This window comes from Selaginella moellendorffii, unplaced genomic scaffold (genome assembly GCF_000143415.4).
Source record: "Selaginella moellendorffii unplaced genomic scaffold, v1.0 SELMOscaffold_17, whole genome shotgun sequence".
Lineage (NCBI taxonomy): Eukaryota > Viridiplantae > Streptophyta > Lycopodiopsida > Selaginellales > Selaginellaceae > Selaginella > Selaginella moellendorffii.
Genome location: NW_003314278.1, coordinates 768,963 through 873,483, shown reverse-complemented (window position 1 = coordinate 873,483; position 104,521 = coordinate 768,963). Strand labels below are relative to the sequence as shown.

At 50.9% G+C, this 104,521-nt stretch overlaps 39 protein-coding genes across 51 annotated transcripts; 18 read left to right on the top strand and 21 right to left on the bottom strand.

The window, feature by feature from the left end:
* The first annotated feature begins 18,714 nt into the window (after positions 1-18,714).
* LOC9640211 (ervatamin-B) lies at positions 18,715-19,987 on the top strand. The gene is made up of 4 exons (XM_024676654.1): positions 18,715-19,166; positions 19,221-19,456; positions 19,507-19,647; positions 19,703-19,987. Exons 1-4 carry the CDS (start codon positions 18,743-18,745, stop codon positions 19,934-19,936), a joined length of 1,035 nt encoding a protein of 344 aa, XP_024532422.1. The 5' UTR covers positions 18,715-18,742; the 3' UTR covers positions 19,937-19,987.
* LOC9640210 (LRR receptor kinase BAK1) lies at positions 19,947-22,512 on the top strand. Of its 5 annotated transcripts, none has more exons than XM_024676652.1 (10): positions 19,947-20,132; positions 20,193-20,445; positions 20,500-20,643; positions 20,700-20,771; positions 20,851-20,910; positions 20,963-21,054; positions 21,100-21,240; positions 21,301-21,642; positions 21,693-22,087; positions 22,141-22,512. In XM_024676652.1, exons 1-10 carry the CDS (start codon positions 20,027-20,029, stop codon positions 22,456-22,458), a joined length of 1,923 nt encoding a protein of 640 aa, XP_024532420.1. In that variant the 5' UTR covers positions 19,947-20,026; the 3' UTR covers positions 22,459-22,512. The 5 variants fall into 5 exon arrangements, with proteins under 5 accessions (XP_024532420.1, XP_024532419.1, XP_024532417.1 ...); XM_024676651.1 differs by having other exon boundaries at positions 19,947-20,322; positions 20,374-20,445; XM_024676653.1 differs by having other exon boundaries at positions 20,075-20,132; positions 20,374-20,445.
* Positions 22,513-22,566: 54 nt separating this feature from the next.
* LOC9643001 (choline-phosphate cytidylyltransferase 2) lies at positions 22,567-24,292 on the top strand. Its single transcript, XM_002971638.2, has 8 exons — positions 22,567-23,061; positions 23,126-23,239; positions 23,288-23,383; positions 23,441-23,483; positions 23,539-23,694; positions 23,750-23,830; positions 23,888-23,998; positions 24,100-24,292. Exons 1-8 carry the CDS (start codon positions 22,676-22,678, stop codon positions 24,214-24,216), a joined length of 1,104 nt encoding a protein of 367 aa, XP_002971684.2. The 5' UTR covers positions 22,567-22,675; the 3' UTR covers positions 24,217-24,292.
* On the bottom strand, positions 24,269-26,023 carry LOC9643000 (pentatricopeptide repeat-containing protein At4g31850, chloroplastic). The gene has a single exon (XM_024676642.1). The coding sequence runs from the start codon at positions 26,021-26,023 to the stop codon at positions 24,269-24,271; it is 1,755 nt and encodes a 584-aa protein (XP_024532410.1).
* On the top strand, positions 25,921-28,829 carry LOC112346854. Its single transcript, XM_024676647.1, has 9 exons — positions 25,921-27,515; positions 27,571-27,654; positions 27,710-27,801; positions 27,859-27,954; positions 28,004-28,137; positions 28,186-28,277; positions 28,328-28,406; positions 28,460-28,536; positions 28,593-28,829. Exons 1-9 carry the CDS (start codon positions 26,039-26,041, stop codon positions 28,745-28,747), a joined length of 2,286 nt encoding a protein of 761 aa, XP_024532415.1. The 5' UTR covers positions 25,921-26,038; the 3' UTR covers positions 28,748-28,829.
* LOC9640209 (amidophosphoribosyltransferase, chloroplastic) lies at positions 28,707-30,555 on the bottom strand. The gene has a single exon (XM_002971433.2). The coding sequence runs from the start codon at positions 30,419-30,421 to the stop codon at positions 28,796-28,798; it is 1,626 nt and encodes a 541-aa protein (XP_002971479.2). The 5' UTR covers positions 30,422-30,555; the 3' UTR covers positions 28,707-28,795.
* Positions 30,556-33,278: 2,723 nt separating this feature from the next.
* Positions 33,279-35,194, bottom strand: LOC9640208. Its single transcript, XM_024676628.1, has 5 exons — positions 35,104-35,194; positions 34,950-35,056; positions 34,856-34,899; positions 33,806-34,789; positions 33,279-33,756 (listed from the first exon to the last, which is right to left on the bottom strand). Exons 1-5 carry the CDS (start codon positions 35,146-35,148, stop codon positions 33,701-33,703), a joined length of 1,236 nt encoding a protein of 411 aa, XP_024532396.1. The 5' UTR covers positions 35,149-35,194; the 3' UTR covers positions 33,279-33,700.
* A 44-nt stretch (positions 35,195-35,238) lies between these two features.
* Positions 35,239-36,923, top strand: LOC9642998 (restin homolog). Its single transcript, XM_024676234.1, has 7 exons — positions 35,239-35,373; positions 35,426-35,537; positions 35,590-35,663; positions 35,717-36,286; positions 36,340-36,480; positions 36,530-36,583; positions 36,632-36,923. Exons 1-7 carry the CDS (start codon positions 35,254-35,256, stop codon positions 36,764-36,766), a joined length of 1,206 nt encoding a protein of 401 aa, XP_024532002.1. The 5' UTR covers positions 35,239-35,253; the 3' UTR covers positions 36,767-36,923.
* Positions 36,691-38,083, bottom strand: LOC112346713 (polynucleotide 5'-hydroxyl-kinase NOL9-like). The gene is made up of 7 exons (XM_024676237.1): positions 38,001-38,083; positions 37,915-37,948; positions 37,505-37,853; positions 37,271-37,448; positions 37,112-37,211; positions 36,932-37,059; positions 36,691-36,880 (listed from the first exon to the last, which is right to left on the bottom strand). The coding sequence occupies exons 3-7, from the start codon at positions 37,804-37,806 to the stop codon at positions 36,773-36,775; spliced, it is 816 nt and encodes a 271-aa protein (XP_024532005.1). The 5' UTR covers positions 37,807-37,853; positions 37,915-37,948; positions 38,001-38,083; the 3' UTR covers positions 36,691-36,772.
* A 292-nt stretch (positions 38,084-38,375) lies between these two features.
* On the bottom strand, positions 38,376-39,392 carry LOC112346716 (general transcription and DNA repair factor IIH subunit TFB5-like). The gene is made up of 5 exons (XM_024676246.1): positions 39,283-39,392; positions 38,813-39,223; positions 38,713-38,764; positions 38,448-38,663; positions 38,376-38,399 (listed from the first exon to the last, which is right to left on the bottom strand). Exons 1-2 carry the CDS (start codon positions 39,315-39,317, stop codon positions 39,040-39,042), a joined length of 219 nt encoding a protein of 72 aa, XP_024532014.1. The 5' UTR covers positions 39,318-39,392; the 3' UTR covers positions 38,376-38,399; positions 38,448-38,663; positions 38,713-38,764; positions 38,813-39,039.
* LOC9640207 lies at positions 39,156-40,572 on the bottom strand. The gene is made up of 7 exons (XM_024676239.1): positions 40,339-40,572; positions 40,178-40,277; positions 40,048-40,119; positions 39,830-39,989; positions 39,693-39,775; positions 39,576-39,637; positions 39,156-39,512 (listed from the first exon to the last, which is right to left on the bottom strand). The coding sequence occupies exons 1-7, from the start codon at positions 40,542-40,544 to the stop codon at positions 39,410-39,412; spliced, it is 786 nt and encodes a 261-aa protein (XP_024532007.1). The 5' UTR covers positions 40,545-40,572; the 3' UTR covers positions 39,156-39,409.
* Positions 40,573-40,580: 8 nt separating this feature from the next.
* Positions 40,581-41,625, top strand: LOC9642997 (E3 ubiquitin-protein ligase MARCH1). The gene is made up of 6 exons (XM_002971635.2): positions 40,581-40,714; positions 40,783-40,868; positions 40,930-41,076; positions 41,134-41,236; positions 41,292-41,404; positions 41,463-41,625. Exons 1-6 carry the CDS (start codon positions 40,609-40,611, stop codon positions 41,556-41,558), a joined length of 651 nt encoding a protein of 216 aa, XP_002971681.2. The 5' UTR covers positions 40,581-40,608; the 3' UTR covers positions 41,559-41,625.
* On the bottom strand, positions 41,553-45,662 carry LOC9642996 (2-oxoglutarate dehydrogenase, mitochondrial). Its single transcript, XM_002971430.2, has 10 exons — positions 45,605-45,662; positions 45,495-45,560; positions 43,493-45,439; positions 43,208-43,434; positions 42,829-43,161; positions 42,529-42,775; positions 42,347-42,475; positions 42,071-42,286; positions 41,898-42,021; positions 41,553-41,849 (listed from the first exon to the last, which is right to left on the bottom strand). Exons 3-10 carry the CDS (start codon positions 45,038-45,040, stop codon positions 41,623-41,625), a joined length of 3,051 nt encoding a protein of 1,016 aa, XP_002971476.2. The 5' UTR covers positions 45,041-45,439; positions 45,495-45,560; positions 45,605-45,662; the 3' UTR covers positions 41,553-41,622.
* On the bottom strand, positions 45,059-46,189 carry LOC9640206 (exosome complex component RRP4 homolog). Its single transcript, XM_024676640.1, has 5 exons — positions 46,154-46,189; positions 45,970-46,071; positions 45,724-45,813; positions 45,495-45,560; positions 45,059-45,439 (listed from the first exon to the last, which is right to left on the bottom strand). The coding sequence occupies exons 1-5, from the start codon at positions 46,187-46,189 to the stop codon at positions 45,059-45,061; spliced, it is 675 nt and encodes a 224-aa protein (XP_024532408.1).
* LOC9640205 (transmembrane protein 222) lies at positions 46,185-46,550 on the top strand. Its single transcript, XM_024676245.1, has one exon. The coding sequence runs from the start codon at positions 46,231-46,233 to the stop codon at positions 46,516-46,518; it is 288 nt and encodes a 95-aa protein (XP_024532013.1). The 5' UTR covers positions 46,185-46,230; the 3' UTR covers positions 46,519-46,550.
* Positions 46,551-47,134: 584 nt separating this feature from the next.
* Positions 47,135-48,956, top strand: LOC9642995 (putative oxidoreductase TDA3). The gene is made up of 2 exons (XM_024676235.1): positions 47,135-47,530; positions 47,593-48,956. The coding sequence occupies exon 2, from the start codon at positions 47,700-47,702 to the stop codon at positions 48,876-48,878; it is 1,179 nt and encodes a 392-aa protein (XP_024532003.1). The 5' UTR covers positions 47,135-47,530; positions 47,593-47,699; the 3' UTR covers positions 48,879-48,956.
* Positions 48,854-50,269, bottom strand: LOC112346850. The gene is made up of 4 exons (XM_024676639.1): positions 49,719-50,269; positions 49,512-49,662; positions 49,273-49,463; positions 48,854-49,211 (listed from the first exon to the last, which is right to left on the bottom strand). The coding sequence occupies exons 1-4, from the start codon at positions 50,256-50,258 to the stop codon at positions 48,903-48,905; spliced, it is 1,191 nt and encodes a 396-aa protein (XP_024532407.1). The 5' UTR covers positions 50,259-50,269; the 3' UTR covers positions 48,854-48,902.
* Positions 50,269-52,858, bottom strand: LOC9640204 (sulfite reductase [ferredoxin], chloroplastic). Its single transcript, XM_002971428.2, has 8 exons — positions 52,633-52,858; positions 51,795-52,580; positions 51,441-51,737; positions 51,192-51,389; positions 51,008-51,142; positions 50,835-50,951; positions 50,627-50,785; positions 50,269-50,573 (listed from the first exon to the last, which is right to left on the bottom strand). The coding sequence occupies exons 1-8, from the start codon at positions 52,804-52,806 to the stop codon at positions 50,379-50,381; spliced, it is 2,061 nt and encodes a 686-aa protein (XP_002971474.2). The 5' UTR covers positions 52,807-52,858; the 3' UTR covers positions 50,269-50,378.
* Positions 52,859-52,872: 14 nt separating this feature from the next.
* LOC9642994 (F-box protein At1g10780) lies at positions 52,873-54,441 on the top strand. Its single transcript, XM_002971632.2, has 2 exons — positions 52,873-54,021; positions 54,081-54,441. The coding sequence occupies exons 1-2, from the start codon at positions 52,990-52,992 to the stop codon at positions 54,357-54,359; spliced, it is 1,311 nt and encodes a 436-aa protein (XP_002971678.1). The 5' UTR covers positions 52,873-52,989; the 3' UTR covers positions 54,360-54,441.
* Positions 54,442-54,451: 10 nt separating this feature from the next.
* On the bottom strand, positions 54,452-55,079 carry LOC112346714 (ethylene receptor 2-like). Its single transcript, XM_024676240.1, has 2 exons — positions 54,700-55,079; positions 54,452-54,643 (listed from the first exon to the last, which is right to left on the bottom strand). The coding sequence occupies exons 1-2, from the start codon at positions 55,072-55,074 to the stop codon at positions 54,455-54,457; spliced, it is 564 nt and encodes a 187-aa protein (XP_024532008.1). The 5' UTR covers positions 55,075-55,079; the 3' UTR covers positions 54,452-54,454.
* On the bottom strand, positions 55,079-57,332 carry LOC112346849 (ethylene receptor 2-like). Its single transcript, XM_024676638.1, has 6 exons — positions 56,966-57,332; positions 56,673-56,906; positions 56,347-56,622; positions 56,048-56,293; positions 55,494-55,988; positions 55,079-55,416 (listed from the first exon to the last, which is right to left on the bottom strand). The coding sequence occupies exons 1-6, from the start codon at positions 57,137-57,139 to the stop codon at positions 55,102-55,104; spliced, it is 1,740 nt and encodes a 579-aa protein (XP_024532406.1). The 5' UTR covers positions 57,140-57,332; the 3' UTR covers positions 55,079-55,101.
* A 92-nt stretch (positions 57,333-57,424) lies between these two features.
* LOC9640203 (probable phytol kinase 2, chloroplastic) lies at positions 57,425-58,845 on the bottom strand. Its single transcript, XM_002971427.2, has 6 exons — positions 58,349-58,845; positions 58,221-58,288; positions 58,045-58,176; positions 57,870-57,985; positions 57,702-57,816; positions 57,425-57,633 (listed from the first exon to the last, which is right to left on the bottom strand). Exons 1-6 carry the CDS (start codon positions 58,682-58,684, stop codon positions 57,456-57,458), a joined length of 945 nt encoding a protein of 314 aa, XP_002971473.2. The 5' UTR covers positions 58,685-58,845; the 3' UTR covers positions 57,425-57,455.
* LOC112346848 (pentatricopeptide repeat-containing protein At4g02750-like) lies at positions 58,759-60,584 on the top strand. Its single transcript, XM_024676637.1, has 2 exons — positions 58,759-60,387; positions 60,546-60,584. Exons 1-2 carry the CDS (start codon positions 58,759-58,761, stop codon positions 60,582-60,584), a joined length of 1,668 nt encoding a protein of 555 aa, XP_024532405.1.
* LOC112340422 (MMS19 nucleotide excision repair protein homolog) lies at positions 60,519-64,926 on the top strand. Its single transcript, XM_024676231.1, has 19 exons — positions 60,519-60,718; positions 60,764-60,826; positions 60,883-60,937; positions 61,002-61,099; positions 61,153-61,308; positions 61,369-61,428; positions 61,519-61,707; positions 61,758-61,811; positions 61,859-61,945; positions 61,998-62,628; positions 62,687-63,051; positions 63,102-63,157; positions 63,217-63,322; positions 63,377-64,080; positions 64,138-64,213; positions 64,266-64,371; positions 64,426-64,496; positions 64,556-64,636; positions 64,693-64,926. Exons 1-19 carry the CDS (start codon positions 60,611-60,613, stop codon positions 64,783-64,785), a joined length of 3,159 nt encoding a protein of 1,052 aa, XP_024531999.1. The 5' UTR covers positions 60,519-60,610; the 3' UTR covers positions 64,786-64,926.
* Positions 64,802-66,239, top strand: LOC9640202 (ribokinase). The gene is made up of 5 exons (XM_024676236.1): positions 64,802-65,159; positions 65,211-65,495; positions 65,556-65,744; positions 65,802-65,985; positions 66,047-66,239. The coding sequence occupies exons 1-5, from the start codon at positions 64,962-64,964 to the stop codon at positions 66,142-66,144; spliced, it is 954 nt and encodes a 317-aa protein (XP_024532004.1). The 5' UTR covers positions 64,802-64,961; the 3' UTR covers positions 66,145-66,239.
* Positions 66,240-66,319: 80 nt separating this feature from the next.
* On the top strand, positions 66,320-68,075 carry LOC9642993 (arogenate dehydrogenase 2, chloroplastic). The gene is made up of 7 exons (XM_002971630.2): positions 66,320-66,850; positions 66,916-67,084; positions 67,150-67,314; positions 67,371-67,453; positions 67,504-67,573; positions 67,629-67,703; positions 67,756-68,075. The coding sequence occupies exons 1-7, from the start codon at positions 66,465-66,467 to the stop codon at positions 68,020-68,022; spliced, it is 1,215 nt and encodes a 404-aa protein (XP_002971676.2). The 5' UTR covers positions 66,320-66,464; the 3' UTR covers positions 68,023-68,075.
* On the bottom strand, positions 67,999-71,540 carry LOC9640201 (HBS1-like protein). Of its 4 annotated transcripts, XR_002992551.1 has the most exons (13): positions 71,376-71,540; positions 71,204-71,326; positions 70,971-71,138; positions 70,782-70,859; positions 70,441-70,718; positions 70,277-70,387; positions 69,725-70,221; positions 69,491-69,665; positions 69,179-69,418; positions 68,998-69,132; positions 68,787-68,940; positions 68,382-68,731; positions 67,999-68,321 (listed from the first exon to the last, which is right to left on the bottom strand). XR_002992551.1 is itself a non-coding variant. In XM_024676233.1 (12 exons), exons 1-11 carry the CDS (start codon positions 71,482-71,484, stop codon positions 68,812-68,814), a joined length of 2,043 nt encoding a protein of 680 aa, XP_024532001.1. In that variant the 5' UTR covers positions 71,485-71,540; the 3' UTR covers positions 68,635-68,728; positions 68,787-68,811. The 4 variants fall into 4 exon arrangements, 1 of the variants encoding a protein (XP_024532001.1); XR_002992552.1 differs by lacking the exon at positions 70,971-71,138 and having other exon boundaries at positions 71,376-71,539; XR_002992553.1 differs by lacking the exon at positions 70,971-71,138 and having other exon boundaries at positions 70,782-70,829; positions 71,376-71,539.
* LOC9642992 lies at positions 68,133-68,726 on the bottom strand. The gene is made up of 2 exons (XM_002971426.2): positions 68,382-68,726; positions 68,133-68,321 (listed from the first exon to the last, which is right to left on the bottom strand). The coding sequence occupies exons 1-2, from the start codon at positions 68,724-68,726 to the stop codon at positions 68,133-68,135; spliced, it is 534 nt and encodes a 177-aa protein (XP_002971472.2).
* Positions 71,498-72,649, top strand: LOC112346715 (coiled-coil domain-containing protein 115-like). 4 transcript variants are annotated; one of them, XM_024676243.1, is made up of 7 exons: positions 71,498-71,631; positions 71,686-71,788; positions 71,843-71,881; positions 71,936-71,970; positions 72,027-72,117; positions 72,186-72,242; positions 72,326-72,517. In XM_024676243.1, the coding sequence occupies exons 1-7, from the start codon at positions 71,539-71,541 to the stop codon at positions 72,358-72,360; spliced, it is 453 nt and encodes a 150-aa protein (XP_024532011.1). In that variant the 5' UTR covers positions 71,498-71,538; the 3' UTR covers positions 72,361-72,517. The 4 variants fall into 4 exon arrangements, with proteins under 4 accessions (XP_024532011.1, XP_024532010.1, XP_024532012.1 ...); XM_024676242.1 differs by having other exon boundaries at positions 71,933-71,970; XM_024676244.1 differs by having other exon boundaries at positions 71,501-71,635; positions 71,933-71,970.
* Positions 72,650-72,664: 15 nt separating this feature from the next.
* On the top strand, positions 72,665-74,321 carry LOC9642991 (UDP-glucose 6-dehydrogenase 3). Its single transcript, XM_002971629.2, has one exon. The coding sequence runs from the start codon at positions 72,689-72,691 to the stop codon at positions 74,132-74,134; it is 1,446 nt and encodes a 481-aa protein (XP_002971675.1). The 5' UTR covers positions 72,665-72,688; the 3' UTR covers positions 74,135-74,321.
* Positions 74,322-74,443: 122 nt separating this feature from the next.
* LOC9642990 (soluble inorganic pyrophosphatase 1) lies at positions 74,444-76,101 on the bottom strand. The gene is made up of 9 exons (XM_002971424.2): positions 75,919-76,101; positions 75,666-75,802; positions 75,565-75,593; positions 75,434-75,499; positions 75,272-75,379; positions 75,160-75,225; positions 74,978-75,098; positions 74,817-74,898; positions 74,444-74,729 (listed from the first exon to the last, which is right to left on the bottom strand). The coding sequence occupies exons 2-9, from the start codon at positions 75,787-75,789 to the stop codon at positions 74,687-74,689; spliced, it is 639 nt and encodes a 212-aa protein (XP_002971470.1). The 5' UTR covers positions 75,790-75,802; positions 75,919-76,101; the 3' UTR covers positions 74,444-74,686.
* Positions 76,102-76,220: 119 nt separating this feature from the next.
* On the bottom strand, positions 76,221-80,557 carry LOC9640200 (kinesin-like protein KIN-UA). Of its 2 annotated transcripts, none has more exons than XM_024676249.1 (20): positions 80,205-80,557; positions 80,040-80,134; positions 79,857-79,979; positions 79,615-79,800; positions 79,335-79,556; positions 79,119-79,254; positions 78,921-79,070; positions 78,777-78,865; positions 78,513-78,725; positions 78,317-78,454; positions 78,103-78,267; positions 77,905-78,051; positions 77,706-77,834; positions 77,519-77,654; positions 77,376-77,468; positions 77,187-77,312; positions 77,009-77,134; positions 76,807-76,953; positions 76,628-76,756; positions 76,221-76,563 (listed from the first exon to the last, which is right to left on the bottom strand). In XM_024676249.1, exons 1-20 carry the CDS (start codon positions 80,332-80,334, stop codon positions 76,403-76,405), a joined length of 2,841 nt encoding a protein of 946 aa, XP_024532017.1. In that variant the 5' UTR covers positions 80,335-80,557; the 3' UTR covers positions 76,221-76,402. The 2 variants fall into 2 exon arrangements, with proteins under 2 accessions (XP_024532017.1, XP_024532018.1); XM_024676250.1 differs by having other exon boundaries at positions 77,706-77,825.
* A 410-nt stretch (positions 80,558-80,967) lies between these two features.
* On the bottom strand, positions 80,968-81,663 carry LOC112346718. The gene has a single exon (XM_024676253.1). It carries the CDS (start codon positions 81,380-81,382, stop codon positions 81,089-81,091), a length of 294 nt encoding a protein of 97 aa, XP_024532021.1. The 5' UTR covers positions 81,383-81,663; the 3' UTR covers positions 80,968-81,088.
* Positions 81,664-81,931: 268 nt separating this feature from the next.
* LOC9640199 lies at positions 81,932-83,719 on the top strand. Its single transcript, XM_002971628.2, has 5 exons — positions 81,932-82,754; positions 82,832-82,890; positions 82,941-83,069; positions 83,124-83,259; positions 83,313-83,719. The coding sequence occupies exons 1-5, from the start codon at positions 82,056-82,058 to the stop codon at positions 83,652-83,654; spliced, it is 1,365 nt and encodes a 454-aa protein (XP_002971674.1). The 5' UTR covers positions 81,932-82,055; the 3' UTR covers positions 83,655-83,719.
* Positions 83,702-85,910, top strand: LOC9640198 (probable tocopherol cyclase, chloroplastic). Of its 2 annotated transcripts, none has more exons than XM_002971627.2 (11): positions 83,702-83,905; positions 83,958-84,202; positions 84,252-84,331; positions 84,403-84,479; positions 84,539-84,708; positions 84,769-84,866; positions 84,924-85,031; positions 85,089-85,205; positions 85,267-85,413; positions 85,485-85,694; positions 85,745-85,910. In XM_002971627.2, the coding sequence occupies exons 1-10, from the start codon at positions 83,763-83,765 to the stop codon at positions 85,659-85,661; spliced, it is 1,362 nt and encodes a 453-aa protein (XP_002971673.1). In that variant the 5' UTR covers positions 83,702-83,762; the 3' UTR covers positions 85,662-85,694; positions 85,745-85,910. The 2 variants fall into 2 exon arrangements, with proteins under 2 accessions (XP_002971673.1, XP_024532019.1); XM_024676251.1 differs by having other exon boundaries at positions 85,758-85,900.
* A 1,324-nt stretch (positions 85,911-87,234) lies between these two features.
* On the bottom strand, positions 87,235-88,467 carry LOC9642988 (sufE-like protein 1, chloroplastic/mitochondrial). Its single transcript, XM_024676252.1, has one exon. The coding sequence runs from the start codon at positions 88,431-88,433 to the stop codon at positions 87,375-87,377; it is 1,059 nt and encodes a 352-aa protein (XP_024532020.1). The 5' UTR covers positions 88,434-88,467; the 3' UTR covers positions 87,235-87,374.
* Positions 88,468-88,566: 99 nt separating this feature from the next.
* On the bottom strand, positions 88,567-90,064 carry LOC112346847 (phospholipase A1-Igamma2, chloroplastic-like). The gene has a single exon (XM_024676636.1). It carries the CDS (start codon positions 90,062-90,064, stop codon positions 88,616-88,618), a length of 1,449 nt encoding a protein of 482 aa, XP_024532404.1. The 3' UTR covers positions 88,567-88,615.
* A 160-nt stretch (positions 90,065-90,224) lies between these two features.
* On the bottom strand, positions 90,225-92,154 carry LOC112346809 (phospholipase A1-Igamma1, chloroplastic-like). The gene has a single exon (XM_024676531.1). It carries the CDS (start codon positions 92,032-92,034, stop codon positions 90,361-90,363), a length of 1,674 nt encoding a protein of 557 aa, XP_024532299.1. The 5' UTR covers positions 92,035-92,154; the 3' UTR covers positions 90,225-90,360.
* A 169-nt stretch (positions 92,155-92,323) lies between these two features.
* LOC112346846 (pentatricopeptide repeat-containing protein At4g02750-like) lies at positions 92,324-94,195 on the top strand. The gene has a single exon (XM_024676635.1). It carries the CDS (start codon positions 92,324-92,326, stop codon positions 94,193-94,195), a length of 1,872 nt encoding a protein of 623 aa, XP_024532403.1.
* Positions 94,196-104,521: the final 10,326 nt, after the last annotated feature.

Genomic DNA, 104,521 nt, shown 5'->3' with positions numbered 1-104,521 from the left:
AATGGACTTGGGAGACAGAAGCAGACTGAGCCGGTACGACGATTATGTGACAGAGGAAGCTTTGTCATGTGTCAAATCTATAAACATATTTTATTCATTTAAGTAAGTGTCTGGGAGTTTGCTTATGCTCAAGATGCTAAAGTTATCTTTTTGATAGAAGCCCTTTTCACTTTGATAGATGAGATTCTTTACTACAATGGCTGTATTTATTGCTCTAGTGGATGAGGTGATTAATTAGGTTCTATTCCACTATCATAATTGTTTAGAGATTAGTTAATTTAGGGGGAAGAAGACATATGAGCTAATTAAATGTAAATTTTATTAGGAGAATATGAAAATTGATTGATATCCTTAAGTATTACAAATTATACTCTATCAGTAGGTAAAGTATCATAGTAGAAGTTAGATGGACTTTTATAACATTTTTCCTAAACCCTAAACCCTATTCCTCAAAGTGTAGTATTGGAGTTGGGATTACATTTGACCAAGGATGTTCAAGACAAATTTGATTCAAAAGAAATTAATTTACCACAAAATTAATGAGATTCTAGTAGTGATGGAATTTATATGTGGCTTATGATAGAGTTGAGAAATTTACCAATAAGTATTGCCAATTTTAGAAATATCATATAGGAGATTTTATCTTTGTGTGAGTGATAATTGCACCAAGTGAGTTATAGAATAACTTAATGCCTATATCAAGTGGGAAAAGTGATAAATTTTCTCATAAATATATGTAAAAACTAAAAAGAATGACCCAAAAGACAAAATATAGAGGTTTAAATATAAAGGGACAAGGTTTATGAACAAGAGTGCACCCTTTTTTGTTTTTAATTGAGATACTTAGGGTTAAGTATATTTTAATTTGAATAGTACTGGGTTGGGTGACCTTCTATAAAGTCCAAATTTTAGAATATACTGATACTAATGCTAGAAGAATGCACCCCATTCAGAAAAGTCTAAAGCTTATAATATGCTAAGCTATATATAGTCTTCAAAGACATTGGTAAAGAAACTTATCAAGTGTGACTAATAGATAAAATTAAAAACTCATCTAGTGTTTGTGTTACTCAATTCAAAGGTGTATTATCTTAGAGTGAAGATCCTAATGACTCTTTGATGTATATAGCTATAGATGATGGACCAAGAGCTTCAGTAGAGTTTCCTAGAAAGGATGATCACTAGTACAACTCATCCTTAGGATAAAGATTTTGTTTACTCACTTAATTACCTATATTTCAACACATGATCCATGTTAAAATAAGTTCTACTTCATTGATGGCCTTCAAAGTGAAATTATGATGCATTATTTGTATCATTCCCAGAATATAAAGAGTTTAAAGGACTTAATTTGTCAACCTATTCCAAAAGTATAGAAGGGTAATGAGGCTGAAAACCTAGTCTTAAAGGAACTCTTCAGTGGTGTTTCCAAATTGAATTAAGGTTAGGATTAAAAGTTAGTGGCCTTGGGTAGGAGTGAGCATGTGGACTTGGGAGTGCCAAAAAGGCCTCCCAAGGAAGTGTTAAAAGTAATTCTCACTTCCAAAAGGGAAATCAATTATGGTGCTTTTGGCTCATGTGGAGTGATGCCCTATTTAAGTATCATATGGCTTATTGGTCCTCACTCCTTCCTAGGCCATTTACCATGGAGGTAGGGGAGTAGGGTACCTATGTTGGGCTATTAAGCAATGGTGTTTCCCCTTGACGTCCCGAAGTAAAAGATGCATTTAAGGCTTGGGATTTATAAGTCCCATGATTAATTTTTGTTGGTTTCGCAAATGTGACTTCGGGTATCGAAAGATACTTGTCGACCAGTCCTTACGGGCATTCTTTCCTTACTGCCATGACGGCAGGAGGTCGGTACTGCTGGTTCCCTTTATTGGCCCCTCTTGTCCAAGTGTTAGTAAACTGGACTTAGCATCTGTACTTGGCCGGATGAGCATAAGGACGGAATTCCTAAGTGTCTATTTGGCCAAGCATACTTGGCCCGGCTTTTTAGTTCTCTTTTGCTCTATCTTGCACTGGCTTGGCAAGAACCCTCGCGTATTGAGACTAGTCCCTCAATATCGCCGGATGATAACTTACCGTGTCTGCCAAACACCCTCGCTATCACGCCCTTTGTGTTAGTCTCATTTTGGTCCCAAGTGCTAATTATGGAAAGTGTCTAGATTCGCTCATTTGGCATGTCTACGGAATGTAGAGGTCGGCCTGAACACAATGGTGTTCGTCCCGTGTCCAAATTCGCAATCTAAAGCCATTCCATATTTAGTAAGTTTCATACTTGTCCTAAAGACTAACTCCTGGTACTAAGGGTGGCTTGGGGTGAAAGCCCAAAGCGTGTGTTCCTCAAGCGGGGGGGGGGGGGGGGGGGCTGTAGGGGGTTCCAAATGTATAGTAGGGATAGTGGTTGGAATGCATGTCCGACCACCTGAGACATTAGTTTGGCTCCCGCTGGGCTGTGTCACTCCTTGTTCTGCGTCCGGCTTGGGTCTAAGCCCAAGCTCCACGCTACTCTAGTCGGTGGAGTACCCTCCTTCTCGCGTCAGGCCACCGGTATGCCAAAATCGTGCCAGACTCCGTCTGACACCATTTTGCGTGCAGGTGCTGGATATGGGGAGCTGGTGCTCGTAGGATTGTACCGGACCCTCATTTCGTAGCGCAACAGGCTTGGAGTTCGGCTCCAAAATTCAGGTGCGCTACATTTGGTATCAGAGGAATTGTCTTAGCGATTTCTATCCAACTTTTGTCAGATTTTCTGACTTAAGTTGCATACGTAGAGACTTTTCTAGTAGATCCGAAGCGACCTGTGTAGGATTAGTTGGATAGCACCATTTGGTAAGAACGTTGTATGCATGTTCAGTTACTGATAGAGGCATGCATGCAGCTAGCAGGATGGTGAAGAGGAACCGTGCTGATAACGCTGAAACCTCTAGACGGGCGAATCGAGAGGAGGAAACTCCTGCTAAAGATGCTGCGGAAGAGGCTGAGGCTGAGTCAGAAGAGGAAGAGCCAAATGCTGCGGCGCTGCAACGAATGGCTCAGGAAGTCGAGATCGAGAATTTGCGAAAGGAGGTTCGCAAATTGAAAAAGGAGAACAAGAAGAGGAAGAAAGAGGCTGAGGCAGCTAAACCAGCTAAGCCTAAGCAACCGGACTCCTCTTCGAGTTCTGAGGACGATGAAGTTCTGCAGCCGCCCCCGGTTGCACGAGTTTCAAAGTTCAAGCCTCCGAAACCACCCAACTTCAGAGGCATGCGGGACTATCAGGTTTTGGAAGACTGGGTCTACGATATGGAAAACTATTTCATAGCGGTAGACGTAGATGATCGTACGAAAGTTGTGTGTGTGCAATCCTTTCTCACCGATCATGCCAAAACTTGGTGGCGCCAAGTGTGTGCTGAAAAGGGGCAAACTAGAAGTTGGACCAAGATGCGGTCTCGTATCCGTAAGGAATACTTGCCTGATGATCTTGGTCTGAGACTTCGCGCGGAGCTGCAGCGGTTAAAGCAGCGAGGGGATCTCATGCATTATGTTAATGCGTTTGCTCAGAAGCGCATTATGATTGCAAATATGAGTGACGAAGATGCTCGGAGTTATTTCCTGGAGGGTTTAAGTTCACTTTCTCGTAATGAGATTTTGAAGTTTAAGCCAAAGACGTACTTGGAGTGTAAGGAGGCAGCACAGCAAGTTGCCTTTAGTCACTCGCTCATGGAACAATATCAGCAACCTTATGCTGGTAACTCGGATAAGAATAGGAATTCTGGGAATAAGCAAGGTGATCGGAAACAAAGGGTGGAAAGTAGGTACCGCCCTGGGGGCTCACAACCTACGGTTAATAAAGGTGGTGGTGGTTGGAGACCACCAGCAGCCTCTTCTGGTCCTAGGCCCTCTGTTCCTCTCCCGGTACAAGCAGCAACAACTTGCAAAACCTGCTCCTAGCGGAATGGGTAGTGTGGGTCATTGCTTCCATTGTGGAGAGTTGGGACATAGGTCCTCGGAATGTCCCAACAAGCATAAGACAAGGTCTCGGGTTAATGTCATGAGGGAAGACGGTGGTGATGAAGCTGAAGGGGTTGACGAGTTGGTCAATGCAGACTATGAGGAAGAAGAGGTGAGTAACTTTCGTTGCTTTCCTCAAGCTTTTCTTGCAGTCAATGCAAACACTGATCCGTTGATGTATCTGGTAGGCTTTGTCCGTGGACACTGAATCCGAGTGATGATTGACACGGGAGCTACGCACAGCGTGATATCCGATGACTTAGTTAAGTTGTTAGGATTGAATGCTGAGCAAATGTCGCCTATGCACTTCCGGTTTGTGGAAGGTGGGCAAGTAGGCAGAAAGTTTGTGAGTGATGTTCCAATAAAGATATCCAAGTGGAAAGAAAGAGTGGACTTGGTAGTGTTGAAGATATCAGATTTTCAGATGGTGTTTGGTATGGATTTCTTCAATAAGTATATAAAAGGGATTTATGGTGCTGGACAAAGTCATATCACGTTGAAGTCAGAAGGACGTCCTGATGTATCCTTTCAGTTGCAAAAGCGTTCCTCAAAGGATTGGGATGCAAAGTTCCTGACTGTGAGGGCCGCTCAAAAAGCAGCTAAGAGGGGATGTCAGACCTTATGGGTTCAAGTGATGGAAGCTGAGGGTGTTGGTGACTCAATTCGAATTGGCGACGGGGTTGATCCTGTACCAAAGAAGATATTGGAGTTGTTGACGTGGAATCAGGATATCTTTCCGAAGGATTTGCCACCAGGGCTACCACCTAGCCGTGAGGTTGATCATCGGATTGAAGTTATTCCGGGTTCTAAACCACCTACGAAAGCTCCATATCGGTTGAACATCAAGGAGATGGCTGAACTCAAGAAGCAACTCACGGAGCTTCTTGACAAAAGTCATATCCGACCAAGCAAGTCACCTTATGGAGCGCCGATCCTTTTTGTTATGAAAAAGGATGGAACCATGAGGATGTGTATTGACTATCGGGCACTCAACAAGATCACGGTTAAAAACAGTTATCCATTGCCTCGCATTGATGACTTGTTTGACCAACTCTTAAAGGCTAAGTATTTTACACGACTTGATTTGCGGTCCAGGTATCATCAGATACGGGTGGTGGATCAAGATGTGGAGAAGATAGCCTTTAAAACTCGGTACAGATCTTATGAGTTCCTTGTCATGCCGTTCGGGTTATGCAATGCTCCGGCAACGTTCAACACTATGATGGATAGAATATTTGGAGATTATCTGGACACATTTGTTGTCCTATATATCGACGATGTTCTAGTCTTCAGCGAAACGTTGGAGGATCATTTGAAACACTTGGAGCTGGTGTTTCAGAAGTTGCGCGAACACAAACTATATGCTAAGGAAAGTAAATGCGCTTTTGGTCAATTGCACGTAAACTTTCTCAGACATATAGTTGGTGGTGGCGTGATTGAGGTCGATCCAAAGAAGGTGGAAGCGGTGAAGTCCTGGGAAGTCCTGACCACTGTGTCAGATGTTTGTTCCTTTCTCGGATTGGCGGGATACTATCGCAAGTTTGTCCGCAATTTTGCAAGAATTGCTCTTCCGTTGACTGAGTTGACGAAGAGTAGTATTCCGTTTCATTGGACACCAGCTTGTCAGCGTGCTTTTGTACGGTTGAAGGAGATCTTGACTACAGTTCCTGTTCTCAGGATCCCAGATCCTGATAAACCCTTCGAAGTGCATTGTGATGCATCTGGTTATGCTATTGGTGCCGTGTTACAGCAAGATTGTGACAAAGCGGTTGGTGTTACGCTAAGGCGACATGGTTGTCCCGTTGCATTCTATTCCAAGAAATTGGATGAAACCCAACAAAGATGGCCAACGCATGAGAAAGAGATGTTTGCTATAGTGTCGGCCCTGGAACACTGGAGACACTACTTGGGTGGACATACCAAGGTTTATACGGATAGTAACACACTAAGCTACTTTGCTACGCAGCCTAAGCTTACGCCGAAGCAGGCTCGTTGGCAAGAGAAGCTTGCCAGATATGATATTGAAATCATATATAAACCTGGTAAAGACAATATTGTTCCGGATGCGTTGAGTCGTCAAGCTCAATTCCGGGCAATATCGGCAATCAGTCCAGATTGGTTGAAGGACGTCCGGGCTTCGTATGGAAGTGATCCATTGGCGAAGGCAATCTTATGCCGTGTGGGGTTGTTGAAGCAGAGCCCTGGTAGCGAAGCAGCAAAAGTTGCTAGTCGCACTAATGCAAAGCTTCACTTCTCAGTTCGAGACGGGCTTATATTCTATAAGAAAGAAAGATTGTATCTTCCCTCTAAGGATCTTCAACAGTTATTTTTGAGGGAACATCATGATGTTCCAGCAGTGGGACATGGTGGGAAGCGAAAGACTCTGGCTTCATTGAAAAAGGGATTTTTCTGGTCTGGTATGGAAGGTGATGTAGCGGATTATGTTCGTTCCTGCCCTATATGCCAGCAATGTAAGCGCAGAACTGAGAAGCAGGCTGGAAAGTTGCAGTGCATTCCAGCACCGGCATGGCCATTTCAGAGTGTGACACTTGATTTCGTCACTTGCTTGCCGAAGTCTAAGGGTCATGATACTTTGATGGTGGTTGTGGATCGGTTGTCGAAGATTGCACACTTCATTCCAACTGTAGGAACAGTGAATGCGAAACAAGCAGCAAAGCTCTTTTTCCATGAAGTAGTGCGAGTTCGTGGTCTTCCTGAAGAGATGATCTCGGATAGAGATTCGAGGTTTACGGGGAAGTTTTGGGGCACACTGTTCCAGCTGTTCGGTACCAAGTTGAAGTTTAGTACGGCTTATCATCCTCAGACTGATGGGCAGACCGAACACGTGAATGCTCAAGTTGAGGATTATCTACGGTACTATGTTGCGGCGGACCAACGCGACTGGGTTGAGCATTTGGATATAGCAGAAATTTGTTATAACAACACATTTCATAGCGCTATAGGCTGTTCTCCATGGGAGATGCTGCAAGGGAATGCTCATGGGGTTCCTCAACAAATCGTTGTACCAAAACCAATGACCGAAGTGTTGGTCCCAGCCGTTGAGACTTATGCAGAGTAGCTACGCCAAGGTTGGTCTAGAGCTACTGAGGCGATGGGCAAGGCTCAGGATAGGTATCAACGTGATAAGGATCAGCATCGTCGGGATGTATCCTATCAAGTGGGAGATCAGGTGTGGCTATCTTCCCGAAACTTGAACATTAAGGGTTCTTTGTCTCGGAAGCTCTTGTCGAGATATGTTGGACCCTATCAGGTGCTAAAACGCATTGGTGATGTATCCTATCGGTTGGATCTGCCTGTGGAGATGTCCAATGTTCATAATGTATTTCATGCCAATTTATTGGCTCCTTACACTATGGATGTTGCATGTCAACGGGAGATTCGTCCACCGCCAGACGTTGTGGATGGTGAACCTGAATATGAAGTAGAAGCTATTTTGGATTCACGCGGCTTAAACGTGCCAAACGTCGGGAGTATCTAGTTAAGTGGAAAGGTTACCCAACTTGTGAATCAACTTGGGAGCCTCTTAGTAATCTTACCCATGCTCGTGAGCTTGTCACGGAGTATGAGAATAGTAATAAACACTAGCTTTTGTAAAAAATCTTGTAATAAATCTTGCAAATCAATAAAATATATATTTCTATAACTCAAAGTGTCATTTCTCTCATTCGATAATACTTGGGTCAATTTTGGCAGGCTGACTTCGGCACTTCAGTGCATGGGTCCAATCCATAACCATGGGGATAACTATTATAGACTGATCACAAGTCCCTGCCTCTCTCTCGTTGACTCATTTTTCGAACAAAGGGGCATGGTCGTGTAAACAACTTCATCTGCCAGTTTATAATAGTTGTCTAAATCTTCCCGATGGGGTTGATTTCTTGCTCAGGGGAAGTTGCGCCTCTGGCCTTCTCCCTATATCCCTGCGGCCAGGGATGTATCATTCCTTTGTAAGCCGAGTGGTACTCGGAGCAGCAAGGGTGGCTAACTCTGTTAGTCATTTCCTTGTCGGTGACGGCTGGAGGGTGTCTGAGTCTTAACGTCTTTGGACGTAGAGGAGAGGTCGTTCCATAACTCATTTAAGTCGGTGTGTTTCCCACATAGTGTGCTTTCCGTTAACTTTTGGAGTTGTTTCCTTGACAGTTTGCTAGACTCGGGTATACATCGACGAGGACGTCGATTTTCCCCAAGGGGGGGAGAGTGTCGCGAATGTGACTTCGGGTATCGAAAGATACTTGTCGACCAGTCCTTACGGGCACTCTTTCCTTACTGCCATGACGGCAGGAGGTCGGTACTGCTGGTTCCCTTTATTGGCCCCAATTGTCCAAGTGTTAGTAAACTAGACTTAGCATCTGTACTTGGCTGGATGAGCATAAGGACGGAATTCCTAAGTGTCTATTTGGCCAAGCATACTTGGCCCGGCTTTTTAGTTCTCTTTTGCTCTATCTTGCACTGGCTTGGCAAGAACCCTCGCGTATTGAGACTAGTCCCTCAATATCGCCGGATGATAACTTACCGTGTCTGCCAAACACCCTCGCTATCACGCCCTTTGTGTTAGTCTCATTTTGGTCCCAAGTGCTAATTATGGAAAGTGTCTAGATTCGCTCATTTGGCATGTCTACGGAATGTAGAGGTCGGCCTGAACACAATGGTGTTCGTCCCGTGTCCAAATTCGCAATCTAAGGCCATTCCATATTTAGTAAGTTTCGTACTTGTCCTAAAGACTAACTCCTGGTACTAAGGGTGGCTTGGGGTGAAAGCCCAAAGCGTGTGTTCCTCAAGGGGGGGGGGGGGGGCTGTAGGGGGTTCCAAATGTATAGTAGGGATAGTGGTTGGAATGCATGTCCGACCACCTGAGACATTAGTTTGGCTCCCGCTGGGCTGTGTCGCTCCTTGTTCTGCGTCCGGCTTGGGTCTAAGCCCAAGCTCCACGCTACTCTAGTCGGTGGAGTACCCTCCTTCTCGTGTCAGGCCACCGGTATGCCAAAATCGTGCCAGACTCCGTCTGACACCATTTTGCGTGCAGGTGCTGGATACGGGGAGCTGGTGCTCGTAGGATTGTACCGGACCCTCATTTCGTAGCGCAACAGGCTTGGAGTTCGGCTCCAAAATTCAGGTGCGCTACAGTTGTATCAAGGGATGTTAAAAACTTAAAGGCTTGGTATATTTAGTTGTTTATGTCTAGGGGGAGTATAGCCAAATTTTAAGTGAGTAGTTGAATTCAAGTAGGTCCAAGTAGAAGCTGGTACAATAGGTATGAATCTTGGCAAGGGAACTTAACTGAGGCTAAGGCAAAGATGGTTAGATAGATGAGGTAAGCTGTCAAATTGGAAAAGGAAAATTTATTGCTTACACTAACTTTGTAAGAAACCAACTCCTCGAGGTGTCGTAGGCTAAAGGATCCTCGAAAGCATGACCGAAATGACAAAGAGTTTATCGGATGGGACTGAGTCGAAGATCGAGTCCAAGACCGACTCTGAGACCGAGTTCGAGATAGAGTCCGGGATCGAGTCTAAGACCGAGTTCGAGACCGAGTTCGAGATCTGAATCGGGTCTGAGACCGAGTCCGAGGTCAAGTCCGAAGTCGAGTCCGAGATCGGGTCTGAGATCGAGTCCGAGATCAAGTCTGAGACCGAGTCCAAAGTCAGGTCTGAGATTGAGTCCGAGATCGAGTCCGAGACCGAGTCCCAGTACTAATACGGGTCAAGGGGTGAAAGCCCAAAGCGTGCATCTCCCGGGGGGGGGGGATGTGGGGGATTCCAAAAGTATAGTAGGGATAGTGAGGTCCAGGAACCAGTCTTGAAGGAACTCTCCAGTGGTGCTTCCAAACTGACTTGAGGTTGAGACTGGGGCCGAGGGGCCTTGGGTGGGAGTGAGCATGGACTTGGGTGGTATCGGAAGGGCCACCCCAGAAAGTGCTCAAGAGCAACTCCCACTCCTGAAAGGGAAACCGACCACGGTGCTCCCAGCTCATGTGAAGTGGTGCCCCACTTGAGTACCTTGCGGCTCATTGGTCCTTGCCCTTCCTAGGGGCTTGGGCCTTCCCTTGAAGATAGAAGTGGGGGGGTAGAGGTACCCATACCGGGCTGCTAGGCCAAAGTGTTTCGCCCTAGCGTCCCGAAGCAAGTGTTGCACCCAAGACTTGGGATTTAGAGGGTCCCATGATCAAGTCTTGTGGTACCAAGAAATGTTAGGAACCTAGAGGCTTTGTGTGCTTGGCTGTTTGTGTCTGCGGGGAGTGTAGCCGAACCTTAAGTCCAGTCTAACCAGGGAGAGGGATTGGGAAAGATTTGGGAATCCATGGATGGGTAATGCTTTGTTGCTCGTGCAGTGAGTAGCTAAAACCAAGTAGGACCAAGTAGGAGCTGGTACCATAGGCGGGAACCTTGGCGAGGGAACTTAGCAAAAACCAAAACAGTGTTGGATGGATAGATGAGGTAAACTGGCAAATTAGAAAGGAAAAATTTGTGGCTTATAATTTGGTATCAGAGTCTTTTCCTCAGTTCTAGCGGAGGATAGAGGCGGATTGCTGGGAGATGGCAAATGCAGGGCGGAAATGAACCAAGGCAGAGACAGAACCTCCTCTAGAGCTGGAGCCTCTGGTCGAATGAGAGGCTATGGATGAGGAATCCTTGCATGAAGAGGACTCCAATGAGGAAACTTCCAAACAGGAGTCCGGTGGTAAGGTTCGGTCATCCAAGGCTTGATTGGATGTTTCTGCTGGAGACTCTCGTACGCAGGCTAAAGCGTGACGAGAAGCGGAAGAAAAGGCAAAAGATGGCAGATGCTGGCAGCGCAGAAGTTGCAGACCCTTCGGCAGAGACTAAGGCAAAACCAAACAAGGTCGAACAAACCGAAGTGGAATCAATCCCTTAGGCAATTCCTAAGTACAAACCAAAGCCCCCACCGGTCTTCAAAGGAGTGAACGACTATAAAGTGGTGGAGGATTGGTTTTACGATATGGAGGACTACTTCTGAGCATTGCAGTTACCGAGCTCGGAGAAGGTCCCATGTGCAAAACTATACTTGGAGATAATGCCAAGTCTTGGTGGAGAACGACAGAGGCCAACGAAGGACCAATGCCCACTTGGGAAATGATGAAGGTGAGGATCCACGCGATTTATATCCCTCCGAATGCTACTCTGCATCTAAGAGACAAGCTGAGTAGGCTAAAGCAGACGAAACCATTTAGGAGTATATGAATTGGTTTATGGCAAAGAAGATACTTGTCACAGATATAGGGGATATGGATGCGTTCCATGCCTTCATATCAGGCTTGCAAACCTGGGCTCGAGGTGAGGTGATGCGCTAGAACCCGACCAACTACAAGGAAGCATTGGATGCGGCCATCAAAGTGCATTTCAATGATAACCTACGAAAGGGGAACACGACGGGGTCAGGGTCCACGTTTAACAAAGGGGCCAAACCAAGGGGAACGTATAGCAAAGGGAAATTCAAGAAGAGTTTCTCTAAGAATGAGTCCTCTGGGTTCCGGAAAAACAAATCCGGGGCCTGCGAGCAAGTACGTAGGGGAGTCAAGCGAAAAGAGACAAACCCACAGATAAGAAAGTTAAATCATTTAGCAGCGTGGGAAACATTACAACTGCGGTGAAGCGGGACACTTTTCAAGGGAATGTCCCTACCCGAAGAAGGCCAGAGCCAATATGGACATTAAGTCGGGTGAAATCCAAATTAAGGTATGTGATCCAGTCCCTAGCTCAAAGTTATTCATTACACGAGCAACTTTGGTAAAGAGTCATTTGCGATATCTACTAGCCCTCTGAAGGAAGCTCGGAGGTAACTTTGTTAAGATCCTTATTAACACGGGTGCTTCGGATAATTTTTTGGCTGCAGACATAGTCCGGCAAGCCAGACTAATGGTGCAGTAGCTAGGCGAACCAAAGACTATAGAGTTTGTTCAAAGTAGCCAAAGCACTAATGAGGTACTTCGACAAGCAAGAGTCGAAGTAGGGACATGGAAAGTAGACATGGATTTCACCGTACTAGACATGGCGGGATTTGACATGATCTTCGGGATGGATTGGTTCAATCAGTTCGTGGTAGCCCTGCATGGAAAGGTACTAGCGAATGCCCAAGGAAGAAGATCCAAGGTGGAGGCCCAGGATCTAAAGGTAGGGCAATGCAAGGTCAAAAATTCCTGCCTAAACCTGGTGTCCACAAAAGGACAACTCACTGAAGGAACCAAGGTAGCATTTTTGTGCTTACTCTCAGTGAAGAGTGACAAAAAGATGAGAACGGAAGAAGTACCTTTAGTGATCTAGCGGGTGTTGGATTAATTCCAGGATACCATGCCAGAGGAGCTACCAACGGGGTTGCCCCCCACACGACCGATAGAACATAAGATTGAGCTAGTCAAGGGTGCTGAGGCGGTGGTTCGTCCCCCCTACTATTTGAACGAAAAAAAACTCGAGGAGCTCAAACGCCAACTAAAGGAGTTGGTGGACAAAGGGTATGTTAGGTTGAGCAAGTCGCCGTATGGGGCGCCAGTGTTATTTGTGAAAAAGAAAGATGGATCTATGCGTATGTGCATAGACTATCGGTTGCTCAACAAGTATACCAAAAAGAACAAGTACCCTTTATCAAGGATTGAGGACCTGTTTGATAGGTTGGGAAAGGCAAAATACTTCTCGAGGATTGACCTAACGTCAGGATACTACCAAATCAGGGTAGTAGAAGAAGATGTCAAGAAGACAACCTGTCGAACAAGGTATGGGAGCTTTGAGTTTCTAGTGATGCCCTTTGGGCTATGCAATGTGTTGGCAACGTTTTTGGCGTTAATAAACCACATCTTTGTACCTTATCTGGATCACTTTGTGGTTGTCTATATTGACGACATCTTGATCTATAGCAAAACGCTAGAAAAGCATGCCGAACACTTGACAAAGGTGTTTGAGAAACTAAGGGAACACCAGCTGTATGCTAAAGAGAGCAAATGTGACTTTGCTCAACAAGAGGTAAAGTTTCTCAAACATGTGGTGGGCAAGGACGGGCTCAAGGTGGACCTTGAGAAGGTCCAAGCGATCCAGGATTGGGAGTGACCATTGAATGTACACGAGTTAAAGGCATTCCTGGGGCTATGCAACTATTACCGAAAGTTTATCAAATACTATTCAAGAGTACCCTTGCCATTAACGGACCACATGGCATTTCTGGCAGCAAAAAAAGAAGAAACATCACCACAAGATAAATTTGATAAACTCATCTCATACTTGGTTGATGAGAGCAGCAAACCTCATGGTGTGCAACCGCGGTGAAATGCTGAATTACATAAGTGCTTCTGGAAAAATGCTTCAGAAAAACAGGTTTACCATCGAAAAAACTAGTTTACCCTAAAAAAATAAAAACATTTTTCCCACGTGTCTTCATCTCCACCATTAAGCTCGAAAAGAATCTTGATTGAATATGTCGCCCTTGCTCTTTTAAATATCGAAGGACTAGCAAAAGTCCCAGCTACGTTGGGAGCATTGTCTTTATTTTTTATATTTTAATAATTTCAAAGAGTTGTAAGTGTAATTGTAATTTTTAACACAATTATAATTATAAGATATATAGTTAAACATAACATAATCTTTATATTAAAATTCTCTTCTACAATTGATTCTATCACCAACACACATCATAACATAATAAATATAACTCAGTACATTATATCATATTTAAAATTCTGATTGTTGAATGAAGTCTTGGATATTCTATAAATGGAATTTCTCACTGTGGGATCCCATGGCCAGATGAGTCATTTGTTTAATAACTAAGTTTTTCTTTTATTTGAAATCTCTATATAATTGATAAAAATATTTTTATTTGATGATTTATTAAACTCTATAATTTTTCCTCTTAATAAAATATGTGTTACTTAATTTCACTCAAATATAATGATGTTAAAAATATATTTAATATATATTTAAAAACTCATCTAAAGTGCATACATCTTTTAAATTTAAAAAATATAAACATTATTATGGAGTTTCTCTTTTCATCATTTCAGACTGAAAGTTTTGGAATTGCATGATAATAAGTGAAAGATGTTAGCTTTATGTGTTATATTTTCTTTTATAAAATTATAATATTTTACATATTTATCATTGATATTCCCTTTTTACCTAATATTTATATTCATATTTTGAGAGTAATATTTAAAATAGAAATTATTCTATTAATACCATAAACATTATTTCTGTAGTTGTTTTTATAAATCTGAAATAAGATTATTATCTCCCTATATTCATGTATTTATATTTAAAATTAAGGCTTTATAACACTGTTATGAATGCTGAAATTTTATGATGATAAATGAATGGTAATGTTTTACTCTATACTGGGGTAGAGTAGAGTTTGATGATATATAAACTTTTCTTTATGCTAGAACTATAATATATCAGAAAATTCATGAATGGTATATAGAAGGTTTAATATAATATAATTAAATTTCTTTATATGGTCCATGTACTAATGTTGTCTCAATCATATTTATACCTTATTATGTTTTTCATGTATAAATGAAATGTAGGATAAAGTGGTAGAAAATTTATGATATTATATAAATCTTAAGCTACATCTTAGCCAATTGACATCTCAATATGTTTAATTTCATTTATATTTATATTAATAAATACCATAAGATTATTAATAAGAAAATATTTTACACAACAAATATCTAGAAATATTTACTCCTCTATTTTAAGCTATAAAATATCATATTTTAGTACATCTTTTCTTTTGTGTACTATATACCATCTTCGTACTAAAAAATGTTTAATTTTAATAATGTAGTATTGAGTTAATCAGATACTCTTTGTTCTATAAAGTTTTTGTTCTATAGAAGAAAGAGTATTTTATTGATTCGATACTATATTTTTAAACATATTTGAACATATTTTTGTTTTTAAAATATCGTATATAGTAGACATAATAAAAAAGTTCATCAATGAATACCATCTTTGTACAACTAAATGTTTAAAATCATTTGAACCTAGTGCATTATATCATCTTGGATCAGTTTTCCAATTGCCTTTTATATGTATTACAATATCACTTATGCCTCCTTGAATATTTGTTGAATTTAACTCTTCATTCTCTATTTCTTACCATTTTTTGAATGCATTAGCATAGGGATTTATCTCTTTTAATAATTTATCAAGACCACCCATTAGTTGCTCATTGCATTTATAATTGTTTTTTTTTTATAAAAAATTTATTTCCGTTTCTTGAGCAGTATTCTAAAATATTTCATTGTGAATAAGCTGCATATTTTTCATTATTTGGTTTGAAACTTCCAATATTATATTAAATTTATATATATAGATTAAAATAATTAGGGCCACCTACTGCAATGATCAATGAGGCTCTTTCGTTTAAATATATTGGATGATTAGCGAAAGATCTCGATTCAACTTTGGTCTTTATTTATATAGCAATAAATGTTTTACAATTCTTTCTTTACATTTCAACTCCCTCGTTTTCCTTTTCTTTCCAACTTGTTTTCATTCCACAGTTGTTCTCGGCAGCCACCAAAAATGTTTTCCAGCCATAGACATAAGAGATGTTGATGTCCAGAGAATACAAAAAAGAAAAACGCAAGCAAATGAAGTTAGTAATGGTGAAAAGGAAATAGAAACTTACTGCTGGCATTTTCTTTTAAGCCACTCGAACTTTCTTCATGCCCAAGTCGTTCTCAAGGCCGAGAGCACTCTTTTTTACACCACTCCTTCACAGCTTGTCGATCTTAATGCTGCAATTTTTGACAAATCCATGGGTGTTGCCAGTTGGCATAACATCTCCGGTTTCACATATTCTGCAAACATTGTTTTTGCCCATATTAGTTTCCAAAAAAATCTCCACATTAGTGGTAAAAGGTATGAATTCTTGATTTCCAGTAGCATTTGCTACAATTACATCCCCTTCTAAAATGGCATCCACAGTTTTCTGCTTTCTTTTGCGGCCCATTTCCAGCTAGTTATTTCAATTTGTATATTAGGCTAGTAGATTTCAGCAAAGTAGAATAGCTTTGGTAGGTGTTAGTTCTGTTTAGATCATCATGCAATGATGCAGTTTCTTATAGATAAGTTTTTTTGTTTTTTTTTCTGTTTTGTATTCAAGCAAACATAGCAATAGCACAATAGAATAGAGATTCTTGTATGTGCAGGTCACTCTTCTGAACTGTTTTCTGCCTGCACGCTTCCTTTTGAATGTTTTAAGCGTTTTTAGGATCGTGATCTGGAACGACATATAGACATTTTGTTTTTTACCTAAAACCTTTACAAGAGAGAGCAAAACACTAAATAAAATCAAACATGAAAATCATTTCTATGCCCTGAGTTAATGTACAAATATCATGTACCAAATCAAACCAAGCTCATGGCTTCAAAGTTGTGTCTATAAACACATACATACACAACAGTTTATTTAATGCTGTCTTATTCCTTCAGAAATGGTTTTTTTAAAAACAGTTCATGGCTTTGTCTGTAAGAAAGTAGAGTAGGCTGCCATGTAGAGCTCCAATCCTTGTTCTCCACCAAGCTGCCATGTACTTTGCTGTGGTGATATCTCCTAAAGGTGCTGATCACCACTTTGTCACACATGTTTAGCTTGGAAAGAATGTTGTCGAGCTTGAGATCCTGGTGAACCACGCCCCTCAAATAAATCTATTTGAAGGTCTTTACCAGCTGCTTGATGATTCTGGCTGCTTTCTCCTCACCAATCTTCTCACAAATATGCTATATTTAAAAGACCAAATAATTATGGAATAACGCCTTAAGAAAGGAAGGCAATATTTCCACCAACGAACGTAACCACTCGAGGAAAAATGCCCGTGCCCTGTCCAAAAGGAGACTCGGACAACACCACAAAGTCGGCAAACTTTCCTTGCGTCAGCGACCCAACCAAATCCTCCAATGCAGCTGCATACACACGGTTTGGCCTTTACTACGGCCTTTTGGACGTCCTGTGGTTTCCTCCTGTGATTTTTTCCTTCCTGGCTTTAGAGAGTAACTGAGGAGCCTGAGCAAAGCCAGGGTTGTACGAGAAGAGCAGCCCACAGAAGAGCTTCCCATCGATGGACGCTTCTAGCGTGTATCCGTAGTTGAATACATCGCTTTCTCTAGCCTCGAACATCTTCTCGCCTAGCGGCTGAACGTGAGCTTAAAACTCTGTAGCATGAGTTTGACAGGGAAAAATTGGAGAGGTCCAAGGTTTTCCACAGATACCTCCGTGAGATCTTGTCCGCATCCCGTTGCTTGTCTAGCACGAATGGCGTGGCACGATACTTTTGCCGCCTTCTCTTAAGTTCCTTACGCATGGATAGCTTTGGTTCTGATGGATCTTTCTCCCTCAGCATCTCTTCACATAAAAACAGCAACCATATTGTCAAGAATGGCAGCAATGTCAATAAAAGGGAAATACATGTCATCTAGAGCTTCAAGCTTTTCGTTACATCCCTCATAGAAGAATAATATGCCTCACTCTGCATCCACGGAATCTCCTGCAAGGGAGAAACGTGGAGAAGGCCAGGGACCAGAGGGATTCGAAGTCGCCCAAACACCAGTCGCTACAAAATACGTAAAAGCCCCATGAGAGACCAACAGAAAACAAATCTACCTACAAGTGAGAAACTTTCCATGGCTGATTGTTGTGTGCCCAGCTCCTGGCATCAGCTCGGCACCAGTCGTCTTTACCTCCCACCATGCCATTGTTTCTGGATTACCACCGTCCTCGCCACCTGTGACAACGAAACAGTTCTTATAGGAAGAGCAGGTATGGCTATCCCGAGGAATAGGTGAGACTCCAATGGTAGAAATCTTCTTCCAGACAAAAGTATCTATAAGAAAAAAAAAAGTTTAGAAGAAAACAAAGAAAGATAACAGAATATTACTCGTGTTCAAAACATGGAGGACGTTGTAGTACTCCTACTCTGAGGGATCGCTGGATTTCCCACATCCCCCAAACACGAACAGGTTGTCACCGATGAGAGACACGCTATGTCCTTCTCTTGGAGCAGGAACATCACCAAAAACGTCGGGTTTCCCCCAGGTGTTGGTAGCTGCATTGGATGATAAGAACGAGAAAAACAAAATGATAGAACTCAGAGCTTACCATTATCCAAAACAAAGAGACCATCGAGCATGCTGGTTCCATCAATACCACCAAACACATAGAGCTTAGACCCGACGGCCATGGAGCTGTGGCTGTCCCAAGGAGAAGGGTGCATTCCTTTCATCACAGGCTTGCGAGATTGCGAGATTGAGAGAGAGAGAGAGAGAGAGAGAGAGAGAGAGTACCTTCCCGCTAGCGATGATTGACGCTGTCTCCTCATGGATCTATGCTAAGTGCCAAGCTGGTAGGATCTTGCAATGCAGCTTATTACAGAATCTCAAGTAAAGCAAAAGCAATATAAAAATCCACATGAATTTTCTATCTTTGTCCATAAATGCTAGTGAATTGGCCAATAAAAATATAAGCTGAATTGGTTTTGAAATTTCCAACTACACACCTATCCCAAGCCAACCGCATGGAAGACTTAATGATAACAGAGAACGATCGGGTGAGTTGCGTGTGGCTGAAACCTATCCACTTGCTCACAAGGATCTCCTTGCACTTTAGTTATATAAATGACGGCACGGCTCCTCACTCTTTTCATCACACTAGGGGTGAAGCACCCCGTTGTTGCATCGGCGGGGATGATGTATGGATAAGTACGTGAATTGATTGAATGGGTTGCAATTACCATCTCCTCAGAGTTTTCAGCTTGCTGCTGGTCCTCGGTTGTGATTATCTCAAACATGGGGAGCCTTCAGCAGTCGATCCTCTTTGGCAGGTCTACCAAAAGTGGATGCAAGAGCATGGGAAAGCTTACAATAGTGCACATGAGTATAGAAAACGATTCCAAATTTTCAAGGAGAATGCCAACTACATCAACAGCCACAACGCACGGAGAAACAACAGCCACAGCCTAGGCTTGAACAAGTTCGCTGATTTGACCAACAGTGAATTCAGAGGCCTCTACGTCGGGAGGCTGCAGCGACCCGCGCCGTTCCACGAGGTTGGAGACATCGCGCTTGTAGCAGATACAGCAACAAGTGTAGACTGGAGAAAGAAAGGAGGTGTTACTGAGATTAAAGACCAAGGAGACTGCGGTAAGTCCGCTTGTGTGTGATGGTTTTGAATGTAGCTTGCGCGCTCTGGTTCAGGTAGCTGCTGGGCTTTTTCCGCGATTGCAGCAGTGGAGGGCCTGACATTCTTGTCCACTGGCACACTTGTTTCGCTATCAGAGCAGGAACTGGTGGACTGTGATACCACAGTGAACCAGGGTTGTGACGGGGGCATGATGGACTATGCATTTCAATACATGATCAGGAATGGCGGGATAACCAGCCAGTCGAATTATCCTTACCGAGCACAGCGGGGTGCCTGCGACAAGGACAAGGTGGGCAGACACAAAGGAGGCACAAAGTCTTTAGTGGTGATGATGCGCAGGTGAAATATCACGCAGCTACTATCAATGGCTTTCAGGCCATACCCCCGCAGAGTGAGGAGTTGCTGCTAAGAGCTGTTGCCAACCAGCCGGTGAGCGTCGCGATAGAGGCGGGGGGCCAGGACTTTCAGCTTTACTCGAGCGTAATGACTTGTCACCATAAGTTTTATATCCTCACCCTGTCCCTGTGAATGGTAGGGGGTTTTCACCGGAGAATGCGGCAGCAACCTGGATCACGGAGTGGCGATTGTAGGGTACGGGACAGACGCAGGCGGCAGACAGTATTGGCTGGTCAAGAACTCGTGGGGTTCGGGATGGGGTGAGAGCGGATATGTGAGGATGGAGCGGCAGGGTCCAGGCGCAGGGGTGTGCGGAATCAACCTGGACGCGTCGTATCCTACCAAGATTCAGCAACGCACAATCGTCGAGTAATGTGTGACACTGGAATATGAAGTGAATAAAATGCTCCAAATAAAAGCCCTATATAGCCTTTAATAAAGAGAGGAAAGTGGGGGAGTTTTCATGGAACAAGACGCTGCCGCTGTGCTCTTGCTCCTCTTGTGTCAGCTGCTGCACCTGCACCCCGCCGTTGAGGCGGCCCTCAACCAGAATGGATTCAACATCGAAGGTAAACGCGCTCTCTTTTGCTTGCTTGGGGTACAACCCTCGCTCGTGTGTGTGTCCCCAGTGTCCGCTCTCTTTGCCTTCAAGCAGAGCCTGGTGGATCCGCAGAACGCAATGTCGGGATGGGATAAGAACGCCGTTGATCCTTGCTCCTGGATTCACGTCTCTTGCTCCGAGCAAAACGTCTCCAGGGTGTATGTGTGCTTGCCTTGTCTGGTCTCCAACCCTTTGTTCCTTGCCTGCAGTGAACTCCCGGGGTTGCAGCTATCGGGGCAGCTCTCGCCTCGCCTCGCCGACCTCGCTAACTTGCAGTATCTGTAAGCTTGTGCAAGCACCAAACTTTCCATCTTACCCTGTGTTATTGATCGCAGGATGCTTCAGAACAATAACCTGTCCGGGCCTATTCCCCCCGAGTTTGGAAACTGGAGCAGGATCATCAGTGTCGACCTCTCCAACAACAACCTTAGCGACCCCATTCCTTCCACCTTGGGCAAGCTACAGACGCTGCAGTACCTGTGAGTCAGAGTCACTTGATGCCTCGTGTTTAGCGGCTAACTTTGTTGGTGTCAAGGCGGCTCAACAACAACAGCTTGAGCGGAGCCTTCCCCGTTTCGGTGGCCACCATCAGGGCTCTCGACTTCCTGTACGTTTTAGCTATGACTGAAACCAGGCCCAGGCCTCCTTTTGACTTTGACAGCCGTTTGTGAGTGTGGTGCGCACAGGGACGTGTCCTTCAACAACCTCAGTGGGAATGTGCCCAATGCGACAACAGCCAACCTCAAGTAAGTCTTGACTGTAGCACTAAGCAACCTTCTATTCATTCGCTCGCTGCAGTGTCAAAGGCAACCCTCTGCTGTGTGGCTCCAAGACGAGCAGGATATGTCCAGGAGACCCTCCTCGGCACCTGGAGCCATTGAGCCAAAGAGGTAGGCCACTCAAATGATCGCTTCATTTCAGCTTTTAGCTTGCAGTTGGATCGGGTGGGAGTGCAAGCCGGGGAGCTCTGGCGTCGGGACTGGCGGTTGCTGCATTTCTGCTCGCGTCTCTCTTGGCATTTGGAGCGGTGTGGTGGAAACGCCACCACAACCGTCAGGTCTTTTTCGACGTGAATGGTGAGCCCTGCCTTCATGTGACGGCCCTCACACGTGTGTATACATACTTGGCTTGCTCAGAACAACAGGATCCCGAGGTTGCCTTGGGGCAGCTCAAAAAGTTTTCCTTCCGGGAGCTCCAGACGGCCACCGATAATTTCGACATGAAAAACATCCTTGGTCGGGGCGGGTTTGGCATTGTGTACAAGGGGACACTGCCGGACGGGACCCCTATCGCCGTCAAGCGCCTCAAGGAGGGGTCCAGCAACGGTGGTGAGTATCAGTTCCAAATGGAGGTGGAGATGATAAGCCTAGCTGTGCACCGGAACCTTCTCCGCCTCAAAGGCTTCTGCATGACGCCAACCGAGAGGCTGCTCGTGTACCCGTACATGCCCAATGGCAGCGTGGCGTCACGTCTCCGCGGTACGTAGCCTTTGAAATGTTTGCGGTGCTCAAGGGTGGGGGGCTGGCAGACTTAATATGCGGCAAGCCAGCATTGGACTGGCCAACTCGGAAGCGCATCGCCCTGGGGTCGGCACGGGGTCTGTTGTACCTTCACGAGCACTGCGATCCTAAGATTATCCACCGGGACGTCAAGGCTGCCAACATTCTACTGGACGAAGATTTTGAGGCTGTGGTGGGGGACTTTGGCCTGGCAAAGCTGCTAGACCACCGAGAATCTCACGTCACAACGGCTGTGCGCGGCACGGTGGGTCACATTGCGCCAGAATATCTGTCGACGGGCCAGTCATCGGAGAAGACCGATGTGTTTGGTTTCGGCATTCTTCTGCTGGAGCTAATCACCGGGCAGGGAGCGTTCGACTTCAACCGCCTCCTCACCAACAAGGACGTGATGCTTCTCGACTGGGTGAGCCTGTCACCGAGTGCTATTGTCCTTGGTCTTCTAAGTGGCTGCAACAGGTGAAGCAGCTGCAACACGCCAACAACCTGGATCGATTGGTGGATGCGGAGCTCAAGGGGAACTACAACGCAGTGGAGCTGGAGGAGATGGTGCAGGTGGCACTGCTGTGCACGCAGATGTTTCCAGCGGACCGGCCCAAGATGTCGGAGGTGGTGAGGATGCTCGAAGGCGACGGCCTGGCCGAGAGATGGGAGGAATGGCAAAAGGTGGAGACTCGACGAAGCCGCGAGGCTCAGCTCATACCACGCAGGTACTACGAGCTCGTGGAAGATTCCAACTCCGACCTGGAAGCTGTGGACCTATCGGGGCCAAGATAGATATATTTACATGCTTCAGATCCATGTAAAGAAAGAGAGAGAGTTACGATTTGAGATTTCAGGTGTTCCGCACCCAGGCCTAGGTCAGGTATACGAGGGAGGATTGGTGGCGATGGAGCACGTGGGAGGCTACGTGGAATTGCGGCAGGCACCCTGGCCCTAGCTTGGTGGGGCAGGCGAGGCGAAAGATTGATTGACTCAGAGTAGCAGTAGCGGCATGGGCAGTCGGTCGCGGGTGAGTAGCACGCAGAAGAGGCTGGCGAGCCAGGCAATGGGCGAGGAGGAGGCCACCACATACGAGGACGCGACGGACGAGGAGGAATTCGAGGAATTGGAAGAGCCCGGAATGAATGGGGACGGCGAGCAGGCAGTGAGCGGCACTAGCGAGGAGGAAGAGGAGGAGGAGGAGGAGGAGGAGGAGGATGACGATGAGGAGGAGGAGGAGGAGGAAGAGGAGGAGAAAGCAGGTCATCGGCTACGCTACCAGCCGCACCCTTCACCGCCACCGGATGAGAGCAGTCGTCCCACAAGGGTATACGCGGATGGCATCTACGACCTCTTCCACTTCGGCCATGCTCGATCCCTTGAGCAGGCCAAGAAGCTGTGAGTAGTAGTATCTCCCTCTCTTCACTCTGTGTCTTCACTCTGGTTGGGGGCATTGTGGCAGATTTCCCAACACCTACTTGCTCGTCGGCTGCTGCAGCGATGCCCTGACCCACAAGTACAAGGGCAAGACGGTGATGAGCGAGGCCGAACGATACGAGTCACTACGCCATTGCAGGTACATATCTCATCTAGCTAGCACCTCCAGATTCCATGCTGCTCTCAGGTGGGTGGACGAGGTGGTCGAGGATGCGCCATGGGTTATCACTCAGGAGTTTCTGGACAAGCACCGCATTGATTATGTGGCCCATGACGCGCTGCCGTAAGTTTGGCTTTGGTGTTCCTGACTGACTGACACCAGCTGGCTAAATCGCTACAGGTACGCTGATACTAGTGGAGCAAGCAAGGACGTCTATCACTTTGTACGCGCTCGCGCATGATTTGGTTGTCGTCTCTGATCAGTTCCGCATGGTGCAGGTTAAAGCCGCCGGGAAGTTCATGGAAACCAAGCGAACGGACGGTGTCTCCACTTCGGATCTCATCATGCGGATCATCAAGGACTACAATGAGTATGTCATGCGCAACCTCGCTCGCGGCTACTCGAGAAAGGAGCTGGGGGTGAGCTACGTCAAGGTGAGAGACGAGGTGGCAAGCCTTTTGCCGGAGCTGATTCTGTGCTGGATCGCAGGAAAAGCAGTTGCAAGTCAACATGGGAATGCGGAAGCTGCGCCAGAAGGTCAAGGAGCAGCAAGAACGTGTTGGACAGAGAGTAAGTCGAGAATGTGTCAGCCCGCTACTCATCCCCGTCATGCAATGCACTGCGCAGCTCAACACTGTTGCCAGGACCGCTGGGATGCATCACAGCGAGTGGGTGGAGAATGCCGATCGCTGGGTCAGCGGTTTCCTGGAGAAGTTTGAGGAGGGGTGCCACGTCATGGTAAGCGGACACTTACCCGATGCGAATAGTGAGACCTTTGGCACCAGAATTCCCAATAATTCCATCCATTTTTTACCTTGTTGCTTGTTTTGCTTTCCCAGGAAAAGGCAATCAAGACGCGCATACAAACTGGACTCATGACACCCCGCCTGAGGAAGAGATCCACTGTAAAACTGCTCACCAATCCTGGCTCCGGGAAAGCCTTGCCGCACAACTGAGTGATTCTGATTTTGTAAAGGTAATCGTCTCCGCGAAAATAATGTTAGTAAGCTACACGCTTTTGTTGGGAGTGCTGAGGTTGGGAAGCGCCGAGTACGTTTGCATGTCTGGGTTGAAGCCTTTGGCAATCATCTCCTTGAAGAGTGTGTACGCGTCTTCCACTTGCCCGGCCATGCTCAAGCTCCGGATGAGCACGTTATAGGTGGCAAGGGCAGGTGTGTGCCCCTCCCTCACCATCTCCTGGAGCAGCTCCATGGCCATGCTCGTGTGGCCCCGCCGGCTGAAACCAAGCACCAAGATGGTATAGGTGATGGAGTCGGGGAAGCAGCTGCATTCAATCATGTCCTGAAACAGTTCGTACCCCTTGTCCACTTGACCGCTCCTACAGAAGCCGGAGATGAGGGCATTGTATATGTACGAGTTTGGAGCGTGGCCCATCTTCACGAGTCGAGCGCTTTGCTCAAGGGCGTCCTCCATTCTTCCAGCCTTGGCAAGAGTATCGATGAGCGTTCCGAAGGTCGTCAAGTCTGGCATGCACTTGTTGGCCTGCATCTCGTCGAACAGATCGCAAGCTTCGTCGGTCCTGCGCAGCTTTTTAAGGCCGTTGAGGAGAGTGTTGTAGGTGACCACGTCCGGAGAATGCTTCCTTCTCTTCATCATGCCGAAGAAGCTGTACGCCTTCTCATACCTCCCGCAGCTGCTCAGAACATCGATGACGATGTTGTAGGTGCGGCAATCTGGCATGATCCCTTTCCTGTTCATGTCCTCGAGCAGCTCTAGCGCTTCGTCAACTTTACCCTGCTTACCGAGGCAGCTGATCAACACGTTGTAAACAACGGTGTCGGGCATGCAACCCGCCTTTTGCATGTTATAAAACACCTCCAAAGCCTTGGCCGCTCTCCCTGCCTTTCCAAAAGCATCCATGAGGTAGCTGTACGTGAAAACATCCAGAACGACTCCTCCTTGCTCCGCCTCTTGAAAAAGGGTCAAGGCTTCCTCGAGCTGCTTTGACTTGCACAGAGCTGTGAGCAAGGAACCGTGCCCAGCTGATGAGAGGCAGAGCCCCTTCCCTTGCATCAGCCGCAAGTACCTGCGGGCATCCTCAAGCCCCCCGGCTTTCTTGCACAGAACCCTGATGAGGGAGCTGTACATCACGTCCTCTGACGCAAGGCCCACGCTTCTGGCCTCGCTGATCACCCTCTCTATGTCATCGCTCCTTCCTGCGTCAACAAGGCCGCTGAGCAGCAAGTCGCACGTGGCCACACTGAGCTCCTTCATCTCCAGAAACACGTTGCACGCCTCGTCGAATTTGCCAGCCCTGGCCAAGGCGGCAATCAGAGTGTTGTAGCCGGGCACCTCAATAGCACCGCCAGGGAATTCCCTCAGGAAATCCAAGGCCTCCTCCATCTTGCCGGCGTGAGCAAGGCAAGTGACGAGAACGTTGGCCATGTGCACCGTGGGGAGTACAGCGTGCTTGGCCATCTCAGCCGACAGCCTGTGGAAGTCGTCAATCCTGGCCGCCCTCCGCATGCCGTGCAGGATGCTGTTGAACGTGCAGTGGTCCGGTTGGCAGCCTGCTCGTTGCATTGTCGACAGTAGCTCCCACACTTTGTCCATGTTGCCAGCCTTGCCTTGAGCACCTATGAGCAGGTTGTACGTGAAGACATCCGGGACGCTCTCCTTGGTCATAGTGCTCTCGAAAAGCTGGGTGGCCTCAGCTAGCCTGCCACACCTGATGAAGCCTTGGATGATGAAATTGTAGTTGACCGCCGAGAGAGCACAGCCGTCGTGTCGGGCGAGTTCCATGAACGAGGCAACCTCATGCATCTGTCCTGCTCTGCAGTGCGCGTTGACAAGGATGCCATAGGTGAAGGCATCGCGGGCACAGGCATGCGCTGTCATGTGGTGGAGAAGGCGGCGGGCTTGCCGCAGCATGCCCAGCCGACAGGTACAGTGGATGAGGGTGTTGCACACGTTGACGTCGGCTTTAAGACCTGCGCCGAGCATCTCCTGGAAGACGGCGAGCGCGTCAGTTGCTCTGCTCATCTTGCACAAGAAGATGACGAGTGTGTCGAAGGAAACGGCGTTTGGCTTGCAGCTGCCCTCCTGCTTGAGCCGCCGAAACATGTCGAGCGCCCGGTCCCCGTCACCGGCCTTGCAGTAGCCAGCAATCAGGGTGTTGTAGGCGACAACGTCGGGGGCGCAGTCGCACGTCTCCCTCATGTCGTCGAACAGTGTCATGGCCTGCTCCACCCTTCGCACCTCGCACAGCCAGTGCATGGCGGCGGTGAAGGCCACCGTGTCCGGCTGGCAGAAGTTTCCCCGCCTCATGTCATCCAGCATGCCCATGGCTGCGTCCAAGTCGCCCGCCCTGCCAAACGCCTGGATGCATTCCGTGCACGTCACCTCCGACAGGCCAACACCCTTTTGCCTCAGCTCCGCCAGCAGCTCCGCCAGAAGCTCCGTCCTGCCCAGCTTGCAAACCTCCTTGACCATGGCGGTGGCCGTGTGCGCGTCAACCGGCAGGCCCGCCTTGAGCAGGTGCTTGTAGGTGGCCAAGGCCATGTCGAGGCGCTGCTCCTCGAGAATCACTTTGACCAGGCAGTCGTGGGCAAATGCGTTGAACTTGAAGCCCAAGGCTCCCAGCCTGATGAAAGCTTCCACGCCACCTTGCACGCCACCGCGGCCGAGCATCATCTGGGCCAAGCTGCCAAACGTGTCCTTGGTGAGGGGGACGTGCTGAGCTTGCATCTGGTTGACGAGGCGGAGCGAGAGCGTGAGCTGCTTGTCCCGGCACAGCAGCTGCAGCATGAGGTTGTAGACGGTGCTCGTGTGCCTGAAGGTGGCGCGCGTGCCCGCCCACTGGAAGAAGGCATAAGCGGCCTGGACGTGGGCGCTGAGCTGCTGGAGCACCCGGGCAACCAGCTTTGTGCTGATATCGTACCTGGCGCCCAGGGACTCCATGTCGCCTCGCACCTCATGCTGCTCCTTGACGAATCTGCTTATTTCCTCGGCGCTACACGCCAGGGCCTTGGCGCTGTTGCCCTCCTCCGCCACCACCACCAACGACGCGGCTCTCACCGTGCTCTTGCTGCTCCTGGTGGACGCCACCCACTGCCTGCTGCTCCCGCCGGGCACCACTGGCAGGCAATGCCAATGCCATGCCACCACCGACATTGGCATGCCCTAGTCCTAGTGCTACTAGTGTCACTAGGTGCCCAGGGTATGGCGGGAAGCAGCAAGCCGACGCTGGTGCGCATCAAACGCAAGCGCTGCCATGAGCCCGTGGACCTCCTATGTAAGTCTCAGCTAGCTACGCATTGCTCTGCCGCTCCCAACCAAAGGCATCGCAGGGCTGGAGCGCAGTGCTACAAAGCGTCGCGGGCTTGATGCCGATGCCGCCAACTTGACACTGCTGGACGCTCCCCACCCCTCAGGTAGCCAAGCTACTTGCTACGTGCACATGTCGCTTCTTTCTTCCCTTCCCCCCAGGTGGCCAAGGAGGAGGAAAGCTTCTCTTTTGCCGGCTTCAAACTGTCGAGGCGTCACAAGTCAAGGATGCGTCCCTGTCAGAGTCTCTCATGGTGAGTGTGCTGCGCACCATCTGATCCGAACTGATGGCTGTGGATGGATGCTTGCAGTCCGAACTTTCTGCAACCAGGCAAGAGGCAAGGAAGAGCGGTTTCAAAAGAGCCAAGACGCCATCTGCATCTGCGGCTGCCAGGGAGCAGCACGAGGTACTTCCGCCGGCCCAAAGCTGCTGCCTGTGCTACAGCTTGTTTGCAGAGAGACGCCAAAGCCGCGCGCTACAAGCAGGTGTGGAAGAATCGACTGGGTCTAGAGAGCGAGGACGTTATGCCCCAGTTTTTTCACCTCTACGATGTAGTTCGAACAACAGGTGATCAGGAAGCGAGAGAGAGGTAAGCTGGCGCTAATGCCAACCAGGATTACCCAGCACGAAAAGACAGGGATCGCGAGGATAACGAGCTGCTGATGAAGTACATGCCACTCCTTAAGGAATTTTGCCCTGAAAACTTTCCTCCCGCCGATGCCTCCACCGGTTAGCGTCCATGCATACGAGGCCTCACATGTGCCAAGCTTGTCTTGCAGAGGAGTTCGTGTACGACGTGTATGCACAGCAGGCGGGGCACGAACAACTAGATGTGAACGAAGAAGATGACTTACTAACGTGAGCCATTTCCTTACCCTCGGTTTGAAGATTTCCACGGGGACAAATTGCAGGTTGCAAGTGAGCGATTCGTGTGCCTTTGGATTAGAGGAACAAGTCGATTCCGACTATGACAGCGAGGACTCAAACCGTAATGTTTCGTGTGGCCATGCCTTAAGGAGCGCCTGACCTCTAGATACGTTACAGGTGAGGATCGCCCCGAGTGCGACTATCCTGACGAAGAAGACGGAGATTGTTCCGAGGACGAGCTAGAAGACTCGGACCCTGACGACGAGAAGATCAGCGGCAGCAGCGATGATGAAGAGGACACAAACAAGTATATTTGGAAAAGTCGCAGGTGATGGAATCTACTGGTTTTTCTTTCTTGTTGAAAGTGTTTCCAAGGTGATTTAAGCAACGGGTAGCACAACGGGCTCTTTGATCCGGGTGTCCACCCCAGATGGAGGGAGGTCCAGATGTTTGGGCAGGATGGGATAATTTCCAGAGAAGCAAGCGTCACAGAAAGTTGGTGCGCTGTGGCCCAGCATTCCCCTCAGCCTCTCAAGTGGCAGGAAGGCGAGTGAGTCGGCCCCAATGAAGGCGCACGTCTCGTCAATGCTCAGCTTGTGCGATATGAGCTCTTCCCTGGAGGGCGTGTCGACGCCGTAGTAACAGGAGCCCGTGATAGGGGGGCTAGCAATCCGCAGGTGTACCTCCTTGGCGCCCGCCTCCTTGATGAGCCTCACAATCTTGGACGACGTTGTACCCCGGACAATGGAATCGTCCACCACCACCACCCTCTTGCCCTCGAGGACTTCCTTGACCGGAGAGAGCTTCAACTTGACCCCGAAGTCCCGGATCTTCTGGTGCGGCTCGATGAAAGTCCGTCCCACGTAGTGCGAGCGGATGAGCCCCTGCTGGAACGGGACGCCCGACTTGTAGGCGTAGCCCAGCGCCGCCACCATCCCCGAGTCTGGGACTGCGATGACTACGTCGCAATCCACGGGTGCCTCCTCGGCCAGCACCTCGCCAATCCTGTACCTGGTCTGGTACACAGACAGTCCGAAGACGACCGAGTTGGGCAGCGCAAAGTAGATGTGCTCGAAGATGCAGGCCTTGCGCTCCTTGTGTGGCATGAGGCAGAGGGAGCTGACGCCGTCCCTGTCAACCACGATCACCTCCCCTGGGTTCACCTCCCTCTGGAATTCCGCCTCGATGAGGCCCAGGGCGCACGTCTCGGACGCGAAGACGACGGCGCCGTTGCTCCGGCGGCCCATGACAAGCGGGCGGAAGCCGTAGGGGTCCCTGGCCGCCACCAGCTTGTCCTCGGTGAGAAAGACGAGCGAGTAGGCACCCTCGAGCTGCTCACAGGCGTGGACGAGGCGAGAGATGAAGGGGCGCGCCTTGGAGGTGGCGATGAGGTGCAGCACAACCTCGGTGTCGGAGGAGGTGTTGAAGATGGAGCCGCTGTCCTCGAGCATGATGCGGAGCTCGTTGTAGTTGACAAGGTTGCCATTGTGAGCCACGCCCACAGAGCCGAAGCGGTAGCCGGCGACAAAGGGCTGGACGTTTTTGAGTACCGAATCACCGGCGGTACCATACCTTACGTGCCCGATCGCCGATAAGCCGGGGAGCTTGCTCAGCTTGGAGTGATTGAACACCTCCGACACCAGCCCCAGCCCGGTGATCCCCTTGAGCTGCCCACCGTCACACGACACAATTCCCGCGCCCTCCTGCCCCCTGTGCTGCAGCGCGTGCAGCGCCAGATAGCACAGCCTGCTCGCATCGCTGTCGCCGTAGATGCCCACCACGCCGCATTCCTCCCCCCACGCCCGCTCCGCCGCCGCCAGCATGGGCTGCTCCTCTTGGTGCTCGCATGACCATCGGGCAGAGCATCTGAGACTGATACCTCCTCTCGCCTGAGCTGCTGCAATCCTTGGTTTGCTCCAGCCGCCGCTGTGCCAGGGGAGAAACAAGGAGGTGTTGCTGCTACCCGCTGCCATCCCGACGGCGGCGGTGGCTGCTGCTAGAACCATGGCTTTTTTAGGGCTGGCGGTGTGGACAAGAGAGATATTCTGTGATGGCGACGGGATCCCCTCAAGAAACGCACTGAGATATTCCCTGCGCACAAACGGAAGAAAGATAACCCCCAAGAAGGCCTACTTGCTCCTGGGTGCCTGGGATCTTGAGCCGTATCTAGTAGCAGTGCAAAGAAAAGGAAAGCCTCTCTCACACAACATTATAAGTTGTAATAGCAACAGCAGCAGCAGCAAAGGAGCAATGACGGTGGCCGCCGTGGCTTCATCCAGTTTGCTCCTGTGTGAAGAATCCATGTCCCACAGCGACGATGGCACCGCCATCTTGGGATTGGATCGGCTGGCAATGTCGGGGGAGCGTGGTGAAGACTTTCACCAGCCGTGCCAGCTAGATTGCGCGCTCCAATTCGGGGAATGCATGGCACTCCTCGTCAGCCAGGAGAGTGTGGGACGCTATCTGCCTTGCAAGCTCTTTGTGCGACAGCTGCTCCTGGAGCGATCGCCCCTCGTGGAGCTCCGCCGTGCAACTGTTGTGTGGATACTTGAGGTGAGACTGTGTGCAGCATTGTGAAGCGCGGAATTGAGATAACCAGGAGCTTGTTTCAGCTCCGAAGTCTCCTGCGTTTGGATGTCTCTGTGGCTGCCAGCGCGGTATCAATGCTGGATCGGTTTGTTTCTTCGAGCTCTTGTCAAGTGCAATCGAGTCACTCTCCGCTGCACCTGAATCTGGCGGGCCTGGCTTGCATGTGGCTGGCTGCCAAGTACAGTGGCAGCCGGGTGCTCGACTTCTGGCACCTAAAGGTACCCCCTCCCTCCCAGTGCGTCCCCCTGCTCTAAGATTGCTGGATGTGGTTGGAGCGCAGGGTGCTGCTGCCAAGGTTGGGTTCGATGCTGCCAGCATCCGGCGCATGGAGCTGATTGTGCTCAGGTCGCTGGGATGGTCGGCAGTCACGCTCACCCCCCACGACTTCATCTTCAACGCCATCCGGCACCTTGCCAGTAGCGCCGCATTTCCCACACACACACTCCACTACTTCTTCTCCAGGGCCGATGAGCTCGTGGCTGGGCTCCTTCCAGGCATGGCTGCGTGCAATGTCCGAACATATATGCTAATCTCGACCGCCTTGTCTTGTCTTGCGCAGAGGCAGCCTTCTTACAGTACCAGCCATCTGTGATCGGCAGCTGCATTCTTCAGTGTGTGCTGGATGAGAGCATCCCCGTGCAATCAGCCGACTTCATGGATCGTCTTCGGACAACGCTGGCGGTTGACATGGTTGGTACCGTTTATAACAACAAAACCGGACAAAATAAAATCAAAGAATTAAAAGGACCTACCTTGCCACCAAACGCCTCTTTCACCTCTCTTGGCTCTTGTTTCACTGTCCTCTTGAAACAGATATCGTCTTGGGATTGCTACCAGTTGCTCATGGACCGCGTCGTCGATCCAGAGGACTGTTGTTGCGCCGCCCCGTCGCCAGATCATGTTGCCGGTGCGCACCTCTCACATTTGGACCAAATTAACAAGGTTGTCACGAGATGATTAAGAAAGAAAAAGATTTGACCTTTAGATCCCAGCGGTCCGAATGGGCGGTCCTTAAACTTTTGCCCCTTCGCAACTGCCGTGCGTTCAGCTGGCACAGATTTAGGGCTCTCAACTAGCGCAGCACATCAGGATGGTGCGGCGCGACAAATATGTCAAGGCCATGCCTGGCTACGGCGGCCATGTGCCCTGCATGCGCAACCACATTGTGGGGAGGAGTTTCTCGGATTCCACAGTCCGTGCGTCGCAGTGCGAGAAGGCGTTTCGGCGGGATGATTATGCGAGTGTGGCGCCTCTGGTATGTGTCGGCCGCTCATCACGCACAATTTAGCACGGAGACCGGTGCTGTGGCAGACTGTCGAGTCCCGGCCGCAAGGGAGGGACTTTCTCTACGCCCAGACCGCAAAGACGGGATACGAGCTCCTGGACAAGAGGGCGCTGGAGCCTCGCATCAGCAAGAAGCGGCCATCCGGTGCGCTCTTCCATGCCACGGGGCGCCTGGATGTGCGCGGCATGGAGTGAGTAACGAGCACGGGAAGTCATGTTTATAATGGACATGTTTCGTGTACAGGAAAGTGGCAGGAACCACTGAAGAGTGTGTCACCAAGACCGTCAAATCTGCATCACTTCCCGTTGCACCATACAGAGATCCCACCCTGCAGCTGCGCAAGTCCTTCCACAAAATGAGCTTGGAACAGCCCGAGATCCCCACGGTCCCGGGCTACACAGGTCACCAGGTCTCTCTCTCTCTCTCTCTCTCTCTCTCTTTGCATCAACACAACATGGATTCCACCTCTTTGTGATGCAGCATGGGTCCCAACACATATTCGGCAAATCTTATGGCTCAAGCAGACGAGAAATCATCACGGACCACTGTGTCCCAGACAAGCCCACTGTCAAGGAGCTCCTCTACTATTGGGACACGCGGCCTCAAGGCAAGCAGACCGCCGACAAGCACAGGATACCCGGTTACCAGGTCTGATATGTATGTTACGTAGTGCAATCATCAAGCAACTTTGGCTTCTACGGCAGGGGTATATTCCCAGCAAGAGCAACCACGTCTTTGCTAAGACGGCCGGAGCGGCCTCAAACTTGGCTGCCTTGGCTGAAAATACCTTGAGAGAGCGCAAGAATGCCGGCAGCCTGTACGAGCTTGTCGACAATCCACCACAGGTGAGGCATGCATGGGGCAAGCGTCTAACTCTGCTTGTTCCTTCCTCCAGGGGAAAGTCGACCTCTACGCACAAAGTCAGGAGCGCTTCTTCGAAGTGGAGCCTAGGCCCAACTATATAAGAGTGGACAAGAAAACGACCAGGGTAAGCAAGATTATATAGCGTGCTCCTTTATTTCTCTTGTGGGATCCATGCAGCCGTCCATGTTTGAGCTGAGGCCCGACTACAGGGTGAGGTTGAAAATCTTTGATGACACTCGACAAGTGATGGAAGGCAAGCACCATGTCACGGGATACACCGGGCACGTCCATGCATCACAGGTTCGCGTCTTCATCCTCGCTTTGTGTGCGTGCCGCTCAGACTCTACCCCTTTCCGTTGCAGCACTTGTACGCCAAGTCGTACGGCAAGATCTCCCGAACGCTGCATGAGAAGCCAGCTATCCCGGAAACGTCGGAGCAGTACTTGAACTTCGCTGATTCTCGCGCGCTCGTAGATCAAGTCGACGACGTTACCATTTCATAGCACGGGACACGCTTTTGTACAAATCCAGAAAGACGAGTTTTGGTTCAAACCTGTTGCTTTCGGAGCATCCAGCCTTTGGCACGCTCTAGCATGGAATGCCCTGCTCAACAAATGGTCAGAGGTAAACAGCTCAACACCGGCCTGCGTACCTGGGTTGTTGTTTTTGGCTCCAAGGGATCCGTTGCCCGCGGACCAACTCCGCCTCAAACTGGTGTTGCTAGTAAGGAGGTTTTCCTTCTCCGAGTGCTTACGCCGCTTGGGTGAAGTCGACTTCGCTCTACTCGCGTTCTTGGACAGTTTAGAGTAGTGTTGACCACGCCCAACACCTTGCCTCTTCTCCTGAGTAGCATCCTTGCACGTCTTCTTGCTTGCCTCTAACACCTTCAAAGGCCGCGGATTACTATGCTTCCAGCTATGGCCTGTGGCAGCGATCTCGGAGTGCTTGTCTCCACGAGAAAAGTGCGCTGGAGGAACCGGTAGCCGAGAACCAAGGGAATAAGTGACTGTCTCCGTCGCGAGCCGTGGACGAGTAACTGGTTTGTTCTTTGAGGGCAAGCGGTCAATCAGTGCCGGAAGCGACTTGACAGGAGATGTCTGTCCCTTCTTACCACGAAGCAATGGCACTTTCTGCGCTTTGTCCACTCCAGTCTTCTTAGCAGCTGGATGCTTGAACGGAGCTAATACCCTGAAATGCTTCGAGCTTGGCGGGCTTGTCGTCTCGTATGCAGGGTTTGGAAACATAACTGCATTCGACTGTGTGGACTTCATCTGCGACAACTTCCAACTCTTCTGAGATTGTTTCACCTTTGTAACCTTCATGGATGGTGCCGCCGCTGGTGCTGGTGCCTGTACCGGTGCCGGTGACGCTACTGGCAGGGCGTTGAAGGTCTGAAGCTGTTCAATCTTGTCGAACTCCTGGATGCCCACTCCACTATGCAAAGTAGCCGAGGCATCCCCTTTGGTTTGGCTATCTGCATGACGCCTGTCACGCTGTATACTTGCAGAACCCCGCCTTGCTTCAAACACTTGCGATACCCCACCAGAGAGTTCCTTTGCGTTCTTGGCAGCCGCGAGAAGATCCGAGAGTACCCGATGCACAGACTCAGCCGATTCTGACCACTGCGTCCACTCAGCTACATACATCACGAAGGAGAGAAGTGTAAACCAATGGATCCCAGACAAACATTTTGGCGACAAACCTGCATTGGATAGCTTCGCCATCGCATCGTCATCGAGTCCAACTCTGCAGCAGAGAACACTGGGAAATCCTATACAGCACAGAAAAGCCGCTACCTTTGGAGTCGCGCGCCATCGCTTTTGGGGCTTTTGCAAGAAACAGCCATCCTGGTGACCTCGATCGCGGTCTGCAGCTGCTGCAGCCGAGCTACAATCTCATCCACCTGCGCGACCCGCAGATTAGAGCCTTGCGGGCGAAGGAGGCGCTCACCTTGTCAAGGGCCCTCTGGATTGGCGGAGGCTGATGCGCTTCCATGGACGCCGATCAAACTAGCCCTTCCGCCCTAAGCCTGGCTCGAGGTTTAAAATGGGGTCCTGCCCATTCGCCCTAGCCCAACGGCTTTATTTTGCTTTCGAGAGGATGGATGCTAGATCGACGCTTGGTATGGTGAGAGAGGAGGATTTCCTTGCGCGCAAGCTCGACATTCAGCTGGATTACTGGGCAGCGGAGAAATGGCAGCTGGAGAATCGACTTCTGGTGGTATGTTTTGTCGATTCATTCGAATGCTAGGGCTTAGGGGCTTCTCTTGCAGGGAGAGAGAGCTCACAGGCATACGGAGGCTTTTCAAAGCTATGAAAATGCGCAGCTTGCCCTCACACTGGGCCTTCAGCAGCACGAACTTTTTCTGACCAAGCTCAAGCTGGGTATGTTAACGACGTACATCCTTCGCGCATGCTCAAAACCTTGCAATGACAGATAGCGCTGTGGACGATCTTACGCATTTCCAGACCCGAGTGACACTACTGGAGAGCCAAGTTCGACTAGAAAAGGTGCTTGCCTGGTTACTCCTTCGCTGTAAGATTAATTGCCATACATTACGCAGGAAAAGGTTGAGCGGCTCAAGCAGCAGCAGTCCCTCGGTGGACAATCCGTCTTAGCAACGAAGGAAGCGGAGTTTGTGGATAAGTTGCATGATGCATCACAGCAGATTCAGGATCTTCGGCTGGAAATCCAGGGGTTGAAACTCGGCCATGCCACAGAAATGACCAAAGTTTCGAAGGAGTTGCAAGCTCTTCTCAGGGAAAGGGACTTCGTGTGGAATCAGCTGAAATGCTTGGAGGCCGATTTTTGCTGCCGCCTGAAAGAAAAAGAAGCGGTAGTGCTCGCTAGTCAAGAGGACATCGCGAAGCTTCGAGAGTGTAACGAGTTGGCGCAGAGAGTTGGTGATGAAAGAGCAGTGGAGCTGACGATAACGAAGATGGAATTGAAGAAAGCAGAAGATGAGTCCCTGGAGATGAAAAATATGGTTGCCGAACTCATGTCAGAGAAGGTGCAAACAAGCGCAAGCGATGAGCTACAAAATGCGTACAGAAGGCTGGAGGAGGTAAGGCTGGAAAATAGGAACCTGAAGGAGTTGTATGCTGAACTGGAGGCCAAGCATGACGAAAAAAGGGTTCGCAGATTTAATTTCTCTGCTTGCTTTTCTTACTGTTCTGTTTCTTCCAGAGGCTGGACAAACCCGTGAAAACTGGAAAGAAGGACGTCACTACTCGCAACTTATCGTCGGAAATGGAGGCCGTCGCCGCAGGAGAGTCTGGGCAATGCAAGCGCTTGCGCTCGCGCTCTCGAAAAGCCAGAGGAGAAGGGGTACACCTCCCTTCAAGCAAAGTTATACTTTTTCTAACACAAAATGCAGGAGAAGACTGCAAAGCGCACCAATCGTGGTGAGAACACTGGAAAGCGACGCCAGGTAGTGAGAAATGCGCATGAAACACTCATCTGACTATTTAATTTACAGAACAAGACTTCAAGCTCCAGTGGCGGAAGGGTTCTAAGAGCAAGAGACTCGAGTGGCAGTGCCACAAACACTAGCTTTTTCTCAGCCTCGTTTAGTATTCCAAAGGTAAAGAATACACTCGCAGCGGTGAGATAACAACGATCATGACAAAGAAATCTTCCTCTTGGGCAGTCGTCTTCGTAAAATAGATGAGCCGGTGCCTTCAACTACTTGACTTGTGCTCAGATAGGGGCACATGTATCCTTCCACCTGGTTTGTTAATTATACAACAACATTCTCTTTGTTGAAGCTACAACGAACCTGTAGTAGAGTAGCAGGAACGTCCACGCGACCTTGCAGTATAGTGTCCACTCCCTCGAGGACGTTTGGCGAGCATGGCGTAAGAATGTACAAGATGCGCCGGTCAGCATCGATAGCCCGGACAATACCTGAAAAAGGCGGACAGCTCACTCGAATGCTAGCTGAAGAAACGCCACTCACCGAAACCAACGCATGGGGGTTGCTCTTCTCCAGTGTGAGAGCTGGTAGCCAAACCAACAAGTTGAGCATTCAAGCCGAACAACTTCTGAGATAGTGGGACCTGTCCAAATCGTATACAAGAGTTGAGTTTACATGGAAGACCAGTCTGGAAGTCTCAACCTGGACATGAAGATGCACGATGTTGAGATCATCCGCTGAAACTTGATAAGGACCCTGGCAGGCTAGTGTTCTTGCAACTTCCTCAAATCGAAGGCCAAGCGAAGAATCGATTCTATCGTAATCATGGAAGTAATGCACCACTCTGAGAGCTCTAAGCTGAGCAGCCGTCCTGACAGCACTAGGCAAGAATTAGTTCCACATGATGGTGAATGCGAAAGAAGCTGAGTGGCATACCGGTCAGGCTCAGTCGAGCAGGAGAAAGCGCGTTCTAGATGAAGGACGGAGGCAATGCCATCAGGCAGCGGCGGAACACTCTCATGGTCTGCAGAGTGGATCTCTACCACATGCGTGGGCGTCGAATAACGCAGTATATCAACCAAGAGGTCGTATCCGACACCTTTGGAACGCAAAGTTAGAATACATGACAAGCGAGAAAAATCCTGGACCTGCCCGCCATCCAAGCGAGTTGATGACCAGCGGAATCTCAAGAGCGGCCCGTCGAAAAGAGTCGTAAAGATCCTTGAAGTATTTGACATATGCCTTTGGATCCGATTGTGGAGTTATGTCACCGTAGAAGAAGCACCTGAAAGATGCGGGTATGCGGGTCGGAAACGCAACATGAAAGTCGGAAAATATCATAAAACCTTTGCGGGACACGTAGGTGTGAGACGGGAGAGCCTGCAATGAAAAACATGAGAAAAGGAACGATTCCAGAAGCGCTGATCCTTGCCAGTGATCGGTTCTTCAAGAACGTGAAGTGATAAGCATCCTGGGATTGTAAACTCTGGCTGGCCAACGTCGGCGTCGAGATATGCAACAGCTTTGTACCTGCATGAGCATGAGCGAGCCAGGTCTAAGACAAATCAAGAATCCACCTGGTCAGCAATCTGTTGACGAGGAAACGAGCAAAAGTCGACTTTCCCACGCCTTTCCCTCCGCAGACTGGAACAACAGGTGGAAGCCTGTCACATACGGACATTATCAAGTCGGCAGTGGACGACCACTCGCAAGGTATAATGGTCGGCCGCATGCGCTTCTGAGCTCCTTCCACAACGTCACTGCTTATTTGTTTCCTTTTCCTGGATTCAGCATTTTGGTCAGAAGATGAGCGGGAGTCATCGACAATTTCCTGCAAACAGAAGACTTAAGGTGTGCCGGTCTATGTAACACAACTTACGAGAGTAAAAGACAGCGAGTCGTCATCCGGCTGCTCGAGGCTGCAGGAGCTGAAACGGAGGACGCACCCGCCTTGGCTCGTCTGGAATGTTAAAGCCGAGCATAGCGTCGAGCAAGATTTCACAAGAACTTCCGTGGCCCGAATAAGGGAGTAACCATGCATGGAAGCACTTCCTTCGGTCAGGCACACCATGGCACATCCATCAAACGCAAGAGTCTGCCAGATTCACAAGCGATCATGGGAGCGTCTCTCGTTGCTTGCGTACCTGGTTGGCCGCAAGCCGGACCATGGCTTTGTTGTCGTCCACAAGTTGAACGCTGCAGTAGAGTTAGGAGGTGGAGAACAACCAGAGCACCAGTACCAACCTGACGGCCTCTTCACTGATGGGGTGAGCGTTGCTCGCGGCCGGGGAAACCGTGCGCCTTCTCGTCCGGTCTTGCTTGCTGGTAGCGTGGTCCGCTCGCTTGCGTTTGCATGGGAGGCCCTTGACAAAGCACCGAGCGGCGAGGTTGAGGAAAATGCTCCTGCTGTCGGGCAGGAGGCCTTTCATGGCGGTGGTGGGAAAGAGGGGAGGAGGGGGTTACAAAAGTGCTTAAGCCTGGAGTGGTTTCTCGTACGTGTTCTGGTCCCTAAACTCCTGAAGCCGCTTCTGGATCATGTCCACGACATTGGGCTGCACGAAGATGTTAGTGTCATCCAGCACGTAGATGATAAACTGCTGGGCCGCGGGGAGCTGCTCGTTCATGTGAATGACAAACTGCGCCATGGGTATGTCGCTGCACGCACCACGGCCACGGCCATCAAGCGCAAAAAGCAGCGGGCAAGTGTGACGCACCAGCTCACCAGGACGCCCTTGATCGCCTGCACCATGGCGCCGCCCACCTCGCGCACGCCTACCTATAAGCCCTAGCTCCTCCTAAAATCTCTGTACAAGAATAAGCCTAGCTAGTCCCCCCACTTTATCACGGCTGCGACTTTGTGGGAAGGATGGTGTCCGCCAGCTCCCTGTTGATTGCAATCTGGAGCGGGGGCATGTGGCTCATGATCCCCGATACATTAGACATCCTGCCATGGAAAGAAAAGCTGGATTAAGTTCTTTCAAGCCAGAGCGTGTATGTATTTATGTACCCGTCGAGGAGCGCTTCCAGGTTGTCCCGGAACTTGGCCAAGAGATCCGTGTTCTCCTGGGCCTGCATCGCACCGCCCTTGTCAAGAACCAGGACGTCAAAAACAACAGCGACATACCTTGCCAGCAGCCAGGTTGGCTCGTATCTGCACAACCACTTGGAGGTTTTGGTCAAACAGCTCCCCGGCGGTGCCACCGATTGCTGCGGGAAACAAGCACAACGTCAGGCATCGAGAGTGAAGCAAAGCGGACGAACCTTCGTTTGAAATACCATCGTCGGCATCAATAGGAAGGGGCGTGGTAGAGTACATGGGCATGGAGCCGGTGTTGGTGCTGGTGTTGTTGTTGTTGCTGTTGCCGTTGCCGCCGGTCTTGGCCAGAGCTGCTGTTGATGGCTTCACGTCTACAGTCTTATCCTGCCCAACGACCAACCAACGATCCAACGAGGGCCAAAGAAAAGAGACAAATGCTCACCTTCTTGTCCTTGGATTTCTTGGAAGCGTTGTGTTGTTCTTCGGCCTTCCTCCTCTTGCCGACCTCCTTCTTCTGCAAAGCCCCCACAAGTCAGTGTGAGCTCCCCGGACAAAGGAAGAAAACAACTCACGGCCATCCATCGGCATCGCAGAGCAACGTCCCTCACGCTCTTGTCCGACAAAAGGGCTGCGATCTTGATGTACTTCCACACGCCTGCCTCACTCCCAAAGCTGCAAGGAGAGCACACAGACAGAGGTTACGAGGAGGAGATACATGGAGAGAGGGACTGACGTGTGGAGGCTCTCGTCCAGAATGGATTGCTCCTCGGCGCTCCACTCAACAGCCAGGCCTGGATTGTGAAGAAGTTGGTGCTTGGAATCTCCGGGCGTTGGTGCTGCGCATGGTGGAGGAGGAGGAGGGGGATGAGTGCGAGCTCCATTGGCCATGGCCGTAGCAGCAGACTCCGATTTTACGACAAGGCCAACAGCAGTAGCCATTGTCCTATACTATTCCCGCCATAGCCCTAGCTCTAGGGCAGAGTAAAGGGGAAGGATATACTTTATGATGGCCTCCTCCTCCTCTTCCACTGACACATCGCCCCTGGTAACTTCTCGCAGCGCCCAGAGCTCCGAGCAGGTGCTGTGCCGGATCTGCTTAGACTCGACAGGTGAGTGAGCGCGAGCGAGTCGCGATCTAGGTTATACAAATTATTCATTTCGTTCAAATTTTGATCAGGCCATGACTTAATCGCACCTTGCCGCTGCAGAGGGACTCAGAAGTTTGTCCACAGGTCTTGCCTCGATAGCTGGAGAGCCGCCAAGGTGAAGCCTCGCTCACCATTTTCATTCCTGAATCGTCACTCAAACGGAGCGTGCAGTGCAGGAAGGATCCGCATTCTCACGCTGCACGGAATGCCGAGCGACGTTCCACCTGCGAGCCAATGTGCCACACGACAGATGGTGGCGGAGGCTCAAGTTCCAGCTGCTGGTGATGAGAGATCACGCCGCCATCGTCCTGGCTGCTCAGCTGGTAAGCCTTTGGACAATGCATGCCCCGAGGCTTGATAGCCTACACTCCTTGCAACAGGTTGTGGCATTTCTGGGCCTGGTGGTGTACCTGCTGTATGGGAGGGAGCTTAAGGAGATGTTTGGATACTCGCGGCATCCTTACGGCTTTTATTCACTTGCAGGTTCGTTCGTGCTTGCCACTCCAAGGGAAACAAAATCTAGCTTTTCTTCCCTCAGTTGTCGTGGCCCTCCTCTCGGGACTATCGTACGGGTTCTTCGTTTCCATAATCTGCGGCCAACGAATCAGCAACCGGCACTACCACGTCCTTGCAAAGCGCGAGCTGTCTCAAGTGAGTAACTTGTCATCTATAACAAGGTTATAGCACTTGCTGAATTCACTTCAAGCAGGAATACGTGGTGCAAACAATCAACGATGGCGAAGAGGCACCGCCTAGCTTAGATCCCGTGCACGTCAATGAGCTCAAACGCCTTGGCCTCTACTGAAAGTTGGGAAGTCTATTTTTTGATGATACAATGTATATCTGCAGAACGGAATGGAATGTTGGTGTCACATCCTGTCTTCCTGGAGCGCCTTTTGAACAAGCTCCTTCTGCTCACGGCTATGCACACTGCCGAACCCCGTCGCAGTTGCTGCAGAGGGAGGCCTTCCCACGTACTTGAGGTCCTCGAAGCTGCCATGCTCCACGGAAACCATGGCAGTTGCCAAGCGAGGAGCCATGTAGGGAAATGCACCCATATTCATCGGCTCCTCTTGGCACCAAACAACGTCCGCATCTACGCACACACCCGAGTTTGAAAAAGAAGATAAACTGGCTGGCTTACTTGGATATCGCCTGAGTTCTCGTTGGAGGAGGTCGTAAGGAACCGGGCAAAGCTGCTCCACGCGGCAAATGGCTACGTCTTTGGCACCAACACGCTGCCTTTCCTCATCCAGCTCATAGTACACCTAGACAAGCACACGCTATAGTCTCACCGTCTGGCCTCGCAAAATTTACCTTTCCAGAGCAGAGAACGAGGCGACGAACCCCCGACTCCACCTCAGCATGGTTGTTTTGGTCCTTGATCAGTCGCTTGAATCGGGTGCCTTGCTTATCAAACCCAGGATGTCCCTCAACATCGTTAAATTCGGACAGACTTGACCGACACGCCTGGTGGCGCAGTAAATTCTTTGGCGCCATGACGACAAGAGGTTTCCTAAAGTCCCGATGAATCTAAGCGGCGAACAAAAAGAGTGAGTGATATAGCTCACGATCATAACACCTAGTGCTTACCTGCCGGCGGAGTACATGGAAGTAATTGGCAGGAGTTGTCACGTTCACCACCTGCCAGTTGCATTCTTGAATCTGTTTGCGAAGGGACACCTCCATCTCAGGAATGACGAATGGATTGTCATCGCTCATCTGCGGTCATATTTAGCAATCCCAAGATGCATTGAAAGCTTGTATTACGAAACCTGTAGAAATCTTTCCAGCCTCGCACTCGAGTGCTCTGGTCCCTGCCCGTCATAACCGTGTGGCAGCAGGACGACCAGGCCCGTCTGACGCAACCATTTTGCTTCCCCACTGCTCAGAAACTGATCGAAGATCACCTGGCAACCGTTGGAAAAATCTCCAAACTGGGCCTCCCAACAAACCAACGAGTTTGGGTTCTCCATCGAATACCCAAGCTCAAACCCAAGCACTCCAAACTCCGACAGTGAGCTGCATGCGCCACATGTTATCAGTACCTACGGAAGGTAGAAGTACAAGCCCACCTGTTACTGACTGTAAACATTTCGTCCTTCTGATTCTTCACCACATGGTTCAGAGGGCAATACTTTTCGCCAGACTTCTGGTCGTGTATGACAGCATGTCTGTGGCTGAATGTGCCTCTCTCAACGTCCTGACCGCTCAGGCGGACGTGGTTGCCTTCGGCAAGCAGCGTCGCAAAGGCCAAGGCTTCTGCAGTCGCCCAGTCAACACCTTCTCCCGTCTCAATCATCTGCGCACGTTGCTCGTATACTTTCTTGATCGCTCTGTGTGGCGTGAAAGTTGGAGGTAGCGTGGTGATCGCCTTGCCAAAGTTCTTCAGAATCTCCGGCTTGACACTGGAGTGGTCATCACATGCGGGTGTGATCACAAATCCACCCTTACCCCGTGTTTCGTAGCCTGGACAGCTGCTCCGGGCTTTTGAATCCCGTCCAATATGCTGCAAGCCAGTCTTGTGTCTTTGGGATATAGTCTTTGCTGCTCTGAAACTCTTCATTCAAGATCGCCATCACCTTGTCGTGCACCCTTGCAATGTCCTCCTTTTTCAGCTGCCCGACTTGGGCCAGCTTCTTCTCGTAGATGTCGAGAGAAGTGGGGTGGCCCTTGATGACCTGCCAGAGTACGCACACACGTCAAGGGACATGTGCATGCAAGATACGGCAGACGTACCTGATACATTTTAGGCTGAGTGAAGTTCGGCTCGTCGATCTCGTTGTGACCAAACCGGCGGTAGCAAACGATGTCAACGACGACATCCGCCTTGAAGTGGCATCTCCACTCCGCCGCCATCGCACAGGCGTGGACAACGGCCTCCACATCGTCGCCATTGACGTGGAAAATGGGAGCGTTCAAGGCCTTGGCAACGTCGGTGCAGTAAGGAGAGGAGCGACTGCTCTTGGGGTCGGTGGTGAAGGCCACCTGATTGTTGACGACGATATGAATGGTACCGCCAGTTGTGTAGTTGGGAAGGTCGCTCAAGTGCAGCGTCTCGTACACCACACCTTGCCCCGAGAAGCTGCCGTCGCCGTGGAGCAAGACGGCCATGTTTCTCTTGCGCTCGACGTCTTGCGAGTAGTACTGCTTGGCCCTCGTCTTTCCGATGACAACCGGGTCCACGGCTTCCAGGTGGCTTGGGTTTGCAACGAGCGAGAGGTGAATCCTCTTACCGCTGCGCGTTGGCCTGTCGTAGGAAGTGCCCAGATGGTACTTGACGTCACCACTCCCGGTGTAGCCACCTTTCTCGACGTCGGCGGGCCTTATCCCGGCACTAAACTCGCTGAAGATGTGCCTCAGCGGTTTCCTCACCACATTACCCAGCACGTTGAGCCGACCCCTGTGAGGCATGCCAATGACAATGCTGTCCACGCCCAGGTCGGCGGCCCGGTCGATGAGCTCTTTCATTCCCGGGATCAGCGTCTCGCAACCCTCGAGGCCAAAGCGCTTGGCAGCAGTCCACTTTTGCGCCAGGAAGTTCTCAAAGCGCGTCCCCCAGATGAGGCGATCCAGGATGATGGCCTGCTTCTCCCGCGAGTAGTTGCTGGGGACGTGCTGCTCGATCCTCTCCCGCAGCCAGTTACACTTGTCCCTGTCCGGGATGTGCATGTACTCGTAGCCAATGCTCCCGCAGTATGCCTGCTCTAAACGTCTGAGAATGGCCCTCAGCGTCTGGACAGGGCGATTCTCGGACAAGAAGCCCGACATCCTCCACACCCCGATGAAAAACTCCCGGTCCAGGTCGGCATCCGTGAATCCATACAGAGCCGGGTTGAGATCCTGCGGGGGCACGCGCTGCTCCAGCCCCAGGGGATCCAGCTGCGCTTTCATGTGACCATTCACCTGGTACGCTCTCACCAGCAGCAGCAAGCGCATGCTCTCTTGGATCGTCTGTCCCGACAGGCCGGGACTGGATGCCGCCTTGCCCGTGAAATTCCGGAAGAAGTTGTCCCACGACTCGTCCACGCTCCTGGGATCCGCCTCCCACGCGCACTGGAGCTCTTCCAAGTAGACGCTGCTGGTGCCGTCGAGGAAGTTGTCAGTGAGGCGGGAGAGAGGGACGGAGCGGGGCGCGGGCGGCCTTTGCATCCACCGCGGGCTCCCATGAAAATGCACCGCGTCTCTTTTGGCTGGTCTAACAATCGTATGGAAGGATCCAGTCTCGACGCGCAACCTCGGCAACACAAGCCTGGACGAGACCCTCGCTGCCAGGCACCGCGCCATCGCAAGCCCTAAATTATTTCATTTGTGATTCTCCCGCGCAACAAGCCTTTCACCAAAGGCCCGCGCAAGCATGTCCTTGGGCTCAATCCCCCACCCCACGCTCGCCTCGTACGCCGCCACCACCGAGTCTGGAGACACGACGAGCCCCTGCGAGGCCAGCGCTCTCACAGCGTTGCCCACCCGGCAAATCCTCTCCCTGGTTGCCAGCGGAATCGGGATCGCCGCCCCATCCTCCTCCAGCTGCTGCTGCTGCTGTTCACGCTGTGCAACGCTTGATATCCACACGTAGCCGTTGCACCCAAAGATAACTTCCACCTGGTACTGCCCAAAGCTGTGAAAGTGCTGGCTCAAGCGCTTGATGAGGTAAGGCTCAACCTTGACAAGCTGGCCCATTTGCAGCTGCCAATCCGGATAGAACGTCAGCCCCAGACACAGCCATTGTTTTCTTGCTTACCTTGCCATACTTCAAGCTCCGGGTGTGGAGGTGGATGGAGTCCTGGCTCGCAGATTGCACCTCAGCCTGCATGCATCGATAAGTTTCCACAAGACAAAACTAGCACATACACTGATGAGGTCACCTTCTACAAACACAGACCGCATATTGAGCTCGTCGGTGGCCGTCCGCCGCCTCTGCAGGAGATGCGCAATGTAGCATATAGCAGTGCGGAATGCGGATGATTTACCTGGATTCCACCTGGTAAATTCACCGCGGACAGCATGAGATGGGCGTCCTGCTTGGAGTTGACATCCACCTTCCATCGCTTTTGGGCAAGCTGGAAACAAGTACGAGTCAGCCGATCACCCCTCCAACGGTTCAACCAACCTCGGTGACTCGGCCGATGACAACATCTCCAACCCGTGCTTCGTACCTTGTGTTGCAAAGGTTGACAAAGAATGCATCGCCTCTCTACAATACAAGAGCGCCCTACCTGGAACGAAGCGGCTTGACAAACACGAGCTTGTTCACCCGCTCGACAGTGCCGCAAACAGTGGCTACCAGCTCCCCGTCTACAAGCTGCGTTCCGTGCCCTCTAAAAGAACAAGCATGGCTTGAAGGGTTGGCTGGAAAGAGGCCGCCTCCTTTTACCTCAGGATTCCGTCCTGGTGATCCACCTGGATCACATCACCAATCGCGACCAGCGCCCGCATCCTTGTCGAAACCCTAGCCCCGCTTTAGGTCGCGCGCAGGCATGGCCATGGATGCGGTGGCGCTCACCGTGGGCGGCAATGCGGCGGCGGCGGTGGATGCCGAGCGAGCGCGCTTCCCGCACTGCGTGGTGTGGACGCCATTGCCCATCGTCTCGTGGCTGTCGCCGCTCATCGGCCACGTAGGGATCTGTCGCGCCGACGGTGTCATCCTCGACTTCGCCGGCCCCTTCTTCGTCAACGTGGACGGCTTCGCCTTCGGCTCGCCCGCAAAGTTCCTCCGCCTCGACCCCGACCAGGTGCGTAGTGACATGTTGCAGCTAACCGCATGACACTGGTTGCTGCGCAGTGCTGCTTCCCCGCATTCGCCTTGTCGGGGCACCGCTGCCGGGAGGCGTTCCGGCACTCGCAGCTGGGCACCGCCAGCGACTGGGACGACGCCCTGCGCAGCTGCATGCACAAGTTCCAGCACAAGACGTACAACTTCTTCACCTGCAACTGCCACTCGTTCGTCTCCACCTGCCTCAACCGCGCCGCGTACCAGGGCCGCACCGACTGGAACATGATCCACATCGTCGCCCTGGTGCACTGCCGCGGCCACTGGATCGGCCCCGCCGCGCTCCTCAGGTCGCTCGCGCCTTTCGTCCTCGTCCTCTGCATCGGCCTCCTCACCGCCGGCTGGCCCTTCCTCGTCGGCTGGGCGCTCATCTCCTCGCTCCTGGCGGCATGGTTCGTGTTCGCCACCTGTTGCGCCCGCGGCGTCGCCGACTGCTAGCCCGAGGCCCGGGCTTTTTTAGGGCTCCCTCCCGGCTTCTCGTGCCTAGGGCGCACCCACACACCATGTTCTATGGCGCAGCGGTGTGGGATCCGTGGCTCATTGTGTCGCAGATCGTCTGCATCCAGTGCCTGAGCTATGTCAGCCTTGGCGCGCTGCTGTGGGCATTCGTGGGAGTCCAGGTACCGAAGTTTACGCTCCTCTTCTTCTTCGACCACACGCTGCTCTCCTTCTCCTCCGCCACCGGCTGGTGCCTCATCTCGGCCTTCATCCTCAACTCGCTCCTAGTGTAAGTCCTCCCCTCCAGATCCACGCAAACAAATCTCTCATTCTCCCTTTTAGAGCTGCCTACCTGTTCGTGCTGGTGGAGAGGGCCAAAAAGTGCCTGGATTTCTCGGCCACTGTCTACATTATTCACTTGATCTTGAGCTCCATCTACGGGGGATTCCCGCTAACTGTGACGTGGTGGTTGCTCATGGGGACGTGCTTGGCCGTCACTGCCCTCCTTGGCGAGTGGCTCTGCCTCAGGCGCGAATTGAGGGACATCCCCATTAGAACGGCGCGTGCAAGTAAGACGGCGCCTGGCCTCTTTTGGTGCTTCTCGTTCCCTAAGCTTTTCTTTTGTCGGCAGCTGTTTAGCAACGAGACGGAAGGCCTCCATTCTTTTCCCACCACAACGGGCGACAGGGGCGCGTGTAAACTACTACCTAGGTAGCGAGAGACACTTCGATTCAGTAGATGGCGGCGGCGATTTGCTCCAGCGGCAGCACAGGCGCCGGGAGTGGCACTTCTCGTGCAGTGGTGTGCGGTGCGGGCGTTATCGGTTCCTGTACCGCTTACTTCCTGGGGAAGAGGGGCGTCAAGGTGACGGTCGTGGACAGCTGTGGCGTGGCTACGGCAGCATCGGGTAAGGCTGGTGGCTTCCTTGCTCTCGACTGGTGCGATGGTTCTCCGGTCGGGAACCTGGCGCGAGCAAGCTTTGCCCTGCACCGGCAGCTTGCAGACGAGCTTGGTGGCGAAACAAATTACGGGTACAGAAGGCTGGATGCGCTGAGTGTCACGGTCAAAGAGCCTACAGGGACAGCAGGTGCAGGAGCTTCCGCCTCTCTTCCATCGTGGATCGATGGTGCAATCAGGAAATCCAGTTCCATCGGGAGCCAGGCAACTACAGCTCAGGTCCATCCTCAGCTCTTCACTCGGACCGTCATGTCCCGTGCCGAGTCTGACTTTGGAGCCGAGTTCCTCAAGGGTACTGTGCGAGAGATCAGAGTCGACCCCGAGACGGCCCAGGTTTCAGGGGTGGTGGTTGATGACAAGTTTGTGGAAGCGGAGACGGTGGTGATTGCTCTCGGGCCCTGGTGTGGAAAGCTAAAGCTTGTGACCGACTTAACAAGCATTTCGGGGCTGAAAGCGCACAGTATTATCCTGCAGCCTCGTGAGGGACGGGACATCTCCCCGCACGCTTTGTTCCTCAGTTTCACCTCTAGGGAGGGTGAAACCATGGATCCAGAAGTGTATCCACGTCCCACCGGGGAAGTCTACGTGTGCGGTATGTCGGAGCATGTGGAACTTCCTCCAGATGCGGACCACGTCGAGCCCAAGGCCGAAGCGATGGACATGCTGAAGCGAGTTGCTGGGGCCGTGTCGAGTCAGCTGGATGGCTGCCAAGTCAAGGCTCAGCAGGCGTGCTTCCTGCCGCTCTCGGTTGACGGTGTTCCTCTCATTGGAAAGCTTCCTCACGCAGCCGGTGTCTACTTGGCAACCGGGCACAGTTGCTGGGGAATCCTGAATGCACCGGCGACCGGTGCAAGTCTAGCGGAGCTCATTGTCGAAAGCCACTCTACGACAGTGGATCTCAAGCCCTTCGACCCGGCTAGATTTCTCACCGCAGAGAAAGGGAGAAGAAAGTTTCTTTGATCAGATTACCGGGATGGTATGTATCTAGGCCCACTCACCATGAAACAGTGGTTTTCTAATAACATCCGATTCTATATCCACCATCTTAGCGATGTCTGCGCACAGCTTGGTGTCGTAATCCTCGGGCTGTAGCTCCACTCCCAGCTCCTTGTCAATGTCATCTGATGCTGGTACGAGGATGAACTCACAGCCTTCGTAATTAAGAAGATCTGGAGGATGGACCGGCACAAACCTGTAGGACCCCATGAGCGCTTGCAGCTTGGCGGGGTACATTGCTTTTCTCTTGTTACCCAAGCCTGCATTCGGCGGTGCTCCAGCACTAGGATTCTTTGCCTGAAAGAAACTCAACCTTAGCATCCATCTATCTACCTACGAACTTCGAGTCGAATCTCACTGAGATAATAAAGGAGGCCTCCTTTTCGAGATTCAATTCCTCCTGCAGAGCAGTGTGTTCCTCCTTGGGTTTGTCCAGCTTGTATATGAGGTGTGTGTGATTCTTGTGCTTTAGAATGCAGTAAACGCCTTCCCCTGCCGGACGGGCTCCTGGCTGAACCCGGTGCCCGCGAGTCTTCGTGTCATATTCATCTGGCATCTGGTTTCAGAAGAGAACGCAATAATGAAAATGTAGCTTACAAGCCGAAAGGCTGTCTTTCATCGCTTGGATGGAAGTCGTGACGAGATCCACGTAGCTCCACGCCGGACGACCTTTTGCAGCGGGATCAGGCAAGACCTTCCGTCCTACTATTATCAGTCTCATCAGCAAGCGCTTTGTCAAATCCACCTCCTGCACGAAGTGATCGATCAGGAACCATGGATAACATAAAAGATGGTCAGGTCAACACACCTGCATGCCCTGCTCCCCTGGTTTATCATCCTTGATCTCCCCCGTAGCTCCCCGGCAGACTTCTCATCTCTGTTGCCATCCTTGTCACCTTCTTTAGGTGTCCCCTTCACGTTAACTGTGCGCTGGATGTCGTCAGCTTCTTTCTTTCCTTCGACAGCGTCCTCGGACTCTTCCAGCTTCTCCTTCACATTCTCCGAATGTGGATCTTGCTTCACTTCCAGGCTGTTATCGGCTGCGACTGGGCGGAGAACCATGTAAAGACGCTGTACCTCTCCGGCTGAATGTGGATGCTCCACGTCAATCTTCGGGCGGTAAAAGAAGAAAATCTCCCCTATTTCCTGCCAATGTTTCGACGTATGTGTCAACATAAGCAAATCGTGGTAACATACCGACACTTCCAAATCACTTCGGTTCTGCAATTTCTCCATGTTGTTTCTTGTCAGGAACAGAAAGAAGAATGCCCCTACTTGCCCCTGTCCTCGGGACCCTTCACTTGCTAGTATAAGATAGAGACAAGTGTCTTGCGTACGTGTCATGCAACCAGAATTTCAAGAAACAACCTTCATTGGAGGCGGCCTATTTATTTCATCTGCAGCTTGACACACACCATCAAAACTTTTAGAAATCTCGAAATCTAAAACAACAAGAACCTCTCCTCAATCGCTATCGCTGTCTTGACTTCCATTCAGGTAGTCCAGCAAAACTTGACTCGCCAGTTTGTGCACGCTAAGACCCTTCTCATCCGCCTGCTTCTCCAATGCAGCATGGACATCAGAGTCCAGAAGAATGCGTGACCTTCCAGTACGAGGTCCTTTGTACGTTTCGATGTGACTTTTTAGCACATCAAATCCCTGCATCGAAAACATCATTCAGCAACCGTACCAGGCATTTGGATTAACAATACCATTCTCATTGTAAAATCTCCAAAAGACTCTTCAGATGTTCGTCGTGCTTTCCACAGGTAGAAGAGAGGCTCTAAAACCCTTTCAAAGTCCTGAATCTTTACTTTCTCCATAAAAGTTTGAGCCAACCGTGTCTGGTTTGCCGTGCCTCCGAGCCAAATCTACCATTGACATAAACGTGTAAATTGAAAAAGCACCACAGAAAATTACCTGATAACTATTTGCTCCATCTCCGACCAGTCCAAGTTCTGCCATGTATGGCCTCGCACAACCATTAGGACACCCGGTGACTCGCACCACCATCGAATCCGCCTCCTTGAGGCCCACCTAAGCAATAATAGAGAGCAAAGATTTAACACAAGAAACACAACAAGACAAATCACCTTATCGAACATAGCTCGGATTCTTTTAAGTATGCTCGGTATGCCTCGTTCAGCCTCTGCGATTGCCAACGGGCACAACGGTAGTGCTGGACATGCCATGGACGACAAGTTAAGACTATCTATGTGACGAGGGGCCTGCAATGTTTGTCATGAGAAAAGAGCTCACCATAACAAATCAGCATACCAGCAGTCCCACTTGAGCAAGTGTCTTTGTAATCCGTGACTTCCAAGAAGGTCGAATGTCACATAGAATCAGATTTTGATTGGGAGTCAAACGCACACTTAGCTGATATGATTCGATTATCTCTCGGAGCGTTTTCTTGGCATCACCTTTGATTCTTCCGTTGTCTACATGAACACCAAAGAACAGTTTGCCATCTCCCTGACAATGTAAACCGTTTAGAAAGGGGAAAAAAACGCAAAGATGGAATACCTGTTCATGCCATCCTAAGTAGCTCTCAAACTTCCAAGGTGGAAGCGTCTGAAATGTTTCAAACTGCTTGCCGTAATAGCTCTCTACAACCGAACGGAACTTGTCGATTCCCCAGTCATGAACCAGGTACTTCATCCTTGCCTGGCGTCTATCGTCGCGGCGGCCATAATCCCTCTGCGTCGCCACAATGGCTTTAACAGCGTGCAAGAGGTCATCTTTGGAGACATATCCCAGAGGTTCGGCCAACCGAGGAAATGAAGTTTCTATGCGATGTGTCCTGCCCATCCCTCCGCCGACCTTGAAACAAAACCAAGTCAGAACGCTCAGAAGGGTCGAGCTCGAGATAAAACTTACATAAATGTTGTATCCTTGAAGCTCGTCAGCCTCATTGACAATGGTGACAACCCCAATGTCGTTGGTGAGAATGTCGACTGAGTTGTCGGAAGGAACCGTGACGGCAATCTTGAACTTGCGCGGTAAGAACTGGGTGCCATAGATTGGTTCCGGGGAGCCCTCAAAGTTTGTCCCGTGAGAGTTGTCATTACGGGCCTGGGTGACATCAGGTGGCTCAGCAGACATGACCTTCTCACCGTCCACCCAGAGGTCATAGTAAGAACCCGCTTGAGGTGCTAAAAGAGCCGCAAGTTTATCCGCAGCCTCCACTGCGTAGAGATAGTCCTTCCTGTTCTTGAAGGGTGCCGCCGGGGCCAGCACGTTTCGATTGACATCACCGCATGCGCCTAGCGTGGATCCCATGTTTTTGATGATGGTGCTCATCACGGTCTTGAGATTGTGCTTGAGCACCCCGTGAAGTTGGAAGGTCTGCCGCGTCGTCAGCCTCAAGGTGCCGGATCCAAACTCGTCGGCAAGATCATCCATCACCTTGTAGAGCTGATTGGTGACGATACCCGCAGGCTGCTTGGTCCGGAGCATAAACTGGTACGCCTTTCCGCTGCGAACGTCCCGGTCGGCCTGCTGGTAGCTACCGTGGAACTTGATCAGCTGGACAGCGGATTCATTGATGTTTGGAGCCTCGGTCTCAAGCTCCTCCCGCAGGGGAAAGCGCAAGAAGTTGCTGTTTTCCTTGATCAACTCCACCTTGCTCCGCTTGGCAGGAAGCGTGGCCGGAGGCCTGGCAGGCTGTGGGATTATTGTCAGAGGATCCAAGGGCGAGGGAATGTACGCGACTTACCGCGGCCACGGCTTCAGCACGGACGACGATCATCCGCGTTTGCTGCTGCTGTTGCAAGGAATCCATCCGCCGCAGCAACATCGATGAGGTGGGGATGCTGGCCTTGGCGAGTCTGAGGCCTCCATAGCTGGGGAGAGAGGAGGAGCCGCATTCTGGTAGCGAGCAAGCCGCCATAGCAGTCGTGGGCAATTTTGCTTTGCTCCCAAAACCCTAGAGGGTATTTGGACTGGATTCAATGAACATGGTGCTGCCACGTGTCGCGAAATTTCCATCTGGATTCCTGGGAAGCGGGTTAACCCAGCAAACTGAGCCCAGTTAGGGCAAATGGGTAGGTAGCGACACAGCAGTCATGTGTGGATGGAGGAGGAGGGGCAGGAGGTTTGTTTCGACGCGCTCCCGGATTCCGTAGCGTGCGCCATCCTGTCCAAGCTCAGGGACGCACAGACCGTGGCTCAATGCGCCGCGGTGTGCCGGCGGTGGAGGGCTCTGTGCGCTGCCGTGGACGCGCTGAGCTTCGAGTCGTTCCAGCTCTTCGAGAAGCGGGTGGGCAGGGCGAGCAAGGCGTCGTGCCTGGAGGCGATCGTGTCGCGGATGCTGCTACGGAGTGACGGGGTGAGGGAGCTGGGGATTTGCTACCACCCCGTGGAGTGGCCATGGATCCGCGGCGACCACTTCAGCGAGGACAAGGTGTGCGCGTGGCTGGGCCACGTCCGAGCCTCGCTGGAGAAGCTGGTGCTGGTCGATCCCAACAGGGAGAGGCCACAGCCGCTCAAGCTGCTCCAGCTCTCGCACTGCCCCAGGCTCAGGTGGCTCAACCTCTGCTACGGGATCATCCCCGACCTCCCAGGCGACATGAAGCGCATGGAGAGCCTGCGGACGTGTGTGCTCGACCTCATTGCCATCACCGACTCGGCGCTCGAGGCGCTGCTCCTCCTCTGTCCTTGCCTCGAGGACCTGCGCCTCAACTCGTGCAAGGGGCTTCGCGCCCCAAGCCTCGTCTCGCCGAGACTGGCGTCGCTCGAGTTGGTGCACGAGATGGACATGTGCGAGGCGACCGTCGCCTGCCTCAGCCTCGACACGCCCAAGCTCACCAGGCTGTCGCTCAGCTACGTGGAGGAGCTCATTGCCGACGGCGAGGCGCTGCTGGAGTTAGGCCTGCTGTGCCACGTCCGTCCCAGGATCCGGGACCTGTCATACCTCACGGCGCTGCAAATGAAGGGCGAGGTGTGGCTGCTGGAGAGCATTGTGGAGCTGGTGCGGCTGGGAGCCAACGTAACTCAGCTCCATGTCGACGCCGTTATCGACAACAAGAGCCCCATTCAGCTGGACGCCTTGTTTCGCCACTTGCCGCTGCTCACCAAGCTCTACATTGGTGCCGACATGTTTGAGGTATGGCCTCCTTTCTCTTGCGTGACGCTATAGCTCGACTTTGCTGGCTGCGTGAGCAGTGCGTGCAAGCTGGTGCCGCCGGCGTCACGGGCAGCGCAACCTTGCGGCTCCCGCGACTGGAAGAAATAGTCGCCGTGGTGTGCAGCGGCAGCAACGGCTGCATCGCAGTGCTGGCCACGCTACTCCGATGCTCCTCGTCTCTGCGATCCCTGCGAATAAACGCGCACCAGCTGAGCAAAGGCGTTGGAAACATCACGTTCTTCACCGATGTCTTGGGCTTGCAGAGGGAGTTTTCGCAAGTCGAGATTGTCCTCGACTGTCCTTATACGTTACTGTGAGATTTGGGGAATGGCTTGCCGTTGCAAGCGCGTGTACATAAAAGCGAATAACGAAGTGTAAATACAAATGGATCGATGACAAGCTTTGCTTCAGCTCACAAAATCCTCTTGAGCTCGTTCCTTAGTGCCTTCAGAGATACTGGCTTGGTGAGCACGGCCTTCATTCCCAGGCTCAAACACTTCTCGCGGGTGCTATCGTCGGTGTTTGCAGTCAAAGCCACAATGTGAAGCCCTTCTCTTGGATATAGCTTCTGGATCTCTGCTGTTAGTTCGTATCCGTCCATCTGATCGACACATAAGTTCGTTCAAGAGTGAAAAGACAAGAAGGAAAGGGGATCACCTCTGGCATGCACAAGTCGACGAGGACAATGCTATACGCCGAAGCTCCTTCTGCCGCAAGAGTTTTGAGGCAAGTTTCCCCGGATTCCACCACAGTCGATTTGCATCCAAGATTGTTAAGCAGCCTGCGAATCACTGTCCTGTTGACGGCATTGTCGTCCACAGCCAGGATCTGAAAGCCCGCACGGTCATTGAAGAATGTCCGAGTTAGAAGGGACTCAAATACCTTCAAGCTATGGAAATTATCTCCCGGGGCCTTTGGTGACAGGATCATATGAACTTGCTCCATCTCGGAGACAACCGAGACTCGCACATAGAAGCGGCACGTACTGCCTTTGTCCAAGCCTTCAGAGGTGATGGAGATGCTGCCATTCATCAGCTATAACCCAAAACTGTGAGCCAGTTAACCACTTTGAGAACAAAAGCTGGCTGACACACAAACCTCGACAAACTTTTTGGAGATCGCCAGCCCCAGCCCGGATCCACCATACTTGCGGGACGTGCTACTATCCGCCTGAACGAACTTGTTGAACAAACGGGGGAGATCAGTAGCTCTGATGCCGATTCCGGTGTCCTCAACCTCAAAATGAATGTACCTTTGCGTCATGGACCTTCCTGGTGATGCTGGCTCGTGTGATACCTGGGCGTCCGGAGCCTTGCTCGCAAACACTGTCAAGTGGACGTGGCCCTGAGCGGTGAATTTAATGGCATTCCCAACCTGCACATCACAAGTTTGAGGTGGTAAAACTTATCACCCTCAAGAGGTGATCAGAAAGTTACGTTTCCGCTGCTCACCACATTGAGAAGAACCTGCAGAATTCGAGTGCTGTCTCCCATGACAGTGTCCGGAAGAAATCCCATCCTCTTGAGAGCGAATGGAAGATGTTTAGCCACCGCCAACGGCGAGACGAGCCTCTCTGCATCGTCCAACAGCTTGGCCACCTTGAATGGTTGGATATCTAGCGTCAGACTCCCAGCTTCGAGCCTGGAGAAGTCGAGCACATCGTTGATCAACGTGGATAGCAGGCTGCCACTCTTGGATATGGTCTCCACCATGGACTGCTGGTCGGGCGTGAGGCCCGAGTCGAGGAGCAAGGAGGAGAGCGCGATGATGGCATGCATGGGAGTCCGCATCTCGTGGTTCATTACAACCAGAAACTCGTTGCGGGCCACAACTGCAGACTCGGCTTCCTTTTTGGCCTTCTGCAGGGCCAGGTTCTGCTCGATGAGCTGATCTTGCACTTTCAACGTTTCCTCGACTACAGCAGCATGGGACAGGGCAACTGCAACCTTAACAGATCAAATTAAGATGTCATTGTGAGAAACCACACCACCTGGCTGTAGAGTACCTGATCAGCAACAGCCTCGACGAGCTCAAGCTCGTGGTCACCCCATGCCTTTTGAAGGTTTTTTGGAAAGGACAGGACCATGAGAGCGTAGCATTCCTTGTCGGGATGACTAACGCAGCCGCTGCTGGCCAACAATGGGATTCTGATAGCCACCACACTACCATGGTTCAAACTCGTCTGCCCAGCTCCCGCTAGCGGGCCCAGTGCCTTGGATGGCACCACAACCGCACCATTGTTGCTAAAGACCTGTGAATCAAGACCAGGGAATAAATCACTCCTCATGCAGGTGCCCAACATACCAGGTCAACGAGGCTGGTCGAGAGGGGAATTTCAGGCGGAGCAAAAGCGTCCTGCGCTCCAAGCTTGTGCGCAAGCTCCAGAACGTTGGCACTCGCCCTAGGCATCCAAATGTTGCAGCTTTCCAGCTCGAGGGTGTGCGACAGCTCTATCATCGTCGTGCTTAGAATCTTGTGGCGATCCAGCGAGCTTCGGATCTCATCAGTGAGCATTCGGACATGCTTGAGGACTTGCTGATCTTTCTTGATATTTCCCACCTCAACATCCAGTTCTGCAGTCTGCAAATTCAAGTCAGCCCAGTTTCGGGAGTTGTGGGGTGTGTGCTTGCCTTTTGCGTATAAAACTCCTCTCTCTTCTTTACATCAAGTAACTCCGGGATGACCCAGATCAAGAGTACGGCAGTTAGGCACGAGACAGTTGCTGTGACCACTTTGGCAATCGTCATGCCAATATGCGCCGCTTCCGAGTTCACGTAGAAGTTCCATAGCGTTAGCAAGTGTGTGATACCGCACAGGACAATGAAAAGACCAAAAAGAGCAATCACCCAGCGGAAGGGGAGCACCTGGAAAACCAAAAGCCGGCCTAAGGAGTGGCGTGTACGAGCTTCGAGATCACACGAACCTGGGATTTGATGAGAAAGTAGACCAGCTCAAGAGGGATCGAGAAATAAGCAACTGCAATGAGGAAATCGGAGCCAAGCTGCCATTTGGCGAGAACAGTGTGGCGCCTGTGTGACCAACCATTCGATTCCGTCAAGTCCGTCTGTCGGAGTTCCCTGAGAGCGAAGAAGAGCATCTTCTTCTCTGCTGCCTCCCTGCTGGTTCTACGTGACGAGCACGGGCACGAGCAACAGCGGGATTTTCGCAATCCTGGGATTCGGCATCACCGAAGCGTTCCATAAGCGATTGCTACCATTTGCTCAATCTGCTCTTTGGTCGTCCCTGAGCGCCAGCGATGCCGCAAGAAGATGGATAAAGTCCCCTCAGGTTAACGGAAATGTCATGTGACACCATTCTAAATCTCGACCGTCTGCCTCCCACCCATCTCAGCCATTGGAAACGCCAGCGCCTCGACAGTTGCTTGGCTCAAGAAGAAAAAAAACAAGTGGATTTTACAGGGTCAAGAGGCCCACAGCCATGGCGGTGGCGGGCACCGTTAAATTGTCGTCGAGAGCGCTGCTTATGGGCAGCGATTCCACGACCGTGGTTGCCAGCGACACGGCCACAATCCCGATGATTGTCCTCACGCCCATGTCAAAGTAGCCCAATTGCGAGAAGAGGAACGTATAGCTGCGCAGCAAAGGGCAAACAGCACAGGATGAGCATGGCCGTCAATAGGCTCATTAGCTGGTACTCACAGCATGGAGAATGCGGCGCTCATGACAAACATCGCAACGCTTCCTTGGAGCGATTTGTTGGGATTGTAGGGGAGTTTCCAGCGACCGTACTTTCGTCCAAAGATATCAGCGAAGCCTGGTTGAGATTTCCGTCGACATCAAAGAGAAAAGAAAGGAAGTTTGTGTTACCATCTCCAGCACACAAGTTGGCGATCGTAACCACACCACATGGTGAATTCCTCCAGAAAAAGAGCGTTGCAATGGAGATTGTGATGGCGTAGTACAGAGGCCCTTTGAGCAGTTCCCTGTCCAACCACAGTTCTAAGCTCATCTCCCTCGAAGAAGAATTTAGCCTGCTCCATACCTGGGGTGGCCATCACGGCTAACCGCCTTCACAAATGCCTTGTTCTCCAACAGCCCAGTTCCAAATGCCACCATTCTCAAAGCGTTGGTGAGCGGGGCTATGGCCGCCAGGTATCGCGCCCGAGGAGCATCGCTGCGTGGTGGTATTTAGAAAATGAAAAGGTGCCAACACTCAACCTGAAGAGCGGCCAAAAGAGCATGAAGATGAGCCCCACGCATATGTGCACCAGCTTCCTGCTTAGTTTCTACTAAAACGCACAACATTATGATGCTGCCAATGTGTCAATGTCGATGAGATTGGTTACCTTGTCGAACACGTCCCTCTTGGCGAGCTCGTCAAAGAACCTGAGCGATCCCAGAGCTCCGGACAGTGTGACGGCGGACATGAGCAGATCGTAGCCCAGTTGATGCTGCTGCGGAAGTGGTGCCACGGATCCCATGTTTTGCAGCAGCCCAAAACCTGCGCAGGATCCGGAGCTCCTCCTTGTCGAAAAGACTAGGTCGTGTCTCACACTCACTACTGATGCTGATACCCGGCTCTTGTCTAGAATCCTCGGAATTGGGCTCTCCCTCCGGACGCCAAAACCTTGATCCCTGGCATGCAACGCGAACAGGGCCAGCTGACTAGCAGATGCCGCCATAGCCGGAACTTGAACGGAGACTGATTCAACTTAAAAAAATGTCAAGCGTACACGTTTGCTCCACATCTAGAAGCATGGACGTGGAGAAGCTCATCAGATCCTGCAAGAGCGCCGCGCAAGCCCAGCAGATAGGCGACGAGCTCGGATGGCTCACCGGCTCCGAATCCAGCCCACTTCCGCCCTTCCGCCGCCTCTACTTCTCCAATCTCCTCATCCAAATGCTGGGAGCCGTCGGGTGCGTGGATCGCGCTCGCCAGATCTTCGACTCCATGGTGGCCAAAGATGGATTCTCCTGGAACCTGATGCTGGCTGCCTACATTCACAACGGCCAGTTGCATGAAGCACTCGGCCTCTTTGCAGTCATGCCACGCCGGGACCTCGTTGCCATGAACACCATTCTCGCGGCTCATGCAAGGGAGGGACGTGTCAACGAGTGCCAATCCCTCTTTTCTGCCATGCCTCATCTCACCCTCGTCTCCTGGAACTCCCTGCTCTCGGCGTATGCCCAAACTGGGCATCTCGAAAGAGCAAGGAAAGTGTTTGCCTCCATGCCCGATAAGAACCAGGTCTCCTGGAACTCGATCCTTACGGCATTTTCAGAAGCAGGGAATCTGGGCGAAGCGAAGAGGATGTTTTTTACAGAAATGCCGAGCTGGGACCTCCTCTCGTGGACTGTGTTGCTCTCGGCTTATGCCCAGTCGGGGCATCACAAAGAAACCAGGGGTGTGTTCGACGCGATGCCGGAGAGAGATATTGTGTCGTGGAACGCCATGCTGTCGGCGTACGCACACGGCGGGGGGAGCTTAGCCGACGCGGAGAGCTTCTATACAGAAGAGATGGAAGCCAGGAATTTGGTGTCGTCCAACGCGATGCTGGCGGCATTCATCAGGAAGCTCCAGATCCCACGGGCAAAGCAGTTCTTTGATTCGATGCCAGAGAGGAATCTCATCTCCTGGACGGCGCTCATGAACGGGTTCGCCGAGCACGGCGACGTGGACAGCGCCGCCCGCCTGTTTGCGGAGATGCCGCAGCTCAGCGTCGTGTCTTGCAATGCGATGCTGGCGGTACATGCCCAGGCGGGGCGCGTGCGGGAGGCGACAGATCTCTTCCATGCCATGCCCGAGAGGAATCTCATCTCGTGGACGGCAATGCTCGAACTGTCTGCGCGATCGGGAGACTTGGAGTCGGCCAAGGCTCTGTTTGACGGAATGCCGGAGCAGGACGCGGCGGCGTGCACGGTTCTGCTCACTGCCTACGCCAATGCCGGGCTGTTGGAGCAAGCCAGATCCATCCTGGGCGCCACCCAGTCGCGGGATGTCATCCTGTGGAACAGCATGCTAACGATCCTTGGCAATCTCAGGGCCGTGGACGAGGCACGAGACTTGTTCCACGAGATGAGCGAGCGAAACCCCGTGTCCTGGACTGCCATGCTTGCTGCCTACGCCCACAACGGGCACTGCGGCTGCGCCGCCAGAATGTTTGAGCAGATGCCCGCTAGGAGCCTGGTGGCGTGGAACTCGATCCTCTCCATGCTTGCAAGCAACGGCCACTGGCGCCGTGCGGTGGAGATGTCTTACGAGATGATGGTGGCGGGATTGGAGGCGGACGAGGCCAGCATCGTGTGCATACTGATCGCGAGCATTCACAGCGGCGACGTGGAAGCCGGGAGGAGGCATTTCCAGTCGGCAAGCTTCGACCAGTCGGTAAGAACCAACAAGCAACACTACAGCTGCATGGTGCACCTGTTGAGCCGGGCCAAGCGTCTGGACGAGGCGCGCGAGCTCATCCACACCATGCCCTTCGCTCCCGATTCCCAGGACTGGATTTGCTTGCTTGCTGCCGTCGGCGGTGGCAAACGCAGGGAGGAGAGTGGAGGCGAGGCAGTGCAATGCGCCCTTGAGCTGGAGCCGACGAGTGGCGCGCCCTATGTGTTGCTTTCAGCCACAGCATAGGGGTTTAGGGTTCTTGGTCATGGCGCAGTGGCGGACTCACGTGGATGCGGCCTTGGATTCACAAAGCTCCGGCCATGATCGGGTACGTGACACAGGACAAGACATTGATTTCTTGCTTCCCTTGCAGGCTGCCGCTCAGGATGCGCTTCTCTTGCTCCTGCAACAGAGAAATATCTCGATCAATGACATCGTAAGAGGAGGAGGTGCTTCTTCTTTGCTCTTCTGAGCTTGTTCTTTACCTTGCAGGTGCTGCATTTGGGCTCGTGCCTCACTTCAACGGATTTTCTGGTCCGATCCAAAGGTATCGTGTATCTATCCACCATGCCACACACACGAAACAATGTTTTTTCTCTGTTTTGCTGCAGGCATGACTTTCCTGGGAGAAATGGTGGCGCGGCTCCATTCAACACGACTGGAAGAGCATGTTGTCCACTCTCTGGCTTTGTTCTTCACTGCACGGATCGTAAGTAACTCAAGCTAATCTTTCGTCTGGTATTCATTTGTTTAAAAATGCAGGAAGATAGTGCTTGCTTGCACGGTGCGCTTCTGGGATGCAATAGCCTTTACAAAAGAGCGAAGGATGTGGGTGAAGTCGCGGCACAAGATGCTGTCCAAGTGATTAAAACAGTGAAATGGCTTGATATGCAGTCTCTGGCTCAACAGGATAGACTGGTGTGCACATCCTTGTTTTTTTATTGCTGTGGAGCTACTTACATTTTTGTTTGATGCCAGCTATGTTTCGAGCTTTTGGTCACCCTCGTTGAGCGGCATCCTTCTGAAGTGGGAACTCTAGTAAGTAAATGCTGATATGTAAGTATGTAGCAACTATCCGCTCATGTCAGTGTGTTTTTCTTGTACTAAAACATGCTGTTTTCATACTAGGGGACTGACCTCGTGACTGGAGCTGCTCAATTGATAGAAGGAGAAAAGGATCCTCGATGTTTGTTGCTGGCGTTTCGTTTGATCGAGCGCTTGGGAAGTTTGTTTCCAGATCCGAAAGGCCCTCTCGCTCAAGCTGCACCTGATCTTTTTGATATCATCGCCTGCTATTTTCCTATATCGTTCAAGCTGGTATGTAATTTACTTCCTTTAAGTAACGTTCTCAAGCGGCCTTCCTGCAGCGGCCAAACGACAGCAAAGATATTTCACGAGAAGATCTTATTGCAAGTCTTAAGGTAGCACATACATCTATCTCATCGTCAACAAGTGCTGTGGTTTACAGAGTGCTTTTGCCGCTTCTTCATTTTTTGCTTCGGAGTGTATCCCTTTACTTCTTGAAAAGCTTTCATCGTCAGTACAGGATTCTAAAGTACGTTTACGATGTTTGATCTGCATCACAACCGACCCTCCTTGTTCTGCAGTTGCAATCCTTGGAGTTCCTTGGAGATTGTGCAGTTGCCTACGGTGAGCGTGTTATGGATGAGTATGCTCGTCCTATATGGGTCGCACTGAAAGCCGAGTTGTTTCCTCACTTGACCTCTTTCTACTCCGAGTCGGGAAAGCTACAAGATCCAGAAGTTTTCAGAGCGGCTACCATATGTTTGACGCAGTGTGTCAAGGCGTCTCTTCGCCATTCTGATCACGATGGTGGCCAATTTCTTCGTTTGATACTGGACGACGAGATTTGCAGCCATCTTTTACAGTATCTCACGCGCAAGGCTACCATTGCAGATGCACAAGAGAAGCATCACATGCAGACTGTGGGACAGGTTCTTTCTGCTGCTGCGCGGGCATCACCTCTGTCTAGCAACATCATTTCTGCGACGATTTTACCAGCTTTTCTATCAAACAAGACTTGTTCCGATGCTCACGTTCTAGGTGTTGTCGTCTCAGTATTGACAGCTATACGAGAAGTTGCAGTGGAGCAGGTTTCTTTGCTATGTGACATCCAGTGGCTGGACCGAGTGTTTTCCTCACTGACAAAACTTCTGCTTATATTTTCGGACAACTTGAAATCAGCATCTATGAATGAAGCTATAACGGCAATTTGTGGTATGTCCTCTACCATGATTTCGTTTTAAGTTCTCATTGGTTGTTCTCTTGTCGCCAGTTTCTGGCTTGCAATGCGTAGCTACTTTTCCGGGTTACCTTTCCTCTTTGTCCGAGGCTCAAGTTTACGAGTTTGTTTCACATTTGCTAGAGCTTGTCCTTGACAAGGGGAAGCATGCCAATTCCTGGGATCAGGCGGTCCAGGCCGTTGCTTCCATATGCGCAACTGAAGATCAACTGTCAGCTTCGACGGGTTCTGCATCAGTAAGAATTGTTCAAGGTCTTGTTCAGGCTGCTTTTCTGGAAGAGAGTGACGCCAAATCCTTGATGGCCGCCATTACCAGGATATCCAGGTCGAGCTGTTCCGCTCGTGATTTGTTCTTCAGCGAGCTCCAGAGACATCTATTGCCGTTGAATAATGAATCTGTAAGGATATACGTAGAAACGTTGCATGTTGGGCTGATGCTTGTTGTCAGGTCGCAGCCAAGCACCATCTCCTGATACCTCTATTTTCTGGAGAGTTTCTAGCGCTGTAAGATGAAGCGTTGTCTTCTGTCTTCGTTCCACTCCTTCCTAACTTGCGATTTCCAGATATGAAAATGATATCGAACGTGGACATGCACCTGCCCTACAATTTTCTATGCAACTATGGTCTTCTTTCCAGTCACTCCCTCTTGATATCGACATTCCTGAAGAGGTATCATGCTTTCGTTCAACTAGAAAAATTCTTTCTAACCGATTTTATATCTAGATATTAATCCCGTGGATGGACCTAGTTCGCACTGCAGTCTCGATGTGTGATCTCAGCGGTCAGGAAGCTGTCGTCCTTAAGTCATACGACATCCTGTGTAGCCGATGTTCGAAAGACCACGACACCATGGACGGTAAACAGGCATGGCTTATTGCCATTTGGTCGTCAACGGCTGTAGCAATGAGGCCAAACATTCAGCTGTTGCAAGACGAGAAGATTATTCAGCTCCTGCTGAAGACGTCCTTGGAAGTTCAAAGCTCGGCGGTAAGCGAATACATCGCGCAGGCACTGGCATCGATATTGAATAAGTGGCCTACAACGTCATATCCGCTAGATGGTGTTGTCCAGAATGTTTTGGACGAGCTGCGTGCGTTTGGCACAGACACGCCTAGGTTGGTGAGCATCTTGGCTTGGATCGCAAAAGCGCTGGCAATGAGAGGTGACAACAAGGTGGCTTTGGTAGCAGGGATTCTCATTGAGATCCTGAGACAAGGGAAAGGAGCATTATATGCGGACGGAGACGGGGAAGACAGCATGATCAGGAGAGCTGCTGCGAAAGCCCTGGGCGTCATAGTGGGTGATGCCAAGGCGCTAAACAAACGTCATTTTGCAACCGTTCAGCCTCTGTACACCCAGAGGTTCTTTCACAGCTTCCTGCCGCCACTTCTCCACGCGCTGAGAGATGCTCCAGATAACGTTTCACGGTACTTGCGAGTTTAGCTGGTCTTGTCGCTACGAACTGACCATCTCGCCTTGTCCAGGGTCTGGTTGATTCGCGGTTTCAGCCATCTTATTGTGAACGTCCCGACAACTGCTGTGCTTATGGAAGGCAACAAGGTGATTTCCGTTATTTTTTTTCTCTTCATGCTCCACTGAGACACATGTCCAGGTGTTTCCACTTCTTTTGGAAGCGCTCTCAAATGCCGAGGATTCTGACACGCTCCTGGGGAACCTTCTTATATTGTCTGCTTTTCTCATGGACGAGAAGAGCAAAGGTGGGACAGTACGCACTCTTGGAGTCTCCGGGATTGATTTACTTTTCGTTGCAGGTGCTGTGATAGATCGCATTGGACTTGTCATAACCTGCCTCGTGGAACTTGTACAGTATCAACACTCCACTGTGAGTCTGAGAGTTTGCCTCCAAAAGAAGTAATCATTGTTGTGCTTTCTTTTCTCCAGGCTGTTCGTGAGACCGCTCTCCAGTGCCTCGGCGCCATTGTCAGCCTGCCATTCGCGTCAATCTATCCCTCGAGCCGGAAGGTAGGAAGTATCTCTTTTCGTCAGTGCTCATTACGTTGTGGAGCTGGGCTTTCCAGGTGTTGAAGACACTCCATCGAGCTCTTGATGATCCAAAGCGCTCCGTACGCAATGAAGCTGCTCGCTGCTACCAGGCCTGGTGGATCAAATAAAAACCACACTGAACCGACAGATATCCGCGGGAATATCCCCGTTACGGTCGAGGGTACGTGTTTGCACTGAGTGCTAGCAATATTGTTGGAGAAGAGACCCCTTTCGAGTTAAGAATGAGGAGCGAGCGTTTGTAGAGTGTAGAGAGAGCTCTCCCTAGGTCAAGCAAGCAGCGATCATGTCCGTGACCAAGAGCCACAAGCTGGTGCTGGTGCTGGGCTCCGTCTACGCCAACGTGGTGGTGCAACTGGAGCGACTGCCTCTAGCTGGCGAGACGCTGGCCGCCAGGAGCAGCAGTTGCAGCGCCGGCGGGAGGGGAGTGAACCAGGCGGCGTGCGCCGCGCGCCTCTCCTGCCCGACCAACTTGATCGCCCAGGTGTGTGTGTTTTTTGAATGAAGGATCCATAGATTCCTCTCCTCACGCCAGGTCGGGAACGATGGACATGCCGCATTGGTGCGCGAGGCGCTGGCGAGCGCGGGAGTGCGGGTGGACCACCTGAGCACGGTGAGCGTTGCGACGGGGCAGGCGGTGGTGATGATGCAGGGCGTTGGCAAGACGGTCATCGTGGTGGAGGGAGCCAACGTGTCGTGGCCCCGTCTCGACGACGGATACGGGCGCCTCCAGCCGGCGGCGCAGCAAAACATCCGCGCCGCGGCGGTGCTGCTGCTCCAGCGAGAGATTCCCGACGCCGTCAACATCGAGGCCGCAAAGGTACTAAGAAAGCCATGTCATTGACTGCCAGGTTCCCGAAGCTAAAGCTGGCGATGCCAGATTGCAAAGACTGCCGGCGTTCCAGTGGTGCTGAGCACCGGCGGGAGCGAATCGCTGCTCCCCGCGGAGCTGCTCGAGTGTGTCACTGTGCTGAGCACGAGCGACGAGGAGCTGGCTCGGGCCGTGGGCTTGAAGGGCGACACCGAAGACGACGCCGTGGCTGCGGCCAGGAGATGCATTGCCGACATGGTAACTCCAAGTCTCTCTAGAGTGGTGGCTCATCGAGTGGTGTCTTTCTTCCGACAGGGCGTGAAGCAAGTGCTGCTCCAGCTGCGGAGCCAAGGACTGCTCCTGCTGGTGACGCAAGACGAAGAAACGGCTGTCGTTTCGGCTCCAACGTCGTCACTTGGCGATGACATCGCCACCGCAGCCTACGCGGTTGCGGCCTTCATCGATGCCCAGCCACATCCCTCCGCCCTCAAGTTCGCAGGTTCGCTTGCTTGCTCTTCTGCTTTTCTCTCTGCTCAAGAGTGTCCGTCCTTCGCTTCCAGCCTGCGCGGCGCTCCTGTGCAACCGGCCTGGCGGGATCGCAGCATTGCCGGACAGGAAGGCCGTGCTAGATCACCTTGTCCACCACTCGGAGGAGTGAGCTCCGAGAACTTGGGGATTGCGACGACGAATCGAGCAAAATAGATGTTTGTGTCCTTGTAGTGTACATATGCAAACGCGGAAATCGTTTTTGGATTGCTCGTCTTGCGTGAAGCTTCCCGAGTCCCCCGCTGGAATATCCTGGTCGGACCGTGTCAAACCACAGCTACGGTCGTCGTTTCAAGACCAAGAAGTAACGCATGCAAAGTTTGAGCAACGTGACCGCGAGCACGATAGAGATAAATAGCTGCCCTTGCCATCTGGACAGCCTCACTTTGTTCCACGACCACCGCGAGCCACAGGGAGCGCGAGAGATTAGCGATGGAGGCTGTCCGGTTGCAAGGAGCTAGGGTTTTGCGGGATGCCCAGGGCGGCGACGCTAGAGCGCTGCTTGGATCGCGGGGCAGCAGTAGCAGCAGCAGCAGCAGCAGCAGCAGCAGCACGAGTGGGCGCGTGAGGCTGCCGCTGCGCCGTTCCAAGTCGAGGCTGAGTGTGGTGGCGCTGGATGCTGCGCAGCCATTTGATTATGAGTCTAGGAGGATGGAGCAGATGCACAAGGAGAGCAAGCTCAAGGTCGGGATTGTGGGCTTTGGAAACTTTGGACAGTTCCTGGCGCAGCGGATCGTCAAGCAGGGCCACGCTGTGCTAGCGCATTCTCGCTCGGATTACTCGAGCTTGTGTGACGAAATGGGAGTTTCGTTCTTCAGGTATGGAATTTTCCCTTCTTGCATGTATCTGGCGATTCCATCGCATTCTTCGCTCTTGCTCGCAGGGACGTGGATGACTTTTGCGAGGAGCATCCCGACGTTGTGTTGTTGTCCACCTCCATCCTCTCGACTGAAGCCGTCTTGCGATCTCTGCCGCTTCAGCGCCTCAAGAGGAGCACCTTGTTCGTGGATGTTCTTTCCGTCAAGGAGTTCCCAAAGACATTATTCCAGCAGGTAATCTCTATACTGTTCATGGCCCGCGCATTGGTTTCTAAGCTCGAGATGCTTGCTCCGCACAGGTCTTGCCAGCCGAGTTTGACATTTTGTGCACGCATCCCATGTTCGGGCCCGAGAGTGGCCGGGGGAGCTGGAATTCTTTGCCACTTGTTTACGATAAAGTGCGGGTTGGAAGTGGCGTGAGGGACGAACGCTGCCAGAGGTTTCTTGAGATTTTCGAGCGAGAGGTAACGTCACCTCGTACGACTGCTTCCTTTTTCCTGAACTTTTCCTTGTGCCACAGGGCTGCCGAATGGTAGAGATGTCGTGTGCAGAGCACGACCGCTTCGCTGCGAGCAGCCAGTTTATAACTCACACTGTTGGAAGGTTTGTTGCAGACTCTGCCACTTTTGCAAATTCGCTCACTCTCTTTCCAGGATGCTGGGAAAGCTGGAGCTGGAGTCGACTCCGATTAACACCAAAGGATACGAAACACTTCTTGACTTGGTAAGATTGCAATGCCTCCCCCAATCTTTTCTCATCAGGCGTGCTCTCACCTCAGGTCCAAAACACTCAAGGCGACAGTTTTGACCTGTACTATGGCTTGTTCATGTACAATATCAATGCCACTGAAGAGGTAATATGGCTGAAAATCACGCAACTTCGTCATTGATCCCTTGTTTCTACAGCTTGAACGACTGGAGCTCGCGTTTGACGCTCTGAAGAAGCAATTGTTTGGCAAGCTCCACAATGTTCTGAGGAAGCAACTATTTGACGTAGGGAGTGCAGCAACCAACCATGCCGTGGCCGTCGCCTCCACCGCAGCAACTGTTGCTGCTTCTGACAAGATTAGCAATGGATCGGGTGTTGCTGCTTCAGAAAAGATTAGCAATGGATCTGCGGTCTCACAACTTACGCTTGTAAGCACTGTGGAAGAGGCCCAAGGCCACCAGTAACTTTGCCACACATTTTATTGAGTAGCTGTGAATAAACATTTTTTGGTAGAAAAGGTACCTCGCTTGTTCCCGGCACGGAAAAACGCTACAAACAGGTAGAGATAGATGCTTTAAAACAGGTGATGGTGATGGTGCTTCTTCCCTTCAACTTCGTCCTCACGGCGTTCGGTCGTCTTTACGGCGTGGTGCTCATAGAGGGCATAGCCTCCAGATCCGAGAGCCGCAACCCCAGCAATTTCCTCTTCGATTTTGTGAGTGCGAGCGTGCTCTGGATCCGCCTTCACCTCGTGTGCTTCATACTGCCCCCCAACACCAAGACGTTAAGAAAAAAATACATGAAATCCTTCACTGCAGCTTACCATTGCAAAGGCACCAGCTGCAAGAGCTGCGGCCTCTCCATAGTGTTCACGTTTCCTGTCAGCCTTCACCTCTTGCTCATAAGTCCCAAAAGCTCGCTGCTCCTCTAGCTGCTGCTCACGCTGCCGTTCCTCGTAGCTGGATTGAGGAAACTGGTGGCCGTAAGCCGCAGGTGGAGGATTCGCGTAAGGGGACTGCTCGTAAGACGACTGCTGATATGAGGACTGCTCGTAAGGCGACGGCTGGTAAGCAGGATTCCCATAAGCCGCTTGATAAGGAGAATTTACATCGTTGCCATAGGCTGCGTCCTGCTCCTGCTGGTGGTGGTGGTGGTGGTGATGAGCCATGCCTGCTGCAAAAAGGAGGCGGCTTAAATCAGAATCGGAGCCTCCCAGAAACACGCTTACTTGCTACCAAAATTGCCAATCACGGCTATTGATAGGAGATGATCCGCGTGATGATTCCCACCGCCAGTGTCCGCCCTTCGCTCCGCAAAACAACTCGTCCAAGGCCACGAAACTTTATATACTCTTGAACACATAATCCCCGCTCCGGTGCCACCTGAACGCGATACAAAGTCAAACTTGCTGAAGCCATCGAGACTAAAAGGAGATATACCTCGACCAACGCGCTTTGGTTAGACGTCAAGCAACGTGGGGACCGCTTGACGGCTTGGCCAGTTTTTGCATCGATCAAAGCCGTCAGATTCGTGACAGTACCTGGCTCCTTTGCATGATGTGCATGCACAACCACCTGAAGAATACTGCGTCACATTCCAAACACCAAAATAGAAACAAACCTGGGCACCGGGAAGCATCGGGAACGCGAGTTTCAGTGTCAGGATTCTCAGTTCGAAACGCGTGGCAATCGGGACCGGGTAATCGGGATGGCATAGAACTCCCCCGGGGACTATCACACCGGCATCAACTCCCTGTAGACCAATATCCACGCCATCACCGGCTCTTGCTGCTTGCAGAGCTTTCCCGTCCTGCTCTAGACTTTTGACAACCCCCACCTCCCTTGAAGGCATTACCATTACCTGCAACCAAACAAAACCGTAGAAACCAAATAGATGACGTGATGATAAAAAAGTGGAGGCCAACACACATACCTTGCTCCCAATTTTTATGGCTCCACTCTCGACTTTCCCACCCGCAGCAGCAGAACCAAGGGAACGTGATCTTACGACTTCAGCTACAGCCAGTCTGAAAGGCTTGGCGATGTCTCTCTCCGGAGGCTCAAGCCTGTTTAGAGCGTCAAGGAGCGTGCCGTCTTTGCCTGTGTACCTGGTCCATGGCAAACCAGTTAAAGATGATTCCAAATCATGAAACTAAGAAATGCTTACCACGCTCGAAACAATTCATCACTCGGAGTTGAGACCAGGTTCTCTCCAGCGATTGCACTGACAGGAACGTAGGACACGCTCGAGTCCCGAAATCCACAATGTCGTAAAAACGGAGTAAGGATGCGCTTGATCTCTTCAAACCTCTCTTGCGAATACTGCACCTCATCCATCTTGTTCACAGCTACAACAAGCTGGCTTACTCCAAGGCTCCGAACTAATTGAGCATGCTCTCTTGTCTGGCCACTCTCGCGGCCTTCTGCTCCCATTCCAGCTTCAAAGCCACCTTCCGCGGCGTCAACAACAAGAACAGCAGCATCAGCTTGCGAAGCTCCAGAAATCATGTTAGGCACGAAGTCCTTGTGACCGGGGGCGTCCAACAGTACGACACGTAGTTTAGCTGTCTCAAAGTGAGCCACGGCAACCGTTATAGTAACACCCCGTGCCCTCTCCTCAACGCCCTCGTCAAGCGCCCAAGCGTACGCAAAAGAACCTTTTCCCTGTGAAGTGAACACGTCATGACATAAAAGACTCAAAAATAAAAATGATACAAACCATCTCGTTAGCCTCCTTTGTGTTCTTGTGCATTTCCTTGTGAGAAACTCGTCCCAGGCTATACAGGATTCTTCCCATCAATGTGGACTTGCCAGCATCAACATGTCCAACCTGCATGTTACTCGTTGATAAATCAAGACCATGAGGAACTACTTAAAGCTTACCACTACAAGGTTTAACAAGCTCTTCTCCGCAGTTTTTGATCCTAGGTGCATCATCCATGGCTCGGGCTTGTAGCTTTCCAGCGGCAACCCCTTGTTACTCGTAGACTGCAACCGTTGCTTTGAGCTTTCTTTGACGTCTTCGCTATCACCGTCAAGGACCAGGCTCTTTTTCAGCTTTTCGGATACGCCGTGCTCCTTGTCGCTCAGCTTGCTCTGGTTTCCAGGTGAATCCGAAGTAGGCGCTGCTGCTTTGGACTTTGCTCTTGCATGGCTGTTAGCTGGAAGCAAAGAAAGAGAGTCAGTCACATAAGATGGAGAGAGAAAAAATAAAAGCTTTTCACCTTGCACGGGCTTTTTGCTTCCTTGTACTGCTCCGAGTATTGCATCATCTGGAGAAGGTCCGTCAAACTTGAAGGGCACTGTGCAAGGGCCACTTCAGCCCAAATAAGTTTTCAGCAACTAATCAAGCTCAAACAAGGCAGAGCTACCAAGCACCAGAGCTGACTCTATCGAAAGTGAGGCTGACTGACCTATCGGGGAGGAGCTAGAGGAGGACACAAGGTCTCCGTCACTGCGTGACTGGAAAGTTTGCTTAATGCTCTCGGATGTTATGCCTTTCTTGAGTGCCAGAGGAGGGAGAGGAGCAAACAAGGACGTTGCAAGCTGCGAAGGCTCAGCCCTTGGACGCGCACTTCTAACTGCATTGATGGATTCAATCGGGCTACTACGATCGTTTTGCTCAGCAAGTTTTAGAGTGATTTACCGGAAGCGTGAATTGGAGCTGGAGAGTCTCGCACCACTCCACACATCTCACACGACTGATGTTCCTCCAGATTATCGTATGTACAGATGGGGCAAGCCCAGATTGGTTGCTGCGGCGCTGTTCCTGGAAGAGATCCGGAGATAAATCCCGCGCTCGTCGATGAATCTCTTACCCGGAGCTGAGGCTGAGCTGCTGTCGGCGTAATCTTCCTCCTCGTAGTCATCGTAGTAGTCATCATAGCTGTCGTCGTAGTAGCTCTGCCGGCTCCCCTTGCGCGGCATTGCTCGACACTGATAAACCCTAAAAATGCCGAAGAACCCTAGATTCTGGGGAGCATGAATGACGAGGACGCGACGGTGATTGCGTGCTTGGATTCCGCGGATGCGATCCTCAGGCTTCGCGATGTGCTCAACACGCAACTCCAGCAGGCAAGTGAGTGCTACATCGTCTAGCAGCTCTTTTTACATCGCATTTTCTTCCAGGGGTGGATGGAGATGGCGCGTGCTCGCTACTCCATGGGGCATTCCAGGATCAACGAGTCGCTCTTCAGCATGAGAGCGCACCGCTCGCTTGTGTGCGTTAGCGGTAAGCTCTGCTTTGCGCTGGATCGAAATCAAAGCTAGGGCGATTTCTTCACAGAAGGCGAGCTGGAGATCAAGCCAAGCGGCTCTGCGCAAGGTAAGTAGCTTCTTTCCTCGTCTCTTAACTGTGCCATTCTCTCGCATCCAGAAGAAGAAGAAGAAGACTCGAGTGACGATGAAGTGGTGGTACGAGAAGATTGTTTCGCCTTGCGATGTTGTGGTGATCGTCGTTACATTCGCAGATGATGGACAGCAAGAGAGTGGATCCCCTGTGCTGGTTTGGCAGCCTCGTCTCGCCTCACTTGCGAGCTTCACAGCAATCCTTCCAGAAAGGTTCGTGCACAACACTAGATAGAGTGAGTAATCGCGATCGCTTTTTTTTTTTTTCTTTTTTCCTCCAGCATTGCGGACACTGGTGGAAATCGCGAACGCTCAATGCGACGCACAGATCCAGTGCGGTAAGAACGATTGCTTTCGGCATCGAATGTTCTTCAAATCAACACTCACTCTCTTTCTTTCCGATTTTTTGTGTTCTTCCCAGACAAAGTATCGAGCGGGAGGGGTCCAAGCCAGTAATTACGAATGACGACGATGTTGCTGGCTGGCCAAGGAAAACCAGGTCACGAAATCACGATCTACCCACGTCTGCCCTAGCCGGCACGTGTCGGTGGATCTCCAAAACGGCAGCTCTGTTTTGTGTAGGAGGACCTAATATATTTCCATGCTCTCTTTCTTTGCGCGTCTTTCTGGTCGCGGGCACGAGCTGGGATAGAGGAGGAGGACGCGGTCGTCTCCACATCGCCAAGGCACAGCCCTCGAGCGTGAGTGTGTTGGTGCGGTAGATCTGGTAGATCTGTGCGTGTGCGTGTGTGGAATCTCAGCCGATCTACGCCAGGCCGCCAGGATGGTGAAGATCTGCTGCATTGGCGCCGGGTATGTGGGCGGGCCGACCATGGCGGTGATTGCCCTCAAGTGCCCCGAGATCGAGGTGGCGGTGGTGGACATCTCGCTGCAGCGGATTGCGCAGTGGAACAGCGAGAGCCTGCCAATCTTCGAGCCCGGGCTGGACGAGGTGGTGAAGGCGTGCCGCGGGAGGAATCTCTTCTTCAGCTCGGACGTGGAGAAGCACGTCGCGGAGGCGGACATCGTGTTCGTGTCCGTGAACACGCCCACCAAGACGCGCGGGCTGGGCGCGGGCAAGGCCGCGGATCTCACCTACTGGGAGAGCGCCGCGCGCATGATCGCCGACGTCTCCAGATCTGACAAGATCGTGGTGGAGAAGTCGACGGTGCCCGTCAAGACCGCCGAGGCTATCGAGAAGATCCTCACCCACAACAACAAGGGCATCAACTTCCAGATCCTGTCCAACCCCGAGTTCCTGGCCGAGGGCACCGCCATCGACGACCTGTTCAAGCCCGACCGCGTGCTCATCGGCGGCCGCGAGACCCCCGACGGCCAGCGCGCGGTGGCGTCGCTCAAGGCCGTCTACGCGCACTGGGTGCCCGAGGACCGCATCCTCACCACCAACCTGTGGTCCGCGGAGCTGTCCAAGCTCGCCGCCAACGCCTTCCTGGCGCAGCGCATCTCCTCCGTCAACGCCATGTCCGCGCTGTGCGAGGCGACCGGCGCGGACGTGTCCGAGGTGGCGTTCGCCATCGGCAAGGACTCGCGGATCGGCCCGCGCTTCCTCAACTCGAGCGTCGGCTTCGGCGGCTCGTGCTTCCAGAAGGACATCCTCAACCTCGTCTACATCTGCGAGTGCAACGGGCTGGCGGAGGTGGCCAGCTACTGGAAGCAGGTGGTGCACATCAACGACTACCAGAAGAACCGCTTCGTCAAGCGCGTCGTCTCCTCCATGTTCAACACGGTGTCGGGCAAGAAGATCGCGGTGCTGGGCTTCGCGTTCAAGAAGGACACGGGCGACACGCGCGAGACGCCCGCCATCGACGTCTGCAACGGCCTGCTGGGCGACAAGGCGCTGCTGAGCATCTACGACCCGCAGGTGTCGGAGGAGCAGATCCGCCGCGACCTGGCCATGAACAAGTTCGACTGGGATCACCCGCAGCACCTCCAGCCGCTGAGCCCCACCGCCTCCTCCAACAGCGTGCGCGTCGTGTGGGACGCGTACGAGGCCACCAAGGACGCGCACGGCATCTGCATCCTCACCGAGTGGGACGAGTTCCGCAAGCTCGACTTCCGCAAGATCTACGCCGCCATGCAGAAGCCCGCATTCGTCTTCGACGGCCGCAACATCGTCAACGTCGACGAGCTGCGCGACATCGGCTTCATCGTCTACTCCATTGGCAAGCCGCTCGACCCCTGGGTCAAGGATCTGCCAGCCTCCTCCTGATTGATCTTGTTGTGATCTGAGTAACCAACGCTAAGCGCTTTCGCGGCTGGCTGGCCTCCTTCCTACTTGAAGAAGATTTTTTTGTTTCGCAGGGGCTTTAAAGAGCCACCATTTTTTTTCATGATCCATCTATCTAGGCACTAGGCAGTAAGTTAATCAATAATCGAATCGTTCTTTTTGTTGGGCACTTCAACTTTTCGCTTCTTGTTTGTCACTCATTATAACATCCAAGTTTGCTTGTATTCTTTCTGGTCTATCTAGAAGAGACATGAGCCACACAGCGAAAAAAAAGGTTTAAGTATAAAAAAATGTCAGAATGTCTTTGCTACCACTTTTTTTTTTCAAGATCGAGTTCGATTTGGGCACTTTTCTTGTCACTAAAACATCAAGTTTGTTCGTATGTACACTCACTAGCTGGTTTTGAGCCTCTCGAAGAGGATCACGAACCACAAAACAAAAAAACAAGGAGACCAGAGAGTATACTAAGCAGAAAAGATTGTAAGAATTTCGTCGATATCTATCATGCCCGTCACGACCCGGACCGCAGCACCGCTACTGACGCAGACTTTCCACGATGTAGGACGCGTACAGATCCCTGAAACAAGCAAAGAATCACGGCTTTAGTCTAGTGTTTTCTACGCTAGCGAGTGAGAGTGTATCCCACTCAAGTCCCCACACTCACATGGAATGCTGGATCGCCTGCACGGCGTTTTCTGCTGGCAGGAAGTCGTTCACCGCCACGGTCTTGTTCTCGTTCTTCTTGTCTGACTCCCTCCAGTTAAAGAAAGCAGACAAAGAGAGAAAATTCCAACACGCTCACACAGCCGGCACACAAAAGGATACAGTCCTCGAAGAACCTCCGGATCTCTGCCAGCCTGTGGGGTGGGAGATCCTTGATGTCTTGGTAGTGTGTGAACTCGGGATCGTCAGCGCACACGGCGATGATCTTATCGTCCTTCTCGCCCTGGAGCGGTCCACCAATTAATCTTCCATATGCATTCAGACAAGAGCAAGATGATTGTTACCTGATCAATCATCGGCATCAGTCCAATCGCTCTCGCTCGCAGAAAGCATCCAGGCAACACAGGCTCCTGAAACCCCCACCGTAGTAACTTCGTCTTACAAAAAGAACACTACCTGCATCAGGACCAAGACGTCCAATGGATCGTTGTCTTCGCACAGAGTACGAGGAATGAAACCATAGTTGTGGGGGTACACGACCGACGAGTACAGCACCCTGTCAACCTGCGCAGTTTAAAAATAAGAAGTATCCAAAATGTTTGTTCTCCTCAATCAAACCTTGATGAGACCACTCTTCTTGTCCAGCTCGTATTTCACTTTGCCTCCTTTGCTGATCTCCACAACCTGCACACGAGGCCTCACTCACCATCAAGCTCAAGATCAATCGCGGAAAATGGGCAGCGACTTACACAGTTGAAGACGGCAGGTGCTCCGGGGCCTAAGGAAAAAACATTGTGTGTGAGCGATTCCTTCCTGCATTTGAAAGAAGCAACAAAGACGCAAGCTTTACCGATTTCGAGATCGTGCCAGGGATGCGCCGCGACGGAGCGGCGGGAGAGCGACGAGAGGATGCGCTTGTTAAGCGGGCTTTTGGCAGAACCCGAGTTCGCGATCGGTCCATTGGGCGTCGACATCGCTCTGCTCGAACTAGAGCAACAAAAAAAAAAGTTAGGGAAGAGCGATGAAACCACGCGTGCGATCCAAGATTCCAGAGGACATCTCAGAGAATCCGCATTGCGCATTCTACCAAAACCTACGCTCACCAGATTCCAATCGAAATCGAGCCAAGGGGAGATCCTCAAGCGGTAGCGGCAGCGCCGCCTTTTTGGACTAGGTCGCCTGCTGCGAGATCGCAGATCCGCAGCGCTTTCTTCCGCTCAAAATGCGCACACGATCGATCGTCGCGCCCTCGTCTTCCTTTTCCCACTCAAGAACGAGCTGCCATAGCCCTGTAAAGGAAAAAATGTAGGGTATATATACCAGCACCTAGGCGCATATTCGAACATACTGCCACGTCACTGGGAAATTTGCGAGAATTCAGCCATAACTTCGTGTGTGGTCCGGGTTGAAACGATCAGCCACTGCTTGCTGCCTTAGAATTTGTCCAAGTTTCCAGCCATGGTCTTTCAACGTTTTAAGAAGAATCTCAGTAAAAAATTTACGGCCAAAACTTTGATTTGAGCACATTCATGTAAGTTTCTGGGTTTTTTCGTTTTTTTTTCTTTCTTCAAACCCGAGAGCGACCGCTCAGTAAGAAACGTGCAACCTCCGGAGCTCTGCCTGGAACACGGAACTGGCGTTCAATGTTTTCTGCGCGAGATTTCTTATGTCCTCTCGCGAGCACTCCCTGGAGATCCGAACAAGCTCCCACAGTGCTCCGCCAGTAGCCAAGTCCCTGGCATTCACTTCTGCATTGGGAGGTCGAGCCTCTGGTGAGAGATCCGCCGCTAGAAAAGGAACAAAGAAACTTACCATGCTGTGCCAGATGACAAAGCGCGAGCTCGATGTGTCTACGAATAGGAGACGACTCGTTATTGGCATTCGCAACTATCCAGGGAAGCGCTCCATCTTCAATTAGCAGCGACCTCCCCACCCGATGACCTGCATTTGTCGGCTGAGCAAGGCTACAAACTGGAAAGTAAAATTCTTACCGCTCTGAGAAACGGCACGAGATTCGCATTTTGCAAAGTTGGCTATCCCTCTAGCAACCTGGGCCAAAACGTCTGGATGCCTTGTTCTCACCATCCCGAGAAGGGCCTTAATACCACCTTCATCTCGCAGCTTCACTTGTAACGTTTCTGCAAAGGGGGACAGACATGATGACAGCTGATTTCAAAAGAATTAAGCGCATACCATTGCCGCATAAATTCGCAATGGCGCCAGCAACCATCCTTAGAGTTTGAGGATCCTCGGCTTCGTTCGCTGTTGTCGCTAGAAGCGTGATACCGCCTTGTCCCATTATAAGCTCTTGATTTTTTTCTGCCGTTTAAAGAGCCATGTTATTGATGCAATACGTACAGGAAATGCTTACCATTCATAGCCAAATTGGCAATAGCACCAGCAGCTACGCGCCTGATAGTTTCGTCCTCGGAGTTGCCTAGCAGCACCAACAATGACTTGAGGCCTCCAGCTTCCACGATTTTCTCCTGGTTTGCTTCTGCAACCAAAGCACTATGTACTGGTTATCATACCATTGCAAATATTTCATAATGCTAGTTACCTTCGGCAGCAAGATTTGCAACGACCTTTACAGCGTGCACTCTAACGTCGGCATCTTCCGACTCCAACAAGGACAGGATCTTTTGCAGGCCAACTAAATGCTGCATGGTTAAAAATGTTCAAAACAGCATTGAATCAGCTTACCTTGTTCGAAAAGCTTTGCAATTGTAGCTCGCTGACCATTGATTGTGTCTCTTAGGATGTTTGGCCTATGCAAGTTCAAAGGACTATCAGATCCGAATGAACTCCTACCAGAGCCTCCTTTCTCAATTCTCTTGATCTGCATTGGCAATAACATAAAACAATTTGAGATGATAACCCGACCTCATACCTCAGCATCTTCGTTACTTTGGGCTAGTTGATATCTCAAGTTCCTGATTTCCTCCTCCCGCTTCTTTCTCTGCTTGCTTTCTTCATCGAGTTTTTTCTTGAGATTCAAAATTTCCTCATTCTGCTTTTCCTTCAAAACCATCATATGAATTTGTTTTTTCACCAGCTCTAATCTAAAGGAAATCAAATGAGGACTGTACCTTGATGGCTTCAGTGCTACCGGTCGAGTAGTTTTCCTTGTTCTGAAGCATCCTCAACTCAAGTTCCAAGTTCTCACGGGTAAGGCGTTCCTTATCAAGTCGCTCCTTCAGCTCAGTAAGCTGATCAGCAACACATTGCTCTGGCACCTGCATCAAGACAAATAAGCTTTCTGACTGACTTCCAAAGCAGGAATCTACCTGTTTTGAGCTACTTCTAAGAGCTGAGAGTTCCTCTTCAAGCTGCAGCCTTAGAGTTCGTTCTATTTGGAGCTGTTCTGATAGATTGAGGTTCTGACGTTTGTAGTTGTCTGCCAAATTTGTGATTTCCTCCTCGTGTTTGATCCTTTCGGCGTGTATCTCCCTCTGAGGACGTTATCTCGATAGGAGTAAGAGAGCAGAAATATATTAATACCTCTTTTTGACTGTTTAAACCTGCTGCATTCTCCTCCAGCTTTTTTTCCAAAGATTTTATGTCATTAACATGATGCAATGCTTGCCTGCGTAGTTCCTCAGTATCCTTTTGGTATCTTGATCGTTCCAAAGACATTTCCTAGAAAAAGAAAAAACAAACGTGTTAAGATAAACAAAAAACGAAAAAGGAGACTTACCCCCAAGGCTGATGCAAGCTTACCCTCTGCCTCTGCAACGCGAGATCTCGCTTGATTAAGCTTGTCATGAAGCTCCTCTTCAGCATCAACAACAGCTTTCACGTGTCTTTCGTTCTCCACAATAAGCTTGTCCAAATCAGCTTCCAGTCGACGACACAAACTTTTATAGTCGAATTCTTCTTTCAGCTTCAGCATGTTTTCGACTTTCATAGCCTATAAACCGTGTGATCAACTTTGATGAGAAACTTGATGCAAAACACTTACCCGTTGACCGAACAAGATGGTACTGGCAGTTTCTCCGCGATGGCGAGGTGATGGTCCAATGGTTGTTATTAAAGACGTTCTTGCACTACCTAAGATTTGTTGCTGAAGTTTTACATGGGAAATGAGCTTTGTATGAAGTGTTACCTCCAAAGGAGTCCCTTAGCAGCCTTGTCAGCTTCGAATCCCTGGTAGGAACATGCGGGCTGTTCTCAGCGAGTGCGTTAATGCACTTACCAAGAGCTGTGAGAGAGAGATTAATGAACTTCGCCTCTTCTAAGGTGATCCCCTCGCTGCCTGTGGCAACATGTCAATCTCGATGCAGTTGGTTACAGGTCCGCTTACCAGATTTATCAACACGCTCTGATCCTGCCAAGTCAACTATAAGCAATTTGCTTCTCCGAATAACTGGTGCACGGCTATTCCGCGACCCGTTCTCATTCGAACTTTCCTTGGCTTTCACATGCTTTTTGATATACACCTGAACGTGCACCAACAAGAAAAGAAAAACGAAAAACGAAATGAGAATGGAAATGAATGGAAGCAACGTAACACACTCACGAGGAGAACTGCGTGACTTCTCGAAGATTCTGTGTTAAGCTTGGTGTTTGCGGCAACTCTATTGGCTTCTCCGGTTTGTAAGAGTCCAATAAAGCTTTTGTAGTCCTTCAGCTGAATCAGTGTGGCTCCGGGCACAGACACGTCTCCAGTTTTAGGGTCCTCAGCAATAGGAATGTTGTCCCTCTCAGGTGCAAGCAGATCTTGGATAGACTCCATGTAGAGCTGTTAACATCCCTCGAAAACAATTACTCTGCGTAGAGCTTGAAAACCAAAACCTCACCTGGAGATAGGAGACATAAACAGTATCATTTTCTGGATTGGTATCAGCCATGATATCTTCCAGCGCACGGACCATAATCCCCCTATCAGCACAGTCCTCCTCTCCTAGCTTGCCAAGAGTGTAAGTTTTTCCCGTGCCAGTTTGCCCGTAAGCCATCACTGTCCCATTGTACCCGTCTAATACACTCTGCGAAGAAGTGAAAATGTTACTTTAGAGCTCGTTTGTAGAAAGCTCGGACAGACCTCAACAACAGGTTTGGCGACAACTTCATACACTCTTTTTTGAGACGCTGTGTCCGGAAAGACCTCATCGAATTGGTATGTCTCCGAATCCCAGTTGTTCTTGCGAAGCTTTAATCTCTTGAGCTGTGCATGACAGAGAATGCACGTTAGCAATGCCAGAGCCAGTAAAATCTCAATTCTTACCTCTGGCTGGAGCTCGACGCCGTCTGGAAAATCCGCATCCGCGACAAGCTCCTCGGCGTTCCTGGGCCGAAGCCTCACTGCCACTCTCACTCTTGCTGGATCGGCAAACATGTAACGATATCATACAAGGATCCTGGTTGCAAAACAAGAAAAAGGCTCACTCACCTCCCCCATCGTTCTTCCCTGCGCTGCTTCTCCGCGGCGCCGACAGAGACGCTGACCTAGGCCTGGAACTCATGCTCGTCGCGCTCGTCGTCGGCGCAGCAGCTGCAGCTGATTGGGCGCCACTCTTCATCGCTCATGGATCGCCCGAAATACCGCGCTGTGATCGAAATATCGCGATTCAGCGCATCCCCGCGCGAGATTCAACCTGCATTCTCTCGGAATCGCCAAGACCTAATCGTCCGTGACCAGGAGAGCGCGACGCGGCTGCCGCCGGCGGCATAGAGACAAAGCACAGGAAGAACTGTTTGAGGGGGACGGCGTAAAGCCCAACGAGAGGGAAGAGAGAAAGATACCCCAAAATATGCCCTCCCTCTCCTCTTTTCTTTTGGTTTTCTTCGAGTGTGTCTTCTTTCTTCGGCGTCGTGCGTTCGTGGGTGGTGCGTGCGCTGACGTGGCTGCGGACGTGGACGTTACATGGCACGTCCACCCAGCACGTTGACATTTTTGTTAATAGAAACCAACACGAACGCACACCATTTGTTCGTTGATGCCCGCCGCTATTTCTTTTTCCCTTTCTCTCCCCAACGCTCGTTTCCATTCAAGCTCCTCCAGCGAGCTCCACGAGCTCCATCCATCCACAGCTTCTTTTAAGCGCGATCTTCCATCTCGATCGATCCATTTAGACATCCATCAATCTATTGAAGCATCGATCGAAGAAAATTTATTGTGTGGCTAGTGGCGATGATCACATTTCTATCACACCTCCACGAAGAACCAAAAAAGGACTAATCCTCCTAAAAGACCCGCGATCACGCAATCCGCCTATACACAAGGAACTCTTCCTGTTCTTCCCCCTCGTACACTGCCGATCGATCTGGAGTGAATCAATTGTGGAGAGGATTGGGTCCCGTGGGAACCGTTCTCTTGGAGGTTCCAAACATTGGAGGGCTGCAGAGGTGATCGGCGTCACACGGGGAAGAAGATGATGCCGCTTGCTCCTGCAAAGTCGCGGTGACCTCCGTCGCGATGGATGGCTCTCTGGAATCAAGCCTCGGATCGCTGCTGCGGGGAATTCCGCGATCGGGAGCTGGACCATGTCGCGCCTGGACCAAGACCGGGGCCACAACAAGCATTGCCACCGTTGCCACCATCAAAATCTTCGCCATCACCAAAGTCATCGCTGCGGCTGCTCTGCTGCTGCTGCTGATCGAGAACTCGACACCGATCGATCGATCACCTGAGAATTCCTGATGCGCGAAGAACAAGGATCCCTTCCTCCAGCTAACGCTGCTTTGACTTTGCGTCTGGGGGTGTATTTTCTCTTTTTTATGTGATACAGCTGAGGACTTTGGCTTGGAACAAACAACACGCAAACAAAACAATGGTAGAGTCAAGGATCAAGGATCAAGGAATGGGCCAGGGAAAGAATTTTATCAAGAGAACGCGCAAATCAACCGAACTTTGGGAGATAGGCAATAGGTATTGCGTGCTTATATAAAGAGGATCATCCCCAGGAGGGACCGTCAGTTCACTCATGCCTCCCGAATCCATGTGTGTTAGTTTAAAACCCCACATTAGTTTGTTAACTACGCCACCTCCTCTCGTCGCCATCTCGCCGCCCCGGTTCGAATCTTCCCGGGTGTTTGTGGCAGACAGTGCGCGGCCGTAGCGTGAGCGAAAGGAAAGCGAAAACCCTAGAAAAGCCCTAATCGCAGGGGATGCTCTGTTCTAGGGCAAGGGCCCCACACGTGTTTAGAACCCTATACTACTCAGCAATGGAGGCGCTAGAGAGGAGGACGAGGTAAATTTCTTCCCGATCGATCGCTCGATCCATCCATTTCTTGATCGGCGATGTCCGCGGCGATTGGAGTGCCGCTGCTGGAGGCCATCTACTGCCTGGGGTGTACGCGCTGGGCGTACAAGCGATGCATCTACATCGGGGCAGACGATAGCAGCTCTTGGACGGCGGCGGATGCGCACGAGCTGGAGCCGATCCCGCGCGTGTGCCAGCTCGTCCTGGCGGTGTACGAGAGGGATTTGCAGCACCCGAAGTGGGCGCCCCCCGGCGGCTACAAAATCTCGCTCGAGAATGTGGTGAAGAAGACGAGCGATCTGGAGAGGATTGTGCCACCGTATCTCATCTATGTGGATCACGAGCACAGGGACATCGTTCTGACGATTAGGGGGCTCAACCTCCGGCGGGAGAACGACTACTTGGTTCTTTGGGACAACAAGCTTGGCAGGCAGGAGTTTCTGGATGGCTATGTCCACCATGGATTGCTCAGAGCTGCGGTGTGGCTGCTCTACCAGGAGAAGGAAACGCTCAGGAACTGCATCACCAAGTACCCCACGTATACTTTGACGTTTGGAGGACACTCTTTGGGTTCCGGAGTGGCCGCGCTCATGGCTGTTCTAGCGATCCAATTCCCGTTTCTTCTCGCGGATATCCCTCGGAAACAGATTCGCTGCTACGCCATAGCTCCTGCCAGGTGCATGTCGCTCAACCTTGCTGTCAAGTACGCAGATGTCATCAACTCGATCATCTTGCAGGTGAGAGCTCGCTTTTTTATCGTTCTTTTCTCCACACCAGAGTGGTTTGTTTGTTTATGGCCTTCTGACTTCCACAGGACGACTTCCTTCCTCGGACGGCTACCCCTCTGGAAGATATCTTTAAGTCGATGTTTTGGTAAGCAAAGGATTGCTTTCGAGTGTTTGCGTGACCGATGGATTGGCTAGTCTTCCTTGTTTGCTAGGCTACAGATGCCTCAAGGACACCTGCATTTCGGAGGAGAAGCTGCTGCATGACCCCAGGCGGCTGTATGCACCCGGAAGAATGTATCACATCGTCGAGCGGAAGTTTTGTAGGTAACCATCCTTTCTCATGGCTTATTGAGTTTCTCTCGTCCTTTGCGGAAGCAGCTGCTGGAAGCATCCTCCGGTAGTCAAGTCCGGCATTCCCGTGGAAGGACGGTTCGAGCACATTGTTCTCTCGTGCAATGCAATCTCGGATCACTCCATTCTGGCGATCATGGAGGAGTCAGAAAAAGCTTTGCAGGTACTTAAGACCAAACTTGTATAACTTTGCGTAAAGATGGCTTTGCTGTGTAGATGCTGAGGGACAAAGACACCGAAACGAACACGCCACCAATCCAAAAGATGACAAGGCAGCAAACGCGGGCTAAAGAACAAGACGAAGAACACAAGGCAGCTCTCAGGAGAGCCGCGACGCTCGAGGTCCCATCAGCCGGCTACGAATCAGCAGACGAAACTCAAGCAAATGGAAACGGCGATTGTGGTGTTTGTCCCGACGATGAAGCAGCGGGCGAGGTTTGTCCACAACCAGAAGCCCCCTGCGAAGCTGGTCAGCTCAAGTTGAAGATCGAGTGGGACGAACTGCTAGACAAGTTGTTCCGGAAAGACGACGCTGGGAAGTTTGTGTGGAATAAATAAGAGGCCTCAGCGATGCATTTGTAAATGGGAAAGGTGTGGAATAAAAACTCGTGAGGGTCTTTCTTTATACGTGTCGCTAAAGAGCCCTACGTAGTGGAAAAGTAGGCTATGGCGCTCGAATGCTCCGTGTTCGCTTCTCACTCCTCCATGAAGTCCGGCTTGCGCTCCCTGGCTGTGCGATCCTCTCACACCGCGGTCTCGACGACAGCGTCACAGACTTCGCACACAGCGATTCGGACGCCACACAGCGGGTAAGTCCCACATTTTTGCTCGCTCTTTGCTCGATCAAAAGCTCTCCTCCAGGTACCATTTCGATGGATCCAGCCGGCGCTTTATGGAGGGATGGTACTTCAAGGTCGCACTTCCTGACGAGAAGCAAAGCTTTGCATGGATGTATTCCATTGAGGATCCTGCATTCTCGGAAAGCCCGAGTGGGATCAAGGAACTCGTCAAGGGGCCGAGGTTTCCCGGCATGGGAGCTCAAGTTCTTGGACCGAACGACGAGTATTTGTTTCAGTTCCAAGACACCACTAGAAAGTTCTGGGCAAGTAAGTTTGGAAACTTCGCTTAGTTCCAGCGCTCACAGGATTTTACCAGGTCCAACCGAGCTGGCTTTGGGTGGTACATTCGCGTCTAAGAAAGGGAGCTCGCCACCAAGATCACTGCTCCCATCCCAAGTAAAGCGTTTGCAAGTTTGGTCGTAAGTACTGAAACCAAAAAACTTTCGACCGTCTGCGATGTCGGGCAGGAGTTTGATACACGCGTAGAAGAAGGATTTCAAGTGGACGCGTTCTGGCACCAAGGATTTCTCCGTGACAATGGGAGGTTCGTTTGAACTTGACTCCTTCGTTTTTTTTTTTCCTGAGACTTAATTCTTTCGCCAGGTCGCCAAAGCTAAACACCGTGGACAGTGTGAGATGGGAGTATAGCACACGGCCATTGTACGGCTGGGGAAATTCTGGTTCTGGACAAAAAGCAACAGCGGGGTGGCTGGCTGCTTTTCCGGTTTTCGAGCCCCACTGGCAAATCTGCATGGCGCACGGACTTTCAACAGGTTGCCATTCTTGAGTTTTTGTTGTTTGATCTTGACGGTGTCAGCTATATCTTCTTATAGGCTGGATACAATGGGGCGAGAAACGCTACGAGTTTGAGGACGTTCCTTCGTATGTTGAAAAAAACTGGGGCGGAACTTTCCCGGAGAAGTGGTTCTGGGTGAGATATTTAGATTGACTTCCAGCATGCTACAATGTTTGCGTGATTTTCGACCAGGTCCAATGCAATGTTTTCGAAGGCTCTTCCGGAGACGTAGCACTGACTTCCGGAGGAGGAAAGCGCGGTCTACCATTTCCTCCTGGAAGCTTTGAAGAAGTTGCCATGGTTGTAGCTGTTTTCCTAATGACCAACTGACGAATATACACTTGTTTCGCTACTCAGGTAGGTGTGCACCACGCTGGAAAATTCTACGAGTTCGTTCCATGGGCAGGCGAAGTGGAATGGGAGATAACTCCTTGGGGCAGCTGGAAGATCGCAGCAAGCACCATAGAATATGAGGTTGGCCTGCTAAACCGGTTCGATCGCGGAGTTAACTTTCGTGTCCTTTTTCTCCACCTAGGTGTTGCTAGAAGCAACAACAGATACACCAGGGACAGTGCTCCGTGCTCCAACTAGAGATGGTCTGGTTCCAATTTGTCAGGACACTTTTGATGGAAAGCTGAAGCTTCAGATCTGGGAACGCAGTGTCAACGGCGTCAGAGGAAAGGTATGTTTCTCTGTGTGTGTTTTCTTTTCTTTCTTTCTGTAATCCACGGAACTTACATTATTTTCTGGCAGCTGGTGTTGGATGTCACGAGTGAAATGGCAGCACTCGAGGTTGGCGGCGGACCGTGGTACACAACCTGGAAGAAAAAGAGTAGAATGGCGGAACCGCTGAGATCCTTGGTAGGCTTGCAGCTGGACCTGGAGAGCATTTTCTCAAGCGTTCCCGCACTAAAACCACCCGGACTGTGAAACCAATCTTGTCGATGAAAAGAAAACACACAGGTCTGATCAAATTCACATTTTTACGAGTTACAGAGCGAGGGCCGACACAGGATTTGCATGCAGGGCTCAATCAAACGCGTGGCGGAATCCGGATGCTATTTCAGCTGGTCCGGACGAGAGCGCAGACAAAGAGAAACGCAGAAGCAGGATCATGGGCGCCTCGCAGTCTCAGCAGCTAGAGCAGCAGCCGAGCGGCGGCGTGGTCTTTCCCGGCGAAGAAGAAGAGAGGGGCTTCTATGGACAGCCAGCTTCGACCATGGAACCGGCACCGCCACCTCCAGCCAGCAGCTACACCCTCTTCATGAACGCCTTGACAGCCTTCGTGCCGGAGGAGCACGTAGGCCGGCTGGTGATGTACATGGCAATCTTCGGTCTCCTCTTCGCGGTGATCGGCTTGATCGGCCTCGTCTTCCCGTTCGTTTTCGCTATAGCGGTGGAGCAAGTGATGGGAGCTGTGATGGTGCTGGGTGGGATCTTCTCCGCGGTGCAATTCGGGGTCATGTACGACATACCCGGGAACAGCTCGTTTCTTCTCATGGGATTCCTGCATTTGGGATTCGGGCTGTGGATGCTGCTCCAACCGGTTGAAGCCGGAGTCATGCTCATGTTCGTGCTCTCTGGATGGCTCCTGGGACATGTAAGTTATCTTCTTTGTATTGATCAACTTTGCTTGTGTGTTTTCTTGTTTGCAGGGGCTGCTCAAGACCTTCATGGCTTGTCAAGTTCGTAACTTGTCGTCGTGGCCGTTTGTGTTCGTGAGTGGAATTCTTTCGATACTGCTGGCGCTGCTTATCCTCGTCCTGGCTCCCAAGTACGGTGTGGTTCTTTTGGGAATTACTTTTGGCGCAGACATGTTTGTCTCGGGGCTGTCGATGATTTTAATTGCCGCAACCACTTACTTCTGTAAGTAGTCTGACCATGATCCATTTGTTTTTTTAGTGTCCGATTCTAACTTTCTAACCTTTTTTTTTTGTTCTTCCAGCCCGGAGAAGTCGTCCTCGGATCGACACTGAGCCTCTGCTTCCACCTGCGACAGCTCCTCCTGCGTAGCTACGTGTTTCTATTCTTTTTTTTTTTTTGTGATGTGATCCTTTGAATACAATTCCGTTATCATTTCAGGAAGAAAGAATACATGGGACGGTGCCGGCTCTAGAACCGGTGCTCGAGTTCTCTCGCCATTTGAAGACCTCGATCGAGCGCAGGGCTTGCTCTTGGAGATAAGGATGCTCACTGGAACTGGAGCTGCCAATGAACTGATCGCCAGCATCCTCGACAAGCATGTGTTGCTCCTTTTGGCGAACGGAATTTCCTGAGATCAAGCTCTCTCTGAAAAGAACAATAACGAGGACGAACACCATGAACTGGATTGTTCCTCCTCCTCCTCCGGAAGATGCCATGCGATGCGAAGAAAAGGAGAGTGAGGCTCTGCCCTTTTCAATTCGGGTTCGAAAGGTAATATAACCCTCGCAGATGCTCGCACATTCCAAACGGCAGATTCCGAGATACCATCACAGTAACCACACTCTTCTCTGTACGTACGTGACTACGATTGATATTTGTTGCATGTTGACAAGAAAATCCGCTCAAAACATTCGGCCTGCAAGTTGATGATTTAATATATGCAAGAAATTTCTCGCCGCAAGTAAGGAACCTACAAAGGTGGCGTAACGATTTTCATTTCTAACCCAGCTCCGATGGAGCCTTCGCCACGATGGAGAGCGCGTGGAGCCCGCTCTTGAGCTCGTCCTCCAAGAGCTGATACACCCGCCTGTGCCGCTTCACCACGCTCTGGCCTTCAAACTCTGCCGCCACAACCTTGACGTTAAAGTGCGTCTCGCCGCCGGTGGTTCCACGAACAGCAGCGTGCCCGGCATGCTGGTGAGACACATCCTCCACTTCCAACACCGTCGGCGCTAGCGCTTCCTGGAGCTTCTTCTCAATCGCCACGGACCGTGAGGACGCTGGCGGCGAGCTCTCGGCTATGGTGGATGGTGATCGCGTAGCAGCAGAAGCAGCAGGAGCAGCAGGCGTAGCAGCGCTCCTAGCATCATCACTCTCCTTGGGCGACGCCAAGACGGCGGCGGTGGCCGGAGAGGAACCGGCCGACGAATCCATCTCCATCTCCAAGGCCTTCTTCTGCATCAATCTAAACATGTTGTAGAAGCCGCTGGTGCGAGCGGGCGTGAGGCTCTGCTTGAGGCCGAGCATGTGGAAGAAGGCCGGAGTCAAGCGGATGATCTCTCGGGGCCTGGATCCCGACAGCCCTTCGACGAGGAGCGCCGCCAAGCCCTTGGTGAGGATGGAGTCGGAGTCGGCCTCGTATAACACCTTGCCGTGGTCACCGAGGTAGGCTCGCACCCAGACGCGGGAGACGCAGCCCACCACCTTGTTGGCGTCCGTGCGGTGCTCGTCCGGCAGCGGTGGAAGCCTCTTGGCGTAGTGCATCAACTGCTCGTACGCTGCGCGTTGGTCCCGCACCGCTGCAAACAGGCTCACAATCTCACGCAGCTTATCGGGGAGTACCTCCTCTTCTAATTGCTCTCCAGCTGCTGCTGCTGCTGCTGTGCAATTCACTCGAAATACCTTTGCCGATCTGGAGCTGGCAGCAATCGCGCTCAAGCTCACGCCCCCTAGCGGCGATGGCGCCGCCGAGACTCGCAAGAGCGCCGCCCTCTTGCCTGGCGCCGGCCAATCCCCTACGCACAACCAGGAACCCTGAAAATGTCTAGCAGCCTCCATTCTCTCCCCTAGAAACCCTAATTCGAATCTTAGAGGAATCTCTAGAGTACCTTTACTTGGTCAACCAGATAACCTAATTTCTATGGAATTCTTTTGTCAGCGTTTCTTTTGCATCAATCAACGTTTTCTATCCTCTAATTCGTCTGTCTAAGTTTGGAAGAATTTTTCTTGATGAACTTCAATCATCTGGCAGGTTGTAGAGAAAATGTGAATGGCACGGGCTGTTTGGATCCCCAGAAGCTGGGAATTCCAAGACTCGGATCCAGCAAGTCCGAGTCCTTGTTCACGAGAGCCAGATCCCTCCTCCCAGACGGCTCAAACCCCCTGTACGGCCCCCTGTATCCATCCACGAGATGCAAGAGCCCCTCCAAATTGTGCCACCCCGCCAGGTTCGCGCCACGCCTCAGGTACGGTGACACGCCACAGTCGAGCGCCACCTCCGTGCCGACGTGCGAATATGCCCAGGGAATCATCTCCCCGATGGCGCCACTCATCCACTGGCGCTGCTCGTTGACAAAGATCCCGGGGACCTTTGGGACGATGTCCCGCGTGTTGACGACGCGCAGGACCTTGAGATCGAGCTCCCGGCACCGCGCGGCGAAGCAGCGATTGCCCACCCGCGGTGCGGAGAAGGAGACGACGGTGGCGGGGATCTGGGTCTTATCCCCGGCGATGCCAAGCTCCGCGAGATCATAGGCGCTGAGCAGCGCCAGCGCGCCGCCGAGGCTGTGGCCAGTGACCGTGACGCTCACCGCCTCGCCGTCGGCCTGGAACTGGGCGATCAGGCGGCGGAGCTCGCAGATGAGCTGCTGCCGCGCGCTCAACTTGTTGTATCGACTCCGGGACTTGCTGGCCGTGTAGATGTCGAGGAAGCCACTCTCCACCTTGACGCCCGCCGTGGATCTGTCCCGCGGATCCAAACCCACTGGCATGAGATAGTCCTGGAGATTCTCCAGCCACTCCACGCCAGTCACGGTTCCTCGCCACGCGATCACGATGTGCCGCCGGCCAATCTCGGCAGTCAAAGGCGGACGACTCACGGCCACGAAGCCCATCCAATTGGAATCTCGGCTCCATGGCTCTCCTTGCTCCTCGTCTCTGGCTCTTGGCCTGGGAAAGATTCTCGGCAGCTCTAGATCCGTGGTGGCGTACAGATATTTGGTGATCTCGTACTCTTGGTCCCGCGCGGCTACAGTCTTTCCCAGGAGCTCGCTGGGACTGTAGCGGCAATTTCCACGCTTGCGCGAGTGGTGGTCGTTGTCGAATCCATCGTAGCAGGCTTGAGACAGATCGCCGTACTTGAGAATCTCGCGCCGTAGCTCCTCGTCCATGAAATCGCTGCATGGCCCTGCGGCGTCGCCATCCTGGTAGCTATCCACGGCTTTGCGAATTTTGGGTGACGGGGGCAGCAATCCCAGCCAATTGTCAGCTCCTTGCAGCTCTCGCCACTTACTCCACAGGCGACCACTAGGTGGTCTGAGCGCTCGCTTTGCGTGAATCTTCGATGCGAATTTGAAAGATTTGTGGGTCGATAGTGCCAGACAGGTGGAATCCTTCACATCTAAACACTGTGGATGTGAAGGCGGGCCAATGATCTTAGCGCTGCTGGGAGCTGCGGCCATGGCTGCCATTGTGATAAGAAATTCCAGTCTCAGCGATCCCTATTATAGTCATGTCAGCCGCGTGTTTGACCTGATCAGTCAAAGTCCTTTTACTTTGTCTGAATTTTGAACTTTCAAACTGAAACGCTCGAGCTCATCCTGTCACTCTTCAACATTGACAAATTCTTTCTTTACGCAAATCCATTCATTATTGTATTCACAACTTGTACAGGCTCCGAAATATGCTGTTTGTCACTAAACATTGTTCTTTACGCAATGCAATTATTGTGCCAACCTTCGCTACTCTCTTTCCGTAGCACAGTCCCTCAGTGACGTCGACGATATTTGCAACAATCTTCGTCGTCTCCATCGTGGAGTTCCCTGTGAGGCTGCACCCATCTTCCAGATAAATCCTTTACCAGACCCTTGTGCATCTCTTGCCACCAAAAACCCGGGATACCCATTTCCTCGATCAAGAAATCGGCAGCCTTGTTCACCAGCGCTGGATCCCTCTGCGTCATTGAAGAAAACGGCTTGTCTGGGCCGTGATACCCATCTAAGAGATGCAAGTGGGCTTCCAAGTTGTGATGCCAAGACGGATTCATCGTGGGCTGGAGCAATGGCGAGTGCGTGCTGCAAACCTGGAGCTGCTGGCCGACGTGAGAATAGGTCCATGGGAGATTGTCGATCACCGCCCGGATGAATGCGAAGCTCTTCTCGTTGAAGAAGATCCCCGGAGTTTTGGGGACCAAGTCCTTCTCGTTGACAACGCGAAGGACTTTGATACCGAGCGAGTCGCATCGATCACGGAACGCATCGTTCCCTACCCGGGGGGCGGCAAAGGAGAAGACGGTGACGGGAATGTTGTTGGTCGGATCGTCGTCGATGTTGTGAGGCCGGGGTAGGGTCTCGAAGATGGGATCCATGGTTCCGGTCGGAGATCCCTGCTGCTCGCAGTAGCTCCCGGACACGACGCTCGTGAGGGGCTCGTCCATGCCTGACTCAGCGATATCGTAGGCGCTGAGGAGCGCCAGGGCTCCGCCGAGGCTGTGCCCAGTCACCGTGATGCTCAGCTGCTCGCCCTTGTAGAGACCAACAAGGCGATGGATCTCCCACAGCAGCTGCTCGCGGGCACTCCGGTTCTTCTTCTTCTTGGCACTCTTCTTCTTGGACGTGTACAAGTGGAGGAAGCCATTCTCCACCTTGACACCGTCGAGGAACGAGCACTTGTTCTTGTCCCAGTGTCGCTGATCCAGCCCCGCGGGTGTGAGGAAGTCCTTGAAGTTCTCGGACCACTCGATCGAGGTGACGGTCCCCCGCCAGGCAACGACGATGTCTCGCCTCCCTAGCCTTGCGATCTCCTTCTCGCAGGTAGCCACGGCGACGTAGCCGATCCAGTTGGAGTCCCGGTTGGGAGAGTCCGAGGCCTCGGAGCTTTTGAAGAAGAACGGGATCTCCGGGTCCGCGGTGGCGTAGAGAAACTTGGTCACTTCGTAACCTCGGCCCGGCAGATCCACTCGGTCAAAGAGCTCTTTCTTGCTATACTTACAGCTTCCGCAGTACTTGGACCGAGTGTTCATGTCGAAGGCGTCATAGCAAGCTTGAGCAAACTCGCCGTAGCGGATGATCTCGGCTCGCAGGCATGGATCGATAGGATGCTCCAGCAGGCCCTCCCAGTCGTAAGCCCCTTGAATTTCTCTCCATCTCTGGCTCAGCTCTGACTTCTTTTCCTCGGCTGGGGGATGAAGCTCCTCCGCTGGTGGTGCCGGAAGAGTTTTGATGGGCGAGACTTTGTATGCCTGCTCTAGCTCCTTGACCAGAACTTTCTCCACGGAGACATCTACTTTCTTTGTTTTGCTGCCAATTACAAGCAAAACATCCTCGTTGTTCTTGTTTGGAGCGAATCTTACGGCACTTGCAACAACCAAGGATGGCCTTGCAGGCTTGAAGCTGCTCTTCGGGAAGCACGAAGTGTAATTTCTAAGCTGAGTGGAAGCCATGAGATTCACTTCAAAAGCATGCAAACAAAGTCCTTCCAAATTTTTCAGCAGAGACAAACTAGGAGCTCCTTCTACTTCGATGGTTCCTCACAGGAGCTGCGAGCCCTCTTTTGAAGTACCTCTTTTACCACCCTATGAGTCGCACCGGTACTGTGCTAAAGTGGTCCGTATTGTCTGATGTGTCCAGCACTAAACAATATGTGGCGCTCCACATTGAAAACGTTTGAAATTCAATATTGCTTGGTTTCATAGTCAAAGCAAAGCTCAATACCTTGATAGGTACCTTGATATGAGCGTCGAGCGGGAAGAACTCGCAGCGCTCTTGCGCACTTGCGGCATTGCCAGGGATCTTGGGCAGGCCAGGCGGCACCACGCGAGGATTCTGTCGAGCAGCAGCCATCGCAGCGATAGATTTCTCTTGAATTTGGCGGTGCAAATGTATGGGAGGTGCGGTGATCTCCAGAGCGCGAAGGAGGTTTTCAATTCCATTGCGCAGCCCAATGCCTTCTCCTGGAACATCATGATCTCCGCTTGTGCTCAGAATGGCCGTGCTGAGGACGCGATGCTCGCGTTCCAGAAGAATCCTCACAAAAACCAAGTTTCCTGGAATGCACTGATCACGGCGTTTGCCGAGAACAGCAATCTCCACGCAGCAAGAGAGATTTTTGAGAGGATACCTGAGCTCAGGAGCGTTCTCTCTTGGAACATCATGATCTCTGCCTACGCACGGTGCGGACAATTCTTCCAAGCGAAGGACTTGTTTGATAGAATGGAGATCCGAGACACTGTTTCCTGGAACATCATGATCCAAGCTTACAGTAACTTTGGAGATCTTTCCGGGGCAGAGCAATTGTTTCGATCAATGCCAGATCGCGACACTGGATCTTGGAATTCCATACTTACAGCATATGCAATTTCTGGACATTTGGAAAAGGCCAAGCAAACGTTTGATAGAACACCTGAGAGGGATCTAATTACCTGGAACACAATGATAGCGGCTTTTCTTCGATACAATGACATGGACAACGCTATTACCATGTTTCAAAGGATGCCACGGTTGGACCTGGTGACGTGGAATGCCATGGTACAAGCGTTTACACGCAATGGGCATCTAGAAAGTGCTAAAAGAATCTTCAACACAATGCTGGAAAGGGATATAGTTTCCTGGAATCTTATTCTCCAGCTTTATTCTCAAACATTAAAGATATCTAAAACACGTCAGTGGTTTGATTCCATGCCCGAGCACAACACAGCATCTCTCACGATTATGCTTACAGCATATGCCGCTGACGGGCATCTACGTCAAGCACGAAATGTCTTTGATTGCATGCCAGATCGGCGATTAGTAACATGGAATGCCATGATGGCAGCTTACGTGAACTCAAAAGATCAAGCTAGTTTACTCGATTTGTTTCTAGAAATGCCTCAACGGGATATTGCTTCATGGAATGTGGCTCTTCAAGGATTTGCCCAGGCAAGGCATCTGGAACATGCTTTTGGCATTTTTCACGAGATGCCCGAGTGGGACATAGTATCGTGGACTGCATTGCTAGGAGCTTATGCACTCGCAGCTATGGTGGAAGAGGCCAGGGCGGTGTTTGATCAGATGCCGGAGCACGATACAATCTCATGGAGCGCAATGGTGGGTGCCTATGCGTCAAGTGGAATGATCGCCCATGCCAAGAGATTGCATGATTTGATGCTCGATCGGAGCTTGGCATCCTGGAATGCAATGCTTGCTGCTTATGCACAAACAGGGGCTCTCTTAGAATCGAGGCGATTCTTTGATTCTATGCCAGAATTAGATGAAATATCGTGGAATTCAATGCTGGCAGCATTCGTCTATGCGGGTAATGGTGGATGCGCTTTGGAATTTTTGCAGGAGTTGGCTGTGAATGCCGTGAGTGCCAATGGGAAGACATTTGCGACGGTGCTGTGCGTGTGCGATCACATTGGGCTGCTTAAAAGAGGGCGGAGGGAATTCAGCAGAATGCTTTTCGACTATGCAATTCATCCCAATATTGAGCATTTTGGATCTATGGCAGATATTTTAGGGAGGAGTGGTATGTTAAGTGATGCTAAAGAGCTTGTTTACACAATGCCTTATCAACCAGACATTGTTTCATGGGGGTCATTATTTGGAACCTGTAAAATATTGTAAATGGTTCTATATTGAACAGTTTTGAAGATACTGATGATTATAGTTGGAAGGCACAAAATATTTCAAGTTAACTCCTTTCTTGAGAAAATTATTTCTATTTACATTCATCGGGATGCTTATATAGTATAATTAGAGTGGGAATTTCCTAGCATTTTTTTCTTTTTGCTCTTTTTTCACTGACTTTGATGTAAACTTGTAAAAGTTGAAATTCCATAATCTAAAGGTCTGTAAATTACATATATATATATATATATTTATGCATATCAAGGTAAATATGCTAATTATAGTAGTGTTCAATATGGATGGACATGTCAACTGAGACTGAATTTTGTCCATCAGCAGGGACTAATAAATAAAATTATTTATCTCTATATATTTATTAATTCTATCTATAAGATTTATCCAAAGATTTTGTCTATATTTTAAAATCTCAATAGCTACCTGATGATGCTATGCTTCAATGGCAGCATTAGATATGTCTATCCAAAGCTGAATATTCCTTGAGATCAACATCAAACTAGTTGAACTGGTTCACTGTTAAAATATTATTGAGGGGAAAAAATAGATAAAATATTATCAAGCTGTTTAAGAGAGTTTCAAAAAGAGGAGTTGACTAACTTTTTATATAAACTTATGTCATGCCATTTTTTTTTTAGTACTAAAAACCATTTACTGATTTGGTTAAAAAGGATTTTGATATTTGGTAATTTTGTATACTTACATATAGCTAAATTAATAAACTGTAACACATGTGATCATGGGATGGAATTTAGATATATTGTCACCGTGGATCCTTGGAACCTTGGGGGATAAATGGGGATAAAATAACCACTAAGGGCTCTCTCATCAAGTAATTGCCCTTTTTCCAATTGGCTTAAGGGAAGAGAGATAAGGTGCGCTATAGTTAGTATCGGAGCAAATGGCACGGGTTCGATTCCCATTGATTAGTGGCTACTTAAAAATATAATATACCCTTGAGCAAAGTATATTCCTACCCCTAAATTTGAAATTGTACGTATTGGGCATCCATGTGTACATCCTTCCTCTTGTGTGGAGTATCCACGGACGAAGGTATTTACCGTAAGACTGCGGTACGAGTGGATGAGACTTCCAGTACGAGTAGATGACTAGTTATCCACTCGTACCGCAGTCTCACGGTGGATACAATGCGGAAATGGAACAAATAACCCCTATTGAGCCAAGGGAACCAACACCTCCATTTCCGCATTGAATTTACCAATTCTTCCATTGTGTAGACTAGTTATTCCATGTGAGACAACTAATCAGTTAACGAGACTGCGGTACGAGTGGATGACTAGTTGTCTCACATGGAATAGCTAGTCTACACAATGCCGCATTAAATTTACCAATCTTTCCATTGTGTAGACTAGTTATTCCATGTGAGACAATTAGTCATCCACTCGTACTGCAGTCTCACAGTACGAGTTAGTCAATAATCAACGAAGACATTGACATCTTTGAAAGGGGTGACAAGAGGAGTATCCATGGACCTTCCTCTTATGTGGAGTATCCATGGACGAAGGTATCCACCGTGAGACTGCGGTACGAGTGGATGACTAGTTGTCTCATATGGAATAACTAATCTACACAATGGAAGGATTGGTAAATTCAGTGCAGAAATGGAGGTGTTAGTTCCCCTTGGCTCTGTAGGGGTTGTTAGTCAATAATCAACGAGGACATTGACATCTTTGAAGGGGGTGGGACTATAGTATAGGTGGGTGACTAGTTGTCTCATATGGAATAGTTGGTCTACACAATGGAAGGATTGGTAGATTCCGTGTAGAAATAGTGACTAATTATCTCACATGGAATAACTAGTCTACATAATGGAAGGATTGGTAAATTCAGTGCGGAAATGGAGTTGTTGGTTCCCTTTGGCTCTGTAAGGGTTGTTAGTCAATAATCAACGAGGACATTAACATCTTTGAAGGGGGTGGGACTGCAATACGGATGGATGACTAATTGTCTCATATGGAATAGCTAGTCTACACAATAGAAGGATTGGTAAATTCAATGCGAAAATGGTGACTAGTTGTCTCACATGGAATAACTAGTCTACACAATGGAAGGATTGGTAGATTCAGTGTTAAAATGGAGGTGTTGGTTCCTCTTGGCTCAGTAGGGGTTGTTAGTCAATAGTCAACGAGGACATTAACATCTCTGAAGGGGGTGGGACTGCAGTACGGGTGGATGACTAGTTGTCTCATATGGAATAGCTAGTCTACACAATGGAAGGATTGGTAGATTCAGTGCGGAAATGGTGACTAGTTGTCTCATTGCGGAAATGGAGGTGTTGGTTCCCCTTGGCTCAGTAGGGGTTGTTAGTCAATAGTCAACGAGGACATTGACATCTCTAAAGGGGGGGTCAGTAGGGGTTGTTAGTCAATAGTTAAGGAGGACATTGACATCTCTGAAGGGGGGGTGAGTGTTGTAAGCCACAAATTTTTCCTTTCCAATTTGCCAGTTTACCTCGTCTATCTGACCAACACTGCCTTGGCTTTCGCTAAGTTCTCTCGCCAAGGTTCCCACCTATTGTACCAGCTCTTACTTGGTCCTACTTGGTTTCAGCTACTTATTACACGAGCAATGGAGCATTAGCTATCCATCCACAGATTCCCAAATCTCTCCCAATCCCCCTCCTCGGGTTAGACTGGACTTAAGGTTCGGCTACACTCCCCGCAAGCACAAGCAGCCAAGCACACCAAGCCTCCAGGTTCTTAACATCCCTTGGTACAACAAAATTTGATCATGGGACCCTCTAAATCCCAAGCCTTGGGTACAACACTTGCTTCAGGACGCTGGGGCAAAACACCGTGGCCTAACGGCCCGGTATGGGTACCTCTACCCCCCCACTTCCATCCCGAAGGGAAGGCCCAAGCCCCTAGGAAGGGCAAGGACCAATGAGCCGCAAGGTACTCAAGTGGGGCACCACTCCACATGAGCCGGGAGCACTGTAGACGATTTCCCTTTCGGGAGTGGGAGTTGCTTTTGAGCACTTCCTTGGGTGGCCCCTCCGGCACCACTCAAGTCCATGCTCACTCCCACCCAATGCCCCTCGGCCCCAGTCTCAACCTCAAGTTAGTTTGGAAGCACTACTGGAGAGTTCCTTCAAGATTGGTTCCTAGATCTCACTATCCCTACTATACTTTTGGAACCCCCTGCAGCCCCCCCCCCCCCCCTCCCCTGGGAGACGCATGCTTTGGGCTTTCACCCCTTGACCCGTATTAGTACTTAGACTTGGTCTCGGGCTCGATCTCAGACTTGATCTCGGACCCGATTTCGGATTCGGTCTCGGACTCGATCTTGGACCCGATCTCATACTCGACTTCAGACTCGACTTTAAACTTGGTCTCGGACCCGATTCTCAGATCTCGGACTTCGTCTTGAACTCGGTCTTTGAGTTAGCCTCAAATTCGATTCCGGACTCTATCTCGAACTCGGTCTTAGAGTCGGTCTTAGACTCGATCTCAGACTCGGTCCCATCCGATGAATTCTTTGTCATTTTGGTCATGCTTTCGGGGATCCTTTAGCCTACGACACCTCGGGGAGTTGGTTCCATACAACTCCACCACCCATAGAAGAAGTTCAATGCCCACATTGAACATCTCTTTTTATCTTACGACTTGTTAACCATGTCTTTGGGGGCATCCCCCCACTTAGTGGTGTGCTTAAGTTAGCCACCCCGGCCAAGAGCCCATGACAATGGGATATAGGTGTCCCTATACCCCTCATCTCACCATGCCCTAGTATGGGGTCGGGACTTGAACACAGCTTTGCTTTACTAGGGGGTTGGGACTCAAACCCAACCTCCGTAGAATACGTCTATGGATTCGACATCCCCGTGGGGAGTTGGGTGTAGTTTTTTACGCTTGGTCGACCTAGCTAACCCATGTTAATTAGTTTACCTTTGGTGTGCCTTCGGGTCCCAATGTATGCCATTGCTCAACTTCACAAATTGATACTTTAATTGAACTTTGCATAAGTACATAGAGTTCTACCTTGTAGAAATTCCTCCACTAAATCTCACGCGTTCGCTATGTTCTCCTCCGGTTCCCATATTGCTTCGCAGTGTGGAAATCCTTTCCACTTCACATGGAACTCTTTCACCTCGCGTCCTTGTTGCTTGCTTTTGCATGCATTGAGGATGGCCTCAACTTCGTATTCCTCTTCCCCTTAGATAGCCTCAGGTAAAGGCCTTACTTAGTCTTTGCGAAGCAGATCCTCAAAGTACGGCTTGAGTAAGTTCACGTGAAACACTGGGTGCATCTTCCCCATCTCTCAAGGAAGTCGGAGATGGTAAGCCACTTTACTGATTCGTGCCTCAATCTCATAAGGCCCCGCGAACCTGCTTAAGGAACTCAAGATCAATTCATTTATGGAATACATGCATTTTTACCTTTGGGTCAACTTCTGGCTGATCCCACTTGGTAGCCTGAGGTTCTTGGTGTTCAACCACACTTTCTCCCCAGCTTGGAACTCTACATCCCGACGCTTCTGGTTCACGTACTTGGTTTGCCTTTGTTGAGCTCGTTCCAAGGAATCCCTCATTAGATTCCAAATGTTGAGTCTTTCCACCATGAATGCCTCCGCTACGGGTAACTCTCCATGATACTCGGCCACGCCGAGCTTCACATGACCTTCAATAGCTCGCCCATTGATGACTTCCCATGGATACTCAAATGTGGTGAGTTGTTATAACACATTATCACAAGTCCCAAATGACTTACCCAATCCGTCTGGTCTCCCGAGACATAGCATCACTAATAATTCTCCAGCTGCCTAATCATCACAAATAATTCTCCAGCTGCCTATTCACCCTTTCTGTTTGTCCGTCTATCAAGAAGTGTTAGTGCCTTCAAACTTGACTTAATACCCTATATCTATCTGTGGGTGATAGGCTATGCTGAATTTCAACTTAGTGCGATACTGTTTCAGGAGAGTTCTCCAAAACCTACTGGTGAAGATCTTATCTCGATCTGAGATAATTTCTTCTGGCCTTCCCCGCACTCGAAGCACTTGTTCAAAGAACAGCTTCGCCACACCCTTCGCATCCACTTCCGTTGTGGTGGGTATGAAATGTGCCATCTTCGAAAATTGGTCCACCACCACGAATATCGCATCGAACCCCCCACTTGGGGGGAGTCCCGTGATAAAATCCATCATAAGGCATTTTCACGGACGATCTGGAATTGGGATGCTTTGCAACAAGCCCCCACTACCTTAAGTCACGGCTTTGACTTGCTGACATGTTGGACATGTCTTTACATAGTTTTGGACGTCCTTAGCCATATCTGGCCAGTAATACTTCCTCTTGAGTAAGCCCATCGTCTTGGGCACTCTGTCGTGTCCCGCAAGAGGTTCGTCATGACACTCCTCTAAGGCTACCTTCCTTAGTTCCCCTTCTGGGACATACACCCGCATTTGCTTGTAATAGATGAGTCTATTGTGTTCTGCATAGCCTGTTTTCTCTTCCGTTGGTAGCTCACCTCTTTGGTGAGCTTCCCGTGCTTCCAGATTCTGCAGCAACACTTCTTATGCTAGACCATCGTTCTCATATACTGTCCGCACATCATCCTAAAAGGTTGCTGTTGCGCTGGATATCACCAACTTCAAGCTCACTTTTTGACTTAGCGCATCCACCACGATGTTGCTCTTCCCAGGCTTATACAGAATCTCGCAATCAAACTCGACCAAAGCATTGACCCACTGACTTTGTTTCCCCCTTAAGTCGGGTTGTGACAAGAAGTGTTTTGTTGCCACATTGTCTATGTAAACCTTGAAGTGTCTCCTAAGGTAATGTCACCACTTCTTGAGTGCCTTGACCACCGCAAACAATTCCTTCTCATGGGCAGGCCACTTCCATTGAGCCTTGTTCAACGTCTTCGAGAAGAACGCTACTGGGTGGTTGTCTTGCTTCAAAACTGTGCCCAATGCAAAGTCTAAAGCATCCGTTTCTACCTCAAAGTCCTTACCAAAGTCTAGTAATGCCAACACAGGAGCCTTCCTCAACTTCCCTTTAAGGTGGATAAATGCTGCCTCGCATTCTGCTGTCCATACCATTTTCCCTTTTCCCATTTGGTCCGTTAAGGGTAGGGTTGCTCTCGAATAGTGTCTGATAAACTTTCGATAATAGTTGCATAGCCCCAAGAATGCCCTTAACTCATGTACATTCGATGGTCGCTCCCAATCCTGGATCGCTTGGACCTTCTTAGGGTCCACCTTGAGCCCGTCTTTGCCCACCACATGTTCGAGAAACTTTACCTCTTGTTGAGCAAAGTCACATTTGCTCTTTTTAGCATACAGCTTGTGTTCCCTTAGTTTCTCAAACACCTTCGTCAAGTGTTCGGCATACTCCTCTAGCATTTCGCTATAGATCAGGATATCGTCAATATAGACAACCACAAAGTGATCCAGATAGGGTACAAAGACGTGGTTCATCAATGCCAAAAACATTGCCGGTGCATTGCATAGCCCGAAGGGCATCACCATAAACTCGAAGCTCCCATACCTTGTTCAACAGGTTGTCTTCTCGACATCTTCCTCTACTACCCTGATCTGGTAGTATCCTGAGCTTAGGTCAATCCTCAAGAAGTATTTTGCCTTTCCCAACCTATCGAACAAGTCCTCAATCCTTGGCAAAGGGTACTTGTTCTTCTTTGTATATTTGTTGAGCAACCGGTAGTCTATGCATATACGCATAGATCCATCTTTCTTTTTCACAAATAACACCGGTGCCCTATACGGCGACTTGCTCAACCTAGCATACCCTTTGTCCACCAACTCCTCTAGTTGGCGCTTGAGCTCCTTAAGTTCCTTTTCGTTCAAACGATAGGGGGGATGAACCACCGCCTTAGCACCCTCGACCAACTCAATCTTATGTTCTATCAGCTGTGCAGAGGGCAACCCCACCGGTAGCTCCTCTAGCATGGTATCCTGGAATTGGTCCAACACTCGCTGGATCACTAAAGGTACTTCTTCCATTCCCGTCTTTTTGTCACTCTTTACCGAGAGTAAGCACAAAAAGGTTGCCTTGGTTTGAGTTGTCCTCTCGTGGACACCAGATTTAGATAGGAATCTTTAGCCTTGCATTGCCCTACCTTTAGATCCTAGGCCTCCACCCTGGATCTTCTTCCTTCGGCATTCGTTAGTACCACAAGTTTCCTACCTTGTCCATGCAGGGCTACCACGAACCGATTGAACTAATCCATTCCGAAGATCACGTCAAATCCCGCCATGTCCAATATGGTGAAATCCATATCTAATCCCATGTCCCTACTTTGACTCTCGCTTGTCGAAGTACCTCATCGGTGCTTTGGCTACCTTGAACAAACTTTATAGTCCTTGGTTCGCTCAGCTGTTGCACCGTTAATCCGGTTAGCCAGACTATGTCTGTAGCCACAAAATTATCTGAAGCACCCGTGTTAATAAGGATCTTAACAAAGCTACTTCCGAGCTTCCCTCGGAGGGCTAGTAGATATTGCGAACGACTCTCTACCAAAGTTGCTCGTGTAATGAATAACTTTGAGCGAAGGACTGGGTCACATACCTCAGTTTGGATGTCACCCAACTTAATGGCCATATTGGCTCTAGCCTTCTTCGGGTAGGGACATTCCCTCAAAAAGTGTCCTGCTTCACCGCAGTTGTAGCATATATTATTTCCCACGCTGTTAAATGACTTGACCTTCTTATCCATGGGTTTGTCCCTTTTTGCTTGACTCCCCCACGTAGTCGCTCACTGGCCGCCGGATTTGCCTTTCCAGAACCCCAAGGACTCATTCTTAGAGAAGCTCTTCTTGAATTTTCTTTTGCTATACGTTCCCCTTGGTTTTGCCCCTTTGCAAAATGTGGACCCCAACCCCGTTGTGTTCCCCTTTCGCAGATTATTGTTGAAATGCACCTTGATGGCCGCATCCAACGCTTCCTTGTAGTTGGTCGGGTTCCAGCACATCACCTCACCGCGAGCCCAGGTTTGCAAACCTGATATGAAGGCATGGAACGCATCCATATCCCCTATATCCGTGACAAGTATCCTCTTTGCTATAAACCCATTCACATACTCCTGAATGGTTTCGGTCTGCTTCAGCCTACTCAGCTCGTCTCTTAGATGCAGAGTAGCATTCAGAGGTACGTAAGTTGCGCGGATCCTCGCCTTCATCATGTCCCAAGTGGCCACCAGTCTTTCGTTAGCCTCTGTCGTTCTCCACCAAGACTTGGCATTATCTACCAAGTATGGTTTTGCACATGGGACCTTCTCCGAGCTTGGTAATCGTAAGCTCGAAAGTAATCCTCCATATCATAAAACCAATCCTCCACCACCTTATAATCATTCACTCCCTTGAAGACCGGTGGGGGCTTTGGTTTGTACTTGGGAACTACCTGAGGGACTGATTCCACTTCGGTCTGTTCGATCTTGTTTGGTTCTGCCTCATTCCCTACCGAAGGGTTCGCACCTTCTACGCTGACAGCATCCACAGTCTTTTGCTTTTTCTTCCGCTTCTCGTCACGCTTTAACTTGTGTACGAGAGTCTCCAGCAGGGCATTGATCTGTGCCAACTGTCCTTCTAGAACGTCCAATCGAGCCTTGGACGACCGAACCTCGCCACCGGACTCCTATTTGGAAATCTCCTCACTGGAGTCCTCCTCATGTAAGGATTGCTCATCCATAACCTCTTGTTCGACCGGAGGCTCCAACTCTAGAGGAGGTTTCGTCTCCGCCTTGGTTCGCTTCCACCCTGCCTTTGCCATCTCCCAACAATTCGTCTCTATCCTTCGCTAGAACTGAGGAAAAGGCTCCGATACCAAATTGTAAGCCACAAATTTTTCCTTTCCAATTTGCCAGCTTACCTTGTCTATCCGACCAACACTGCTTTGGCTTTCGCTAAGTTCCTTCGCCAAAGTTCCCACTTATTGTACCAGCTTCTACTTGGTCTTACTTGGTTTCAGCTACTTACTGCACGAGCAACGGAGCATTAGCCATCCATCCACGGATTCCCAAATCTTTCCCAATCCCCCTCCCCGGGTTAGACTGGACTTAAGGTTCGACTACACTCCCCGCAGGCACAAGCAACCAAGCACACCAAGCCTCCAGGTTCTTAACATCCCTTGGTACAACAAAACTTGATCATGGGACCCTCTAAATCCCAAGCCTTGGTGTAAGGAACCAACTCGCCGAGGTGTCGTAGGGTAAAGGAACCCCGAAAGCATGACCAAAATGACAAAGAGTTCATCGGATGGGACCAAGTCGAAGATCGAGTCCAAGACCGACTCGGAGACCGAGTTCAAGATAGAGTCCGGAATCGAGTCCAAGACCGACTCGGGGACCGAGTTCGAGTCCGAGTTCGAGACCGAGTTTGAGACGGAGTCCGAGATCCAAAATCGGGTCTGAGACCGAGTCCGAGGTCGAGTCCGAGGTCGGGTCCGAAGTCGGATCCGAAATCGGGTCCGAGATCGAGCCAGAGACTAAGTCCAAATACTAATACGGGTCAAGGGGTGAAAGCCCAAAGCGTGCGTCTCCCAGGGGGGGGGGGGGGGCTGCAGGGGGTTCCAAAAGTATAGTAGGGATAGTGAGGTCCAGGAACCAGTTTTGAAGGGACTCTCCAGTGGGGCTTCCAAACCGACTTGAGGTTGAGACTGGGACCGAGGGGCCTTGGGTGGGGGTGAGCATGGACCTGGTTGGTGCCGGAGGGGCCATCCAAGGAAGTGCTCAAGAGCAGCTCCCACTCTTGAAAGGGAAACCGATTGCGGTGCTCCCGGCTCAGGTGGAGTGGTGCCCCACTTGAGTACCATGCGGCTCATTGGTCCTTGCCCTGCCTAGGGGCTTAGGCCTTCCTTCGGGATGGAAGTGGGGGGGTAGAGGTACCCATACCGGGCCGCTAGGCCACGGTGTTTCGCCCCGGTGTCCCGAAGCAAGTGTTGCACTCAAGACTTGGGATTTAGAGGGTCCCATGATCAAGTCTTGTGGTACCAAGGGATGTTAGGAACCTGGAAGCTTGGCATGCTTGGCTATTTGTGCTTGCGGGGAGTGTAGCCGAACCTTAAGTCCAGTCTAACCCGGGGAGGGGGATTGGGAGTGATTTGGGAATCCGTGGATGGATGGCTAACACTCTGTTGCTCGTGCAGTGAGTAGCTGAGACCAAGTAGGAGCTGGTACCATAGGCGAGAACCTTGGCAAGGGAACTTAGCAAAAGCCAAGGCAGTGTTGGACAGATAGACGAGGTAAGCTGGCAAATTGGAAAGGAAAAATTTGTGGCTTACACTTGGGTGCAACACTTGTTTTAGGATGTTGGGGCGAAACACCATGCCTAC

What these genes read in the sequence shown, in the direction of transcription:
- LOC9640203 (XM_002971427.2), bottom strand. Translation starts at nt 58,684, where the DNA reads ATGGCGGCATCTGCTAGTCAGCTGGCCCTGTTCGCGTTGCATGCCAGG. An exon ending in CAACTTGTGTGCTGGAGATG is followed by an intron (nt 57,817 to 57,869) that starts GTAACACAAACT and finishes AATCTCAACCAG; the next exon opens with GCTTCGCTGATATCTTTGGA. An exon ending in AGCGCCGCATTCTCCATGCT is followed by an intron (nt 57,634 to 57,701) that starts GTGAGTACCAGC and finishes TTTGCTGCGCAG; the next exon opens with CTATACGTTCCTCTTCTCGC.
- LOC112346848 (XM_024676637.1), top strand. Translation starts at nt 58,759, where the DNA reads ATGGACGTGGAGAAGCTCATCAGATCCTGCAAGAGCGCCGCGCAAGCC. An exon ending in CGGCAAGCTTCGACCAGTCG is followed by an intron (nt 60,388 to 60,545) that starts GTAAGAACCAAC and finishes TGGCAAACGCAG; the next exon opens with GGAGGAGAGTGGAGGCGAGG.
- LOC9642995 (XM_024676235.1), top strand. Translation starts at nt 47,700, where the DNA reads ATGGCGGCGGCGATTTGCTCCAGCGGCAGCACAGGCGCCGGGAGTGGC.
- LOC9640209 (XM_002971433.2), bottom strand. Translation starts at nt 30,421, where the DNA reads ATGGTTCTAGCAGCAGCCACCGCCGCCGTCGGGATGGCAGCGGGTAGC.
- LOC112346715 (XM_024676241.1), top strand. Translation starts at nt 71,960, where the DNA reads ATGAAGTGGTGGTACGAGAAGATTGTTTCGCCTTGCGATGTTGTGGTG. An exon ending in ACAGCAATCCTTCCAGAAAG is followed by an intron (nt 72,118 to 72,185) that starts GTTCGTGCACAA and finishes TTTTTCCTCCAG; the next exon opens with CATTGCGGACACTGGTGGAA. An exon ending in CGACGCACAGATCCAGTGCG is followed by an intron (nt 72,243 to 72,325) that starts GTAAGAACGATT and finishes TGTTCTTCCCAG; the next exon opens with ACAAAGTATCGAGCGGGAGG.
- LOC112346713 (XM_024676237.1), bottom strand. Translation starts at nt 37,806, where the DNA reads ATGTCAAATACTTCAAGGATCTTTACGACTCTTTTCGACGGGCCGCTC. An exon ending in ACCCCCATGCGTTGGTTTCG is followed by an intron (nt 37,060 to 37,111) that starts GTGAGTGGCGTT and finishes CGCCTTTTTCAG; the next exon opens with GTATTGTCCGGGCTATCGAT. An exon ending in TTCCTGCTACTCTACTACAG is followed by an intron (nt 36,881 to 36,931) that starts GTTCGTTGTAGC and finishes TTAACAAACCAG; the next exon opens with GTGGAAGGATACATGTGCCC.
- LOC9642988 (XM_024676252.1), bottom strand. Translation starts at nt 88,433, where the DNA reads ATGGAGGCTGCTAGACATTTTCAGGGTTCCTGGTTGTGCGTAGGGGAT.
- LOC112340422 (XM_024676231.1), top strand. Translation starts at nt 60,611, where the DNA reads ATGTGTTGCTTTCAGCCACAGCATAGGGGTTTAGGGTTCTTGGTCATG. An exon ending in TTCCTATATCGTTCAAGCTG is followed by an intron (nt 61,708 to 61,757) that starts GTATGTAATTTA and finishes GCCTTCCTGCAG; the next exon opens with CGGCCAAACGACAGCAAAGA. An exon ending in AGCTATAACGGCAATTTGTG is followed by an intron (nt 62,629 to 62,686) that starts GTATGTCCTCTA and finishes TCTTGTCGCCAG; the next exon opens with TTTCTGGCTTGCAATGCGTA.
- LOC112346849 (XM_024676638.1), bottom strand. Translation starts at nt 57,139, where the DNA reads ATGCTCTTCTTCGCTCTCAGGGAACTCCGACAGACGGACTTGACGGAA. An exon ending in CGACCAGCCTCGTTGACCTG is followed by an intron (nt 56,294 to 56,346) that starts GTATGTTGGGCA and finishes CTTGATTCACAG; the next exon opens with GTCTTTAGCAACAATGGTGC. An exon ending in TGCAGGTTCTTCTCAATGTG is followed by an intron (nt 55,417 to 55,493) that starts GTGAGCAGCGGA and finishes TGTGATGTGCAG; the next exon opens with GTTGGGAATGCCATTAAATT.
- LOC9640200 (XM_024676249.1), bottom strand. Translation starts at nt 80,334, where the DNA reads ATGAAGAGTGGCGCCCAATCAGCTGCAGCTGCTGCGCCGACGACGAGC. An exon ending in TGCCAATTTGGCTATGAATG is followed by an intron (nt 77,135 to 77,186) that starts GTAAGCATTTCC and finishes TTTAAACGGCAG; the next exon opens with AAAAAAATCAAGAGCTTATA. An exon ending in TCGTGCCGTTTCTCAGAGCG is followed by an intron (nt 76,757 to 76,806) that starts GTAAGAATTTTA and finishes CGACAAATGCAG; the next exon opens with GTCATCGGGTGGGGAGGTCG.
- LOC9640210 (XM_024676648.1), top strand. Translation starts at nt 20,027, where the DNA reads ATGGAACAAGACGCTGCCGCTGTGCTCTTGCTCCTCTTGTGTCAGCTG. An exon ending in CTCGCTAACTTGCAGTATCT is followed by an intron (nt 20,446 to 20,499) that starts GTAAGCTTGTGC and finishes TATTGATCGCAG; the next exon opens with GATGCTTCAGAACAATAACC. An exon ending in GGAGCCATTGAGCCAAAGAG is followed by an intron (nt 21,055 to 21,099) that starts GTAGGCCACTCA and finishes TTTAGCTTGCAG; the next exon opens with TTGGATCGGGTGGGAGTGCA.
- LOC9642997 (XM_002971635.2), top strand. Translation starts at nt 40,609, where the DNA reads ATGATGGCCTCCTCCTCCTCTTCCACTGACACATCGCCCCTGGTAACT. An exon ending in GATCTGCTTAGACTCGACAG is followed by an intron (nt 40,715 to 40,782) that starts GTGAGTGAGCGC and finishes AATTTTGATCAG; the next exon opens with GCCATGACTTAATCGCACCT. An exon ending in CAAAGCGCGAGCTGTCTCAA is followed by an intron (nt 41,405 to 41,462) that starts GTGAGTAACTTG and finishes CACTTCAAGCAG; the next exon opens with GAATACGTGGTGCAAACAAT.
- LOC112346846 (XM_024676635.1), top strand. Translation starts at nt 92,324, where the DNA reads ATGAGCGTCGAGCGGGAAGAACTCGCAGCGCTCTTGCGCACTTGCGGC.
- LOC112346718 (XM_024676253.1), bottom strand. Translation starts at nt 81,382, where the DNA reads ATGACTTTGGTGATGGCGAAGATTTTGATGGTGGCAACGGTGGCAATG.
- LOC9643001 (XM_002971638.2), top strand. Translation starts at nt 22,676, where the DNA reads ATGGGCAGTCGGTCGCGGGTGAGTAGCACGCAGAAGAGGCTGGCGAGC. An exon ending in CTTGAGCAGGCCAAGAAGCT is followed by an intron (nt 23,062 to 23,125) that starts GTGAGTAGTAGT and finishes GCATTGTGGCAG; the next exon opens with ATTTCCCAACACCTACTTGC. An exon ending in TGGGGGTGAGCTACGTCAAG is followed by an intron (nt 23,695 to 23,749) that starts GTGAGAGACGAG and finishes GCTGGATCGCAG; the next exon opens with GAAAAGCAGTTGCAAGTCAA.
- LOC9640202 (XM_024676236.1), top strand. Translation starts at nt 64,962, where the DNA reads ATGTCCGTGACCAAGAGCCACAAGCTGGTGCTGGTGCTGGGCTCCGTC. An exon ending in CGACCAACTTGATCGCCCAG is followed by an intron (nt 65,160 to 65,210) that starts GTGTGTGTGTTT and finishes TCCTCACGCCAG; the next exon opens with GTCGGGAACGATGGACATGC. An exon ending in TCAACATCGAGGCCGCAAAG is followed by an intron (nt 65,496 to 65,555) that starts GTACTAAGAAAG and finishes TGGCGATGCCAG; the next exon opens with ATTGCAAAGACTGCCGGCGT.
- LOC9643000 (XM_024676642.1), bottom strand. Translation starts at nt 26,023, where the DNA reads ATGGAACTCGCCCGACACGACGGCTGTGCTCTCTCGGCGGTCAACTAC.
- LOC9640205 (XM_024676245.1), top strand. Translation starts at nt 46,231, where the DNA reads ATGGCCATGGATGCGGTGGCGCTCACCGTGGGCGGCAATGCGGCGGCG.
- LOC112346809 (XM_024676531.1), bottom strand. Translation starts at nt 92,034, where the DNA reads ATGGCTTCCACTCAGCTTAGAAATTACACTTCGTGCTTCCCGAAGAGC.
- LOC112346847 (XM_024676636.1), bottom strand. Translation starts at nt 90,064, where the DNA reads ATGGCAGCCATGGCCGCAGCTCCCAGCAGCGCTAAGATCATTGGCCCG.
- LOC9640199 (XM_002971628.2), top strand. Translation starts at nt 82,056, where the DNA reads ATGTCCGCGGCGATTGGAGTGCCGCTGCTGGAGGCCATCTACTGCCTG. An exon ending in TCAACTCGATCATCTTGCAG is followed by an intron (nt 82,755 to 82,831) that starts GTGAGAGCTCGC and finishes TGACTTCCACAG; the next exon opens with GACGACTTCCTTCCTCGGAC. An exon ending in GTCGAGCGGAAGTTTTGTAG is followed by an intron (nt 83,070 to 83,123) that starts GTAACCATCCTT and finishes TTGCGGAAGCAG; the next exon opens with CTGCTGGAAGCATCCTCCGG.
- LOC9640198 (XM_002971627.2), top strand. Translation starts at nt 83,763, where the DNA reads ATGGCGCTCGAATGCTCCGTGTTCGCTTCTCACTCCTCCATGAAGTCC. An exon ending in CACTAGAAAGTTCTGGGCAA is followed by an intron (nt 84,203 to 84,251) that starts GTAAGTTTGGAA and finishes GGATTTTACCAG; the next exon opens with GTCCAACCGAGCTGGCTTTG. An exon ending in GATCACTGCTCCCATCCCAA is followed by an intron (nt 84,332 to 84,402) that starts GTAAAGCGTTTG and finishes GATGTCGGGCAG; the next exon opens with GAGTTTGATACACGCGTAGA.
- LOC9642994 (XM_002971632.2), top strand. Translation starts at nt 52,990, where the DNA reads ATGGAGGAGGAGGGGCAGGAGGTTTGTTTCGACGCGCTCCCGGATTCC. An exon ending in TTGGTGCCGACATGTTTGAG is followed by an intron (nt 54,022 to 54,080) that starts GTATGGCCTCCT and finishes CTGCGTGAGCAG; the next exon opens with TGCGTGCAAGCTGGTGCCGC.
- LOC112346850 (XM_024676639.1), bottom strand. Translation starts at nt 50,258, where the DNA reads ATGACACGTACGCAAGACACTTGTCTCTATCTTATACTAGCAAGTGAA. An exon ending in GGAGCAGGGCATGCAGGTGT is followed by an intron (nt 49,663 to 49,718) that starts GTTGACCTGACC and finishes CACTTCGTGCAG; the next exon opens with GAGGTGGATTTGACAAAGCG. An exon ending in AGGCCTCCTTTATTATCTCA is followed by an intron (nt 49,212 to 49,272) that starts GTGAGATTCGAC and finishes AGTTTCTTTCAG; the next exon opens with GCAAAGAATCCTAGTGCTGG.
- LOC9640201 (XM_024676233.1), bottom strand. Translation starts at nt 71,484, where the DNA reads ATGCCGCGCAAGGGGAGCCGGCAGAGCTACTACGACGACAGCTATGAT. An exon ending in AGCTCCAATTCACGCTTCCG is followed by an intron (nt 71,139 to 71,203) that starts GTAAATCACTCT and finishes CCATCAATGCAG; the next exon opens with TTAGAAGTGCGCGTCCAAGG. An exon ending in AAGCAAAAAGCCCGTGCAAG is followed by an intron (nt 70,719 to 70,781) that starts GTGAAAAGCTTT and finishes CTTTGCTTCCAG; the next exon opens with CTAACAGCCATGCAAGAGCA.
- LOC9640206 (XM_024676640.1), bottom strand. Translation starts at nt 46,189, where the DNA reads ATGCGGGCGCTGGTCGCGATTGGTGATGTGATCCAG. An exon ending in GTCAAGCCGCTTCGTTCCAG is followed by an intron (nt 45,814 to 45,969) that starts GTAGGGCGCTCT and finishes ACTTGTTTCCAG; the next exon opens with CTTGCCCAAAAGCGATGGAA. An exon ending in GGAGCTTGAAGTATGGCAAG is followed by an intron (nt 45,440 to 45,494) that starts GTAAGCAAGAAA and finishes CCGGATTGGCAG; the next exon opens with CTGCAAATGGGCCAGCTTGT.
- LOC9642992 (XM_002971426.2), bottom strand. Translation starts at nt 68,726, where the DNA reads ATGGCTCATCACCACCACCACCACCACCAGCAGGAGCAGGACGCAGCC. An exon ending in CAGCTGGTGCCTTTGCAATG is followed by an intron (nt 68,322 to 68,381) that starts GTAAGCTGCAGT and finishes GTTGGGGGGCAG; the next exon opens with TATGAAGCACACGAGGTGAA.
- LOC9642991 (XM_002971629.2), top strand. Translation starts at nt 72,689, where the DNA reads ATGGTGAAGATCTGCTGCATTGGCGCCGGGTATGTGGGCGGGCCGACC.
- LOC9642993 (XM_002971630.2), top strand. Translation starts at nt 66,465, where the DNA reads ATGGAGGCTGTCCGGTTGCAAGGAGCTAGGGTTTTGCGGGATGCCCAG. An exon ending in CAAAGACATTATTCCAGCAG is followed by an intron (nt 67,085 to 67,149) that starts GTAATCTCTATA and finishes TGCTCCGCACAG; the next exon opens with GTCTTGCCAGCCGAGTTTGA. An exon ending in TTGAGATTTTCGAGCGAGAG is followed by an intron (nt 67,315 to 67,370) that starts GTAACGTCACCT and finishes CTTGTGCCACAG; the next exon opens with GGCTGCCGAATGGTAGAGAT.
- LOC112346714 (XM_024676240.1), bottom strand. Translation starts at nt 55,074, where the DNA reads ATGAATGGCAGCATCTCCATCACCTCTGAAGGCTTGGACAAAGGCAGT. An exon ending in TCGACTTGTGCATGCCAGAG is followed by an intron (nt 54,644 to 54,699) that starts GTGATCCCCTTT and finishes TGTGTCGATCAG; the next exon opens with ATGGACGGATACGAACTAAC.
- LOC9640208 (XM_024676628.1), bottom strand. Translation starts at nt 35,148, where the DNA reads ATGGAAGCGCATCAGCCTCCGCCAATCCAGAGGGCCCTTGACAAG. An exon ending in TCCAGAGGGCCCTTGACAAG is followed by an intron (nt 35,057 to 35,103) that starts GTGAGCGCCTCC and finishes CGGGTCGCGCAG; the next exon opens with GTGGATGAGATTGTAGCTCG. An exon ending in GATGGCGCGCGACTCCAAAG is followed by an intron (nt 34,900 to 34,949) that starts GTAGCGGCTTTT and finishes TCTCTGCTGCAG; the next exon opens with AGTTGGACTCGATGACGATG.
- LOC9640204 (XM_002971428.2), bottom strand. Translation starts at nt 52,806, where the DNA reads ATGGCGGCTTGCTCGCTACCAGAATGCGGCTCCTCCTCTCTCCCCAGC. An exon ending in TTGCTCAAGTGGGACTGCTG is followed by an intron (nt 51,143 to 51,191) that starts GTATGCTGATTT and finishes CAAACATTGCAG; the next exon opens with GCCCCTCGTCACATAGATAG. An exon ending in GAGATTTTACAATGAGAATG is followed by an intron (nt 50,574 to 50,626) that starts GTATTGTTAATC and finishes TTTTCGATGCAG; the next exon opens with GGATTTGATGTGCTAAAAAG.
- LOC112346716 (XM_024676246.1), bottom strand. Translation starts at nt 39,317, where the DNA reads ATGGTGCAGGCGATCAAGGGCGTCCTGGTGAGCTG. An exon ending in AAGGGCGTCCTGGTGAGCTG is followed by an intron (nt 39,224 to 39,282) that starts GTGCGTCACACT and finishes TGGTGCGTGCAG; the next exon opens with CGACATACCCATGGCGCAGT.
- LOC9642990 (XM_002971424.2), bottom strand. Translation starts at nt 75,789, where the DNA reads ATGTCGACGCCCAATGGACCGATCGCGAACTCGGGTTCTGCCAAAAGC. An exon ending in TGATGCCGATGATTGATCAG is followed by an intron (nt 75,099 to 75,159) that starts GTAACAATCATC and finishes GGACCGCTCCAG; the next exon opens with GGCGAGAAGGACGATAAGAT. An exon ending in CCGGAGGTTCTTCGAGGACT is followed by an intron (nt 74,899 to 74,977) that starts GTATCCTTTTGT and finishes GGAGGGAGTCAG; the next exon opens with ACAAGAAGAACGAGAACAAG.
- LOC9640207 (XM_024676239.1), bottom strand. Translation starts at nt 40,544, where the DNA reads ATGGCTACTGCTGTTGGCCTTGTCGTAAAATCGGAGTCTGCTGCTACG. An exon ending in TGCGATGCCGATGGATGGCC is followed by an intron (nt 40,120 to 40,177) that starts GTGAGTTGTTTT and finishes GGGGCTTTGCAG; the next exon opens with AAGAAGGAGGTCGGCAAGAG. An exon ending in CGATGGTATTTCAAACGAAG is followed by an intron (nt 39,776 to 39,829) that starts GTTCGTCCGCTT and finishes TGTTTCCCGCAG; the next exon opens with CAATCGGTGGCACCGCCGGG.
- LOC9640211 (XM_024676654.1), top strand. Translation starts at nt 18,743, where the DNA reads ATGGGTTGCAATTACCATCTCCTCAGAGTTTTCAGCTTGCTGCTGGTC. An exon ending in GTGCCTGCGACAAGGACAAG is followed by an intron (nt 19,457 to 19,506) that starts GTGGGCAGACAC and finishes GATGATGCGCAG; the next exon opens with GTGAAATATCACGCAGCTAC. An exon ending in ACTTTCAGCTTTACTCGAGC is followed by an intron (nt 19,648 to 19,702) that starts GTAATGACTTGT and finishes TGTGAATGGTAG; the next exon opens with GGGGTTTTCACCGGAGAATG.
- LOC112346854 (XM_024676647.1), top strand. Translation starts at nt 26,039, where the DNA reads ATGCATCTGTCCTGCTCTGCAGTGCGCGTTGACAAGGATGCCATAGGT. An exon ending in CTGCCAGGGAGCAGCACGAG is followed by an intron (nt 27,955 to 28,003) that starts GTACTTCCGCCG and finishes GCTTGTTTGCAG; the next exon opens with AGAGACGCCAAAGCCGCGCG. An exon ending in TCCCGCCGATGCCTCCACCG is followed by an intron (nt 28,278 to 28,327) that starts GTTAGCGTCCAT and finishes CTTGTCTTGCAG; the next exon opens with AGGAGTTCGTGTACGACGTG.
- LOC9642998 (XM_024676234.1), top strand. Translation starts at nt 35,254, where the DNA reads ATGGATGCTAGATCGACGCTTGGTATGGTGAGAGAGGAGGATTTCCTT. An exon ending in TCTGACCAAGCTCAAGCTGG is followed by an intron (nt 35,538 to 35,589) that starts GTATGTTAACGA and finishes TTGCAATGACAG; the next exon opens with ATAGCGCTGTGGACGATCTT. An exon ending in ACACTGGAAAGCGACGCCAG is followed by an intron (nt 36,584 to 36,631) that starts GTAGTGAGAAAT and finishes TTTAATTTACAG; the next exon opens with AACAAGACTTCAAGCTCCAG.
- LOC9642996 (XM_002971430.2), bottom strand. Translation starts at nt 45,040, where the DNA reads ATGGCGCGGTGCCTGGCAGCGAGGGTCTCGTCCAGGCTTGTGTTGCCG. An exon ending in TCCAGGCTACGAAACACGGG is followed by an intron (nt 43,162 to 43,207) that starts GTAAGGGTGGAT and finishes TGACCACTCCAG; the next exon opens with TGTCAAGCCGGAGATTCTGA. An exon ending in AGAACTCAGGCGATATCCAA is followed by an intron (nt 41,850 to 41,897) that starts GTAAGCCAGCCA and finishes GTGTGTGCGTAG; the next exon opens with ATGCGGACGTTGTTTGGTGC.